The 144,179-nt window shown below is 39.2% G+C and overlaps 2 protein-coding genes across 5 annotated transcripts; one reads left to right on the plus strand and one right to left on the minus strand.

Moving 5' to 3' along the window:
- Window positions 1-12,607: 12,607 nt before the first annotated feature.
- On the minus strand, window positions 12,608-100,064 carry JPH1 (junctophilin 1). 4 transcript variants are annotated; one of them, XM_061342914.1, is made up of 6 exons: window positions 99,556-100,064; window positions 92,203-92,959; window positions 46,835-46,953; window positions 25,349-26,010; window positions 15,217-15,312; window positions 12,608-13,290 (listed from the first exon to the last, which is right to left on the minus strand). In XM_061342914.1, the coding sequence occupies exons 1-5, from the start codon at window positions 99,932-99,934 to the stop codon at window positions 15,232-15,234; spliced, it is 1,998 nt and encodes a 665-aa protein (XP_061198898.1). In that variant the 5' UTR covers window positions 99,935-100,064; the 3' UTR covers window positions 12,608-13,290; window positions 15,217-15,231. The 4 variants fall into 4 exon arrangements, with proteins under 4 accessions (XP_061198898.1, XP_061198897.1, XP_061198899.1 ...); XM_061342913.1 differs by lacking the exon at window positions 12,608-13,290 and adding an exon at window positions 14,075-15,051; XM_061342915.1 differs by lacking the exon at window positions 12,608-13,290 and adding an exon at window positions 14,075-15,110.
- Window positions 100,065-117,403: 17,339 nt separating this feature from the next.
- GDAP1 (ganglioside induced differentiation associated protein 1) lies at window positions 117,404-124,218 on the plus strand. The gene is made up of 6 exons (XM_061342774.1): window positions 117,404-117,518; window positions 117,700-117,892; window positions 119,113-119,286; window positions 121,432-121,526; window positions 121,893-122,007; window positions 123,752-124,218. The coding sequence occupies exons 1-6, from the start codon at window positions 117,468-117,470 to the stop codon at window positions 124,132-124,134; spliced, it is 1,011 nt and encodes a 336-aa protein (XP_061198758.1). The 5' UTR covers window positions 117,404-117,467; the 3' UTR covers window positions 124,135-124,218.
- The last annotated feature ends 19,961 nt before the right edge of the window (window positions 124,219-144,179 follow it).

A 144,179-nucleotide genomic window follows, 5' to 3' on the forward strand; every position in this document is an offset into this window, starting at 1 on the left:
TTGCTGGACAAAGCTTCCCATTGTGCCCATTTCCCTCAGTGAAGGTTATGAACCCCTTTGGTTCCATAACACAACTGGTCTTGCTCTGTTAATGTGCTCTGGGCGCTGGAAGAAGCAGCCTCTTAGTTCAGCTACAGGGGAAGTGGCAGGACTTTGAAGGTAGTTTAAAGTGCCAAGTATCAAAGCTGGAAACAGAGAGTGGGGAAATGCCATGCAAACTCCAGTGCTTTGAGGTGATGTAGTAGTACTGTGCCTTAATCACAAATTACTGCAGCCCATGCTGATGTGCCTTGTGAACCTTGTGGCTTGCACTTCCAAAACACAGGCATGTGAGTCCCAACTTTCTGGATCCCTGTGGATGAGCACCATTTGCTGTGTCATGCAAGAAACCACCCTGGTTGCTCTTTCCCATAATTCTATTGCAAAACAACACTACCTGCTGCCTCACTCTTCAGCTGCCATCGTAAACCTATTCCTGCTTCTGACAGAAGATGAGGAGTAGGCAGGCCCAAGGCTTGACTTCCACGAACCAGTTACTGAGCAGCACATGGACCTGGCTGGAGGTCTTCAACCAAGGGATCTACCTTGGCCAAATCTCAACTTATCCTTTCCTCACAACAAAATGACTATTTTTGTGAGCCTTGTTGTGTGTTATTTTTTTACAGTTCGTAACTGTCCATATACGTTAGTGCTGCATATACACAGATGTAAAGACAAATGAGAGAAAGCATTATCTCACTTATTTTTTTCACAGACTTTTGATGAACATTCCCTGTGATCCCTATTCTTGGAAGACCAGCCAAAGACAGAGACTAGGACATGTAACTGAACTGTGGTCCCCAGAGGCTTAAAGATAGAGCCCTATATTCCTGTATCTCAGAAAGGTTTGATTGACCTGGGATCTTTAATTGACCCAGAATGCTGTCAATTCAGAGCTAAGAAAGGGAAAGACAATAGTCAGAGGATGCAGTTAACTCAGTGTGATGTAACTGGAGGATGTATAGGGGCACAAAGAGCTAAGCAAGATGTGTAATGAGCAGCACATGTGAAGGGCATATTTCTGCTGAGAAATGAAAGCTTGTGCAGAGGGTGACATTGTAGTAAGTCAGATCCCTGGGAGATGTAACAGGTCATAAAGGAGAACGCTGTATCACAAAGGCAAACACACAGAGAATACTCTTGAATGTACTGATGCTTAATGGTCAGCGATGATAATACCAAGTAAAAAAGGATACTATAGGAGCAAGGGAGTTGAAGATGGATGAAAAGACTTAGATGTATAGAACAACATACGAATATCAAATTAAAATATAAGACAATTCAGCACAACAAGCCAAAGAGTAAGAGAGAAATATACACAGTGAATTATTCCTCTGATTTTCACTTAATATAAAAGCAAGCAGACACATCTGGTGCCTAAGATACTGACAGTTTTATACAAAATAAGCAGTCAAAGAGCATCTGAATTTGTACAATAGCAGATCCATCAATGCATTTAAACTTGAAGCATACCTGTTGGCATATTCTGGTTTGATACTTGTGTTTGTTATCCTAGTCCTTTTGATTATTTGCTGTGCTTGAGCATTTTGTCCATTGGTAGTGGTTGTGCAGGTGAAGGGCCTGGGGCCATTGCAAGACAGTGATTTGAGGACTGAGATCTATTGACTTTATATTCTGCTTGTGAATCTATGAGATCTGACATATAAAATAATGAGAATATTCACAGAGTTACTCAGGAGAAAGGAGGGATGAGCACCTTCCTGCCACTGAATAAACATAATTTATTACAAGAATTAAGAAGAAATTTTTGTTTTCTTGCCTCAGGGTTTTGTTTGGTACCTCTGGTGCAGATCCCTGTGACAACATTTCCCACTTGCTTTTGTAGCTATTTTATTTCAGGTTTATATGATGAACATACCCATTTTGTTGTATTGCTTTTCCCTTAAACAAGTGTGGTGCAGGGGGCTAAGCTCTGGATGGAGACGGTACATGGAGTCCTGCTGGGTAGGACCGTTTCCATAGGTACTTTGTTAAAATGTAGGATGATGAAGCATCCCAGGCAGAAGCAGCAGCTGGAGTAGTGCTAGATAAGGATACTGCTTTGAAGTTTCATGTTTGACTACATTGACGTTAGCACAGATCTTGTTACTATGCCAAGGTGTAAAAATCTGCAAAAGTGCCTACTCAAGAACCAAAATTTCATTACTATCACATACTTTCAAATGATACAAGAATGCCAAAGCTCACATTTCTCTCTTTTCAGTGAAATATATGTCCCTTTGCAAATACTATCCCAAATTTGTTAGCAGAAAGGCTTCATTTTCTACTTCAAGGATGAACATCCCAACATTTATCATGGAGTTTGCCCAGAGTTGTGAATTCTGCAAAACCCTCATTGAATTTTATTAAACAGATTTATTAAGGCTTTATTTTCCAAAGGTAGTGAAATACCAAACTTGAGAGACTTCAATTAATTTCCTTGTTTAATCTTCATTGAGACCTGATCTTCAAGCAAACAAGCTGAAAATGACCTGTATATGTCCCTTCCTCCCCAAGAGAGCATTCCTGCATTTAGATGTTTATTCATTGGATGCAGTAACACTAGGATTAAGTAGATGCTAACTGAATCCTTAATGCAATTGAATTAATGTCATAAATGATCATTCATCTTTTTATTAGATTCCAAGTAATTATTTACGCCCTCATCATACTCTGATTTTGTTTACATGGTATAAAAGCCTAAATTTACTATTATTTCTGGTGAAAACGGTAAATTTGTCAGTGGGAGAAGGTAAGTCACCTAATGTTTGGGTCTATTTGAACTTTTCAAGTGGATGGGCATTCATTTCGAAGTCATATGATCCTGACAAGAACAGTGTCTGCAAAGTCAAGGAGAAACAACATCTAGCATCTTGGTGTCCTTATACAAGCTGTACATTTCAGTAAATATCAGAGATTTATTGGTGAGCCAGAGGGAGATGAAGGAAAGGCTAAGGTTAAGACTACCATTTGTAACTTTCAAATTACTAATGAGCAGGATGAGCATTCAGCCCTTTGAAGTCTCCCAAGCTGAACGATGTGTGTTTACTATTGACCCCTTCTGCTGCTTCTCCTCGGAGCTGTGCCAGCACAGCACATTTTGCACCCATGTCCTGAGTGAAATTTGTCTCTTGGTGGATAAAACCAAAATCAGTGTAGTGAAAATCAAAGTGGAAAAAAGTGAAAATCAGTGCAGTAAACATCTTGCATATTCACTAATAAGATATCACATGTTGCATCCCTGATTCACCTTTATTGTAAAGACTGAAAGGCCAAATTGTGTGAATCTCTGAAGAATATGGAAAAACTCAGGAAACTCAGATGAAACAGGAAGACTTTAACACGTCAGGAGGAAATAGGTAGCTTGTGTTTCTGGTCTTTTTCTACTTGCATCATTCATGCAAAGTCACTAGTAAGCTCTTTCAAAATCATTTTGCCTTGTAGAAAACAAAACAGCTTGTAAGAGCTCCTGTCCAGCTACACAGTAGTTTACTGTTTACTGCAATTGCATTTTCTACAGTTTATAAGAGGTATTGGCTAATCACCATTACCACTGATTTAGAATATTAACTTTCTATCTTTGAGTAATGCAACAGAGGTAGGTAAAAGTGAGTTCTCTGGTGTGGATGTGCCACGAGCAGCACCTCTGGCTTCCAGGAACAAAGCCAGGAAAGGCCCAGTGTCTTCTTTAAGAGGCACAAATTGCTAAGGATTGAAAGGTTGTTGTTCTGCAGCAATGTGTGCCAGACTGCTTTATTAGATCTGATCTTATACTTGACTTCAATTACTTCTGCCATGGTATTAAGGACAGGAATATTGAAGTAGCATTAAAAAAAACCCCAAACCATCAAAACAAACCAAAACCATAAAGGAAGTGTTAAGGGTGAGGAGAGCAGGGCTTATCCCATTCCCAGTTAGAGCAGGTCTTTAAATAACAGTGGTAGCTCACATCTGCAAAATTCATTCGTTTTGGAAATAACAGAGTTATATCAGGCAGGTTCAAGGATTCCTGTTACGAAAAGTGACTAATGCATTTTATTTGTTTGGCACTGGGCAACTGTAAAAAAGAAACTTGGGAGGATGCAATCATAGAGCCACTATGGATAACAGAACCTCCCTTTCCTCATTTCCTTACCTTAGCTTGTCACAGCTTTTCCCAGTGTGTCCATAGCACATACTCCAGATGCATTTCAGGTCTCCACTGCTGTTATATGTAATTTTACTCTAGTTCAATGTGTCATTAAAAATTAATATACTGTAAATATGTCTGTAACTATCCCCCTTGGAATATCTGATGTACTCTGAAACAAGCTTGTGTTTAGACCTTTGATACAATGAGAAGGTCTAGCAGAATAGGAAACGCTAACACAGCCTGCAAGCTCATGTCATACCAGCTATTTTGTGCCAAATGTTGTTCTCAAGCACCTGGCAAGCACAATCCATTCATTTTCCAAATGTCAGTGGCCAGACAGCTCCTCAGGACATTCCCTCCCAACACAGGGACACTTGATAGGCACATTTGGGCAGCTTTTGGCCACCAGCCTTGTTTCCCAAGTCATGTGCGCAAACTGTAAGGACGGAAGCACCTCTTGTTTCTGGTTTTGTTTTACAAGTGCTGACTTTTCCCATTATCCTCCCTATTTACTTCACTTCACCATCAGTATTTCACAGTATTTCAGTGGGGATTTGGTAGATTCATATTTGGAATACTGAAAATACCCCATAGGTGCCTAGATGCAACAACTGGTTTCTGCTGTAGGATGTAAAATGGTGATGGTATGCTGTAAGCACCTAGCTCTTGGGGGCCAGCACAGCTGTTGGAGTTGGGCACATTACAGATCTGCTGTAATGAGAAGTGTGTTGGCCTCTTCTCCCAAGTAACAAGCGACAGGACAAGAGGAAACGGCCTCAAGTTGCACCAAGGAAGGTTTAGATTGGATATTAGGAAAAATTTCTTCACCTAAAGTGTTGTCAAGCACTGCAAGAGTAAAGTGGTTAAGTCCCCATCCCTGGAGGTATATGAAAGATGTGTAGATGTGGCACTTAGGGATATGATTTACTGCTGCACTTAACAGTGCTAGGCTAACAGTTGGACTGAATGATCTTAAAGGTCTTTTCCAACCTAAATGATCCTAGGATTCTATGATTATTCATCACTGCCCTCCCCAGGGTATCATGCTCCAGACCCAGCGCTGGCAAGGTGCCTGTAGATGCCAGGAGCCCACCAGTGGCTGAGCCTAGGATGCTGCTCCACCACCTCCGGCTTTGCAGGTCACATAGCAAGTCCTCTCCCCTAAAGTTCATACCTACAGTCAGCTGGCAGCTTAATGTTGTCCGAAGAGTGAACTGAAAGAAGCCTTGTCACCACACAAAGGGTGTCCATAGCAGGGTATGTGTACAGCCTGTCTATGAAACCTTTGAGGTACAGGCTTGGCTTCAGTAGACATAATGCAACTGTACACAAGTGATCTTTGAGGTTGTCTGACTCACATACATAACCTAAAGGCACCTGTTATTTCCATACAAAATAAATTCAAATAATGCCTGAAAATAAATTTTCTTTGGTTTTCAGTATCTCTCATTTTTGTGTGAGGAATGTGAGATGGGTGAACACAGGGTTTTGAAATGTCAGCCAGTTAGCTAGTAGTCATAAAGTGAATTGGAAATGTCCTTCCTTCTTTGTTTTGGCTTTGCAAGATGGCATCTCACAGATCTGAACACTTAGCAGTCCATATCTCTGGCACATGAAGCCATCCTTTTATTTTTTTGAGTCAATCACTACAGACTTGCAATTTAAAAGACTTAAAATTACTCTGATTCTTACAATAATAAAATGTTTGTAAAAGTGGCCAGAGGCATCGATGACAGATTTTACAGCTGTTTACATGCTCTGAATCCAGCATTTTACCTCTCTAGCAGTGACGGGCTATAGAAATGCTCAGTCTCCAGGGTAAAGGATGAAACTCACATGTTCACGCTGAGCCTCCGAAATGTCTTTGCTGCCTTCAGGCTGCTGCATGGAGGGAAATGCCCACAGTTCCTGGCAGGAAATAGTAGAAGTACAGTTTCTTGCTGTCTGAGAAGGATGGACCCTGGACAACAGCACATGTGTTTGTGCATGTGTGTGTTTAAAACAAACTCCAACACCCCTTCTCCCCCTTCCATGCAAGAAGTGGGGCTTGGATGGCTTAAACTTAAATCCCCTAAAGTGTGCAGATGCCCACAGAGCCTTTTGGGGACCTGGCATAAACTAATTACCAAGTAAATCAGAGGTGAATGAGTTAAGTCTGGCTTATTGTAAGGAGCCCTTCACTAAAAGCTGTGCTTGATCCTGCATTTGTTCGCCTTTAGGGAAAAGCACATTTTACCTCTCAGCGTCCACAGGCATGAGAGAGGCTGCAAGGTGCGTGGTCAGAGGGAATGCTGATGCTTTGGAGAACTGGTATTTGTCTGGAATGAGGGCTGTGTCTTTTCCTGGTCATGTTTTGTACCCATTTAGTCTGTTCATGTTAACATTTGTATGCAGTATGGAGTAGTACTCTGGATGCAATTAAACACCCATGCAATAGATTCCTTTCTCGAGGATGAAGGGATGGCAGTACCTGATTACCAGCACATACATTGCTGGTGTCAATGGAGCATTATAGTTTACTCTCTGGCCGAGTCATCTTCCCCTGAAGAAGTTGCATGAAAATAACACATAACAAGGGTGATCAAGGCTGCAGAGATGTAAGGGAGTGAAGAATCTGTTAGCAATATTTCTATAGCAAGCAGATGACTGAATGCATTTCCAAATGTTATGTAATTTCTTGCATGACTCACAACAACAGTCTAGAGAGCATATGCAACATTTGCTACAGCAGCAAGCCAGTGTAAATACCAACAACATTTCTGTAGTCTTAGGAGATACTCACAGAGAAGTAAACTTGCAATTTTGCATAAACATTCTTTCCAATGGGGAGCTTGTGTGATTATATAGGAGGTTTGTTTCTTGTTTTATCACACCTGTAGTAATAGGAGGAAAATCCCACTGTGTGAAGTATTCTTCTTAGAGCAATTCTACAGAGTCAACAAAACGTATTGCTATGGTGTGCATTATTGACTTATTTCGGTGGAACGCAAGCCAGCCTGCTGTAACAGCAAGCTGTTGTTTTCTGCCGGTTTTGGATGCAGATGTTTTCCTGAACATTTAATAAAAAGAAGCTTCCTGCTAACTTCAATTATTCCACAACTTAAAAACTGTATGAAAGCCCAGTGATTATCTTCAACCGAGAAAATGAAGGAGATGGACAACTGTGCTGTAGTTGGCTGGATGCTTCCTTGGTATTGCTTCTTGGGTCTTCTTTGGGCTCCTATGCCATCTTTGCTGTGCTTCTGTGTTGTGCTCTTGTCTGAGGCTTCCCAGCCCACTTCTGTAGTCCTTCCTGCAGTACACACCCTCTTCAAATTAACATTTGTGGGTTTTGGCTAATTATCCCCTCCGCTCATGTGTGCCTTCAGCCCAAATCCTCACATTCTTCTTGACTTTGCACTGATCACGTTTTCTTCTTCCTACCATCTGTCTTGCCCTAACATCCTCCTACCTTATTTTTGCAGTACATCCTCCTTTAAGTTTCTCTTCCCCCTGTGTAATTTATGTGGTTTTTGTAAAGAAGGGCTCATTCCCCAGTCCTCCAGCTCTTTCCCATCACACCTCTTCCTAATGCCCAGATTCCATACTAATTAGCATGAAATCACAGAAAGCAGGCCTTAAGGACACTCAACAATCTTTCAATCCGTAATCTTGTCCAGAGTGAAAATATAAAATCCTATTGTTTATGTAATAAAATTCAAAGATACTGTTCCTGAAATTAGAGAATATTCCTTTATGCCTAACTTGGATCTCATTTTTCATGCAATTTAAGTCCATCTGTTTTTGTCTTAATCCCGTGGGCTGGGAAAGCAGCTTTCTAGAGCAGGTGTGTGTGTACTCAGGATGGTTACTTCTCAGTCTTCTACCCTCTCCATATTCCCATCTAACAAATTTTTCTTCTGTGTCCAACATATTCCATTTTCTTTGTACTTTTATCTCCAGTCTTTTTTCCCTTTCTTCAGCACATATAGGTCCCCCACAAATTCTCCTTTCCCCTCACCCTCTTGCCTTTCCCCGTACTTTTTACTGTCATCTGTTTCTGATTTCAACATGCCTATACTTCCTCATTCCTAATTTCCAGTCCTTCCAACAATGCCTGTTCTGCTGTACATCATGGGCACATGTGCAAGCTTGTTGCAATCTATGCCAGGAATGCGTTGCCCTGGTATGACAGGAATGTATGGAAGCCATCCGCTGTGATGTAAATGTCTTTCAATTACCTTCTCTTTGCAGAATGTCATTTTTAGTCCCAGCTCCTGTGAAATGCTGCTGGTGTTCTTCTGCCTTCACTGTTTCCATGGTAGCCGATCCCATCGTTTCGTGACTATCAGTGGCCTAAGCAAAATCTAGAACTGCCAGAGTTAAAATGGAAGGCAGTTTACAGTATTTTTGAAGACTGGGTGGTATTACATGATAAAAGTACTTTGCAGCTAAAAATGGGTAAGTAATTAAGCACCATTACCTTAAATTATGATACTTTTTGAGGTATTCTGTGGAACATGTCCTGAGTACAGTAAAATTACAATGTTCAATACAGTTAATGACACTGTTCCAGAAGCACAGAACGTGATGGTTTAATTAACCCAGAGTTACGGCAGCCTGATTTTAACTAACTCTCCACTGCCCCTTCCTTAAAAGCATTCCTAGTTCAAGCATTTCAGCTGTGTGCCCTTGGAATCAGACCTGGATTTCGATTCTGACTGAAATCCCAGAATTAGAACCTGTAGGTCTAAAGGCTGATCCAAACCCCAGATGTAAATGCTTTCAATGCTTGGCATATTTTTAAGCCAGAATCAACATTTTCATAGGCTTCAGTTTTCAGCGTAAGATCTGATTTTTCTTATGCTTGCCCCCTTCCTCTCCCTGCCAAAGTCTTTTAACAGTATCTGTGAGGTGTTGAGGAGCTGGGAAATTTTCGAACTTACGTTTTTAAGTGTAGACTAAGAACCTTGTAAGACTAAGAACTTTATAAATGTAGGTGGTCATCTTCACAAACCTGGTCAAGATCTCTTCTGTGGTCTCCTACAGTGTCTCTGCCAAGCTGCTATCGAGAACCACAATTTGTAAATTTGAGAAAGACCCCTCTCTCTAATTCATGTAGTGATCTAAAAGGAATTCAGGTACTGTAATGGATTAACATGCACATTATTATTGTGAAAGGTAACACCTGGAATTCTACTCAACTACATTCTGTATTTTCTTCCAATTTGGATAAATTGGCATAAAAAAAGCAGAGTTCAAAACATATGGCTCAAAGCCTATAATTCACATGTCATTTATTGCTCTTTACTTAATTAACATTGAAGTCACTTATGAAAGTAAAACCTAGTACTTGTCTAAATGTATATGCCTCAATTTCCATTGAGCTGCCTGATTAATCAGTGTAAGACACAGAGGAGGACATATTTTTTTTTTTTGCTCAGGTAAGTGAGCAAAACCCATTTTCCAACAGAGGATGCATTTTATTCCAGCTAACAATCCGTATGTCTGTATATCAAGTCCAGAAATCATCATACCACACTTTCCGTGTAAATCACAACCCTCAGCAGGACTCCTTGGTTTTGTGAGTTGAAAATCAGCTTTAGCCATGTGGCCAGTGTTATTCACAATCTTACTGTGGACATCTGTGGTGGAGTTCATAACCCAGTATCTTTTTCTCCATGATGACAACACTACGTTGGTTTCTATGAATCCTGAGGACCCATTAGAAATCTCTGTGTATTAGTGTTTTCAGCCATTTTCTTCTCCCTTTCATTCCCACCTACCATGTTTAAATTACCGTCCTGACACTGGAGACAGTGAGCATAGGATTGAAGTCACAAAACAGTTGCATAAACCAGCACGAATAGGATGCAGAAAACTGGACCAAATGAAAATTGTGACATGACACATGCAGTTCACTGTAGGATAAACTGCAAGAGAGATGGGTTCTGTAGCCACAGAGAGCTAAACTCGCTGCTCGAAGAAGTGTGCCCAACAGAAAAAGTATGAGTTACTGGAGTAAGAGGCTGAAGCATGGGGACAAATAGCTACATGTGGGGAAAAGGAGAGTAAGTTGAACAGCTTTTGGAGTTGGGGGTGAGTGGGCAGTTAAGGATAAAAGAATAAAAAACATTAAAAACACATTAAAAACACAACTAAACCCATTTCAAGGGTGATACAGAAAATCCTGCTATTTTCCATCACTGAAAAAAAATTCAAACCCTCCCTCTTGGAGAAATGGCACTCCAGATACTGCCAGTTTGCACCTGAAATCTCCTAGATAACCAATCCCAAGCTGCTGTGAAAAAGATTAGGTGAAACAGACACATATACTGACATGATGAAATTTAGATTATCAGGTTAAAACCCTCCATCTGCTCCCTGCCTTTTTTTTTTTCCCTTTTTAGCAAACAAAAGGAAGAAACATGAGAGATTTTAACAAATTCTGTTACCAGCTTAATTTTTCCTATTGTGTTTTTCTTTTTGCTGAGGGATTGTTCAGCTATTACAGTGATGGCCACAACATTAACTGTTTAGACAGATGAAATCCTTACTTTTTCCTCCTAGGCTAAAACTCATTGACGTTACAGACAGTTTTGCCTAAAGATGTTGTGTATGTTAATTATATTTACCTCCTACAATGGTAGGAGGTGTAATGTCTCTTATTTTGCACTTTCTGCGTCTAGTGGGAAAAAAATGAGATGGTTACTGTAGATGGCTCAGCTACTGCATGTTGGCATACACAGCTTCTTGCTCAGACTTAACATAATTTCTATTTTTTCCTGTTTGTGTGAATATTAAATGAGAGAACGAAAAGACTACTTCATTTGAAAGGCTTAATTTCCCTTCTCTTCATTTGCTTTGTTTACTGAATTACATTTCCATAGAAGAATGGTATGTACAACTGTCTCCCCTGACTAAGTGGTTCAAACAAGCTATGAATAAAATAATTTAGATACCATTCACAACCATGTTTTATTAATAACAACTAAGAATATTACTGTAGTGCAATAGGTAGTGAATTTCTGCCCACATTTTTGTCAGACTCTTAGTATTGTGTAACTGTATTACAGAGCTTTCGAAAGATGTGTCATTAAAAGTTATGTAAATAACTATTTTGAGACTTTCAATCAAATGCTCATAGGGTTGCTTACTCCTTTTAAAGTCAGTACTCAGTTGTATTAATGATTTTTTAAATATGTCCGTATTTGAAAGGCAAGTTGTAGTCATATGTTATGAAATTTCTGCTTTCAACCCAAACCTCTCCTTTTGGAAAACAAATGCAAATGATTCCACACTCTTTGCATTCCTATTGTTTATCCGATGGGAAGGCAAAGTAAGGACTATACATACTAAGTAAAGAAAAGACCAGATCTACTAAAAAGCAATGATGACAGATGATTTATTTCTTCAGCCTTTGGCACCTCAACATCATTCACTTGCTGTTCTTCTGAAAGCTGTCGTATTCTTCAGCTGATTATGAAAACTTTATTTTCTTCTATTTCTGGGCAAATCCTTTGTTTGTTGCTGTTAAGATTTATATATGCCTGTTATCACATTCATAGAACTGAAGAAGTATTTCATGTCAACTTTACTTTCATTATTGAACATATGCAATGTGGATCACAAAATGTCAGAGGAGAGCCATCTCGGTGAACTTGGCTAAAATTTTCTGGTATTATAGTTATTTCTGTTTTCTTGAGAATGTATTTTTCTGTACCTGGAAAGCCAACAATTTTCCTTAGAGAATGGGTTATTATGCAGAAAATATGCACTCTTGAAGTTAAGCTTCATGCTGGTAGAATGATTTTAAAGAATAAGACAGCAATGATTACTTCCTAAAAATATATTAACATTCAATAGGAACTACTAAAGAAAACTTGCTCTCCTTTTCAACTGAACATTAGGGTCTCAATACAGTTGGCTGTAATATGAACTTAAATTAAATTCTCAGCTGATTTAACCAGCTCAAGAAATGCAGCGGCTTTAAGTTGTAATGGCAAATTTTCTCTGTGTAGAATACTGGCTCACAAACTTCATGTTTATTTTGAACCTATTAAGACCTTGAAAAGGAGGGAAATCTAAAAGATATTTATTCACTTACAGCTGTTAATGGACCACTCACTCACTGATTACAACAAGATTGCTTAAACCATCCCTGCAGTAGGAATATAATTTCAGATACTAAATTTATAAAGATATGAAAGTCCTGTACGAGAAGACAAAAGAAGACACATAAGGAAACTTGATTTTCTTTTTTTCTTTTTTTTTTTTTACTTTTAATTGTTTTCCACAATCATTTTGTTGAAAGCGGTAACGCACAACGATTTCAAAGGGGCCAAGACTTCACCCATTTTCCTGCTTCATTCCTTGTTTATTGAATTTGTTAGAAAAACTGTTTCCAGAGAGTGAACAAAGTAATTAATAAACAGGAAAAACTAGTCTGAAACTCAATTAATAACCAACTTATTTTTATTAGAGCAAATACAGTTGTGAAAACTGTACATTGTACATTTTGGGTCAAGAATTATAAATAGAGAAACTCATAGATAAAGAGTTCATTCTTTGACAGCAAGAAACTTTAAATAGACAAAATGACATTATTAAGTACATTGGCAGGCTTCATTGTGCTGTCCAAAATGTAGTGTACAGTATAACAACCAATTATAAATAGCCTTTCATGTAAAATACAGCTGTGCACATTCTAGAAAAATACCAACAATTTGTTTGAGCTTTGTTTTAAAAAAGCTTATAAATCATACATATTTATAAATGGTACTAACATGCTTACTTAAATTTATAAACATTTTCATAAGCTTTGTTACCCATTATTTCCAGAGCATAAAGTATTTTAAATAAACATTTAATAGGATTTAAATATGTCAGTTACAAAATTACCTCTCCATGTAAGGAGACAGGGGGTGATTTCACTGTTGGATGGAACATTTTGTCCATTATGTCAAGGCTTATACAGTAACTTTTAAAATTTTGTTCTTAATTAAAAATGACTTTCCTAAATTTAAAACACAATTAAAACTTTGTTTTTTTAATAAATATACAAGTTTTATTTTCATTTGCTCTCTTTCTGCTTTCTTCTTTATCCACACTGGTCAAAACACAGGATTCTCAACATACTTCTGTAAAAAACACCACTGTGTTACTGCCCTGTTTGGAGCTGCTTCGCTGCACAGTATTCAGTCCATACCTACGTTACTTTAATATGCTGCATCCAAAGATAGCTAATGTACTTTGTAAGAATGTTGCCCATTAAACCATGCAAACATGTAGGAAGTTTACAAACAGGTTCAAAAGCTATACTGTATGAAAGATTTTCTAATAGAGATAAAATAAACCATAATACAAGCCCTTTGCTTTTTGCAGCTTTAAATTAAAACACTTACTTGCCAAATGATCACACCACGTATTTTCAGTAAATAAGCATGCTTTTGATTAATATAGGGTACAATAATTACAGGATAATGGCACATAAAAAGAAATGATCACATCATTTGAACAAAGGGCTGTGAAACTACTTAAGACAAACTTTCCAAATGAAAAATTTTGAGGCTTTTTTTAATGCTGAGGTAAAATTATACACGGACTTTAAAGACTTCAAAGGCATCAAATTGATAAACAGTCACTTAACATTCCTAAGTGCTCTACCTGAATGTATTCAACACAAATGTAGTATTTTAAAATGATGGCAATTTATTATGAGCATTAGCTAGCTTAACTGTCATTGGCATGAATGTGTACTCAGACAAGACTTCAGTTTAACTGCTGGCAAAATACCTCAGTGTTGAAACATAATAATTCAAATCACCAGTTACCACAGCACCAGAATTAAAAAAAAGAAAAGAAAAAGAAAAAAAAAAAAAAGAAGAAGAAGAAAAGGAGAGAAAAAAAAAAAAAAAGAGAAAAAAATAGAGAAAAAATAGTCAACATGCAAACTCCGTATCTCGTCCTTGGCTTATTCCGATATTCCACCTCCTGTTTAGAGTGTGCTGATATCAATTTAAGATTCTTGTTTTATTATGAAAAATTTAGCTTGCTATTCGCATAAGCAATTGATCACCTTTAGGAAGGTATCAACATCTTTATATTTTGCAGTCATGGCGTATTAGTTACTAAATCATAAAGGAAAACTGCTCTTCAGGTTTGGGAAAATGAATTCAAGAGTTTTATCTTCAGATTAAAAAAAAATCTTCGTTTTCTGCTTCTGCTGCTGGGCAGAACTGGTAGCTTTCTCCAGGTTGTACTAGACACTATGTTATGGCTATACATCAAATTTCATAAACAACAAATGAACAGAATCATGCACAGGCAAAAGAAACTCGATCCCCCAGAACACTGCAGGAGATGTTAGAAGCAGCAGGTAATGGAATAAGACTGGTGACTGATGATGCTAACTATTTCTTCTAATGAGATAGGAGTGAACACTGGAATCACTTCCACAGCAACAGAATCCTCTGACCACATTCCTCTGGCAGTCGTTTTCCCATCTCCCCACTAAAAACATCAGACGGTAAAATAGTAAGGCAGCTGTTAGCTTCCATCAACAAAAAGTGCAGCTCCGTACATTTCCAGTTTAGTCACACTCTGCTGGAACAGATGGAGAAGCCAACGCACTTCACTGGCGGGGCTGCTTCAGCAGATTATTTTGTTTGTTTTCCAACATGGCTGCTTGCTTCAGCTTTCAGAAGACCCCAAAGCCACGAGCCATCAGCAGAGAAACTGAGCTGGGCCCCTGGCTGAATATTCCAAGTTTCATCTCTCTTGCGTCCCATCCCAATTCCAAGCCTCCTTCCCTGTGTCTGAGTATGACAGGTGCCATTTAAAAGGCTGATGACACAACTGCAGAGAACTGTGGGCTAACACCACTAGTTGTCATGACTTCACTGAAGGGTCAAAACAGTTATATTATTAAATAACTATGTTGAATCACATTCAGGCACAGCTAAAATTAAAGTAGGGAACATTAAAAGTATGCAAAAAAAATTAATCTTTATCATTTTAGGTGGGGTGTATATGGTGATTTTATATGAAAACAAGACCTTTCTTACCTTTCCTAATTCCAATCAAGTTAGAAAATGGACAAAAAGAATGGCTAAACCAATATTCAACAGCATTACCAGGGCAATCATGACAGAGTTGGGGCCCTGAAAATGAAATAAAGATATCAGAATTAATGAAAAGTTTCACACGGTGCACAGCAATGAATATGACCTGAGTTCATAATTTCCACTGGCTTTGTGCCTGCACTGAAGGATTATCTAAATAGTAAAGATACAGACTCTGCCCTAAATCACAGCCATTACCCTTGGTATTGAGATGAGCTGAGTACCATATCTGTGAAAATTACCTGGATAAATACAGGTGTGAATATAATATTACATTGTTCTTAATTACAGTGAGACTAAACCATCTGACAAATATGACTATGTAAACAAATGAAAACAAACCCATCCACACAGGAACAGTATCAGCTTAAAATAAAGAAAAACAAAGAACTTGAACTATTTTAGGAAAGCTGGAGTGCTGCTCTTCATCCTTAATGTAGGTTCCTTCCCAAATTCCAACCGATTTCAAAACAGACATGACGATTGAAAAGAATACCCCTTTTTTGATAACCAAAGGGAAACAAAAGTTACTTACCGCATTGCGCTAACATAACTAACGATGTCCCCATTACAGTTAAAAACCAATTTTACACTGCAAAATTAAACTTATTTTGATTTACTCTGACACCTTACAGACCTATGTACTGAAGAAATGGGAAGTCAAAATACTTCCTAGCTAGAGCTAAAACTGGTTAGAAAACTGTGAAGCCAGAGAACAAACTTTTTAACTCTTTTCAGCAATTTTGGGTAGATTTTTTTTAAGCATGGATGCAACTTGAAATAATGTCCTGAACAGATGGAGATTCTTAATTTTTCTGTTTTCCTCTTAACATATTTGGTTTATTACAAAATATTTTCACGCAGATTTGTAGACACTTGTATTTTAAGGTTGCACATTTACTGTAACAGAAGAACTCAGACATTACTTTCCTAAATCACAAAAAAAGCTGTCAAAAAAATCTCTGCAAAAACCAATCTTCTGAGCTACATAAGTCTCACTGGCTGTGTAAGAAAGGTACATATTTCATTAGAAATGACATTTTTTTTTTATATTTTCCACATGAGAAGCACCTCGTAGAAGTTCACTATCCTTCACAATAACAGTAACATTAGCTATAGAATTTCTGGAATGCTAAAGTTTAAAGGCTTACTATTACTTATTTGCTGCAGCAGTGTAACTGGGAAGCTACTGAATAGTGCTTCTGTCATTATTATATCACATCCTCTGATCCTGAACAGAGTCATTAAACATTTTCTATCAGAAAACACCTCTACACAGTAGTTAAAATGGTAGGCCAGATGTAGACTGCTAAGTTCTTCAGTAAGTCACAAAATATGTGTGAAGGACATGAAGCTGTTTGAACAAGTCCAGGGGAGGGGCATGAGGATAATAAAGGGGCTGGAGCACCTCCTGTATGAAGACAGGCTGAGAAAATTTGGGCTGCTCAGGCTGGATAAGAAAAGGCTGTGTGGAGACCTCATAGCAGCCTTCCAGTACCTGAAGGGGGCATATAGGGATGCTGGGGAGGGACTCTTCATCAGGGATGGTAGCAAAAGGACAAAGGGTAATGGGTTTAAACTAAAACAGGGGAAGTTTAGGTTAGATATAAAGAAGAGGTTCTTTGCTGTGAGGGTGCTGAGGCACTGGAACAGGTTGCCCAAAGAAGTGGCAAATGCTCCTGGCAGTGTTCTAGACCAGGATGGACAGAGCCTTGGGCAACACGGTCTAGTGTGAGTATCTTCACCCATGGCAGGGGGGGTTGGAACTAGATCATCTTAAGGTCCTTTCCAACCTTAACCATTCTATAATTCTAAGATTCTACATTATGTCAAGTACTCCTTAAATCCCTGGGGATTCTAAATCCAACCAGCACTTCTATTCATGATGGCACTAAAGTGCCCTTTGCACCCAATTTGAAGTATCTGTTCACATGTTGAGGAATTAGGTGTTCGAGTTCCAGTAATGATTGAGATTATCAGGATGCTAGTTAAATGTTGCCATAGGGGGATGGTATTGGCAGCAAGATTTGCATTTTGCTTAATGGTGGAATGTCTAGAAATATTCACTAGGAAAATGAAGACTAGGTTTAAAGTCACCTTAGTCAAAGGGATTTTGAATAACAAGTTAGTTATTCAAATCAGTGGTAAGTTTTACTCACTGGGTCACAGAACAGAAGTGGAACCATGCTTCTTCCTTACTGGAAGTGAGCCACTATGTGCCAAAGAATATGAGTGACAGAGAACAGGCATAAAAGGAAAGTGTGACTCCAGATATGGTTACATTTCTGACTACAGCAGTGTAAGCAGCCTTGCAGTAATAGTGTGTAATTCAAGGTTAATTTCTTCTTTCTCTTTCTAGCATGGTCACAGTTGTGCTAGCTTGGGTACTTCTATGCTTTTCTACTGTACAGGAAATCCAAGTTCCCATCAGGATTCCCACCAAATGCATTTGGCAATTGTGAGATTTATGTATGAAAGCCATATTGGAAGATTTTGGACAATAAAACATGTTTTACTTGAAACAGATACTTTGATAATCTTGCAGTTTTGCTGTCTTGGAATGTCAGTGTCAACACTCTTAGAGTGAACCTTCCATTGAATTATGACTTCTTTTGCAAAAAATTCCTAGAATCTTATGACAAGCCACAGTACACATACGCTAATGTTACATCTCTCTCTACAGGAAGTGTGATTACACTATTAATTTCCACTATCACTTGGATTCAGCATATTTCTCTCTGGTGCTGAGACACTGGCACAGGTTGCTCAGGGACGTTTTGAATTCCCCGTTCCTGGCAGCATTCAAGGCCAGGCTGGACACGGCTTTGAGCAACCTGCTCTAGTGGAAGGTGTCCCTGCCCATGGCAGGGACACTGGAACTAGATGATCCTTAAATGTCCCTTCCAACCCAAACTGTTCTATGATTCTACAACTCTGACAGGGGCACCAGTGTTACCAAATCAGGTCAATAGTTCCTTTATAGCTCAGGATCCCACCTAAAGATTTTACAGTTGTATTTTACAGTTGTACTGCACCAAGAATTGCAAGGAACTGTGAAGGACATCATCACCTAACACCATTAAAATTCATAGGGATTTCGCTGTCTAATTCTTTGCATATTTGAAAATAATATCCATGGAAATCGAGTTGATTTACTGCTATTGAAGGTAAATTTGGACCTCTGGAGACTTCACAGGAACCTGAAATATACCCTGAAACAGCATCCTGATAGCTTCAAGAGAGCTTTTGGCTGCATGGCAAGTCAGGACTGCAGCTCATAAAGCAACTTGGTATCACTGGTGCCCCATCTTAGAGAATCAAGCTTCATGAAAGGGGAAAGGACCTCTTTATGATGCATGCATCAGTCAGGTTATGTATAACAATCTCATCACAATAGCATTATATAAATCAGGCTAAAAACCCTGGGGACTATGATCTGAATCAAGAAATCTCATCTACAAAGAAGAAATTGACACCTTAAGAACTGAGCTGCTGATGATCAAAGGAAAACGTTTTATCTGTTTATGATAATGAGTCTATGCTGTATACAAAGAAGCAAATCTGATCTCTTTTGGCCTGCTATCAGCATTTTGCTTCCTTTTCTGATAGCCACAACTTTCAGCCCAAAGCAGAATTTCTATTACACTAAAAAATGTTCAAACAGTATTTGTGTAGCATGCAGTTATGCAGTGAAGTACTACCTGCTTGTAGACACCTATGAAATGAGTATTTAATGCTCTAAGACAAATACCACAAATAAGACTTTAGTGTCCTGCAAGAGCTTAAAATAGCAAAAGCCAAAATTAGTCTGAACAGTCCAAGAGTGACTAGAACAGGTGCACTAAAGTAGCTGTAGTAGAAAAACTCCAGTCCTGCATAAAACCTGCCCTTTCAGCTTCTAGTAAGTCACACACAACTGTAGTTAAAAATATAACTATATTATTAGTTTTCATTTGGGAAGGGAAGAAAGTTATTTTCCTAAAATGTACTGCCAGGAAGTATTAAGACTAGTCTTGTAATCCCATTGCATTAGGAATGTCCATTAAATATAGCATAAAGTTCTTGCTCAGAGGTGTTGTTTTTTTTTAGGATGAGACAAATACTGATTTATTTTTCTAACATCATAGTAGTTATATCCCTTACTTACTGGATGTTAACTGAACAAAGAGATGAGGGTAAATCACACTGGGTAATACTCAGCAAAAAGTAATGATTTTAAATAGAGGCAAAACCCATGATGTGGGGCTTAAAAATTGCTACAAACAAAATGATAAAAATTACAGTATAGTAGAACACTTGTGCCTGGGCTTGGACCTGACCTAGGGCAACACATGGACACATGAGGCAAATAAAATGTGTATTCACAAATGTATACTACAATGCTATTTTCTGCAATTCAATCCCACCTTTTACCCAAATCCAAGACAATCTAAAATTAGCATATATTCAAGGTGGGATTGCAGCACACAAGCTGATACTGAGGCTAGAGGCTGCTAATGAGCAATTTTAAACAATACCGGTTCATACTCAAGTGTGTCTGTGTAACTTCACACTGTGGTAGGTAAAAGGAAATTTGAAGGAACTTAATTATCAGTAGAAAAAGGATTATTTACCTCTCATTTATTAAAGTAAATTGCCTGCAAACAGACAGCTGCTTTGCAGCGGCTGATGAATGGTGACTTTGGCATCATGCTTTAAGCATGTTTTTACCTTGATAAAATTATGACTTTTATAAGCTCTGAAATTATTTTAAACTTTGATATTTGAACATTAGAAAAATGTTCAAAAAGAGAAACACATTTGTAGGCGTAGCATAAAAAGAACATGCTGATTAGAGTACAATGCCGGAAATGGGGTATCTAGAGAATCAGTACTGTTCCTATAACTGACTTACAGCACAGATAATATTCAACGACACTCTTCAGGATGTAACGGATTCACAGAAAATATGAAACATGAACTGATTACAAAAAACAGCTTCTGCAGACTTTTCTCTAATTAAAGTTGTTTAAAGTTCTTAATCCAGATCAAAGTTTGTTTCATTCAGATGTGAGCAATGGCTCTGACTTCGACACATAGAAGGAAGAACTAAAATCTTACATTTTGTAACTATGTTCCTAATGCATTATCACTGGAAAACTTCAAAATTCACTTTTGTTAATGAAGACTTTAGGCGCACTGTAGGAGAGGATCTGGTTCGAGACCAACTTAAGAACCTGAATGTGCACAAGTCCATGGGACCTGATGAAATCCATTCGCAGGTCCTGAAGGAGCTGGTGAATGAAGTTGCTAAGCCACTGGCCATCATATTTGAAAATTCATGGCAGTCAGGTGAAGTTCCCGATGACTAGAAAAAGGGAAATATAACCCCCATTTTCAGAAAGGGGAAAATGGATGACCCAGGGAACTACAGACCAGCAGATTCTCCTTGAAGGCGTACTAAAGCACATGAAAAACAACAAGGTGTTTGGTGACAGCCAGCATGGCTTCACTAAGGGGAAATCCTGCCTGACCAAATTGGTGGCCTTCTATGACAGGGCTACGGAACTGATGGACAGGGGTAGAGCAGCTGATGTCATCTACCTGGACTTGTGCAAAGCGTTCAACACTGTTTCACACGATATCCTTGTCTCTAAATTGGAGAGACATCAATTTGATAGGTGGACTACTCGGTGGATAAAGAACTGGCTGGATGGCCACACACAAAGAGTTGTGGTCAATGGCTCAATGTCCAGTTGAAGACCAGTAACGAGTGGTGTCCATCAGGGATCGGTGTTGGGACCGGTTTTGTTCAACATCTTTGTCACTGACTTGGACAATGGGATTGAGTGCACCCTCAGCAAGTTTGCCAATGACACCAAGCTGTGTGGTTCGGTTGATACACTGGAGGGAAGGAATGCCATGCAGAGGGACCCTGACATGCTTGTGAGGGGGGCTGATGCCAACCTCATGAAGTTTAACCATGCCAAGTGCAAGGTCCTACACCTCATCACAACTACTGATTGGGTGGAGAAGAGATTCAGAGCAGCCCTGTGGAGAAGGACATGGGGGCGTTGCTTGATGAGAAAATGAACATGAGCTGGCGGCAGTGTGCGCTCACAGCCCAGAAAGCCAACCATATCCTGGGCTGCCTCAAAATGACCGTGACCAGCAGGTTGAAGGAGGTGATCCTGCCCCTTTATTCTGCTCTCCTGAGACCTCACTTGGAGTACTGCGTGCAGTTCTGGTGTCCTCAAATAAAAAGGACATGGAACTGTTGGAACAAGTCCAGAGGAGGGCGACGAGGATGATCAGGGAACTGAAGCACCTCCTGTATGCAGACAGAGATAGTTGGGGCTGTTCAGCCTGGAGAAGAGAAAGCTGCGTGGAAACCTCATAGTATCTGAAGGGGGCCTATAAGGATGCTGGGGAGGGTCTCTTCAAAGAGACTGTAGTGACAGGATATGGGGTAATGGGTTAAAACTTAAACAGGGGAAGTTTAGATTGAATGTAAGGAGGAAGTTCTTTGCTGTGATGGTGGTGAAGCACTGGAATGGACTGCCCAAGGAAGTTGTGAATGCTCCATCCCTGGCGGTGTTCAAGGCCAGGCTGGACAGAGCCTTGGGTGTCATGGTTTAGTGTGAGGTGTCCCTGCCCATGGCAGTGGGGTTGGAACTTAATGATCTTAAGGTCCTTTCCAGCCCTAACTATTCTATGATTCTAAAAAGTGCAGGACAATTTTACACAGCACTTTCAGATAATCTAATGAAAGTGTTCAATAAATGTTACAGATTCATTTTGCATTCCAAACCCATGTTTTCTCATTCTCTTTTAATGAGAGTGAGAGTTCTTTTCCCTTTATATTCCGTAACAAATATAATTTTAGACTTTTATGGGGGATCTAAGACAGATATAGTTTCAAACCCAGCAAAATCATTTGTCAGGATGACTATAAAGCTATTGCAGATACTGACTAAAACAAAATAATTCCCAAGTGCAGCCCTAGAATTCCGAAGTCTCTCAACATTCAGAAATATTTGGAATAAAGAGAAGAATGCTAATCTGTGTTCTCCTCAGTAACTGTGCACCCTTACGTTAGCTACTGTGCAACTCCATCACACTACTGAGCTCAGTCAAGAGCACTGCAGAACAGGTACTGCTTTTCTGATGCTGAAAGGTGATACTAAATATTAAAAAGAAAAGTCTCCAGACAGTGCTAACAGCCATTCTGTACTAAGTCTCTCCCTCAGTCTACGAGGCCAGTAGGCTGCTCCCTTCTGCTTCAATTTTACGTTTTACATTTTTCAGCATTTTAAAGAAATAAGCATGTAGGAAATTTATTCTATAAAGGCAAATGTATCAATATGGAAGACATATGGATGGCATCTTTGAAAAAAACACATATGTCTACATGTATCTTAAAATGCCATTATATCAAAAATGAGTTCTTAAACTCTTAATTTCCTTCCTTCCTGAAAAGCTGATAGTAAGAATAATGCAATTAGGGTGCTCCAAATGAAGGAGAGGTACAGTTCCCAGATGACCTGTAATGCCAGTAAACAGTAACTAATATATACTATCTCATCACTTTTCCACTTTTCCTGATAACAGGCTATAAGCTCAGGGTCCTTAACCTGATTATTCAGGTCAGTAAATTGCTGTTTAGATGCCCCATTTTGTTTGTTAAGGTGAAGACTCCCTCAGTTCCAAACCATTATTTAGTTTGGATGGAATGTAGTAAAAATAGGGACTATTTCTAGCCACTTATTTTCATCTCAGCTGAATAAAAATTCCAATTCAGGCTACAATTCTTTGCATGCTCACGCAACATTTAAAAGCCTGACAGCTTTATGTCACCTTACACAGGAGTCATATCTGTGAGATTTAAAAGGTTAAAGGGCTGATACCAGCTGTAATACAGATTTTCAGATTACAAAACCACTGTGAACATCTTTGATCTGCACAAACTAGAATATAAGCTTCCTGATGAATGAGAGGGTATCATCTTGGCAAAATGCTCGTTACTGAGCTACTCAGTGACTGTTCTAAAACCTCAGCATTGGAAAAATGATGTTACATTTAATTAATATCATTAAAAGCAACTTTAAACAAGACTTTTATCCAAATCTGTCAAGGTGTTGGATCTTTTTATACAATTGTTTGATAGCTTGGGAAACTATTTTATAAGGTGTACTACAGAAAAGGATTTAATGTGTCAGATTTTTCTGCCTTGAATCTTTCATTTCAAGATATGTTTTAATCATTCTTGCAGCTCCTTGTGGTTTAGGTTGCGGTTTTTTTTTTCATTTAAAATCCCTGATTTACAGAAACTGTATTTTATTCCAAAAGTGGCTGCACCAGTGCCAAAACCAGATAAAACAGACTCCCATGTACTCTTGCATAATCTTTCCTGTTGATAAATCTAAGGATTATATTAACATCTCTGAGCAACAGCAGCAGACTGGAAGCTCATGCTCAGTTGCCTCTCTTGCAACCTTTCCCATTTCTGATCCTGCAAGGCCAGGCTCTAACTGTCTTTCAATATACAATCTTATATTTTGCTGTGCTGTACATGGATAATTATACTTGCATCTTTCTTAGCAGGTGATTTGGATCATTATTTATCAGTTTCCTGATCTCTGTGTCTTCTGTAAACTTCCTGGGTAATACTTCTATGTCCTCTTCCATGTCATTAATAAGAATATTAATAAAATAGAGTAGCAGAATTAATCCAAGAATGATCGCATCAGAATAATAGCACATTTCTGATGCTTTTCTAATTACTTCTTGAGAATCATCAGCCAGTTTCTGAGAATTATTTTAATGTGACATTTAGCCTTTGCATTTCTCTGGCTTCCTTGTCAGAGTAAGTTACTGTGTAAAAACAAATCAAGTGACCTTCTTGATTGACGATATGATTCCTCTGTCACACCTGAAGATGTCAAGCTTGTTTGACATGATCTTCTACAATGCATGTTGGTTGCAAATTCTTATACATCTTTATTTCTAAATTCTTTATTAATGAAGTCTGGTGTCAATTATTCAGCTGTTTCGCCTGAGACCAGTGCTTAGCTATCTGGAGCTCATTAAATGGGTCATTCTGTTTATCCCATCAATAATGACACACCGTTTTTTTCTACTTAAGTACCAAAAAAGGATTCAAAGAAACAATGCTTATAAAAAAGAAACATTATTACAATTATCTAGACCTCCTCATTCTCTAAAGGTAAACTTTAGGGTCTACAACTACCATTTCTCTGAGTTTCTCTTGTCCCAGATGTAATTTTATCATCATCAGAGATTCTGAATTTGATAACCTGGCTTTTCCTTCTAACATGGAATAGAAATGCTATTAGTCATCTCTCCTTTTCTGTATAACTATTGATAGTTCTGTTATTTCTAAATAATAATGAGATTGATATTCACACTAACTTGAATAAATAGTTTAAAATCTCCTCCATTTCCTGATGAAAAAGAAAGGAATAGTTTTCACTTCACTGTAAAACACAAGCATTGTTACAAGTATGCATTTTAAAAGTTTATATTTTGATGGAAATTGCCTGTTTTTAGAGACTACAATCAACACAGGAAAGAAAATGAAAATGGGAGATTGTATGCTGGATCAGCATCCTGTCTCTAATAGTAGTCAAAAGTAGACCTCTGGAGAAGAGCATGAGTGCAGCTCTCAGTACTACCCAATTATCCACTGAAGTACAACATTGTTCTGAGAGATGGGGCCTACACATAAATACATGTGTGTACATATGTATTTACAAATACATATCTTCATGCACAAAACCTGCACATACATATACATACATACACACAGTAATACATTTTTGTATTTATGGATGCAATAGGGATTTATGTTTCAAAAGTCTACTAGCATCTGGCTGTAAACTATCCCTTCCCAGTTTTTGAAGAAGGTAATATAAAGGATTAGAGCAGTTCCTCGCTCTGCCCTGGTGCAGTGTGTTCTGCCTAGCAAACTGTATCCAGATCAAGATTTGACAGAAGTGAGCTTTGCCTGTCTTCAGTTTGCAAAGTTCAGCACTAGAAAGTGCAGTGAAAGTGAAAGGTTTTTTGCAGTACTTACCGAGCTGTTTTCTACTTCTTTTTTCACTGCTGAATGTGACTCATTATTAGCTGGGTTCTTTGGCGTGGCAAATTCTGGTTTCTTAATTTTTGTGTCAGGTTTGTTTTCTTTGGCTTCTGGCTTACCCCCAGACCTAGCAGGACTTGGCTTCTGTGAGGGTGGTATCCGTGCAAGTGATGACGGTGATGGGTTGACATATTCATCTTCTTCCCTGAGCTCTTGTGGAAGCGCTGTTGGATTCATTTTTACATAATAGCCATGGTAGTAGTCATGCAGCTCCCCATTCTCTGTGCTGATGGGATTGTGATGGGCTGAAAACTTTGGCTGGTGTTTCACAGCTAGTTCTTCCTTCACTGGTGCTTTTGAATATAAAGGCTTGTTAATTGTGGGTGTTATACTCTCAGTGGCTAAAAGCTTTTTTTCTTGATTTAGTCTTGCCCCAGAAGAAGAGCTTTGCTTTTTCAGTTGTTTCGAAGGTGAAGGCTCAGAAGGAAGAGGAGGACTATGCCTTGGACTTGCTTCTGGGGTTCGAGGGGGTGTAGTACCTTTTCGATAGAAGTGAGGTGACTCTTTTGGGGAAGGTGGATTTTCTTGAACCTTTTCTTCAGATTTTTCTTTCACCTCCATTCCTTCTTGAAATTTTTGTTTGATATAATCCGGGCCTGAAAAATAATGTAATAGGAACATTATGATTAAAACAAAAATAAGACTTCAGAGTAAAACTACTGCAGTGGGATGTTAGGCTGGACTGCCTTACAGAAATGCTGGTGGGGCAGGTGGTACCAAAAATTCCTGGAGTCCATTAGAGATTTTGTCTAAATAGCTCAGTAACTGAGGTTACTGTACTTTTTGGCAATTGTTGGGACTACTTAATAATGTGGTTCAGTGCCTTTATGTCTTCAGCTTTGCAAAGAGTCATAAATTATCCCTGAGTGAAGTCTGAGGGACTGAAGATTGACTTACCTTACATATCTTTCTTTTTCTGAAAGACATGTTTTGAGGTACATTTTGTTTAATTGTCCTAACCTAGCTTCTACCCTTATGATCATAGTATCTGTTTGACATGGGAGTAATTATCCATCAGAATGAAATTCTTCTTCCCGTATGACCTACAGGAAGTAGGACCTGAATCACTTTTTTTCCCCTTTGCGTGCATGTTAGCTTGTATATAGATATACATGTGCCTTGAACTCTCACACAGTCTTTGTTTTGTTAATCCGATCATTTACCATATGAAGACTCAGATTAACTACTCTACTCTGTAACACAATTCCTGTTTAGAAGCTATGAAGGCAAATTCTCTCACATTTCCTAGGGAAATACTACAGAGCAGCCAGTAGGAAGAATATCCTCCCCCCAAGCCTCAGCTAAGCACCCATAAGCACATTTACCATTAGGACCCACTTACTGAAGTGCATTTCTGTGCAGCTGTTTACATAAAGACAAGCTGGCTTAGATGCTTTGCTCCAGGTTTTTGTTGCCTGATTTAACAGTTCTATGCTTTAGACTTGAGCAAACACTGCTGAATCAAAATTGCTGCAAATCTGCCTGCATTGTGGCAGTCTTGCCTATTTTTCTCCCTAGAGGCCACATCCCAGGTTCAAGGATCAGGTCCCATGAGACGCTGGGATGCTCTGTGAACAAAGAACTGCAATGATCTTTCTGTAGGTTCAGTAATGGCTTTTGCCAAATACATTGCAACTGTTTCTCTACTTCTATCTTTGCTACCACCACTACCATCCTCTGATTTTTTGGATCTTCTGTAAGTGAGGCTTATCTGTGGTTTATGCCACAGAGATATTCTGTGCCCAGGGAAGAACGTCTGCACACTTTTTCCTGCTTTTGAGTTTAAAGGAGGCTCTAGCTGTGCTAGGCAGATACAGTGTTTTTACAGATGCCAGAAGCATATGCATCACTACACAGTGCTAAGATGAGAGGAAGGAATAGCAGCATGAAGTTTTTGGAAGTTACTGAGTCATCTGGTAAGTAAGCACTGATGAGAAGAAGAATTATTTGGCATGCAATGTCTTTTGAGCAGGAAAATCACAACATTTTTGGCATGTGAAAACCAGCGGTTGAAACAGGGAGCTGTTGAGAAAGAAGGCTAGACAGACAAGCCAGGGTTTGCTCTTAAATAACGTTTGAGAAGGAAGCTTTGAAGAATTAAGCCTGCACGGAGAGGGGACTAGAGGCTTGGTTCTTATGCTTTTTTATAATGTTCCTGGTAAAAAGGAAAGGCAGCACAGCACAAATTGAAAGTTGCCATATATAAAGTTACAATTACAATCACCATTCAGAAAATTATCCATCATGTAGGGGTTTCCTTCTGTCTTGCTGGGATGCATAAGGTAATGCTGAGGGTTTTAACATGCATGAACTTTGGTTTTCTTCTCTTTTCACAGGGGATATGATTAGCGGGTATAAAGAGAAAAAGGACAGCTAAAAAAGCTCTGCCTAACCTTTAAGCCCAAGCTGTGGAGCTTCAAATTGCAATGCTTATTTATTGTGGATACATCCACATTCATATTAGCTTGCTCCTTATGACTCCTGTGCTGAAAGTATCCCAGCTGGAATACCATCTCTTCAGCCTTACAATACCTCTCAAATCACAACTGTTCCGTTCCTCACCTATCTAGAAAATTCACACCCTGTGGCAGCTCTCCACTGCCCAATGTATGTGAATATATAACTTTTACTAATATCTGATGGCATTTGATTAATTGAAGGCACTTTCATAAGGAATATATCTGGGACTCAGAAGTGTCACCCCTCTCCACTGTTTCCTATGAAGGACGAAATGCCTCCCAAGGCTGGCGTGAGGGAATCTTTCTCCTCCCAAGACCTCCAAACTGTGCTGGAATTTCTAAAACGAGAAGGGAGCTACGTCTTGGCTGCCCGTGACGCCACAAGAGACTGGTAGAGTGAAGAACAAAACACCAAACCAAAAATACAATTTTTAACTGGAGCTTCCCGAAGAAGTTAAGTGTCTACAGGCTACCAATGCAATACTTTTACTGGGTATTTGGTAATATTTGATGCTAAGTGACACTGAGCCTCACCAGAGAAAACTGCAGCCATCTGCATCCAAGTAAAGTCTGAGGGTGTCTGAACAGACATTGAGCAATTGTCTTAACATAACACACCAGCCTTCCCTTCCATCCCCCAGTACATCACATATGGCTATTACAGATACATCTCTTGTCTGCAATTTTGCCAGGCAGGTCTTTCCAATACTCATATTCTTGGCTCTGCTGAAGTTAGCTTTGGAGATTGTCCAAGGACTCTTTTTACATCTGTTTGCTGCATTCAGTACAATCAGATTATGCACCTGTCTGAACTACTGACTCCAAGCAGCAGGAACACAGGTTTGGCTCCCTTCTGAGGACTAAGAATCCTTGTCAGAGCTTACCTTGTCACCTTTATTATTATCTGCTAACACTACAGATACAGGCAAGGGAGTCCTCTTTTTTCAGCATGAGAATGTTCTATAGCATGAGTTTAAGGGAACCAGGGCCAAGAGAAGTTGGAAAGGGAGTCACTAACATCTGATCCTACAAGATTTCACAGCTGTCTGATCTTAATGAGGAAGAGAGTAGGATTTGTGGGTGGGAAGAGGTAGGGTGGGATTATCTGGTCTAGGAAATAAACACGGAGTTCTGTTCTTCAAGCAACTAGCAGATATATTTCTGGGCATGATATATCTTGAATGCTTAAGAAAAATTGGTCTGGAAGGCAGGGCAAAGAAATGTTTTCTAACTAGAGTAAAGATAAGCTTTCTGTGTGCTTTCTTATGGTGACATGACTGGTTCAAAACTGATACACCTTGGCTGGCTGAAGGTCAGTTTTGGCTCACACAGCTGTTGTGATGCCAACAGCTGGATGATACCACTGAAGTGTGAGTTAGTCAGTATTGAGGGGAATAACCTCTGAAAGCCAAACGACTGTGTAGACACGTGCACGTAGAGTCTCATACTGTCAGCTGGCCTGCTGGAAGAGTATTTCATTGATGGCTCTGGGGTGAGGGAAGCTTTGGTTTGGCTGCAGACACATGTATACTTGTTCTAAATCTCGAATTTCTCATGCAGACTTTGTGTAACACGTACCTCCTCCTGGAAGGGCTCCAGTGAATGATGAGAGAGTATGGCCAGCCCTGTAAATGAGAAGAGAAGGGTGCCCTCGTTCTGCCACAGCATTTATAGAGGTGACAGCCACATGCTCCCATGGCCCAGTGAGGTGTATGTGTTGGCAGCATAAGGCTGTTTCAGGACTGCATCTCAAGCAGCGACTGAAAATGTCACCCTTCAGGAACCTATAAATGCAGCCATTGTGTCCCAAGAAGGCTAAGAAAAGACTTTATGCCTTATCAGTTCAGGATGAAATATGAAACTTGAGAGGGTTTCTGGAACACACCTAGGATAGTGAGGAAAAAGATATAGGTGTATGTTTATATATTTGTGAGCTTCAGGTCATACCCCTGCCTATTCAATCCAGCCAGTGTCAGATGCATTGCCCAGGGGCAGGGGGGTTGGAACTAGATGATCTTAAGTTCCTTTCCAACCCAAACCATTCTATGAATCCTTCTTAGAGGGAATGTTGTGAGAAACTCCACGAGGAGTCCACTAGAAACACCACTATCTGCGAGCAGCAAAGGCTTTGGGAGAGTAGGTTTCTCTGAGCTAAGCCTGAGATACTATGCAACTCATGTGAGAGCTTCTCATCATACTATGACAAAAGATGCTAACTCCATGTAAACTGGTTGGCTGCTGCACAAGAGATAAGGATCCTCCAATTTGTGAAAGCCCGGCCACAATCTTTAAATCAGTTGAAAGTGATTTGGATAGAAGGTACTGTAAGTAAATACTCTGTGCAAAAAATGCTAATTTGGGAATTACCTGGCTTTACCAATGAGACAATGACTAATTAGGTCATCATAACTTGAAAAACTGTATTTAAAACCTAGAGGTTGATGTGTTCTTTACCGTAAAGACTAATTTTTTTCTTCAGACATGTTCTCTCTATTTGTTTTTAAGAGAAAAATGAAAAACTTCTCAAAACCATCTTCTTAATATATGGAAATAGCATTTAGGCTGTCACACTTTGCAATATCAAAATAAAAAGACATCTTCTCCTGAGGAAAAACATCCCTACTTCATCAATAACTTTATGAACATCCTATAATTTCTTCATGATACTTCTTCCATTCATTTGTCCCCACAGCCCCACCATTCTTCCAATTCAAGAAAAGCAAGCATTTCCTATTACAATTTTACTGCATTGTCATTAATGCAGGCCCTGGAATATAACATTTACAGAATATAATGTTTAAAGTACTGTTGATGCTGAAATGATGTAATTAAATTTCACGGTATGTTAGAAATATATTAGGTAAGCATGCACTTACTTCTGCTCTTTAAACCAGAGTGCATGTTATACAATGTAACCTAACTAGTGCTACATTAAGAGTTAACAGAGAGTAAACATACAGTGCTATAAACAGCAACCCAGGTAACAAATCACAATATATTTTCATGATTACAAGAAAATTTATGTTGCACTAACAGACAAATTCCATCCCTGAAGCAGATACTTCACTCCCTAATTTTGTTTATGCGTATGAGCTGTTAGCAGAAAGACTCACTTTTCACCGCAAGGTTTACCATCTGTGAGGTGCTGACGACACTATTACTTAATCAGGACACTATAGTCTGTACACAAACCTTCCAAGATTAGAGGACACTTTTTACTAAACTATTAAACACCTCTATTAAAAAGAGGGAATTCCTGCTCTGAGAAGTTCCCAATCTCTAAGTACAATATAAAAGAGAGCAAAAAGGTTATACCAATAGCCTGTTTTATAGATGGGGGAGCTAAACCAAAGAGAAATAATGATCCAAAGCAAATACTTCATCTGACTAACCTCTCTGAATTCAGTGGTCAGTTATCAGTAAAGCACTGTCATGCTCAAAGCTTTGCTAAATTTTGGTAGAGTGATAGTCTAAAGTTGCACAGGAAGCCTCTATTAAGAGTAGGAATGGAGTGCAAGTCTTCTGAGTAATCAAAAGCCAACACAGCACTTTGGCCTTAAGTTCATCACATCTTCATAAATCCATCATCTTCCTGAAGGAACTGAGAAATGTCTACTGAATTGGAATTCAAAGAATGTCAGAAGAAAATGGTAAATTATGAGTAAGTTTCATACTGCACATTAAATCCCAGTAGAAATCTAGGGCACAATACTGTTAAAGCAATATCTGAAGTCTTATGCACTGTACTAAGAAAGGAAAATAGCTAGTTTGGTGCTGACACTACAGGTTGCTAAATACTGTTCGAGAAATAAGCCAGTGAAAACCATCTGGTTTGTTATCCAAAATGCATTTATGTCAGGATTTTTCAGGATAGGACATTTCTTTTATAATTCTCATCATTCAGGATGGTAAGCATAGGTAAAGGAAATAAAAATAATTGCTTATCAGTCTGCTAAAAGAAGTGATTTGATGAGTCATTATAAAAGTGCAAATAACTATATTCAGTAAACTTTAAAAAGATAAGGTTTATTATTATTGCTTCATTGTGGAGATGGAAGGGAACTATAATTAATGTAATTAGTACTTCCTCTGTTTTAATCTTATTTTTCTGAAGGTTGTACCGGTAACACAGGAAGGGAAAAAGCTTTTAACTGCTCGGCTGCTGGCTTGAATTCAGACCAAATGAAGGAGGGCTGTGCACTGTCATATGCAAAATATGTTGATGAACTCATTGGAGCAGAGATATGGTTATGGTTTTAGTAATGTTTGACAGCTCTGCCTGCCATCTTTTAACTCAACAGGGCTGGAAATGAAGGGGTGAGGATTATAGCCACAGAGAAATTAATGGATAGAAGGCAAGGTGCTTAAACAGGCATAGGGTACTAAGAGATCACTTCTGCCTGACTTAAATATCAATAGACAAGACTACATTATTGCAGTTGGAAAGGACCTACAACAGTCACCTAGTCCAACTGCCTGACCACTTCAGGGCTGACCAAAATGTAAAGCCTGTTATGAAGGGCATTGTCCAAATGCCTCTTAAAACACTGGCAGGCTTGGGGCATTGACCACCTTTTAAGGAAGCCTGTTCCAGGATTTGAACACCTTCCTGGTAAAGAAATGCTTCCTAGTGGTAGTCTAAGAGGTTATCACCCTAGCTGTTTGCTGTACCCTTCTGATGGATATAGTGCCCCAGCAACAGGGCATGGAATGGTGTAGGTGCTTCATGGTTGGGTCAATGTACAGCAACATATGCAAAATTTCTGTCCCCTAGACAATAAGAGGACACCTGACTTGACTGCCAAGTCAGAGGTCAGATTTCCCTAGAAAGAAATGTCCTACTCCTACTGATGCATATATATGTTATTTAATAATTCCTTAATTCAAAATGACAGATGTAGGCCCTGTTGCCCTGTTTTGGCTGCATCTAAAGTTGGTTATGCCAGCTGGAATAATGACTCTCACTAACTGTACTCAAGAATGCTTTAGAGAATAAATCACACATTTGCTGAAGTTTAAAAATAAAGCATGCCACAAAAGAGAAAGAAGAATTGAAGTGGAACTGATTGTTGATGCTATTTGGTGAAATGCAAAAAAATTCCAAATCTGGATGCCTGCTCTAACTTTTAGCCTCTGATAGCAACTGCATTTTGGTGACGTTTGATCAACATTTTAATCCTAGTAAGCAGCTTCCCTAGCAAGGGGCAAATAAAGAATCTTGCCTGGATTAATTTTTAAATTCCATTTGGCTGCCTTACAGTACTTTTTTTTTTTCCTGGTCTTAATAAGACTAAAATGGAAGTACCACGGCTGCCTAGGAAAACAAACTGCAATGTAAAGAACAGGGAAAAGTGTGCACATTTTGCATAATCAAAAAATACTACAGAATATAATGTTTACTATTGGGAATGCCTCTTAATCTTTCTTAATTCACTCTTATTCCCAGATCCTCATTTCCTCCTGCTCCTCCCTTTTCCTCATAAAATTGCTGAAATTTTCTCTAGCTTACGCTTCTAGGGCTTCTTAATCTGCTTCCTTAATGAGTATTCCTGGTAGCTCTTCTTTCCCTGCTGCACTGGCGACAACACTGAAACTAGCATGTGCCAACAGTTGCTCACTTACTAGATCCATGAACGTCATGGAGAATGATGTCAACACGTATTTATTTTATGGAACTGTTGGGATTTGATCTGGCAGCCTGCTGTTCTTCAAATCATGTACTACTGACAAGCCTAAAAATACAACATAAAGATAGCACATAATGTGATATTACACTATTGCCACAACCTGACAAAGGCACATCATCATTTAGCAATGTAAAAGTTATAATACACTAATCTTCCACCTAGGACTAACTTTAAAATGTAGCATCGCTAAATACAAGCAGGTTTTAATGCAGCCTTAAACACAACCTTACCTTCTTCCTAAGCACTCACAGTAGGTAATTACTGGGGGAAATTGCTTATTGTCTCATGCAGAAGAACCCCAAACATACAAATTCTTGTGTATCAAGGCTGCCCTCACAACAATTTTTTTAATCTCTCCTCAGGAAGCAGCTTTGCGCAGGATCATGAATAACTTCCAAGTAGCTTTGTTAGATTAGCTATCTACCATCTTCTTTAAAATACCTGCCAGTATTTTTATTTTGCTGGTTTTGACATCAATGAAAATGATGGGGCCTTCTCAAAACCCACATCAAATGCTTCCTGTCATGGACTAGACAGAGATCAAGAGAGCTGAGTTACTTATTTACTAGCTGCACATACAGAGATACACACAAACTTCAGCCAAACCCAAGGCTAATTCTTATGTCTCTGTGTTTACTTTGGTCTAATCTTTACACAGCACAAGAGAGTTAATTGGTGTGGCTTGTGAACTGACTACTTTACTGCTAGTGTCTCTGCATTTCACACAGGTATTTGTTGAAACGTATACGGCACTACGTTATCTTGCAGTGCTTCCTGAAAATATCAAAACGTCTATTCAAGCACATGGACTTGAGCTGCCACCAACAGCACTGGCAACAGAAAAGGAAAGGGACTTCCACTAAACCATCTGAATCATATACAACATCAGAAACTTTTGAGTCTAGCAGCAGGATGACAAAACAGAGACGTTAATGCAATTCCTGTACAAAATTGTATCTGTACAAAATGCAGACTGCCTCTCTTATCAGATCCTCCAAATCTAAACTTAGTCTTCCTACCATTAACATACCAAAACATAGTACAGAACCAGTATTTTTATATTTTCCATTTTTGCATTCTCCAATGAATAATTAAAAATAGTTAAGGATAAAAGACTCCCTAAAAGTAAGATTTTCTTCTTCAAAAGGTTTCTAAATGCATCATTATAGAGTAGACATATACACACTGAAACACCTGAAGGCAGAAAATAGATTAACGAATCTCAAAAACTGCTGGCAGCCTGCACCAAGCAAGAACAAGTATTTATCCTGATTGTAAATCTATTACCTGCTCCATTTCTTTGACTGCTTTAGTAGGCGACTGAAGCAGCTGAGACATTTGCAAAACAGGGCACAAAATTCATTGTTGTAGCTGCATAAATATTACAGTGCATAGGTCCTTATACTTTTGGGTTCAGTACCATCAGAGAAACAGATTTATCCTACCTGATACACGGCACAATGAGTGCTGCACAGCTCTCTCTGACACCTCACTGGGACATCATCTTATGGACACAGAAATTGTTCATGACTAAATCTTAATTATGGCTTTGTTTACTTACCCTAATTCTCTGTTCATTAATACTGATAGTACTTCAAAAAATATTTGAAAGATTATACAGTGTTGCATATGACTTCTGTATATAGGACAAGCTTCATTTTTCCAGGTTAGATAATATATACACATTGTAGTTAAGACGAATGTTTCCAGCTAAGTAATACACATGCTATAACCTACTTGAATGCTTCTGAGCCTGCAGGCTGCTTAATATGAGATAACTGAGAAGGTAAGTTTTTAGCTTTTCCACAGAAAATCTAGAGCCTACTTTACTTCAGCCAAGCTGGACTGGGGCATGAGGGAGACTAAAGCCTGTTTGGTTTACTGTTATTAAGAATGCTACACTGAAAATATTAGCAAATGTTAACTGCAGCAGTAGTGTTCTTTAAGCTTCTTTATATCTATCATAAATGATGGGCAGAAATGAAAGCCTGTTCTCATCAAAACTATACATCTCTGAAAAGATGAATTTTATATATATAAAGGAACTGTTAATATGGCATAATAGCTGCCTTTACCCAACAAAATCCAGACTTCTTTATATTTCTCCCAGCATGCCCACAACTTTCTGATGCCCAAAGTCATACACAATATTTCAGATTCAGTGTCAGTGGGATCATGCAGAGAAGGGACTATTACCTTCCTCCATGATGTACTTCCCCTGTATATACAGCCTGGAAGAGTATTAAGCTGCTTCTCCTGATGTATCACATTTCAAGTGCATGGCTATCATCCTGCTCCATGGAAGTCTGGCAGATAACCTCAACAAGAGCAGGTTCACATCTCATCTCCAACTGCCTGAGTCTGTCAGTCCTTAAGGGCTCCCCACAGCACTTTTGCAGAGCAAGTCACTGTCTGCAGTTTAAATACTAGGTCTGACAATTCTGCAAACTAGTATGCATTTGGTGAGTGACCACTGCTGTTACGCAGCAGCACCTACTTTCAGCTATATGTGGAATGTTACTGAAAACTTTGTTTTTCATAGAATCATTTAGGTTGGAAAAGAACTTTAAGATCATCAAGTTCAACTGTAAACCTAACACTGCCAAGTCCACCACTAACATGCCACTTCACTCTTACCTGTTGATTTAAACAGTATGTTGTTCACCATATTATACAACTACACAGCGTATCACCCATGGTATTTAGCTAGTCATTAGTGAAGACTCAAGATGTGATGATTTCAAATTTCCTTGTAACTTTATCAGGCTTCTGTCTCCCTGACATTTTTCACTAACATTTATTATTATTTTTTCTCATCAACTACCTCCAGTATTACTATTGCAATCAGACAGGAAAAACACAGCACATCTGAGTCTCCTTTCGAAAATGTTATACATTAGTAACTGTCAAGTCTTGTCTTTTAGCTAGACAGGATACACTATATTTGATGAGTACCAGGATCAAAACTGAAACTAATCTGGCAGCCATGCTTTACATTAAAACCAAAATACATATGGCTCTTAATACATATTGCTCTCAGTATAATCTCTCCTCTTGCAAAGCAGTTTTAGATTTGCTTTTCTGTTCTACTGTAAAGTTTTATCAGATATATTGCCTCTTGGGCCACATTCACACATGATGAAAGCAGTAGGTTTTTATTCCGTGCATTTGATTGGCTTTGCAGAATCTGATATCATATATTGAGAACAATTTAAACTAAAATTTCTTACACAAACAGACCCTCAATCTCCTGGTCTATCTGTCCAGGTACATAGATTTATACAGATATAAGAAATTACTGAAATCATAGTAGTTGCCAAAAGCCTTTTAACTTTTGGCTCTTTAAAAATCCTTATTCGATAAATAAACTGTGCCTGCACTATTTTTCTCTGAACACCCTTCCACTCTTCACTAAAGAAAAGAGCAGATCCAAGGATATGCACCCAGGGCTTGGTTTCCAGAATGTCAGCACTTCTAATGCCTGTGGAATATGGGCCAACAAAGCCCAATACAGGGAAGACATGAAATATATGCATGTAACGAAACAACTGAAATTACATTTGAATCATTCAGATGGGCAAAGGAACATGGAAATAACTAGACAGTTTTATACTTCACTGGTTCTAGTCACAGATTTAGATAAGCATTACTGCCTTTACTTAAGCTCTAGGTATTTCAAACAGATTCATCATTATATGATAACATTAGACTTCATTTTTTTTAGAAGTTTCCTTTATCCCCTTGTTTATAGAAAATCCACTTGAAATTATGAACATGAAAGATGCAAAACCAGGAGTAAAATAAAGAGACCTCAAAACTACTGTTTTTAAAAATACATGGTTTTATGAATTTTCTCGGAGAGTAGAGGGTTAATCAAGTATTTTTCAATGTTCAGAAACAGCATTCATAAAACTGCACTGTACTTCTAGCAAAATTAATTTCTTATATCTAGCAATGGAATCAATTAAGAAGCTTTAGAGTCTGAAGTGGGCAAACAGAACTGATTGCTGCACTGCAGATGCCAGAACTATAGAATACAACAATCAATTTGATTCTGGTAAAACTAGGGCATATGATCTTCTTAGCTTTCCATCCTATTCAGGTTTCTTTCCCAACATATTATTTATCTTTTGCATTTTAAGAGAAACCCCAATCATCACGCCACTTACCATTCTGACCTCACACAGTGGCACTTTTCTCCCTTCACCTCTGGGCTCTAAGTTTTCATTTCTAAATTCTAAGTTTGCAATATCCATTTACTGCTCCTACAAATTTCTTCCATACTCTTCACAGCTTGGCAATTGCCCCTGACAAAGCATATTTTGCTCTTCATCATACTTTTCGAGAAGACTCTTCTCAGGTTTGTGTTCCCTATTGTGACCAGAAAACATTCAAGAACACTTCCTCTGCAGGCCATAAGAACAGGTTTCAGAGAATGGTTTTTAATCAAACTTTTTTTTTTTTTACCTATCACTTTTTGGATACTTTACAGTTTTCAGTAACTGCTTTGAATCAAGTCTGTAAGTATGTACAACATGCCAAAACCAGATTAATCTCAGGCTTCTATTACAATTACCACTTTGGATTTTTGTATCACTTACTACGTAAGTGGTTTACAAGCAATTATAGACTAAGACTCTTCCAGAGTCTCTTGGAAGGAGCATTTCCTACTCCACTTTACAGACAGAAATGGAGCATCGGAGAGTATCAGATACAGTGTGCCGAACACCCACCTCCGTACTGTAGAAAAGAGGTTGCTCTGATGGTAATCTGGCCTTGCAGCTAAGTTAGTGAGGTTTGTATAGCTGAAGAAGCAAAAAGAGGCAGAGGAGCCTGTAGAAGTACATGGAGTGGGGAAGGGAGTGTGTGCAATAAAGTAGATAGCACGTGGTTAATCCTTATTATGGGTGGAAAGCCAAAATAGGCTCTGCAATGCGTACATGTGGCTGTTATACAAACACTGGACATTTTTTTAACAAAACTGATTTAACTAATTGAACAAAATTAATTTAAACACTGTTGAACATGACGGGAGATGAGGGGTGGCCATGAGGGGTGAAGGGCAGTCATGAGGGGGAGATCATGAGGGGAGAGGAGGGATGGCCATAAGGGGAGATTGTGAGGGGAGGAGAGGGGTGGCTGTGAGGGGTTAGGTATGGCCATGAGGCGTGAGGGGCAGTCATGAGGTGAGATCATGAGGGAAGATCATGAGGGGAGAACAGGGACAGCTATGGGGTGTGCACGGTGGCAGCTATACAGTGTAGGCTGCTATGGGGGGCAGATGAGGGGTGGCTGCGAGTGGAGATCATGAGGGGCAGCCATAAGGGGAGATCAGTTTGCTCTTAGTGACATGGTTTAGTGGTGGGCTTGGCAGACCAGGGTAACAGTTGGACTTGATGACCTTAAACATCTTTTTCAACCTAGTTGATTCTGTGGTTCTATTCTATGATTCTATGTTTTCTCAGTCATATCTCAGCATCAGTACTCTATTCTCATCCTCTTTTGACACAGCAGGCCATTCCCCACTTCCGGAACAATTCTCCTCTGTTAATGGCTGTGATTCATCCTTTTATTTCCCCCTCATTTTTCTTTCACCTTTTGCCTATACTTTCAAGGAAGGTAATATCAGACTGCTCTGTTCTTAGTCCCTCTATCTTCTCTTTTTACAATCTTTATCCTGTTTAATCTCACTGTACAAAAAGTCAGCTACCAATTCCTTGCTGGCTGTGTTTCAGTTCCAGGTTTGAATCCTGTTCAGATTATGATCTGAGTGAGCAACTGTTACAAGACTAATAGGCAGAAATCTTCACCTCCTTCAAATTCTTAGCATGACCTTTTACATCAGACTAAATAATAATACATTGCTGTATGCTACTCAAGTGTGTAATCTGAATAACATCTTTCAAGTTCTCTCTCTACTTCTAAGCAAAGACTACAGTTTTGCAGACTTTCTGGCCTTGACAAATGCATCTGTGAAGACTTTATTCTCTAATTGTCTACCCTCTCCTCTGGAATACCTATCTTGCTCTCCATTTCCTATAAAAGCAATTGCAAAAGAGCCCACAGCAAGCATTAACTGCTTATGGTCAAGTAGTAGTACAAGGCACTGTAACCACTGCTAATGTAACCCATACCACATGTTAAAAAATACTATGAGAAACCTAACCTTTTTCAACATAATTTAAGCCTTCATTAGCATAATAAAATACTTTCAAAATAAAACACCACACTCTCGTGAAAATTAGCACAATAAGGAAAGATCTCACAGTACAGACTTTGTTAGCTGAATTTCAACATTGAACAAATATTTATGACACAGTTATAAATAGAATTTATAATGGAAATGTTGACACTGTGATAATACTCCCATGTGATAGACCCTACTTCATCTTGTCCTTGGCTGGACACTGTGACAGACCAATATGGGAATTTACTGGAGCAGGCCAATAGTGGGAAAGTTCTGTGTCCTGAAAGAACTGTTCTTTTCGGGAGCAAATGAATAATTTTGAACAGGAGAAAGAAGGCAATTAAAGCTCTAAGGTAGCACTGACATCTTTAGAATAGAATAGTTAGGGTTGGAAAGGACCTTAAGATCATCAAGTTCTAACCCCCCTGCCATGGGCAGGGACACCTCACACTAAACCATGTCACCCAAGGCTCTTTCCAGCCTGGCCTTGAACACTGCCAGGGATGGAGCATTCACAACTTCCCTGGGCAACCCATTCCAGTGCCTCACCACCCTGACAGTAAATAATTTCTCCCTTATATCCAATTTAAACTTCCCCTGTTTAAGTTTTAACCCATTACCCCTTGTCCTATCACTACAGTCCACGATGAAGAGTCCCTCCCCAGCACCCCTATAGGCCCTCTTCAGATACTGGAAGGCTGCTACGAGTTCTCCACGCAGCCTTCTCTTCTCCAGGCTGAACAGCCCCAACTTTCTCAGCCTGTCTTCATATGGGAGGTGCTCCAGTCCCCTGATCATTCTCGTGGCCCTCCTCTGGACTTGTTCCAACAGTTTCATTTTATGTTGAGGACACCAGAACTGTACACAATACTCCACTTTCTCTGAGGTTATACCTGTAATTAACAATCCCATGATGGCAGCTCAGAGAGGTATACCTAGCTGAGAATACAAGAAGCTACTTCAAGATAGTAACACAGCTGAGGCCGCACTGAAAGCTAGTCCAGACTAGCTGCCTTACTATCTAGACAGTTCTGTAGTCAGATCCTATAGCCTTTACTAAGCAACCACAAGTTGTATCTAGATGCAAATTAACTAGATCAGTACTTAATGCAAGCCTGTGAAAATTACAGTGATTATAACAGCTTTATTCCTCTACAGGAAGCTGGTTCTCTGTTATTAGTTTTAAAAGTCAATTTGCTCAAATCCCGTTATGCACAATTTTTTCTAAGTAAATCATGTGATTATGTGACTCAGAAGTATCTTGAAGAGACTAAGAAAGCATCCTGAAGAATTAAGGCTCCTTTGTCTTTCATTCCTTTGTCTTCTCCCAAGAAAACTCTCTTGTCCCAGATGCATGCAGGAACACTTGAGGAGTGGGCTGAGCCAGCATGTGTGCATGGCTGTGGGGCAGGAAAGATGCAGAATGCCAGCAAGCTGGATAGGCCTCCCACTGGGCAAGAGGAAAGATGTGGAAGGGTAGGGGCATCTGTACTTAGGGTTTGATGAGACCAGCAATAAATTTGGCAGTCAAGTTGTGAAGACTGGTATGACAGGAGTTATAAAAGGAAATGGGAGAACAAGAATAAAGCTTGAGATTGATACATTTTCTTCTAATACACCTTCTCTCTTTGATTACTAGATACAACAGAAGTGCCTTAGGATACGTCCATAGGCTCTGGCTTCTCCAGAGTTGTGTAGAAAGAGGAAGGCAGCAATAAACTGTACAGAAAAGATGCCATAGCAAGAATCCTGACAACAGTTGTGTGAGGATGATTAAGCCGTATGTTGAATAATTTCAGAAAATGAACAGGCTCTTGTATGACTAAGAATAACTAGTGAGCTTCCGTATGCTTTAAGGCACAAACTGATGGCACGGCTGGTAACTCTAATCAGGCAAAATGCTCATTGCAATTTTAAACTAAAAATATCTGGCTTGGTCCATATGCATTTAGCCAGTACATTCCAGTTAATTAGCATCAGGCAGAAATTTCTCTTTCCTGTCCATATGGAGGGTGCATTTTGTGAACTGGAGGAGGTGGAGATGGCAGAGATGAGGAAGATGGGAAGAACGTGTTTTCTTCTGAGGCTATGGACATCCACAACTGGTCAACAGAATGTAAACCACAGTTGCTCTTCAAGGCATTAGACGACATTAGAAATTGCCTTATGAGAAGCTTAAAATGCTTATTTCTGAAGTATTTACAGCATGTTAATACTGATGCTGTAACGGTAACCAACCATTGCAAAAAATACTGGTAAAACCTGACAAATTCTTAATTCTTCTAACTAGAAAATCTTTGTTCTCTCCTCATATATTTCACCTAAAGAAAGCCTTCTCATCTCTTCAGAGAGTGTTAACTGATAAACTGCTTTTTGATTTATCTCATGCCTTGTTTAGGAGGTCAAAAACTGGATGAATTGTTCTGGTGAGCCATGTATGTTCATCTGGCAGCTGGCTGGCCTGACAAATAATCTGCCATGAGACAATTCAGATCTGAATTTCCAGACCTTAATTGCTCCATGGTAAACTGCCCAGACTGCTCCTACCCTGCAGCAAAGTAGTTTTACCCCACTTTCATTTAATCACATGTTATTCATTCAAACTGAATGAAAGAGCAGTATCCATTTGCTGCACGATATATATGCACACAGACAGTTACGGCTTAGCTGTCCAGTCTGTGCAAATTCATACTTCAGCTTATCTCCCAATAGTGTGTTTACAACACTATATCCTAGAGATGGCCCATGGAATTTACAATGAATGGGCAAGCCAAAGGATCCATTAACCTTGTGCAAGACTAGAACAATATTCCCCCTTTCTACTGGGCGCCAAAAGCTTTTCTGTTATGCCTTTGATACAGCACTCCCATTACTCATTTACCCTTCTCTAGTTTTTAACCAGAGACACAAAACAGAATTTATTGTTTTTCTCTAAGCAAAGCAATCTCAAACTGTCCCTGGATGACTCCCTTGAATAAGGATATGACTCACGTTTCATTTGTTTCCTGTCCTGGTGTGCTCTTTTTTTGACATATCTACAAATTTAGTGATGCCTTAAGGAAACAAACAGGTCAAAGCTGGAATTTCTCAAAATTCATTTTATTTGGTGATAAATAAAAAGTCCAGTGAAGTATGGCCTCTGTAAGACTGCAAGATCTGTTAAATCTACAAAATGTATAGCCTTGTGAGTAAGGCTCTGCCAAGTTCTTCATATCTGCTAATCACTAGTCAAATCTTTGCTACAGCAAAAGCAGCAGCCTGAGACTAGCATGAACAAGCTTAGGGAAACACAGCTCCCTGTAGCCTTACAGGTCCTTACATCATGGCACTGACCTTTTCAATCATTCTTTCTTTCCTTATATGCATATATAATGCAATCAATTACTGGGAAAGCTAGATTTCAAGATTTCCATGGTACCCCAGCATTCATGATTCAGGCTGACATTATTATTCTTACTCGATGGATGCTACTTTGCTTCCTATCACTTTGTTCTCCTTTCAATCTCTTTTAAAAGTACATTACGAAGCTAGAACCTCTTGGCAGCTTCTGATGAATGTCTTAATGAACATAAAATTGAAATGTGAGAGAAAGTAATTGGGAAGTAAAAACTGTCATGGTACAATGAGTAATGAATATTCACTGTATTTATAAACTGTGTGTAATACTAGGCTATATAGCCCATAAAGTTGCTTTTTAAGAATCTGAAATTTAAGATCTTTATCAAAAGATTGTCAAACACTTAAACGGAGTTAGGCCACAGGTAATGCAGAGATCACCAAGACAGAAAAAAAATAAAATAAAAAAATGCTTAACTGTTGTTTACAGAGAAGTGTTTGTATTTCACCTTTTTTTGGCCTCTCTTTCAAGAGACTTGTTGATACACTACACACTTTTACATGCTTTTGTTGATATACTACATAATTTTATACTGCACACATACACATATTCCCTGCTGAGAGCGTGCTTGCTTACTGTACTAAGCAATTCAAGCAATGAGAAAAAAATTACATTTTCCCTAATAACTTCTTTTCAAGATGATTTAGCACAATGGAAAGCTTTCTCTTAACTATAGTTATGGGACTGAAAGACAATATTTATTATTACCTTATTAATACTTAATTTATTATTAATATTAATGAATAGTAATACTTATTAATACTTATTATTATTAGCTTAGTAGCACTAAGAGAAAATTATAAAGGTACTGTAAAAATAAAAAGCTCAAGCAACAGAAGAAACCTGAGAAGTCGCTATTTGGAAGCAATAGTAGTTACCTTGTTTTCATTTAAACATATGAAAAATGCTATCTGAGAAACAGATATTTACTACTGCTTGTGGGAGTGAAGGTACATGCCTAAAAAGAATTTACATATTTTATTACCATAAATGACAAAAACAAATTATAACATTGTCCAGTAACTCGTAGATGAGAAAACTTAAGGAAGGAAGTATGTGTACAGGTATGTCTCAGGGTTTAACTGGTACCACTCAGAATGTATCTGAAAAGGGCATTGTGAACACTGAGAACGGAAAGTATCTTTGACATGATGGTATTTGAAAGGATCATGATGATGTATGAATCTGGTGTTTGCTGAAGCTTATTTGGGATAACTGAAATTCAGTTAATATCTTGGTATCTTAAAGTTATTTAAGCAATAGAAATAATTTTTCTTTCAAATGTGTATAAATATGCTGTATTTTGACATAATGAAAATACTGAGGTAATTTAAAATTTAGACTCCAAAAGAGGTATGTTTCTTTTGATAGACTCAGCAGACATTTCCAGACAAAGAACAGAGTAAGTGAACTTTGAGAAATGTTCTGTTATACGTACGCACATATAGCTGCATTTGGGGAAGGGATACAAATACTTCCCTTCTGTAACTGGAATAGAAGTTTTAAGTGAGAGCAAAATAAGAATGCCATGCCTTCTCCTTCCAAATCTCAGCAAATTTGTCCGCAAGGCTGCTTCAAATCCTATGGCAGGAAGTACAAAAAGCCACCTAACAAATTCTTGATCTGGGAGATTTCTTGGTATCAAATTTCATGCCATCAGGTATTTGTGTTTTCTCTCCAGTACTCTAGCCATTTCTTTATTTCAGAGGTTTGGCAGCTTTGAAATGCTTTCACTCCAAATGCCTTAATTCCCTCTTACTTCTATTATCTATCAAGCTTTTCTTTGACAGGGTCCCTGTTTTTCACATAGCTAAGCTTATGACTTCTTAACCCATGACTCATAAGATGAACTACTGCTATAAATTTCTCTTTAAAACTACCTGAAAAGAGGATGGAAAGACAAGGTGGCTAGTCTCTTTTCCCAAGTAACAAGTGTTAGTACAGGAGAGAGGACAAGTAACAAGTGATAATGAACTTAAGCTGTGTCAAAGAAGGTTTAGACTGGGTATTAGAAAAATTTCTTCACTGAGAGAGTGATCAGGCATTGGAATAGGCTTCCCAGGGAAGTGGTGGAACAACCGTCCCTGAAAGTGTTAAAAACCCGTGTAATTGAGGCCGTCAGTGACATGGTTTAGTGGTGGACTTGGCAGTCACGGTGTAAAGGTTGGACTTAATGACCTTAAAAGTAATTTCCAACCTAGTTGATCCTATGAAAATTGGAATTCATCAGCTGATGGAAGAATGAAATAAAAAAAGGTGACAGGTATCAGTAGTGAGGATAGACCACTAATGTAAATCCACGGGAGAGGCTGTATTGAGTTAGTTTCCAACAGTGAAAAGGTACATATTGATACTATTTTAAAGCTAGTAAACTTTTACTACTGGAAATAATTCTGATGAGCTTTGCCTACAGTCTCAATAGCCATGTTCAAGACAGATGAATTTATAAAAGGATGTGTACAGAGTGCAAGGCTGATACGGGGAATAGAGATTCTAATCTGCGTGAGACGACCAGCCCTCACCTTACGTGCTAAACAGAGTGCTTGAGCCCTCCCAACCCCTAAACACATATTGCTCTCTACAACCAAATACTTGGAAATAAAATAAAAACAAGTATTCTTTACGCTGACAATAACGATTTATTAAGAGCTTACATACAGTGGTCATTTATGCTAAAAATTGAAGGAAATTGTGAATTGCTAGAAAATGTTGAGGAATGTTGTTCGATTTTGCAGGTCATGACATTAGCCTGCATCCACCATATAGGTACATTTAAGAATAAACAGATCTGTGTTTCAAACAAGGATGTGTAGAAGGTGACAGTGAGTGAAAATGAATGTCAAAGCTATAATCTATATTAGCATACAACTGCAGGCAAGTCCTTAAAAAGTAGTGGTGAGATATGACTCAACGGATTTGACAGGTTAAAGGACAGACTTACAAACACGTTAAATTGGCAAACCGAACTCCATTTTATCTATCCAATCTTAAGCTAAGGAACACTGCAGTACACAAAAATATTAACCTCATGAAAAGACACCAGAAAACCAAAGCAAAACCCATTTTGGTTCTTTCTATAGCAACTTTCTGAAGCATGTGGCAGGTGAAAATGGGTTGCAGTGATGGCACAGGTGACATAGGCTTAATTCTATGATTTCTTGAGTATGAGACTAATGTTCCATAGAGCACCACAGGCAGAACACGGAAAGATTCCCTCATATATTAAGTATGTGTAATGATACAGCATTCTCTAGAATTCAGGCCTTACCCAACCAAGACTATCAAGAATTCGCTGGGACAGTAAAAAAGCTAAGGATCTTTCCCCTAATAAACACATTATAGAAATAACTCAGGTTTCTGCTGGTTTACGTTCTCTGAAGTTTGCCTTTGGCACTGACCTGACAAAGTCATTAATTTGAGTCAAAGTTGCACGCTTGATACTGTCTTTTTGAAACTCAACTGTTTTTACACAAAGCAACAGTCATCAAATGATTAAAAAGTGAAAACAAATTCTCCTTTAGCAATGTACACTTTTCATGACTTATACCAGACTATTGTTTCTGTACAAATGAAACATTCAAACTGAAGTCAACTTTTTAACTTAACACAGAACCTTTTCACAGCAATAAAATTAAACAAAACAAAACAAAAAACAAACCAGACACAGAAAAAACCCCAATCTACAATTACCTGGTTGGTAGAAATTTGGTGAAAGTTCTCTGGCAACTGCTCTTGCAATATCACATTCCTGGCGAGCAGCCTGAGCAGCCTGATCTGCAGCGTCAGCTTTAGCTCTTGCATGTGCAGTTCTGTACAGAGCAAAAAACAGTTTAGATGCAGAGAAGCCTTTTATGAGTTCCATCAATAACATGCAAGCAAAGGACTATTGTCCTCAGCTACCACACAATATATGGGATAGTGCACTCTTATGCTCACTTGCTGTAAGTAACTGCAAATCAGTTAAAGTATTTTGGAATTAACACATTATTCCTCTCAGTCCTTCAGTTCTGCTCATCCTTGTATCAAATTTAATTGCAGGTACAAAATTTATAGCCCAAGCTTAAAATTAAGATTTCTAAATAGAAGTAAACAGTATGTGACCAAAACTCGGGATTATGACTTTAATACACGTTACCAGAATGTGCATAGAAGTGTACAGAAGGTTGGACTGGGCCACTACACTGACTTCTGAAGAGGGATCTGGGAAACCAGGATACACAGTGGTCAAGAGGACTGTGGGATGCATTTCCACAGCATTTTCAGCATGTCTAAGTTAACGCTCATTGCTGGGTGCCATCTAAAATTTTTTGAAGGGCAAACCTGAGGTATGTTGGCCTAAAAAATAAGAGAAAACTTCCCACAATCGGACCATGTTGGAAAGGAATGGGATGGAAAATGTATTTGATGCTTCAATAAGCACTTGTATAAATAGAGAATTAACAGTTTTAAATGCTTGTTAACTCACTGAATTTCAAATCCAAAACCATCTGAAAAAGACAACAGTTCGAATACTTTTGTAAAGTAATCTGCCCTTTGCTTCCACTTTCATCCTTCTACTAGTTCTTAAAAAGTCTTAAGAACAGCTTGTGCAAGTGCCTCTGATTCCAGACTGTGCAAATTGATAGTTGTGTGACTGCACGACTGCATCACAGTTTGTCCCATCTTCCCTCCCCACTTCCTTTTTTAACAGTCATCTGTTTAAAAATTCCTGATGGCAGGGATCTCTCTGTGCTTCCACAGCATTAACACATAGCCTAGAGCTATAAACTGGTTCATTAGAATGGAGGGGAAGCTAGGCATGGCAAACTGGCAGAGTTTTTGCCAGCTTCCAGAGATATTAACTTTTCTAAACCAGAAATATTGAATTTCATGATATCAGGAGTTTTGTCATAACATTCTAGTAGAAAACTGACATTTAAGTAAGATGAAAAATGGGTAAGAGGACAACAGCAGCAGCAACTTCGAGCCCATGTGCCTGATGATACTAACCAACAGCAATCAAATGAATGAAAACTTTCAACAACTTCACTGTAAAAATTCAGTGTTATTTTCAAGGAATACAGAAGAGTTCTATGTGGTTCAGATGAAGCAAGAATTAAATGTTAGCATTAACCAGAATGAGCACCAGAAGATTAACAGTACAGCAGACTTTGCATTTCTAAAAGGATGTTTAATCCCGAAGGGTACTAGTATAAACACAGACATAAAAAACCCCCACATAGGCAGTTTCATCTGTGGTGCCTGGAGAAGATTTATTTAAGTTACATCCTCCCTAAAATGTGTGTGGGGATAAATGTTGAATGTTATTTCAAAGCTTAGCTTGTCATAATTTACTGGATAAGTATCTGCTCATGCTGCCTTCTCACAGGTCCCTGAAAAAAACACCCAAATCAGCAAATAAGCAGTAACACCTTAAACTTGTACTTGGGGTGGAGAAAAGAAGCTGTTAATGAAAACAAACACACCGTATTACCCCATATGTGATCTGTGCAGTTCATGAATGGTTGTACGGTATGTGCTTGCTTAGTAACAGCAATCAAACCCGCTCTTTCTCTATAATCATTATTTTCAATTAGATGAGCTATTCTTAGCTCCTGAATAATTATGTCTATGTAGCATAAACTTAATGAAGCAATCCTAGCACTGGGACAGTGTTTTGTGAGATAATAATGTAGTCTGCACACAGACTAGACACTGATCATCCTTTTGTGATGACAGAACAATCAGACTATGCCCATATAAAAATACTCAAATACTATTGCCCCCACTACAATAGACATTTTAAAAGCTAATATATTAAATGACCAGCATCAGGAAAACATTCTGCCAGGATAGTACAGTTCTTTATTGATGCCTGTGAACTTCTGCATTATTATATCCAAGAAGCAAATCACGCATCCTGTTCAAACATACAGTATCAATTAGTTAAGGAATTAAATGATGACATAAGTAAATAAGCTAGTGAAACTGTGCAAAGTACGTCACAGTAGGAAGAAGCCAATGAAACAGAAGGTAAATGAGCACTGCTTTCCTTCACCACCTTAAATCACACCTATTTTTTCAGCTCAAACTTCCTGCTATTCTGCCCCTTTTGTAAGCAGAGTCAGGAGTTCCAGCACACCAGAAAGGGAGGAACTGTTCAGACACAAACGTTGCCAAGGAATGTCTCACTGACACACTTGAGCAGAGCCTCGGTGCTGCACTGTCCCAAGAGATGACACAGCACAACGAATTAAATAGGCCCAGGAGGGTAAAGCACATCTGAGCAGGCCTTTGACCAGTGAAAGAGAAGTGTGTACGTGGCTGTGCTGAGACACTTCCCTGATGGCTTCCTCAGCAAGAATGACTGACAACATATGGCAAATGTGAAAAGAACATGAGCACTGTGCTTCACCTGTGAACACACGCATTAGCTGCATTATTTTCTATTATGGTTTTTGGATGTTTTACTGATAACTTCATCAATATGTACTTTCTTATCTCAATTTGAAACTGCATGTTCAGAAATCTCTTTCACTTCCTGAACACCTACTTACTAAGTGTCAGAGTCAAATAATTTTTTGTTGCTATTTAATTTCCTGCATTTTGTTTTGTTTTTAATTCTGACTTCCACACTTGATTTGTCTGCATGTTTTCCAAATTACCTGCTGACAGTGCTGCTTGGCACTGCATTTTGTTTGTAATTGTTTCATTTTGCCTTGCACAGATCCCCACACTATTAGAATGCTATTATCAAAGACTGGAGAAAAATACGTTAGTTTTGAATAGTTTATAAAGAAAGCTAATGAATTTGAAAGGGAGAGCTGTGAACAGGCAGGCCTTTGTAAAGATTCAATCTCAGCAACTGTAATACACAATACACATCACTGACTTTTGAACTGCCATGTATCTTTACCTGTGTATTTACTAAAAAATATCATCCTACCATTAATATTCCATGTGATGTCTCAAACAGATGCTTGAAAGCTTTCAAACCAATATAAAATGAAAGTATTTAAACCAAAACAAATTTGTATTTAGAGGAACAATCTACTACCTAGGTAATGAGTCCATAAGGGTGGTAAATGCAATCAAGACAGGGACAAAATTAAGCTGCATCTTGAGATATGGCAAAAATCAAAGTGTACTTGCATTAAAGATGAACCTACAGCTATAAGCTCATACAGAGTTTTGGTACCTGGTGACACCATGTCATGTTCCTATATCTACCAATCTCTGTTGCCAATGAACAAGGGCTGGAGGACCAATGGCTGAGTAACTTTGCTGTTAGAAATTTCATTCAGACTCATAAGGGGAGGTCTGGTTTTGAAAGAAGCCTGAACTTTCTAGCCTGGGGGACAACCAATTCCAATATTGATAACCTTTCTTGTCTGTGTTTGATTGGGTAGGTAAACATATACATATCACAGAATCACTGAAGATCACTCAGTTCTAACCCTCCTGCCATGGGCAGGGACATATTCCACTAGACCAGGCTGCTTAAAGCCCCATCCAGCCTGGCCTTCAACACTACCAGGGATGGAGCATTCACAGCTCCTCTGGGCAACCTGTGCCAGTGCCTCACCACTCTCACAGTAAAGAAATTCTTCCTAATGTCTAATCTAAATCCCCCCTCTGTCAGTTTTAAAGCCATTCTCGCTTTTCCTTTCACTACATCATCTTAGCTATACTCATGAGATTCTGATCAGTGAGGGGTTTCTTATAAGCAGTCTCCCCTTCCAGCAATACTACAATCAGATTTCTATCTACTTCTGTCTGAAAAGTGACTTGAAGGAGGAGTACTGAGGACTGAAGAGCTTAAACATCTATCTAGCATTCTGCAGCAACAGTGCTTATATATAATGCCATGTGTCTGGTATGCATTATGCAATGTTTACCTAAAATTAAACTCCATTTAGAACTGCCCATCACCCTCCAGATTAGTTTGTATTTCCATGGCATCCTTCAAAGGCACTTGTAATACTACCTGGTTCAGAGTCGAGTAAAAATGTAAGCAATATACGCTTACTTTGTTTCATTTTACAGCTTTTATTAAACACAGTGTTTCCAGCATAAAGCTTTCCAGGAGCTTGCTTTCTGTTTCTTCAAATGATAGAAATAATTCTGTTTTCTCTTTGTCAAATACATGAAACATGATTATGCTTCTACTAAATTATCCTTAATAATCTTAACACATACTTATTAACAGATTTCCATATAGTAAAAAAAGCAGTAAAGGCTAAACCTACATGAAGTTCTCAGAGATACATTTCATTAATGAAAGTTATCAGGTTTGTCTGAGTAACATTACATACTGTGGTCACTACCCATATCATCCTTTTTGAAACTGTAATTATCTAAAAAAAAAAAGATTTCCTATTTTCCTAATTCTAAACTACAGTGATTTTTCTAGAAAGCAAAGAATACTCTGTTGCTTTGTTTCAGGTATGAAACTACCCAACATTTTTACATTTCCTTCTGTCTACTGGAGGCTCAATGCTGCAAAACTGAGCTCTGATAAATTGCTACAGAAAACAATAGCATTTCCAGGAAAAGATGAGCTGGAGATGAAAACTTTAAGGGATGATTCTTTTGGCAATTCAATTTTCTCCTTGTCCCCATTTTATTTCCATATTCTTCTGATACATATCAGTAATGAATGCTAGAGAATTATCTAGCATCTATGAATTTTTTAACAGTGCAAGAGACTGCCATTTAACAAGTATGCCAGTCATCCTTCTCAGCTTCTTTCAGTGATAATAGTGGCTGAAAAACAATATTCTCTATGCTAGGGTTAAAAATACGTATGTTCACAGCTATGTAGAGCTAGCTAAGAATTGCTGGCTGTATCACTCTCAGCAACTCATTTCTGTAATATAGAAGTGAGGATTGGTCACTGAATACCAGCAAGAAATGGGAATCCTGGAAACAGAGAAAAAAGACTGATTTAGAGATACTGCAGTACAAGAGCTTCATGCCAGTGAAAAAGTGCTTGTAAGCTGCGTATTGAATTGGCTAAATGAGATATATGTCCTCAGTCAAGAACTCTGAACTTAAAACTCTTCAAAATACTTTACTCGATATCTCCTTTGCGCTTTGACAGATTTTAGTTTCAACCACACCTCCTTCACACAGGAACTGGACTGTCTTGGTGCTGTCAGTAAAGTCTCATGCAGCGAAGCATAAGCAGATCTGGTATGTACACACTGCTCGCACATTTAATTTGTATCATCTTACCTAGTGGAGTTTGCTTCTGAAAACTCCTCCTTCCCACCATAAATCCATTTCTGGCTTTTTTTTTTTCCAGTACAAATTCATATTAGAAGAACTGAAAAAAATACTAATCTATAGGTAACAACATCCTAAAAATGGAGGAAATGTCTTACAACTGGCAAATGGCCCACCTGATTTTAGCACTTGGATTAAAAAAAACCTGGCGGTAATGACTGGTTAGCCAAATGCCATTTTGCAAACACTTTATACACATGTAAAGATTATGGGTCCTGTATCTTACCTAGATTGCTTTGATTTAACATCCTTGGATTGTTTTCAGGGTTTCTGATTTTGTAACCTATGGCAACTTAATTAAATAGCAGCATAAATTACATGGAATTAAAAAGACACATCAAAATGGATTAAAAATTAACTTCTTGACATATCTCAAAGCTTAATGTAGAAGACCTACAAAGAAAAAAAAAAGGGCTGATGTATGTGTTTTACCTTACGAATTAGTTTTTGCTCCAGAGTTGTTTACTATTTTACTTTCATGATGTCTCAATGCAAATTAAAACATACTATGGTCAGTTGGCAGATTACACAACTTCTGGATTCCAAAAACCCCAAGTGGACAAATTACTGTAACCTACAGTTACTGTAACCTAAAGCTTACTGTAACCTAAACTTCAGTGACAACAACTCCAAAACCCATTGCATGAAACAGAATACTGGGAAACCAAACATCTAGCAAGTATGGGAGACTGTCACGGAAAGTAGCATAGAAGGAGTATGAGAAAAATCTGACTAGCCCCACACACTGCAGCAAAAAGAAAGGTTAATGGGGTCTTTATATATGAGAGAGGAAAATAAAGTATAAATAGGAATTTGTTCTTGCTGTACTACATAATTCAGACTCCATAAAACCACTGACGGAATAATGCCTAGCTCATCTATGTCTCAAGAAAGAAAAAGAAATGTCAGGGCCACAGAATAACAGGTTTGAAAAAGAAAAACTTTTTTACTTAAACTTCTTGAAGATCTTTAGTGAAGAAACAATGGGGAAGACAAAATGGGGAAGACAAATATTTCAGATAAAAACTTACCTGGTCCAATGATAAAAACTGAATTTGGGCATAGTCAACCCTGTTTTGGGTATATTTCACAGAGAAAAAGATCTTTCTGAGTCTTTAAGATTATATGAGGCAGAGTACTAAAAGTCCCCTTTAATCCATTTTCTGGGAAAAGAATGGCACAGTCTTTTGTTTACAGAAAGTGGGATTAGATGGTTTAGGGACTGTTTACACTAGGTATTTCAGACATCCGACATGGGTGCTCTGATCATCTCACTGGAAGCACTCCCTCCTACTCCATTAAAAATAAAGAACTTGAAATATTTACAAATTGCTCCTCTAAACTGTGTGGATGTTGGACTCCTGCAGTGGTCAGCATGAACATGCTCTGCTGTGCCTACCAGTATACAAAAAGTCCTATGGCAAACACCAGTTTGTGTGTTTGTAGAAGAACTGGGTTTGAACTAGATGATCTTTAAGTTCTCTTACAAGTCAAACCTTTCTATGATCAGCTCCCTTTATGCCAAGATACACAACCTCTTTGCATTCTCCTTTAGAACTCTGTGGCCCACATCAGTAAAACCAGAACTGCTCAGCAACTCAGAGGTACTGAGGTAAACATTTCTGTAATTTACACTAGTCCCATGTGTACCCAGCAGTTCAGAAAGATTTAAGGTGAATGAAGGACAGCATCCATGAAAAATAAAGTATTTCTGAAAATTCACCTTTAACAATCAAGACAAATTAGTTCAATTTCTTTAGTCTCTCTTTCAGGGCCTCACTCCTGCTCACCTGTTTGGAAAAAGACTCATATGCAGGTGTCTGAATTTAAAAAGTGGTTTTAAATTGCTATTAAACATCACTAGGGAAGCTGCATTTACATGGCACTCCCTCTAACCTTAGGTGTCCCACTAGCCTGGCATTATTTATGTGCACACTAGATAATCTGCCCCTGGGTAATGGAGCTGACTCTTGATGTGAAGTATTCAATTTTATCTATTATTCTAGCAGGAGCTTGAATGAATGAAGTTTTGCTTTCATATTGATTGTACTTGACCCTACCACTGTCACCAAAATCTTGAATATGGTCTTCAATTTCAGCAAGATGAACAGCAAAATTTCAAGCAGAAAGCAAGTTTTCCTGTGGCGAAAATCTTCCTTTGGAGAAAATAACACTTCTGTACTTACAGGATTTTTTCCCCATTTTTGCTAATGGTGATTCTTTTCATGTGACTAAGTGCCAAGTACATCTACAGAAAAGTAGAAATCTTGATGCTCATTACAGGACAGAGTATATCCTATTTTATTATTAAGTCTCCTTAGTGAGCAGTATTTTCTTCCAGTTCTCTGGCCCCATAATGTTAATTCCTGCAGACAGGTTTTTTGGAAAGGGGTAAAGGAATATCTGCAACAAATTTGACATTTCCGATCACCAAAGCCAATTATATTGGTTGACTGAAGACAGCTTCAGAATCTAGCTGGAAGCATAAAACAAAACAGATGCACACTTGAGCTTCAGCTGCTCTTGATGACACAGTTAAGTGAAGAAAAAAAAAAAAAAAGAGATAAATATGTTTCTCTTCCCTTAATCATACAACATGAGCTTCAAGGAAAAAGAACCCCACGTAATAAGCATTCTGCACTGAGAAGGTATAATTCCTGCTCAAGGAAATGGGAATACATGGACTGTGGTAATTATTTGATCAAACAATTTCTACAGTATGTTTTAGTGCATTGCACTTCCCCCATGCCTTAACCCTGTTCTTTACCTGGGACAAATGAAATAAAATAGTACGTATGATGACTGCTATCATCAACACCAGTACCTGGCAGTTACTCTAAACTATGTGCAAGAAAGCAACAGCGAATCATCATTCCATGGATACAGCCAGATAAAAGCCAGGAACAGCTTACAGGAAGAGATCAGAAAGTATGAAATCAATTGTTGATGTTTAGAAAATATATATGCTAAATCATTTTTGTTAGAATAATTCTAGTTATAAAACTTTTGAAAGCCCTATTAATCAGCAAAACTATGTCAGATGTCATCCTTGACAATGTCTGTATTTCTTAATTTCTCTTTTGTACAGAGTTGATGCAGTTTAAGGGTTTTTTTGGTTTTTTTTTTTTTGGTTTGGTTTTTTTTTTAATTTTAGGGCAGGAAATGTCCAGATATTTTGAGCTGCAATAATGCAATTTAAGCATTTATAACTAAAAGAAGAATGTGATGTGATTAAGTTCTTTAAATAACAAACATATTGACATGAATGCAAACAATCTGTGGCAATGTGGGCTTTTTTTTTAAATAGTCCTTTTAATACCTCTGAGCATTAAAATCTAGTGGAGAAACTGAACTTTAGTATTTTCATACTTTTAAAGGCATGTGTTCAATCTTTGTGTTCTTAGCAGTCTGACAGCCAAAACTGAATTGGACTTATCTTTCTTTGCTTGGTTCATTTCTGTTCCCCCATCAGGTGCCAGATGTCTACAAAAACAGTACTGATAGAAAACTGTCTAGCAAACCATTCCGGGGTTAGTTTCTCTATTTTCAGTTGTTACAAATTCTCTGACATGTTTAAAGATAACTGTTAAAAAAAAATTCACAGAAGTACTTGAATAACAGAAAACACTGATGTGTTATATCTGCACAGCCTAATCAGCAAAAGACCTAAGCTCTCCATTAAAGACAAGTGCACAAGTGTAGGGATGGTTGTATATGATTTGACTTTTCTCCAGGCTGGCAGATATGAATGAAGCAGCTTGTATTATATATTAATACAATATTAATATTAATATACATCAAGAGACTGAACAGTAAAAACAAGCTAAGGAGAGACTTTGATTATCCTTCCATCTGTAAACATGTAATTCCTCTTAACTGAAGGGCACTTCAGACTGAAAGTAACATCAGATCCTTTCAGGCATAGAGCAGGTGACAGCTATTGCACAGGTTTTGTGATCTCCAGTGTGAAGGAAATGCAAAAACTGGGTTTATGACAAGCACATTTAATAGCTTCAAAATAGTCTTCTCTCATACACATACCCCCCCTCCCAAATAAAATATTTGTATATATGTACCCTTTGGAGCTACTGCAATGCTGACAATAACACACAATTTAAATAAATAACCAGCATGTCCTATCAGCTACCAGAAAAATTGAAAACCCAGGATCACTGCTCTCCGCTGGTTCCCATAGGGCTGATTATCTTTCCTAGATGCCCAAAAGGCTTTTGCAGCATCCAGAGACTGCTGAGAGTTCACAGAAGTCTATTTAGTCCTTCTTAAAGCAGTCCTTGACTACTTTGTTCATCTGAAGATACGCATATCTGCATGGTAAGGCTAAGGATTCATTGTTGTACTCTTACACATTTAGCAGTAATCATTTGTGACAGTAACAACTTACTGCAGACTTACGAAGCCTACTGTTTTTAGACCCTCTCAATATAGCCACTTTTGGTCTATTTGTTCCTTTTTTTTCCTTACTATGGTCTTTGTCTGGATTCTTGGCATTCTCCCCCACTCTCTTCTAGAAAGCAAATACTCTCTTTTCTGCATCACTAATAGCTGAATTTTAGTGCAAATACTACCACGTGCTATGAAGAAGGAAGTCCCAAAATAATCAATCCTAATGTCTTATTTTCCTCTCTTCACACAAACACAGATCTACCAGACTTGCCAGATTATCTAAAGGTTGATGGGTTTTACTGACTCTCATGACTCTGACACCAGAGCAGCTGGTAAGACAAGAATCTCCTATAAGGCAATACTATGCACTCCCCCTCCCATTAAAAAGCTGTTCCTGCTAAGGCCCAGACTTGAGATCTGGTGCCCTGAGAGGAAGACAATTCTTGAGCCTCAAACCCAGCTCTCCTTGCAAAGTATCTTAAATAAGTTATCTTCCTAAATTGCAGATCCCAATTTAAAACCATTACCCTCATCCTATCACAACACTCCCCGATGAAGGGTCACTCACCGTCTTTCCTGTAGGCCCCCTTTAACTACTGGAAGGCTGCTATAAGGTCTCCCTGAAACCTTCCCTTTTTCTGGGCCAAATAACCCCAACAACTTACTTTGTCAGGTTGTGTACCAATATAAGATGGTCCTTCCTAGAGTCCATATAAATCTGCTTTCACCTGAATCTGTACCTTACTGTATGAATCCCATAGGGAAAAATGAAGGTCAGCAGCAGGAAAGGCTTCAGTCTTGCCTCAGTTCTTCTGCTGAAGCCTACATTACTGGGGGCTTAAAGGAGGAATGGAGGACATTCTTGAAGGGCCACTGGAAGAGCAGGGAAAGCAAACACATGCCTCCTTGAAGAATTTGTAATTCAAGATGATCAGTGAAAGGTAATTAAAAGACTACTTTACATAATTAGCAAAATAATAACAATAATAATCTCTCCACCAGTGAATTACAGTCAGAATTTCAGCTATATCTACCAATGAAGTGTGTGTCTACTGAACATGGAATTTGACCTCCTATTATGCTTAGCTGCCAATATTTAATAAAACATGAGGGCCCATTCCATAAGTAGCCTTGCTGCTCTGGCACGAGCACAGTCTGGCAGCAAGTGGATGTACATGGAATGTGATTTCTCATTGGAAAGGAGAAGTCACTTGGTAACAAATAAAGACTTACTCTGCAATCCATTAAATAAATAACATTCTCACACTCTCTGAGACAGATGTGTAGTGAAAGGTCTGCTGAGATAAAGAAAACTTGTGCTATAAAATACAGCCCTGAAAAGAATTGCTAAACTAATGGGTTGGTTTGCAATGAATTCTGTGGAGCTCCTTTAATGTAAGTTGAAATGTGCTGGCAGCAGGGTTTTTTTCTAACTCTCATGAAGGTGAGTCCAGCTATAAAGTCTTGCAATTTACTCTTTTTCTTGAATGGCTAACCTGTCTAGTTGCAAAGTAATGCACTGAATATTCAAATTGTTGAGAAAATAGGGTACAAATTGACTTCTTTTTGACGGGTCAACATGGAAACTAGATTGCTATCTGATCATCAAGGTGGAATTCCACAGAATGGCAGAAATACAAAGAAAGCTTTTAGGAGCTCTTAGGTCCAGGATTTTTATGCACTTTAATCAGAATTCTTACACGCGGAAATTCAACCTATCTGTAAGTTTGCTAAATGAGCCATTACTGGAGAGGAGAATGATAACCTCTTCTCATGTTTAATGGGTATAAATAGCAATTGAGAACACAGGACTGTACAATTCCACAGTATCTGGACAGAGAGCATACAAGTCACAACATGAATCACTGCACTACACTGCACTCACCTTTTGTCTAGGTAAAAACAAAAGTGAGTTCCTTATTTTAAATACATCATATATTTTACAAAGAGTGACAGCACCACAGAGAAGTTCAAGATGCAACATCCTGTACTAGTAATTTCAGGTACATCATACATTATCTTCATAGAAATGCCGCAAACAATGACTCAGTCTTAGACTTTGAACATGATAGGATAAAATCAAGTATTAACAGCCTACAAGTGAGATAGCACTGGCACAACTTTTTTTTTTTTTTGGACAGGAAAGAAATGGCCTTTCTTATCTACCTTGAGAAAAGACACAGTTTCCAGTGCCAAGAAAACAGGAACCTCAATTACAGATCTTCTACGAAGCAAGGTCTATTTTCTTTGAAAAAGGCTTCAGAGAGAAAGAAATCTTTGGAGAAGGAAAGGAAATAAAAACCATCTCTGACATGGAAGGCTAAAACTGAATGGCCTGGAAAGGAAAAACTTATATTTAAGGACCCAACCATTTGAGGCCCTAACAATTAGTCTTGAGGGAAGAGGGCAAGACAGAGTCTGAAGGGTCATATTTTATAGTGTGTATTAAAAAGAGATCTCTACTTTCTTGTTAAATTTGTCCGGTTGTCTCAGAAGCAAGAACGCTGTCAAAATAAAACGAAGGCTGACTACCATGGCAGCATCTCAGGAATATTTGGCATGAGACTTCGCCTGTGGCGCTGGGACAATTCTTTTGGCAATTGTTAGCAGATGTGTCAGTCCCCCACTGCCCAGGGTAAGAGGTCCCAGTTCTTTTGGTGAGTATATGCCACCAAATTTACACGCTGAAGAATCATGAGCTCTAAAATTGTCCTGTTTCCTCCAGAGCTCCTGAAGCTACACAGCTACACATTCCAAGCCATAAATGGTTGGGATATTCACTGTGTACATTTCTTCCTGCAAAGCTACTTGGCTAACAGTAGACCCTTTTGTTTCACCAAAATTGAGCTCTTTGTTGTCATGAGAATAAGGTGTCACTCCTCCCTATATGAAAAGATGATTCCCTGCCAGCAAGATGTGGAAGTCAGCCAAACAGCTTTAGCGAAGCTGAGGTATAGTTTCCTCAGAGAAAGGTCAAGTCGTCTGGGGTCTTTGTCCTTAGGTGCGCTTTTGCTTGACAGAATCCTTCTGTACAACTAATACCACTTAGGAGGGTCGGCTGGAGTCACTGTAAAAATATTCAAGCTCTTTTTCTTGCACCTCTCTATAAATTAGTCACGCCTGTCTTTGGCTGGTGACTATAAAACTACACTACAGTGTTTTCATTGAATTTAGCATCACTCATTAATGTCAAAAATGACCCTGCATGAATAAGAAGCTGACACGACATGACTTCTAGTTAACCATCTACGTGAGCCTCAGTCTTTTGAATCTCCAGATGCATTAACAACATACTATGAGTCCAAATTCTTCCACATACACACTCCTCAGTGGTAAAGCCCCAGATTATAACAGGAAGGCAACTCTCGACCCACATCTAAAAGACAGTGCCTGAAAAAAGTGAAAAACCAATTGATTGGAAGATGAATTTTCTGCTTTCAGTCAATCCCAAGTATCACTCACAAGATGCTCCCATAAGATGCCAAATAGGCTGGTGTCAGGTAGAATGTTGAGCAAGGGGGAATGGGCCCTTGTCCAGTGAGAAGGGCAGAGACCAGAAAGCCAAACCTTCTCCAGGAACATTGTATAAAGTGTACTTGGTACTACAGTTTATATTTGGGCTAACTGCTATCTCATAACCAGTGACAGAGCAGGTTTAGTGGCTGAACCTCATTATCTGTAACTGCGATCAATATGGAGACTCATATTGGAGTAACTATGGCTACTGATGTCCATGTTGGGAGCACCAGTGGTGTTGTCATTCCAAAAATTTTATCTCAGCAGGGTGTAAGAGTATCAGTATGTTGCTAACTCTTTATTATTCTGTGACATTTTGCTATGGCAGTTGGGCATTAGTCTACTCTGTGGTGTACTTAATGGACACTAGTTGCTTACAATTGAAATGCTGGAGCTTATTTTAAGGTTTCATGAGGCCATGAGCTGCGGCAGAAGATAGAATTTCAGTCATGAATCTCACATATTGTGCATTCAAGTAGATAAGGGCAGGCATATGAAATATCTGAACACAGAGCTTCCCTAGCAAAAGAATAACTGATTTTTTTATGCTGTACAGGGAAGAGTATGTTAGTTGCATGGTGAACTAAATTTAAAGTATGCAGATTCTTATCTGCTCAGTTCAGGAATCTGGGCAGGAGCATATGAACCAGTGAATACCAGATCAGGACAGACAGAATTCTGTAAGGTTTTGGAAATGTCTGAGCTGAGAACAAACGTTTTCAATACCCATCTCATTCCCCCACTGACAGTGAGAGGGAAATAAGTAAGCCCCATCTATGCTAACCTTCTACATGGAGGCCTTAGATGTCTTATACTATGGTACCCTACATGGAAGCATGAAAAGGCTAAGCTAGGTGTAGGTTCAGAAAGTGTGCTGCTATTAAAAACAAACAGAACAGCTGCCTAGTCTAACCTCCCTGAAGAGTGTACATACCTAGTGACACACACCTGAAGAAGAAATGCCATCTGGTGAGACTGGAGCATCATGTACTGCACTGCTGCAACTGAGCATTGCTTCTGTGTGAATAAGCTTTTTGCTGGTGTTATGTCAGAGCTGAATTTAGCCCTGCTGGAGATGGGTTAATTAAGCGGAGTCGTCCACCTCCAGCTAATTACTTTTCCTCCTACAATATCTCTGCATTAAAGCGTATGAATTACATCTAACACAAGCTTTAAAAACTCTGAAAATGTGAAGTTTGGAATTCAGAAACTTAAATATGCTATCATTTTTATGGTTTTGGGTTTTTTTTTTTTTTCAGAGGTGCATGGTATCCATCTGTCCTTGAAAAAAATAAAGAAAATAGGTCTGTTATTTTGTCAATTAATATGGCATTATGTTTATATGTTTAATATATGTTTAATAAGTTTAATATGTTTAATAATCAATGGAAACTTTTTACTTTTCTCTTAGTAGTGGCAATGTCACAACTAAAACTACTCAGATTTCTTTGCAGGTTATACCTTCTTTCTCTTAATGTCCTTTCAAGTAAATGAAGGTATTATCTCTAAATCCTTCTACAGTACAATGCTCTTTGTGGTAACTGCAATTCTAGTATTATCCATCTACTTTATTCAGTGGTCTCTTACCCTACACATGAAAACATTTCCAGAATAAGATTTGGTTTACATGCAAAATATAACAGTTAGTTTGGAGTAAATCCATAAACCCAACTGCCTTCTGCACCAAGAACTTTCAAAATACACAAGGAAAAGGCACTGTTATCCTTAAACATAACAGAGAGAATTCCGAACAGTTAATCCAGAATATTTTATATCTAGAAAATTTTACACAGCTAAAAAGTATTTTAGCTATGGAGAACAATCTCTACATTGGTGCTGTCTGTTAATTTACTTATTACAAATCAGGCATATGTTTTGGGGTTTTTTTTAAGTGAAAACTCTTACTTTTCTTTCCCTTACAATGATTTTTGGATGGAGCAAATAATGTTTCCCTCTCATAATTTGCTGGAATGAAAGACTATGGGACACAGAAGCAGTGCCACTAATCTCAGATGAAAATATTTGTGAAAGGTCTGATGGTTTTTCTCTCTGTTATACTTCAGACAACATTTTTTTAGAGTGTTCAGGAACAAAGCACACAGTGTCTAAACAAGTTCCCTGAAAATTATATTGCCTCTTAACGGTGTCAAGCTTGTGTCAGAACAGAAATGTTAAAAGGGAAGAAGCCAAACAGGTAAGTAAGGAAATAAAATATGCTCAACAGCAATTAAGCTGTGAAAGCAGCATAAGAAAGAAATTAAAGTATTTGAGAGTGTATCTCTGGAGAAACAAGAGTCAAGGTGAAGAAAATAAGATTTACAAACAGGAAAAAATGTATCTTCAGACAAATTTTACCAATAAATTTAAACCCTAAAAAGTACAGCTTAGAAAATTCCTTGGTATGTGTAGCTTTGGTATGGACAATTTTTGTCTTTTTCCCTGTGAATTATGAAGGCAAGAAAATAATTAAAGACAGTTTCTGAATTTAGGGTTGGAACTACATTCACCCAGACAAAACACTGCACCCTTGACACTTATGGTAGAAGACAGAGCTGCAATTCTTCAGCAGGGCCAGAGGAATTCAGAGGAAAGAAGGTGTGCTTTGTTGTTGTTTTATTTTTGTTATTGTTTTTTTAAAGCACTATTTATCATTTCTAGTTTAAACTGGTTTTGACATTATACATTTCAATCTATAGCAACAGATACTCTCTGGCAGACACCAAGAGCCTCTTTGTCTATCTTTCCTTATATGAGTGGCAATGAGAGAACACCATCTCTTGCCAGCACATGCATATGTAAAATGATCAAAACTGTAACAGTTTTTTTAACTTAAACGTTTTTGCACAATAATAAACAAAAATATATAACTTACCAGTGTAGCTGTATTTTCTAATCTATTTCAACACCACTAAGAAATAAGTTAGATTTATTTTCAGATGTCATAGCCACAAAGTCTATTTACCACTACATGCGGCAGAATTTAGAACTAGGTATTTGAATTAACAGATGGCAAAATAAACAGAATACTGGCTATAGAAAACAAGTAGAATTTAGCAAGATTAAAGAGGGCAACCTGTGCACACTTTCACACATTCAAGTGGAATGAAAAACAGTTATCTTATGCTCTTTTATGTGGCAAATGTGGTTTTGTTTTGATTTTATGTTTGCCACTACTGAACCATCTTTATACTGTATAAATGTGTACATGGTTTCAGAAACAACAGCAACTGAAGCATTAAAAGAAACCCCAATTATTATAAAGGGAAATAATACAGAAAGAAATACTAGATTCCATGTGCACGGTCCTACTGTGCAGAGGATTCTCTTCTCTGGCTGGCATTTTGCCTGAATACGTTTTTTCCAGGTCATCAGATTCCCGATTACATTCATACAACAAAGGAACACATTAGATCCCTTTAAGGGACTGTGTAGGACAAAAAAATCCAGATAAAGCTAAGCTACGGTTTCACGTATGCTTAAAACTGCAGAAGAGCACAGCTGAAAGGAACCATCTTTTCTTCCCGCAGTCTCAGCCAGCTATTCCTGCACTCAGGAATGTCTCATGTTTGCAGCCAGTTCCTGGTACCAGTTCATTGGTACTGCAGGCTAAAAAAGTACTTGAACCTACGAACTTCAGGAAAGAAGTAAGGAAATAAGAAGGTCGGGCAATGAAACAGCTTGGTATAAAGACTACTCAATTTTTCTTTTGGCACTGGGGGCCATTAAGTCTTGGGTCATTCTGCTCCTGCTCAGGGAAGAATTATTTTCTGGTTTTGTTACTCAGGAAAATGCAACAACAAACCATGAAGCAGCTGCTTCTCTTTCGCAATCATTTTTTGCTCCAAATGCTGGAATTGTTTGTCTCCCTTCCCCAACAAAAAAGGATCAGTATATTACAACAAAGTCTTTCTGTGGTCTATTTGTGTGATTGTGAAATATGTGCAAGGACTTCATGCCTCATGGTTGGATATATTCTTTTGCAGGTGCTCACACAGATTTGGTGAAGAGGAAATTAAGCAATGAGATAGCTCATGAAACTAAGATGAGCAGATTCACAAGCTAAAACACCATACCTGATAAAGTTAGCAAAGCAAACAGATACTACAAGAACACTGTAACGGTTGTTTTGGCTCAAGCAACTTAACAGTATGTTTTCTCAGTCCTCAGTACTTCTCGTCCTCTGCAGCTGGAAGGAGATACGGTATTCCTCACTTTCATGGAGTATTTTCTGACAGGCTATTTAGTAAACTCTGTTTTGACCAAAACGATTAATCCTTCGGTAGTCATGCAGTAAATACTTCCAAATGATCTAAGTAATTCAGTAAGACTTAAACTGTGAAATGACATCTTTCTTACTTGAAATATGAATCCAATTCCTAGTTTGCCTCCATAGGTAACATACATTTGTACTAGAATTCTCACCATATCTTTTAAGAAACTGCTCTATTGAGAGATGATTTTTGACATTATTCAGCAAAATATCCCTCACTGCAAATATAGGTCAGGAATATCTAATGGGAAGTCTGCCTATGGCACAACATTTAGAGACGTGAAAAATACAGTTTCATATACAGAGTCAAAAAGACTCCTAATTAAGAAATTAAGATTCTTATTTACATTTTCATATATGATAATTAGGATGCTTTTACATGAAATGATAGGCTCAAGTAGTCTTTAAGAACACTTCTGTATCGTGCAAGCCCTCTTGTGAACCACAAAACAAATAATAAATAGAAAACTTCTTTTGAGACAGACACTTCTCCTTTATTGATCATGACACACAATCTAAAACAGGACATGTCATGCAGATGAAATGTAGAGGGAAAAGTCTACAAACAAAAAAAACCCACCACAACCAACCAACCAACCATCAAAACCCAAATAAAATGTAAAGGAACATAAGCAAAGTCAGAAAAACAGACTTGCTCATATGCTGTCTAGCATTGCAGGACACAACTTAATATGGTTACATTTTTCAGCGCTTCAAATCTTACATGAAAGACTGACTGTAATGAACAATGCATAAGTGAATTTAGACTAATATTGACTTTTAAAGGCATCAGCTTAAGTTCACAGAGGTTATTTAAAAGTTCATGCTTATCATGTGATACCATGGTGTCCCACCTATGGCTCCAAGTTCATCAGGACATGTGGCCCATTTCCTGAAAAATCTCTGGCTTCAGGGCAAAATTTTGATGGCACATAAGCTCATTATGTCCTTTTCCTTGGCACAAATCAGTTCTGTATGTACATATAAATATACATGCATATAAATATGGGTGATATGGTTTAGAGCGAGGTGTCCCTGCCCATGGCAGGGGGTTGGAACTTGATGATCTTAAGGTCCTTTCCAACCCTAACTATTCTATGATTCTATGATACATATCTATATCTGTCCTTTGGTGACTTTCCAACAGGCCACCCAGCATACTGTTGTCACAGCACAGGCATCTCTCTGCATTTGAACCATGTGTACTGATATACACTGCAAGAAAATAGAGCTGTCCTGTGAAATTTTACTACAACTATCCTATTTTTATCACCTTGGCTAACAAACAACAAATTGCTTAACTGAGACCTTATTCTGGGATTTTACAAAGTTTTTCACATATTTACAAAAGCTTATAATCTTTCAAATAATGATAAAAAATACAAATTAACTGTATACACCAAAAATAAGCTTCTTTTAAGATATCCATTTAAAGTGCTTGGCAGCTACATGAAGATTGTTTTAATGCGTGCATATATTTGTGTACTACAAAATTAGAACTATCTTGCTTACATTCACTGTATCTTGATGCTGACATTAAGTCCCAAGACAGTAACTATGTAGCAAAACAATATCAACTGATATAAAAAAATTAATAAAGATCATGCTTTGCTCGCAGCTGTTCAGTTGATGTGGAAAACCAGGTTATAGCTGATGAGATGGAAAGAACAATCACCATAGCAACAATTTACCACTTAACAATGAAGGGGGAAGGGTGTATCATCTTTTCCTACTTGCACATGTAAACAATTGGTTCAAAATTCTCAAGTTCAGCTTTATATTTTATTTCAGACAAATATACAATGAAAAAAAATGTATTAGTACTACAGCATTACATTCAGCATCGCATGCTAGTCCTATTCACAATGACAAGAAATTCAGCACCAGTAAAAGAAAATAATAATGATTTTAATTAAAAATCCTCCTTAGTAGCATAAGCTATCACGGAAAAGCTTGTTTTGCTATAGAATAAAATACTGCAGTGAAGTGGTAAGGAATAAAAAATATGAATTTATTGTTTTCAGCAGTGTAATTCATGTATTAAAAGAAAATCTAAATAATAGTATCAACCTATTTTTAAAGAAACATTTTGGCTAAAAGAAATAAAGATTACATATTTACCAACACAACATGATCTATTACTGCTCTGCCTAATTTAAAAATATGACTAAAATGTACTTTCCTTATCTTTTTTAGTTGTCATCTGTCATAGAAAGGGTTTGTATAATTAAAATACACTTTAACTAGTTCTCCTGTGTTTGCTCTCCTCCTCCTATCCATGCACAGAACAACACTTCAACATCTGTTACTTGCATCACCTTGAAGTTTACTTCAATCACCTTCAGTATTGTCCATACTGTTCAGATACCTTAGGATGAAAAGAGGACAGCGAGGAACTAACTGCTCAGCAATCACTGATGTAAACTGAATGACACTGGAATCTTCATTAGCTGTTTTGGGTTCTCAGCCTTTGAGGCAGGCACTAAGCTTATCCACTCGTTATTTCACCTGGGTACTTTTACCCCATCTCTGCAGCACATATACTTTATCTTCAAAGTGCCTTGGTAAAATAGCGAAATTTAAGGTGCTCACATTTCACACCATGTGGGGATCAGGAGCAAAGCATTATGAAGCTCAGCAATGCTGTGTTCAGATATGAGGAGTAAAAATCCTAATGCTCAGAAGTAACGCTTAGATCCTCTCACAGTGAATGGGAGAGAGTCTGATGTACAGATTAGGTACTGGGCAGCATGTTAAACACCAGGAAGCTTAAACTTGCCTAAAGAAGATACTCAGAGACATATTCAAAATACATTATTTCATTTGGACTTAAATGACTCTGTGATAATGAGTTTCAGGCTGTAAAAATTTTGAAGAATTTAAGCTCTAATTTAAGCTTTTGAAGAATCTAAGCTCATGCATTTAAATACAGATGAGCGGCTTATGGTCAGCATTCAGAAAACATTGCCAAAGGCAGACTTTGCAGTACTGCACATCCTTTGTGTCACTATTGGTAATTAGGACATTGAATCAGGAAGTATGAAACCTGAATTGTGGGTGCCTGCTCCCAGTCTGAATCTCTTCTACCTATATACCAGGAGAACAACTTAAGCTGCCAAACTGAAGAGTTCTTTTGTGGAGATAAGATACTACCTTGAAGGTGGGCCACTCTGCTGCCAGGATTACAAAAAATAGTTGGTCCAAAAAGGAAGGAATAAAGTGGGGAATGTAACTTAAGTTTTTATTAACATACATAATTTGGGGAAAAATAAAACAAGTAAAAAAACCCCAAACCCAACACTGTAACAAAAATTTGCAGGATCCATACAAAGCAACACTGTGGGGCACTAACAACTACATGAGATTATTTAGTTTTTTTTTTTCCCCAGCAAATTTTTACTGTACCACATAATAGATCTAGGACATGTGACCAAACTAAGAGCAGTGACAGAAACATTCCTAACACTGTGCTTAAAATATGGTGCCATAATAGAATGAATGGCTTTAGGTAAATCGCCAGCATAAGAGAGATTTCCAACCAAGTGTGCAGAACAGCAGAGCTTTTGACAGAAGGTTATCATCGTAGTTACACCTAAATATGATCCAAGACCAGCAGAAAAGTCTTTTAACATTACCTATGATACACAGGGAGTAAAACTTGAAATTCCCTTTGAAAAACTCTTGATACAAGAGAATGTAAATCTGTGCAGAGCTGGTTAATTACTCTGGAGACAGATCAGAAGAGTCATCACTGATGCACCCTAGTACAGCAAAGATGGTAAAGGGGTTCTTGAAGCAATTTCCCTATGAGAAGGTGCCAGACTAGTCCTGCTGATCAAAGTGCCTTAAGAAGAAAGGAAAAAAAAATCTAGCTAGCAGTACTATGACAGAAATATAAAGAGGATTTTCATGTACAAAGGGTTTAATCACTTTCAAAAGCTAAACAAAACACTACAAAAAAAAACACTATAGAAAAGAGACAGCAGGAAGCACTCATGACTGTCAGTAGCATGGCTGCATGAAAGCGCCGCAGGGGGAAAGGGATCAACGGTACTCGCACTGTCACACAAAAACTGAATGCAAATAAGTCATTATCTGTCACGGCACTCAGATACCCAGAACACTATAGATATAGATATGGCTGCAGCGTAGCAGTGGAGATCTTCCATAATAAACATGGCCACATTAGCTATGCTTGAAGCCTGTTTTTCTCTTCAGGCAGATCAGCAGAGGCGCAGAAGCACGGCACTGCACCTGGCTGGAGAACATGCTGGGGGCTCATCTGCATATTCAGACAAGGTTCCTTCCTACTTAGCAACAACCTGCTGCCCACCACTTGGTACTTGGAAGCCAGAGAGTGGAAAGATGGAGAAAAATGTTTTCCCTGCTCTCTTGCTGCTGCTAGGTGACCGTCTCTTCCATAGAGCAATGGTGTCTAAATGCCCTGCCATGGCAGGGCAGAGACCCTGTCACCAAGGCACCTAGCAGTAGTGGCCCCTCATTCCACTATGCTGCTGGATATACATAAATAGTCAGTGAGCGATGCACATGTTCATCCCATCTGATGTTCCCCATCTACATTGTTTCCATCCAGTAAATCCCTACCCACTCTCAGCTGTGTTTGACAACCCTTGGGAGTCAGGAGTGGGCTGCTATCATCAAGACAATCCATTCTGTGTACTCCCAAGCCCTCTTGTTCAAGGACACTGAGGAGCCAGCTGCAGACAGGCTGAATGGTCACCCCTACTTCCAAGTATATTCTTAACAACTTCTAGCTTTTGCATCACCAAGACTTTGGCACATGATCTTACAGTGACAAAGGTAAAATCTTGAAAGTGAAATACAACCCTGAAAGAAATTCCTGTGGCAGATCTTCTTTCCCTTACCCCTTCTCACCCTGCATTTTCATGAAAGACAAGATGCAAAAGAGGAGAAAGATTTAGAGGAACAGGTGCACATTGCAGCACCAACCTTACCAGGGTCTACAAATAAGCTAACAGAAATAGTCACAGAAACACAGAATGACAATGCAGCAGATCTTTCAAAATGAACAAGTCTAGAACAGCATAAGCAAGCATCTCCAGTTCCTTTGGTTATTTAGAACCTCTACAATGGAGAGAACTTGCAAAACATCTAGCCACCATGCACTAAGGTTGGGACTGTAACAGAAGGTGAAGAAGTGGGGCTACACAAAGGAAATGTCACCCTCAGATGTTATCTTACAGAAAAAGCACTAGATTAAAGATGGAGAAGAAATAATCAGAAATGGTTGCCTTTGTGTGAAATGCCAGGATAGAGCAGCAAAAACCCTACAATAACTTGCCATACACTTAAGCAGAGCCCAGCAGCAACTAAAGGAGTCACAAGCACAATTACTATTTGCTCAGAGACACAAGGAAAAAATCAGAGTCGAGGAGCAGACTATTAATTTAATGCTTTTACTCCACAGAAACATCAGTATCTTTAACTATGGCTTATTCACTGGGGGTGGAAACAGAGGTAATGTACTGTATTCATACACAATGAGGCAACTAAGGTGGTATTTGCAAGAAGGGCAGGAAGCAGCTAAGCTTCCCAGTTACCCAGGTTGTGCTGAGTGCAGTTGCGATGTTGCACTGCTCCTGAAAGGTCTGTTAATAAATATTTGCTTAGTATATTGTAACTTGAGTGCAGGAGAAGAAAAGTATCCCTCCGTATTAGCAGGCTACAGACAACCCTTACAAACCTCACATGCTTTCCATAGCAAAGGAGAGAATAGTGTTCTTTGTCTTAGGAGAAAAGGGTTCTTCATAGAGAATACCTCTCCCATATACTTTAAAAGAACTACCCAACTTTCTTAGCAATGTTCCCCCGCAGCCCTTACAAGAAAATGCCAGGAGGTTCAACCCACAACACAAACTACGCCAAGGAGGACAATTATTTATAAAACTTTGAGCTTTTCATCACAAAAGCAATGGGATTTCTTCTTGCAATTTCAGCATTAGCAGAAACAGACAAAATATTTCAATAAGACAGTTTATATAAGAAAACGAAGACAAGTCACCATACATGTAATTTAATATTCAAAAAAGTACAGATTTACAGTAAAAAAAGTAAACAGCCCTTGGTGTCATTACTACACAGGCTATACACTCAGGACCTGTCCCTCAGGAAATCTGGAAAGGGACTTTTTCACAAGGGCATATAGCAATAGGACAAGGGGTAATGACTTTAAACTGAAAGAGGGTGGATTAGATACTAGGAAAAAAAAATCCTTATTATGAAGGTGGTGAGGCCGTGGCACAGGTTGCCTGGAGAAGCTGTGGCTGCCCCATCCCTGGAAGTGTTCAAGGTCAGGTTGGATGGGGCTTTAAAAAATGCGGTCTAGTGGAACGTTTCCTTGCCTGTGGCAGGGGGTTGGAACTAGATGATGTTTAACACCCCTTCCAACTCAAACCATTCTATGTTTCTATGAATATATGCAGCAGGATATCCCACTTCCAGGCCTCAAGCCTAGTTACAGAAAGCAGCAGTTGGGTACCTAGAAGAAATGCTTTGGTGGCACAAACGAAAATTTGTGTTTACAACCTGAAAACTGGATCCACCAAAAGCTTAAAAGTTCTATCAGAGACAACAGTGTGCCTGAGCAGATGACAAAATGTACAGAAAGAGATTTCATAGAATCATAGAATAGTCAGGGTTGGAAAGGACCTTAAGATCATCTAGTTCCAAACCCTCTGCCATGGGCAGTGACACTCACACTAAACCATGCCAACCAAGGCTCTGTTCAACCTGGCCTTGAACACTGCCAGGGATGGAGCATTCACAACTTCCTTGTGCAACCCAAGCTGAGGCACATTCCAGTGCCTCACCACCCTCACAGTAAAGAGCTTCTTCCTTATACCTAACCTAAACTTTCCTGTTTAAGTCTGAACCCATTACCCCTTGTCCTTCTTCTACCACTACAGTCCCTAATTTGTTTTCCCCCCATCAGATAAAGGAATGTGAACTACAGTTTCAAAAGTGTAAATCATTTTTTTAATAGATTTCAATACAAAAGCTTTCAAACTGTTCAGTTTCAAGAAGGTGAAGTCACATCTGTACAATCACAAACGTGCAACAGAGTTGCAGGGTGAGCAGTAGACATTACAACCTGTTGAAGCAAAGTCAGAATGGATAAACTTCTACACATGTGGGACTTCATTAACTTACAATATGATACCAAAGATAAATCATAGTTAATGGACAGTCATGTTAAAATCACCTAAGAAAAGTCTGAATTTAGAAGACATTATAAGCATGAACTGCATAAAAGTACAGAATAAACTTTAATGAGATGCTGAAAATATAACCTCATCATAGCAAAGTTAGTTTTTTCAGCCCAAAAATATCTTCCACAACTAACAACTGTCATTTTTTATTATTATGGGCATCATATTCTGCCACTATCTTTCAAATTCTAATCTTCCAAGCAGAAGAACTGAAAGTCCTCTAAAACACAACTCTTTCTCCATCAGTCTTCAATGTATGCCAAACACACCTGCCATGAAATGCATTGAAAGTTGACAAAGGGTAAAAAATTGTACCAAGTACAGCCTCTACCCCAAGACAATGGTTTTCTTAAGTTTTAGCGCTATTGACTGAAGTTTAGTTTCTACGGTAATATACAATTAATAATATATAATGATATGGCTCGCCCAACTCTAGTTGTCATATATGAGCAGATATCCAGGTGGTACAATGTGTTTTCTGAAGCACTGAACTGCTTCAAACTTATTTTGTTTATGTTGGGTTTTTTATGTCATACAGCCTTCATTACAGAGTCAGTAAATTTGTGCAGTGTGACAAGATAAAATCTTTCTAAAGAGTATATCTTTAAAAAAAAAAACCCAGAAAATGTGAAACTTTATGTCTGCATAATTAATATGGTTACAACAATTAAAATATTTTCAACATGTATTTTCAGAAATTAAAAAGACAAAATTCATTAATGAAATTCCTCCAAATAAAGAATGACTGAAGAATTTTAATGGCTTTGCCATGCTTTCCTGCATAGGTACTGCACTTAAATTCAGGACTATACAGCTTCTGCATCTCTCTGGACACATCATATTGATTTCCATGCAGATCATGCAGGTGTATGAGAACTGCATCCAGCTCAATACTGGGAGGTTGTAGACACATTCTAGAAAACTGAGTATTTTGGGCACAGCAGAAAAGTGTCAAAAAGGCAGCCTGAAATTGTCCCTAACTGCACTGCAAAAGTGCTCTATTTTGGAGGGGCATTAGCTATAAAGCCATGTGCAAGAGACATTACACACATGGCAAACAGTCCATTGCACTGTGCATCTACTGCAAACCCTTCACATATGCTGTAATGACAAGCATCCCAATCAGCTGCTTATTCTTTCAGTATCATTATCAGAGTTTGATTCAGAGGAGAGAAAGACATCTCTGTTACGCATATTGCATACAACAATGCCACTGAATTGTGAATTCACATTAGGACATTGAAGCCAGGCTACCAAATTGAAGAAGATGGATCTCTTAACTAAAATGGCAGTTTTTATTTTTTCTTTAAGCACTGTATTGGGTATGATGAAAAGGCAATTTGAAAATAGCCAGCTTTGGAAAAAGCAAATAGTGCTTGTAGGGCCCATGTATCACTCCCAACCAGGAACTCTGTATTTTATTCTTTTGTGACACTAAGTGGTGCACCAGAAATTAACACTTCCAGCAAATACCCATCTCGAGTGTACCCTGGGAAGCATTCTTTCCACACAGAGATGCGAGTCTCTTCTTTGTCCTGACAGGAAAGTAACTGTTGAAGGAAAGAAACCTGACTCTTCATTGTAAGCTTAGGGAAGAGAGAACAGGAAGAAAAAGCTAAAAACACCCCCCCCCCCCCCCAAAAAAAAGCCTTACTGTGTTTCTTTTCAGATGTATCTGTTCTACCTTTCTACAACTGTGATTGATACAAAGTTATCAGAAGACTCTTCCCTAAACTGCTACTGGAGTTTTAGTCTCTCTGCATCATTTTGCACAGAGCACGATGAACAACTTTTACAAAATGTGAGGTTCCCATATGACAACCTTTGAACTTTTTGAACGCTCTCTGAAGGATGCTAAGCACCCTCCATTCCCCAGCCAGCCTCCTGTACAGAAAACGACAAGCCACAGGTGAACACTGATGACTGCTGAGAATGGGAAGACAGTAGTAGTAGGATATGGAAGAATAAATAAGCAAGATACTGACTTGCCAGAGTACTGGGTGGCAGAAAGCACACAAACAATGTAAGGTAAAAAGGCAAAAGTACACTGGATCTGATTTTATACACAGAAGGTCATAATGTCTGCTTTGCATTTACAGTAAAATCAGAATGGTTTTATATTTATCAAGATTACTTTTAGTAGCATGTGTCAAAAACAACTGGGGGTACAAATCTGAGCTCAAGACAGATGTAAAAGGATTACTGAGAAGACTAAAGTCAGTGCAACAAATTAAAAAGGGTCCATCCATCCCTTCCTTCCTCCCTCCCTGACTTGAGAAGGTAGCAGAGAATAACTCAGGAAGAACGAGAAATTAAAAGTGTGCTACAGAGAAGTAAAAGGTATTTATCACTGTTACCTTAAATTCCCACTTGGTGTAAAAAGGTATTTATTACTTTGTGTAACAGAAACTTTAGTCAATAATTCAATATGTTTGAGCTTGCACCTTAATGATTTGAATTTGAAAGAAAAGGAATGATTCTCAAATAATTGATTTGATTTCATAGAAGAAATGCTAAGAAATTAAAGTCTGGTATTTTTCACAAATCCTTTAAAAGAGGCCACGCATTCACAGACATTTAAATTCATTCCCAGTATAAAAAAAAATATATTTGACTGTTTGAGGACATTCTGTAGCAGTCCAGATGTTAAAGATTACTTACTGGCCTAGTAACTTTATTCAAACTCTTGCACAACACAGGGACAAAGTCAGAGAACCAAACTGATTTTAACAGGCAAAAACTGATACTGAAACAATGTTAATGACATTTTACACTGGAGATTTTTTTAAAAGCACCTACCAACATGCAAGGTGTAACACTTTTCACAGGAAGGTCACTGGGAGCGTAGCCACTCACTTGAGCAGTATCAGTCCTTCAGAACGAGGAAGGTGACATCGTCAAGACTTGCTTTCATGAAGTTATGGATACTTCTTGCAAGCATTTACTGCACAGTAGGACCATGAGGGCACCCATATGCATGAAGTTTCCTATTTTTTATTTATACTATCAGACAATACAGACTATTTGGAGGGAGAAGAAACAGAAGGGATGGTATGCCTCTTCCCTAAACTTTGAAAGCTGACAGTTCCACATACAGTTTTTTATAAACACAAATACAAAATTTGAATAAGTGTTTCAGCTCACTGGCATGACTTCTGGCATAAAGTAACTGAAAAGAAAAGGCAGAGGGCTAAGTTCTGAACACAATCAGTAGCCAAACAGATGACAAGCATACATCTGTGTGCAGCGTAGAGAGACGATGATAGCACAGAAAAGATGGGCTACTGTATCAGCTGTTAGTGGACTATATTCCTGTCAAACGCTGATAAGCTCTACTCATGCATTGCCTTATTTAGTCAGACTTCTCTGCTGACACACCAATGCACAGTAACAAGTGCGTGCAATGTTTCCAGTACAAGCAGGCTTCAGCTCCTTCTTTTACTAACAGCATAACAAATATTAAATGGCTCAGTGTCACTTCCTAAGGCATACTGAAAAAGTCTCATTTGCTGATTTAAGAGCACACTGCCAATCATGAAACTGCATTCTTAATAGTACTTAAGCTGGAAACACACTGTAGACCAAAACAAACTGGTCATAAAAAAATTGCAGACTTTCATAATGGAGATATTTACCCTGTACTTTGGAGACTAAGGAATTTACTAGAACATACGAGACAAAGTTCAATGAGCCTGTGGTTTGGGAATTACTGTTTTAAGGATGAACATAAGATAGCAGTTAAGTTCTGTAGAAGTAATTCAACCTGAAGATAAAACTTTTCAGGCAGTTTTAACCTACATATATGCCTGCATTCTACTAATACTATGCTAGTCAGAATAACCCTAATCCCAAGTACCTTTAGCTACACTTATTTTATGATAGGACACATAAGAGGAGAAAATTTTTACCAATGCTAAAAAAAACAACATCTGTTACTTTCACAGCCACTTCTGTGGTCTCACACTCACACAGAACTAGAAGGTTTGTCCTGTTTCTTTGAAGATATTTAACAATAGGCTGTCATACTGAAGCGTCATTTCAGGAAACCATCAATAATACTACTGTCCATTAACTCATACACTACAAATATATTTACATCTAAACTGCTAACATCAAGATAAATTAGCAGAGAACATAGTGTTAAAGTGTGCACCTCTAAAAGTTTTGTCATCATGTTTCACTTGCTAAGTTGTAAAATCAAGTAATCCGTGATGAGTCTCTTAGGTCATTAGCATGAATTAACAAGATTCTGCTGTATATTATTTCACAGTGCCTGCCAAAACATCAGCTCTTGAATACAGGAGATCCACTGAATGTCACATATTTAGCTTCCTTTGGAACTACGATAATATAGTCATAGAATAGTTAGGGTAGGAAAGGACCTTAATATCATCTAGTTCCACTCCCACCTTCCACTACACCAGACTGCTTAAAGTCCCATAAAACCCATTCTTGAACACTGCCAGGGATGGAGCATTCACAACGTCCTTGGACAAACTGTTCCAGTGCCTCGCCATCCTCATAGTAACGAATGTCTTTCTCATACCTAATCTGAACTTCTGTTTAAGTTTGAACCCATTACCCCTTGTCCTATCACTACAGTCCCTGATGAAGAGCCCCTCTACAGCATCCTTGTAGGCCCCCTTCAGATACAGGCAGACTGCTATGAGGTCTCCATGCAGCCTTCTCTTCTCCAGGCTGAATAGCCGCAATTTTCTCAGCCTGTCTTCTATTAAAACTAACTCTGCATTGCAAAATACCATTAATCATGTTAGCTAAAGCACTCAGCTCATATTCTGCTTTTTCTAGTAGAGGCAATATGGCCTTCAATGCTCCAGATGTACAGCAGTATTCACTGGATTTTATCCTTAGAGCAGGCCAGCCAGACAAGGCATTATTTTCCATTGCACATGGGACAGTCTGTGCACAAGCTTGACTGAAGAATATCTACAACATACAATGAAACACTGAACAGGTCTGCTCCAGAGCTAGAAGCAATATAGTTGTATTAGAACAGTCCTGACAGTGCCAGGCCTGAGCTAGTTAGCTTGGCCATTAAGAGCCAGAATAAGTAAAGCTGTTTTTCCACAGTCCAGAGAAAGCGCAATAGGGTCACGGCTTCAGACAGAACCTAAGCTTGTACTTTCATCATATACTCTCTCCCTCTTTCATACAAACCTTCTGAAGTACTCACAGCGAGGTCACATATCTCTAACATGGTGCCTCACCATAACTAATTTGCTGGAAGGCCACACAGAAGTTTGTGGCATGCTTGGAAATAACCATGCACGGAACCAGGTTCTGCTGTGCACCAGATCCACTGACCTGACAGTGTACGCAGCTCACGAGGCCAGTTCACCAAACCCAGGGCTGGCTTTTGGCTGGTCGAATACTCGGGGAAGAGAAGCACACAGCAGACTGCTGACTTTTTACTATCAACTTCGAGAATTACTTTGGAAGTTAACAGCAGCCCACTCTTGACCATCATCTTTCCCAAAGCTGCTGCATCTACCACAAGGCTCTCTGGCTGTTGCTACCAGAATTTCACACCACATTCCATGCCTGCTCCTATAGATCCTGTGAGAAAATGCACAGCCAGGAGCCAGCTGTCTGAATAGCTTCAGCACCCTCTTTTCCTTGGAAGCCTCTGTCATACTGCTTGTGCAGTAAGCCACATATCGTTCCTATCAAGCAGACAAATGAGGTTGCTAAGCCACTGGCCATCATATTTGAAAAATCATGGCAGTCAGGTGAAGTTCCCGATGACTGGAAAAAGGGAAATATAACCCCCATTTTCAGAAAGGGGAAAATGGATGACCCAGGGAACTACAGAGCAGTCAGTCTCACCTCTGTTCCTGGCAAAATCTTCGAGCAGATTCTCCTGGAAAGCATGCTAAGGCACATGAAAAACAACAAGGTGCTTGGTGACAGCCAGCATGGCTTCACTAAGGGGAAATCCTGCCTGACCAATTTGGAGTCCTTCTATGACAGGGCTACAGAACTGACGGACAGGGGCAGAGCAGTTGATGTAATCTACCTGGATTTGTGTAAAGCGTTCAACACTGTCCCACATGACATCCTTGTCTCTAAATTGGAGAGACATCAATTTGATAGATGGACCACTCATTGGATAAAGAACTGTCTGGACGGCCGCACGCAAAGAGTTGTGGTCAATGGCTCCATGTCCAGCTGAATACCAGTAACGAGTGGTGAACCTCAGGGATCGGTGCTGGGACCAGTCTTGCTCAACATCTTTGTCACTGACATGGACAGTGGGATTGAGTGAGCTCTCAGCAAGTTTGCCGATGACACCAAGCTGTGTGGTTCGGCTGATAACGCTGGAGGGAAGGAATGCCATCCAGAGGGACCTTGACATGCTTGTGAGGTGGGCTGATGCCAACCTCATGAAGTTTAACCATGACAAGTGCAAGGCCCTACACGTGGGTTGTGGCAATCCCAGGCACAGCTACAGGTTGGGCAGAGAAGAGATTCAGAGCAGCCCTGTGGAGATGGACTTGGGGGTGTTGGTTGATGAGAAAACGAACATGAGCCGGCAGTGTGCACTCGCAGCCCAGAAAGCCAACCATATCCTGGGCTGCATCAAAAGGAGCATGACCAGCAGGTAGAAGGAGGTGATCCTGCCCCTCTACTTTGCTCTCTTGAGACCTCACTTAGAGTACTGTGTGCAGTTCTGGTGTCCTCAACATAAAATGGAACTGTTGGAACAAGTCCAGAGGAGGGCCACGAGGATGATCAAGGGACTGGAGCACCTTCCATATGAAGACTGGCTGAGAACGTTGGGGCTGTTCAGCCTGGAGAAGGCTGTGTGGATACCTCATAGCACCCTCCCAGTATCTGAAGGTGTCTTATAAGAATGCTGGGGAGGGACTCTTCATCATGGACTGTAGTGATAGGACAAGGGGTAATGGGTTCAAACTTAAAGAGGGGAAGTTGAGATTGGATGTAAGAAGGAAGTTTTTTACTGTAAGGGTGGTGAGGCACTGGAATGGTTTGCCCAGGGAAGTGATGGGTTAGGGTTAGGGTCTGCCATCCCTGGCAGTGTTCTAAGCCAGGTTGAACAGAGCCTCGGGTGACATGGTTCAGTGTGAGGTTTCCCTGCCCATGGCAGGGGGATTGGAACTAGATGACCTTAAGGTCCTTTCCAACCCTAACTATTCTATGATTCTATGATTCTAAGTTGTTCAATCAAAACAAAATCGCAACTCCAGCTCTTGTACTCTACAAAACATGTAACTACAGAGATGAACTCTGGGAACAGTCTGAAAAAGGCGTGGGCTTCTCCCACTGACTTGTAAAGAACATCATGGGTGAAAGCACAGAAAAGCTTGCTGAGGAAAGTTTGAACCCTTTGTGTACATATTTATCCAGAAACTATATATAAACAGTACTGGTTTTAAGATGATGCTATCTACTATGATAACCACATTTTTTTGGCACTGAACAAAGGCAAAAAAAGCCTAGCATTGTACCTCTGTCTGTAGGCATTGTTTCTGAGCAACACTAAACAAGTTAATGGGATATATCAAGAGTATTTCAACAAAAGGTGCCCAAGTACCTTTCAGGATGTTCTCATGCCCTTTAGCCATCTGATTATGTATTTTCCCTTACATGCAAAATGATTACTCTGATGGCATCATTTCCTTTTTTCATGCATTCCTTTTTTTCTTTTTCATTACAGCTTCACAATAGAAAAACAAACAGCAGGAAAGGATGTCACTGCAGACTAAGGTGACACTTGGTTGACCTTAGGATATAAGCGAACTTGTCTCATCCACGAAGAACAAAATCTCACAGACCTATCACAGGGAACCTGAATAGAGGCAACAGTTCCATTACAGTACAACATGAGATTTTTGCCATAAAGAAATAAAAAGAAAGCCAGCAGACTACAAAGTTACCCCACCACAAACATTTTTGATGACCATTTCAGTCCATTATCTACACACTGAAGTTAAGCCTTGTTTTTGATTCATTACATACACTTACTGCTACTCCTATTTATACGGTCAAATACTGCAGTACTGTACTGAGAGAAATTGCTTTAAATCTTTAAGATAAATTTAGAGAGAAATCTTGAAATTACAAAGCTTTAAGTAATCTAAGGGAAGATTAACAATTTTCCTCTTGTTCTCTCTTATAGAGACCTCTGTATAGGTTAACTCTAGAAAATCCTTTAATTCAAATGATACAGAAAATGCAGAAAAAAAAAGATGACACACAGCTCTACAGCCGGCCATTGTCACCAGATCTTCTCTTGCATACGTAAAGAGCTTTCTAGAAGAATTACTCATCATATTTCAGATTACCAAGGCTCTCAGCAGTGGATCTGGTCTAAGTTACTATTCACTAACCTCCCCCCCCTTCCAAAACAAACAACAAACCCAAAGAAAGCATGAGACATACCACCCCAGAGTGACCAAACAAAAGAAGGACTGTATTGTCTAAAAGCAGCAGCATTTTCAAATTCTGAAGTAACAACAGTTATCAGAAACTTTCAGTAAATCCTACTTCCAACCTCTGGAATGCAAAATGACATTTAAAAAAAACCAACTAAATTCTGAAAGAGGATCTGATGTAAACCAAAAACTTTTTTTCACTTGATGTGCTGTGAAATGCAGACTTCTAAAAAGCACCACAGTATGAGACCAGCAGCCAACAGAAATCGGATGGTTATATAATTTGGTGGTTAAGTAAAGATATTTTTAGTGCTTAGCTAATCCATCTAATGCATTTCTTTCCAAGAGAAGAACATGCATTATGCTGATAGCAATAACAGGGTCAAAACCATGGGGATATTGACAAGGAATTTACATTTTCTAGAAAATAGAAAAGTATCTTAGTTTATTCTTTATGGCATCCATTCTTATGCAAGGCTTATCAGTGATTTGGAACACTTTATAAATAATTGGAGGAGCTAAAAGAAGGAAAACTTTCACAAAAATGCTTCAAACAGCAATCTCATAACGCAAAATGTTGATGACACCTCAAGATAATCAAGTAAATAGAAAACCAAGCATGTAGGCAATTTCTGAATGGCACATGAAGTTTATGCTGCATGGGAATCTTGAAGCAACTGATATCTTTTTCTAAAAAACGAAAACAACTCCTCCCCCCCAAAAAAAAACAACCCCCAAAAGAAAAAAAAAACACCCCACACCCCAACCCCTAAACCACAAAACACCACCAAAACCAAACAACAAAAAACAAACAAACAAAAAAAGCCAAACCTCACAGTATTTTTTTTTTGAGAATGGACAGTAAAGCAGCCATAAAGAGACACCAACATAATTTTCTGATAGCTCTAAAATTCAAGATTTCCATTTTTTTCTCTTAGTTCCTTCTTATAGTGCTGTTGCTGCATTAAAGTTAAATGCTTAATACAGTAAGTAATAAATACTTGATATCATCTCTAAAATATTTTACAGAAAGCTACAACTATGAAAACTAAGAAAATGTAGATTTACAGTGTTTATTATTGGGGATATTACCAGAATCTTGCCAATCATTTCCCCTTATATTCTACTTCATATTAATCTTAGAAGAAACAAAATGTATTTAAACCAAGAAGAATGGGAATAGGAGCAAAGCACATCAAAAATACTTTTCTAAACAGTAAATATTCTTGAAAAAAAAACCAACTTGAGCTAAAATACTCCTCACTATAATCTGAAACAAACTACAGCAGTCATATTGTTAACAGGTCTTACTTAATCTACTTTAAAGTTTAATTTATAAATAGATACAAATGTGAAAGTTGCATACAAAATGTTTCCTCCGCTGACATGCACCTAAGCAAGTTCAATTTCCATCTCCCTTGGAACTTTTACTTGCAAAATGAGACAATTCAGTGCCAAAGAAAAAAGATCAGAACATTTCAAAGATATGAATTAGTTTTGCTAAGGAAAAGACAATAAATGGTTTCAGTCAGAGAGATAATATCAAATGGTTTTAAGTTTAACAATGAGTGCATAAAAGCAGATAATCCAAGAGGAAACTGTCACCATAATTCTGCAAAGTGAATTTCTATGCAAAACCAGAACTATTTTCTTGCATGGATTCTGCAGTGCTAGGTTATACATCCACTCAAATATTCATTTTCACATACTGGCAAATTCATTTTCTTTTTCAGAGAAAAGTATCTTTTCAAGTATCAGATTACATACACTGAAAGTAGAGAAGAATTCTTCAGATTGTTAGGGACATTCAACAAGCAAGCAAGGTTTCTGAAGACAGTTTAAGCTGACTTTTCAGACTGGCCTGTGAAGACTCAGATCTTTGAACTGTCAACCAAAAATGCCCATTTTAGTAATAATAGCTGAATAAATACATTGTGAAATAGCAAATAAATGGAAGGGCTTTTGTCGTGTGAAATGTTTTGCCAGACCAATGCTTCTACGACCCCTATTCAAACACCAGTGCACAATTCAACATTTCTGAGGACTTTTTTTATACTGTGCCATAATTTAATAGTGTTCTGTATCAAGAGGATTCCCGTCTGGCTTTATCCTTGCTGGAAACAGCAAAAATCTAGGTGTGCAACAAAGCATCAGAGTTTTCTGTTATCTTACCTACCTATACTTGCACTGCATTCTGAGCTTCCCGAAAGAGACGTCAGCTTTCATGCTGTCTCCTCACCACTACGGTCCATGGCCAAAGTTCATCATGTAATGGAATGACTATATCTGTCAGCGGTTAACTCACAACTTAACCATAATACAAACCTCAAAACCACTTTTACAGCTTTTTTATCACTGTAAGTGCAAGGAGTAGATGAATTCAAATCAAATATCCATCACATTTCAAAGTCAGAACTTGTAAGTGAACTGTTAAAAGCCACTGAGAGCATATTCTGATCAACTAAAACTTGAAGAAAACATCAAATCAAATTTAGCACAAACACCTTGATAAACTTACTCAGAATCACAAAACAGTTTGCGTTGGAAAGGAAGAACCTTAAAATAATCTAGGTCCAACCCCACTGCCATGGGCAGGGACACCTCACACTAAACCATGCCACCCAAGACTCCACGCAGCCTGGCCTTGAACGCTGCCAGGGATGGAGCATTCACAACTTCCTTGGGCAACCCATTCCAGTGCCTCACCACCCTTACAGTAAAGAACTTCTTCCTTATATTGAATCTAAACTTCCCTTCTTTAAGCTTGAACCCATTACCCCTTGTCCTATCACTGCAGTCCATGATGAAGAATCCCTCCCCAGCATCCTTGTAAGTCACCTTCATATACTGGAAAGCTGCTATGAGGTCTCCACACAGCCTTCTCCAGGCTGAACAGCCCCAACTTTCTCAGCCTGTCTTCATATGGGAGGTGCTCAAGCCCCCTGATCATCTTTGTGGCCCTTGTCTGGGCTTGCTCTAACAGCTCCTTCTTATGCTGAGGACACCAGCAACTGTTGACTCACATTCTTAACTTCTGGCTATAGAATCACAGAATTGTTTATATTGGAAAAGAAACAGAACATAAGGGGATAAATTATTATTTTTCCCAACCAAGAAGGTTCACCACTGGATATCCACAGAACTCAGGGCTGAAAACCCATGATGTTCACAAGTGTTGGTTGGTTGGGGAAAGGTGTGAAGAGCTAAGAAGCAGAACTTGTGATTATCCGTGTTACAGAAAAAAAGCCTGAGGGCAACTGCAAAGAAGGGCTGCACAAAACTCAACTGTTCACTCTTAAATACCAAATGAAGTTCAATTTAAGTGAGTGATGTGTAAGGCAGAACAACTCTAACTTCATAAATAGAATCACAGAATGATGTAATAATTAGGGTTGGAAAGAACCTTAAGATCATCTAGTTCCAACCTCCCTGCCATGTTTTATTATTAAATAAAATGCCCTTGAAGTAAAACCAGGACACCTCAGGAATGAGCTCTTGGGAGAACACATCTACGTAGCAGAACTGGGAAAACATCTAAAAAGGACAGGAATAATCAAAAGGTTGTTTCAGATGTTAAACATTTACATGAGCTTGAGGGGTGTCAAGCTCATAAGAGATATTTACTCCTGGACACTAGCTGTGAAAAGACTGTGCCTCTGCCTTCCCAGACAATGAGAGCAGATGACTATAGAACAAAGTACAAATAGAGCAGTAGTAAAAGAGGAAAATCACAGTGAGGTAGGCAAATAAAATCTAGTCAGTGTTTGAAAATACGCACCAATGTCTATTAGATGTATACAATAGACAAATGTATTAATTGCCAGAAAAATAAACAGAATTCATAACATGTATCACTGATCAATTAGTATTCAAACAAACAGCAGTACTCATTGAACTACATGAGTTTTCAGAAAATCAATCTATTATTATTTGGGAAATATACATGTAGATCTATGTAGGGGGCAGTAACTAAACCATTTAAATTACTATTTTTCCTGCTGCAGTTGTTCACTGAAAAACATCCTACCTTGTAGAATACCCATCGACAATGCTACAGTTAAATGACAGCAAGTTTTCTTACCTCTTTGAAGAAAGAAGCTGGGAAGGTTCTGTATTAATTGGTTTAGTGTTTAAGCAAAGCATCAAATTATCCAAGCTCTGACTAGCACCACTAACCCTATGTACATAGCTGTACTAAGTACAGCAGAAATATATCTTCTTGGTTTTGAGAATATTTTTATAGCAACTAATAACCTAATGGCTTTGCACTATGGTTCGTATGAAACCAACCTGTGTAAGCAACCCAGATTTTGTTTTTTTAAGGGAGATTTATTTCCATCACAGAAAACCTCCTGAAAGTCAGTAGAGACAGATGCTGTTTGCGGCTTAGCTTTTGAACAATTGTAATGCAGATCAAAACTGAGATGCTGTGTAAAAACTAAGGCAAGAATCTGCATAACAGCTAATCTTCTTTGTCTGCAAAACAAAATATTAGTCTTTTGCTAGTGCATCTCACTATCATTAAAAAAAGGATAAATAAAAAATAGTGTTTTCACATATATTTGCTGGGCTGCTGCTGTAAAGACTTTCAGTTCCTAAATTAAGTACTATGGAAACCAGGCAAAAAATTCTTATCCATCTCATTAAAGAAACACTTCAAAAAGGTCTGTATATAAAAAAAAGGCTTTCTTAGATGGTTGTTTTAAAAAATAGTGGTGCAGTGTTGGTTGATTTACATTTTGAAAACAGAATGTTTTAATCTTGTACTAGCAATCTCCTGAATTTAAACATGTTAGAAAAGCAACTCTAGGGTAACAATTGTGTGTCTAGTACAAACACAAAGTAAGACTGGCATTTCCTTATTATATCCCTATTCAGACTTCTGGCTGTAGGTAGGTGAATTAAGATATGGGGAATTTGATCAGAAAGTGAAATACTTGAGACTTTCTAAAATTTCCATCTGAGGGGTAGTACAGGAGTAACTGCATATTTTCAGCCATGTAATCTTACTGCATTAAATAGTAAGAAAAGAAATAAAATCTGTGTAGTGATGTTTGTGCGATTTGTATATTCCAAGCAGATGTATTTCTCATTCCCCAGAAAATAACAGAGAAGCAGTCCAAGATTATATTGTTACCAACAAGTTGTTTGTCAAATCTGAGTGAAAATGTGCCCCACTGAAGTTAGTGCAGTAACTCCCACTGGATTCAAGGAACATACGCTTTCCTCTAAAGAATTTAGAATTAACATTAAAATTACTATCTGTAGTAGCTCAAGACTTAAGTTCCCCAAAGCATTATATTTGTTATTTTCAAACAGACTATGTACTAAAGTGATTAAAACTGATTTTGTTTTGAACCTAAGGCAGCTCTTTGTACTAAAGCAAACAGTCTTATGAATACCTTTGGTATTTGTTGGATCCTATTCCTAAACACAATGTTCATATTTCAGCTATAATAAGCACAGCATCTCAAAGATGTGTGAGGCACTAGTCTTGCAAGTGTCCAGTTCAGTTTCTTGAGTAAATTGAGATTGGTAGTGTCAGCTAAATTCATAATGGAAAGCTGTGTGTGGTGCACATTCAGTGCCATTTGGAATGACTGGCAGCTGCCATCTAGCGTGGACACAAACTATACTACCACATCCACATAATTCCATCTCTTCCTAGAAATCACAGTTTGTTCAGGTTAAGCTGAGAGCACTGGTCACACAAGGCAATGAAAACAAGGAAGGAACTGGCTACTAAACCATTTAGTACTCTTTCCTGACAGTTAAGACATGCTTCACATAAATCCACCACGTGCAGCACAGCATAAGGAAGCTTACCGTGACTGAAGGTTATGAGAATATATGAGCACTGTTTTCTTATTTAACCATTGTACAGTGAACACTGGTGCCCAGGGGCAGACAACCGAGCTGCACTGTTCAGAAGGAGGTGCAGCCCAGTGTTGTGAAGCCAACGCCAACTTCCCAGGCCCAGACTGGGGCAGTGCCAGGCCAGGGCTCAGGACTAGGAAGAAGTTCTTTACTGTGAGGGAGGTGAGGCACTGGAACAGGCTGCCGGAGGAAATTGTGACTGCCCCATCCCTCGCAGTATTCAAGGTCAGGTTGAATGGGCCTTTGAGCAACCTGGTCTAGTGGGAGGTGTCCCTGCCAATGGCAGGGGGTTGGAACTAGATAATCTAAAGGTCCTTTCCCACCCAAACCGTTCTATGATTCTATGATCTCCAGCGTCAAATATTACACAAGCCAGATACTGGCTCCAGGAGGCTGCTACGACAGCAAGGGAGAACAGGGACACAAGGAATCCCACGCTATGGCAGCGGATTCACTCTCAAGCAAAATCAAAATTGTGATATGGGGTCTCTGCCATCAAGTCAATCCTCCTCCACCTGCCTTCTCAGGCCATGCCACCAACTCAAGGCTCAGAACAAAGCAGGCTGCTCATGACATGGGATCACAACCAGAGTTGTAGCAGTTTCTATTAAAAAGTAAAGGCCATAGCATCTGTAGACTTGGACACAAACATGTTAAAAATAAAATTGAGCTGTCTAAAAAAGCTATTCTGAAAAAGAAATAGCTGCAGAAAAGGCACTGGCCTTTTAATCCCCCTTCAGTGCTCCCCTTACAAGGCCTTCCCAACTAGAGTCTTGCTATGTACTGCTGTCTGAGCACAGACAGCTACTAACAAGGAGGAACTGCTCTGTGTTATTAGTTGCAAGATATTAATTTTACTGTGATCTTGATCTCTGGTCCTTCCACAATCTTCTGCCAGTTTCTGTTTGTTGGGCACTGCCACTTTCCCAGGCTTCAAGGTCTCTGAACAGGGTCATTTGTCTGTGCAGTGCCAAACACAAAGGCAACCTTATCTTCCACCAAACCTCAGGCACTCATGTAATGAAAACCCATTACAATACTGCTTTTAAGGTGGTCAGTAGTTCTCACGGCATATTATGACAGCACACTTTACTTAAAACTCACTCAGAACTTTAATTAAAAGTATTTAGCTTCTGTAGAAAAGAGAATAAATAAGACAATACAGTTCTGTAACCTGTTTGTTTTATGACCTGAAAGACCAATGGAATATAATGAAAATACCTACAAGGAAACATTTTTCTTTTGATTTCTTTCTCCCTTTCCCTTCATACACTATATTCTGATTCATATTTCTTACTGTACTTTTATCTTGTCCCTCTCTGTCTCTGCAAAGTTTTTTTCCTCAGAGAGTCAACACTTAAAGGAGAGTTTCATGTTGAGTATTAGAGATAAAACCTGAAGGGAGGGAAAAAAGGCAAAAGAAAAGGCCTGGCTCTGAGAGCTCAATTCTGAAACCCTAATACTGACTTTTTTTTTTTAAAGAATCTGGTACCTGAAGGATTGTATGTAAACAAATACCTTTCCTTCTGCTTCCAGTGCTACATGTTTACTCTACAAGACTGATACACTTAAGAACATTCACTGACAGGGAGTATTAGAAGGTAAGTTTATGGTCAGACTCAGAATTAATTCCAAAAACCATTAAAGTTTATACCCTTATAAGTACTGATGAGGGCAAAGTTAATATAATACACTAAATAGCTCCTCTGATGAGAACTTAAGTGATTTTCACACCAGGAAGAAGTGCTCTAATATAATTCCAGTTCATATTGAACAGCAGAGGGATATCTCCTTCGAATAAAATACATGACAGCAATGAAAAGGAAGTTCAGAATCCCTGTGCTGAGAATCATCTGATATACTCAAACCAAGTTTCTATTTGAGTGTGCTGAGTGGACATTTGGGGCTTTTTAACATCTTTCAAAGGGCTCTTCCAAATGTACATCTTCTAGAACTTGAACCACTTTACAGGTGCTTGAAAACACACAGGAAAGAAGTTATTAAAAATTCCTGGAAGTCAGCTTTTCCTTTTAGACACCAAGACCCCAAATTGGTCTACAGAGTAAATCTGACTGCTTTTGGCAAAAATGGGTTAAAGATGAATTTGAACTGATTACTGCCTATGATTTAAAAAAAAAAAAGAAAAAAAAAGTGAAAAAAAAGCGTTTTAATATTTTAAAAGGGTAAAACGTTAAGCATACATCTGAAATTCATCATTCTGGAATTTTTAAATTTGTGCCTTAATATTTTGTATTACATGTAACTAGTAGAACTATAATAAACAATCAAGACTGTTAAGCTGCATTATCATTTTTATTCATTAAAAAATTACAGCCTGTTTTGGATACAGATCTGTGTCACACAGGCTGTTTCCCTGATACAGCAGCTTTCTACACATCACCAGTTTTGTGATCTGGTATCTTTTGAAAAGGGCTGCTATTATATCTAAAACACCTCACTGAAAATGCCTCAAAACCCTAAAGACTCAGGAGAGCAATGTAAATTCAGGTTCAGAGAAGCACCAGAAGCACTGAGAAGTACCTCAGATTTTTCTTTGTATACCTAACTGCCATTTTAGATAAAGGATGACTACAGACCTTATTAACAAGGACTTTAAGACATAAAGACACCGGGAATACAAGGTAAAACAGTGGTTGGTCTTGTTGACGACTGTGTGGACATCTGTCACAGGTCAAACTATCAGCCAAACCTGTCATGACTAGCAGGGAGCTATGAAGAGGAGCATGGTCTGGTTTCATTTGGCTGAGCAAAGATTTTGGAAATAAACAATACAGAAAGAACAGCATATAACCCAAATCTGCATTGAAAAGGAAGGTATCTGGCTGAGAGACAGGGTTTCTAGCTCTTCAGAATGGAAACCTGGACATTTGATGGTTTTTGGGGTGAGAAAAGGTCTATGTAGAGTTCTTCCACTAACAGAATGGAAAACTAGAGTGAGCACGCATTGCTGGTGACATTTGCCAGGTCTGAAAACATGGAAGGTTTTACAGGCCAGTGTGCCCAGGTGAGGTTATGCCAGATGGGCAGAACCACCTTCGTATTACACATTAGAGAGATTACAAAAGGCACTCCTCCTGGGCTTTTCTGTGGCTGTTAGGAAACAGACAAGACCACTGCCCTCACGTTCATCTAAGACACTGCAGGAGTTTTACCGTTGGAAGAATTAATATATTATTATGTCATGGTTTAACCCCAGCCGGAACAAAGCACCACGCAGCAGCTCACTTGCTCCCCTCCCCCCACAGTGGGGTGGGAAGAAGAATTGGAAAAAGGTAAAACCTGTGGGTTAAGAACAGTTTAAAAATTGAAATAAAGTAAAACTTCACACTAATACTACTAGGTGTAATGAAAAGGGAGATAAAAAAAAAGAAATAAAACTCAAGAAAAAAAACCCCAAGCGATGGACAATACAATTGCTCACCATCCACTGACTAAGATGCCCACCTCAGCCCCAAGCAGCCATCAGCTCTCCCTGGCCAACTCCCCCCAGTTCCCCAGTTCATACTGAGCGTGACATCATATGGTATGGAATATCCCTTTGGCCAGTTTGGGTTAGCTGTCCCAGCTGTGTCCCCTCCCAACCTCTTGGGCTCCTCCAGCCTTCTCACCATCAGGGAATGAGAAGTTGAAAAGACCTTGATCAGTGTCAGCACTATTTAGCAACCACTAAAAACATCGCTGTGTTATCAACATTATTCTCTACTACATCCAAAACACAACACTGTACTAGCTACTAGGAAGGAAATTAACTCTATCCAAGCCAAACCCAGGACATATTAATATATTATATTAATATTATTTTATTATAAAAAAGCATTCACAAACCAGTACTGATCCTCAAGTTTCACTGGGACAGAAGCAAGTTCTTTCATCCTGAAACTGTTATCAATCCTGTCAAATTAGAATTTAGCAACCTTTGGATGCAGACGTTTCTTCCTCAATGCCCTTTTAGAACCTATTCCAGATGATTTGGCTCTCAGTCTGTGCTACTGACTGCCAGTATGACAGTCCCTTAGTTCACATAATGCCATGAACTTGCTCCCACTGCTGATACTAAAGGCAATTCTGAACACTCAAAGTGTGGAAAGTGTTGCATCATCCTTACTGGCCAACACTCAGAAATGAAGTTAACACAATCTTTATGCCTGATGTTGCCTGACTAGGTGTCAGGTCTCTGCCTCTGACTCACTATCAGTACTGTAGTGCAAAGGTGTCTAACGAGTGCAAACCTGAATCTGCAATCTTGCTATTCATACAGTCCACAGGACTGTTTCAGAGAAATTCTCAGCTGAAAAACCTATGGTTACAGGTACGCTACAACTGATGCCTTCTGTTGCTGCACTTTCAAAAACATCTTTTCAAGAAACAGACCTTACTTTTATGGACTACTCCAAAAGAAGCAATTTGAGCTCTGTCCTTTACCTAAAATCGAAGGGAAGGCACAGCAAACATTTCAGACACATCGCTTCTTAAAGGGGAAATGCAGACATTGCGCATTGTAACCTCACAAGGTCTCAGACTATGGCTTTTTAATAGCTTTATATGGACTCATGGCGGCAACTCTTCCCCTCCACACATCCCACAACTTCAGTTTTTTCACATCTAGGGCTTACTATGCACTGACAGGACATGAATGGACTCCAGTAATTCCCAAAAGTTAGCTGTTACTGATGTGCTTCACTAATATGGTATGCTGTCATGTAATGCCTTACATATATTTATAGAAGTAATTGCGTATACGTTACTCTCCAGTTACTTAGGTGACCAGTGCTTAGAAGGCTTTCCTAACAGTATGCTACATTCTTCATGTTTGTGTCTGGACTACTTTTCACTAAGAGCCATCCACGTATGCAAGTTGTTCCACTTACACAGTTTTCAGTCTATTCTGTATTCTTTATGACTGTCAGAAAAAGGACAGTCACACTAGTGACCACACTAGATCAGGAATCAGTTGTCTAGCTCCAAGTGTAATGAGATATCCCCCTTCTAAAATAGCATGAAGATTTTCTTTCATGTACATTTCCTGGCTCTTTTGTGGTCCACAGCATATTTCACGAAAAGCCTGCCTGAGGAAACAAACTAAAAACAGCAACAGAGAAACTGCTACAGAAAATTATTGGAAGGCATTAAAAATTAAACAGCTTCTTAAAGAGCTCTCAGACTTAATAGCAAAACCTATTAAATTTGTCTATACTGTTTTCATTTGTAACAATTCAATTTCAGACAACTTTGCTTGGTTGTTGGTTAGGAGTTCAAAGTGAAAATGACATTTTTTTTTACCCACTATTAATACCCATTAACACTTTTCCCATCTCAAACACTTAACAGGATTGAGGAGGGGGGAAGGAAGGGCAGAGATAACCGCTATGGTTTAAAGCGGTGGTCATAAGATACAGATGAGTTCAGACTGCAGGAGGCATGCCTCAAAAAGAGAGCTCTCATACAGAACTCTTTGAACAGATACTGTCGTGGCAACCAAATCAACACCCTCTAAGCACAACAGCCTCAACCATTATTCTTACACTGTTCCTAACGCAGTCTCTCAGATAAACAGATGCCATCCTAAGATGCTCGATGTCAAATGTGAAACTTCAACGACTCTCAGATATCACCCAAAAAAATCAACACAGTAACAAGCATGTTTATGGGAAAATATTAATCTTCGCCTCACATCCACCAAATCATTAATTTGCCCACTAGTTTTATTTTACAAACAGGTTTAAAGGTATAATGCAGCAGCTCTAGAGTGAAAGAAGGAATGTATCAGAATGGAAATTTACTTTCACAGTATATTATGGAACACATACGAACATCTTTGCTCAAATGAATGGAAGCTCTACATTTCATACGTGTAATGCCACAAAAGTCAACAGAGCTACACATGTGAAACTGAAAAGTGAGCAAGTATTCATTCACTAAAGACATTTACAGCCTTGTACTTTTGAATCTTTTGTTAACAACAAGGGCTCACATACTGTAACACAATCTTGTTTCTGAAAATTCACTGATGAACAAATATACTTTGTGACAACATACCTTGAAGTTGCAATTTCCACTTTGGTTCTTGCCATGGCAGCTGCGCGCTGTGCACCCTCTATTGCTCTATCCACCTTTTCTCTAGTTTTTGTGTTTCGTATTGGTATAAGTTGCTTTCTTATTCCACGGACTAAAACGTTATTTTTGTATTTTCCCTCTTCTTTGGTGCCATCTGGAAACATGGTACATCCATATCCATGCCTCCTGTTATTTAGCCATTCTCCTTCATATTTCATACCATTTGAACGCTCACTAATACCAAAACCACTGCGCTTGTCATTCTTCCATTCACCCATATAGGTTTCTGTAGTGGTGGCATCAACATGGTCTTCCATGGGGGAATAATCACAGTCACCATCTCCAAAACTAATTGTAGAGTTGGCATCACTAGAACTAATTCTGCTCATAGCAGCATCACTCCTAACAGAGCTCCGTTTGCTAGATATCGATGACCTAGATTCAGATTTTCTCAGTTTTATACTACCAAGAAGTGATCCTCTTCTGAATAAGCCTCCTTTTTTCTTAATGCCCATTGCCTCTGCATCACTGTGAAAATTGAGCACAAAACCTCCTCTTGTTCCAGCTGGACTGTCTGAAGTAGCATCATGCAGAACAGTGCCGTTGCTCTGCTCACTTCGAAGTGAAGCAAGAGATGTTCTGAGGGGTGAACGGATCACAGTTGCCATGCCATAGGGTACACTCTGACGTACACCATAGCCATGTCGCATCCCTCCTGTCCATTGCCCCTGGTATGTACCTTTTAAAGTAATAAGAATAAATTAGATTTAGGAAGCAGGCTTAGACTTACTAGACTTGTAGAAGACCTAGCATGCTACAAGGCAATGCTATGTTGTCAGCTCCGGTTTTGGTAAGAAGAAACGCAGAAAAATCACAGCACATGACATAGTAGATAAACTACTTCTGTTACTTGTTTTTTATACAAGTTATTTTTCTGCCTAGCAAATCCTTGTTTTCCCAGCTGATGTAATTTGTCAACTAAGAGATAGTAGCTATCATCGCAAGCATTTTTTTAATAGATCTGTCCAGAGGAAAAAAAAAACCAAATCAAGATAACCTTCTAAAGCAAGACGCCCTATTTTTTAAGGTTGCCAAATGAGGAGGTGGTCAGCAGAAGCAGAACCATATTACATATGGTCAGCTTGAGAGGAAGACAAGGATGGAGGGGAGGGAGGGAGCAGGACACTCATGGCTCTTTCCTCCAGCTGCTCACAAAGAGCAAGGAGCAGTAGTAAAAGTCCTGTTATTCTGGGTTTAAGGTGACTACAGACCTCTCCATGTCATGACATATTTGACAATACACTAAATTGCCTTGTCTTGAGATGGGGCTCTGGATCCACTGCTATAAATCTCTATTGTAAAATTAAAGTTTAAAGGTTTGCATGCACTTAACAGAAGAGCAAAACCTTGGTACATCTTACTCTTTTTGAACTCTTGATATCAACACTTTTTGGCATTCCTGGTATCATAAAAATGGCACTGTATTCTGCACCATGCTGTGACAGAAAGATCAGAAACACAAATCCTTTAGCACTTTTTTTCTCCCTTTTATTTGTTTTGCAGTATGTAAGAAACAGAGAATTGCAAAGCATTCTGTCATAAACACATTTCATTGCTGCAATCATAACTATTTTTTAAATGACCAATACAAGGAACAACATGGTATTTGATATGAGAAGTCACGATATTTATGCAAAGCTGCATTTGAGCCAACATCCAGCATTATCAGATTACTACTGCAGACTTGTATTCACAGAATCAGACTAGTTTGGGTTGGAAGAGATCTTAAAGATTATCTCATTCCAAACCCCCTGCCATGGGCAGGGATACCTTCCACTAGGATCAGGTTCTTCACAGCCTCATCCAACTTGGCCTTGAACACTCTTGAAGGCATTTTCATTTTGACAGGATACATACTGTAGTGTCCTGTCTTCGAAAGTCATTTGTACCAAAAATTCCAAAGAGGTTCCAAAGAACAGTGCCCGGAGCCCCACAAATACAAGGTAATGGGCTTTCTAAGGTAATTTCACTCTAATTCCCATTAAACTGCTTTAAGCTTCTCAAAATGAAGTCTCTCACACACCTAGCGCTGCTTTTTTTTTTTTTTAATAAAAAAAAAAAGCTATTTTGAGTCTGGATATTCCTGGAGAGGGATGAATAAGCATCTTTAAAATACTTTTCTTTGATTTTGATCTGCTTTAATTAGAGCACCTATTAAAAACTATTCTTCAGAGAACTAAATATCAAATGTCAAATTCAATGCTTGACTTCATTTTTTGTGAAAATATTTGTGAAATGCCCGCAGTTTCAGATGTAGGTCAAAGCTTCATTTGCTTTGAGATTTGATCTCCTTTGTATAAGCATACTATTTTGGTCGTGTACATGCCAATTATCTATCAATTACTGCTTTACTATATTACCTCTTCTGCTAAGTTACATTTCAATGCTAATATGCAATTAAATTTGCCAAGTCCGCTTTCTTTATTACATCAAACTAGAGGTTCCACAACATAACTATTTTGTGTTGGTAGAAAATTCTACAAAGTGGAAGCAGGTTTTTTTTATAACAGATGGCTGCTGACACAAACAACCAACTTAGTTTCTTTCTCATTCTCGGTCTCCTGGATACCTACTGCTGTGCTGGTTGTAAGGGTGCTGAATCTAGAAACATGATTATTTAAAAAACTCCTCAGCATATGGAAAAGAACAAATAGAAACATGAGCACAAAGCACTGGTATGACGTATTCTGTAAATACTGCAAAAGTACAGCCACATTGCATTATTTTTCTTTATTAAACAGATATTTCCCAGAATTGTATTAATATTGTATGAGTATAAATGACTACATTTTGTCCATAATTATATCCGAGATCCCCCTGGTATTGCAATGATATGCTGGAGCTAAGAATCTGACTACATATACCTACAGCTACACACAGCAACGTGTCTAACATTCTGCACCAGTTGATTTAATTTAGAAATAATGAATTCAATACTAATTTTGATTATATCCCAATATCATATTAGAGTAACAACTTGTAATTATGGCTCTTTATGTTGCCATTTGAGTGTCAGACTAAAAGCAGAATCCACTTATTTCAGTATGGAATTTTATGAGAGCAGTCTTTTTTCTCACTAATATTTGGGTTTAATTAATAAAAATAGAAAACTTAAAACCAAGTAATTAATTTAAGACTTATATTTTTCACTACTTTGTAGAAAGAAGTGGAAGTGGTCACTGTTGCCTATAAAGGCATTAAACCAAGGATAACTGATGTGCTGCTATTTACTCGTCTGATTTTCCTTTCTACTAGGGAAATAAAATCAATGCGAGCTTCTTTTAAAGAGAAAATAGTCAATGAGGAAATGGAAGGTTCATACTGAAATGATCCTTAGAAAGTAGCCAAGATATTTAGTTAGAATTTTGTGCAGTCTTGCAGGTAACAACAATCTCTTCTATCATTACAAATCCATTAAGGGAAAGGCATCTGATACTAGTGTGCTAGAAAGCGGAGTAATTTTCCTTGATTTTTCAACCTATATTTTAAATGAAAAGTCTGGAGAGCAGTGTCCAGAACGCAGATATAAGAGACACAGTAATCTGACTGATGATATCAGACTCAACTGTAATACCTTCTTCAACAATAGAAATTTTAGGAAACTTTACATGAGCAAGTTAAGGTTTGTTAATATCACAATATAATTGAATACTAAGCAACTGACATAATACGTGATAAAAAAAGCTTTTCCCTTATGTGAAGAGACAATATATGTATTATTTACCTATCTATATAGATATTATATCTATATAAGTATGAATATCAACATGTACACTGTATCCTGCTTTCTCTTATAACGCTTCACTTACATATCACCTTATATGATGACTGTTCAGAGTTCTTGTAAGGGTCACCTGTGAAATTTTAATTAACACTCTAACCACTAAGCTAATCTAAAACTGCATTTGACCATAAAACAATAGCATTGTTCAGCATTAATTTTCCAAAAGCTAAATTTGGTATCCTTTTTAACTAAAGAAATGTTCAGGCACAACTCCTACTGACCATCCATCTGGTGTTCAATTGGTTCCCTTGAAAAGGTATTAATATTTTGAGTGGGAGCTATTAGAAAGTATGTTTTCTCTCTTGTTTCTATTGGCAAATTGTTGTAAGGTATAATTTCATAACCTCTCCCTTTGGAGTTGTGCCATCCTTCCCAAAAATCCCTCAGTATAAATTACAGCTGTAAATGTCATTGCCTACTTGTGGCTAAAATTTAAAACTATACTGTGTGAAAAAACTGAGAGGCTGAGGACCTATTGAACTACTCCACTTGCTCCTATAGTTTACTTAAGTCTCGTGGTTTAACAGATTTGTTGTTAGACCAGTATTTTTATGTGCTTTTCAGACTCAAATATTAGATAAGCATCCACATAGAAAGAAGACTACTTAGATACCACAAATATACTGTCAATGACTGTTGCTTAAGGTGCATTTGCCACTGACCTCCCTCTGTGGCATGGAAGCACACAACCTTACAGCAAGATGCCCATTATTGCTATTGTTGGCAGGATCACGAATTGCAAACTAATTTACACATACTGAAATTTCAAATTAGGCATTATTCCTTCCATAAAATATCCTCCAGTAGGCTTGCAGATTCACACAGGTTCAACAAAATCCAGTTTAGAGGCAGCACAAAAGTCCAGACTGCCACAGGGAACAACCTGACAGGCCACCTGAAGGCCCATGCAATCAGTGGAGGATCATGATTTATAATTCAGTGTTTTCCTCAGAGATTTGACCGAGTGACAATTTTAAGCATTTAAACACAGTGTGACATATATTACTCATTTCGTGCAAAGTGCTGTGTGCATAAACACTGAGGAACACTGTCAGTGATTGTACTCCTTTTCCCCCTCTCAACTACACCTCCTAATGCCACCAATACATTTTAAAACAACACAGAAGGGAGAAAAAACAAAAACAAAGAAAAGCAGCAAAGAGGCCTGGATTTTAGCGAATTTGAAAACAAACTGGCAATTGGCATTGTCTAAACAGTTATCTCCCTATGCTGGTATTCTCAGGTCATAATAAGGAGAGATCTTTCCTGCAAATATTTCACAGTATGTTAAAAAAATGTATGTCAATCTTATTTCCTTGTAAAAACACTTCATACATTCTACTGGTGTACAAAGACAGCTATTGTTAACCCGAGCATGAAAACAAAAACACATCTGCAAAGATCTATGACATGCTGCTTTGCTTCATTCATAAGTACTTTCATTAAAATCAATGGGACTTCACACCCTCTGTTCACATGAACTGCAACACGTGAAAGACTGGGGCCATGGTAACAGGGTACAGTTCACAGGACTAAACATCTCAGTGTAAACTGCATGCTTCATGTGCTGATTCAGACAAAGGATTTCTTGTGCGTTCTAAGTCTAAAATTCAAAAAATTTACTTCCAAATATCAGGATTATACTGAGATTTTAAACATTCCACAAGAATCCTAAAGAAAAAGGTAAAAGGAACTTCAGATTGAGAAAATCGCTCCTGGAAATTTACTGGAATGGCAATTTACTTTTCTGTAAAGAAAAAAAATAAATTCAGCTATTCTTCAGCTTGTAATTTACTAGACAAAACAAATATAATAAACCTTGAAAAGTCTGTGTGGTAAAATTGAAATTCAGATCTCTTTCATGCTTTGTTGTTTGTTTTTCAGTCCTCAAACACACATCTCTGCTGTCTCTCAGCATCAGAACTTTACACACCAAGGACAATTTTCAGACAGCTCCAAAAGATGCAAACCAGGAGATTAAAAGGTACAAAACCAACAGTACATTTAATTTTCTGAAGGAGATGAATCTTACCCAACTATCTACGTTTTGCATTTTCAGAAGGAAAAGGGGACCCCAACTGTAAACGTGTCTTCTTCCTCTGCTTAATACAGAGATACCTGTTCTCTGACGTGATCCTGAAAGTTCGGCCGCAAATCTCTTGACAAAATTCCTTGAAGGAACCATCAACGTCATCAACCAAGAGGCCCGATACATGGGTTAGTCCTCGAGTTACATCATGTGAACATTATCTCCAATTTTGGTAAATTCTATTTACTGAACATTACTGAAGTATGCTGCTCAAAGCTGCAGTGAGCAGCATTTTTGAAAAAACAAACAAACAAACAAACAAAAAAAAAACCCAAGGAAACCCACAACTCTCTAAACCTAAAACTGGAAGCAGTGTTTCCTGTTACAAAGGCATAAACCAAGTTGAAGAACAACTCTGCAGAAGCTGCAGGTGGCACTTCCACTGATGCCAATGACATTACAGCAGCGAAGGATGAATTACAGAAATACCAGGCTTATTTGTCCTGTAGAATGTGATATAGGGGAGTTACAACTGTAACTGCCCGCTCAAATAAGCTCCAACACTAACTGTCCTTACTGAACCCTGACTCCTTGGCTGCTCCCAATTGGAGCGGAAGGGCAGGCTGCCCAGTCCAGTCTGCACTGGGAGCTCATCCCTCGCAACACTTGCTGTGAAGGGTGTGCGAGGCAGGCCTGTGTGATTAATTTCATAATGCTTCTTGTACATGGAGCACTGCGCTTAAAACTGTCCTGTAATTTGATAAAACATGAGTTACTGCATGAGGGTGGACCCAGATTCACAGCTGTGTACCCACTTACCTTCACCGTCCTGTTTACAGGTATTGAGTGTATAAAGCTACTCCTGCCAGGAACGTAACAAGGCACAAGGGCTCTCTTACTAAGTCCTTGCTGTTTCAACATGAAAACCGTGCAAAACGAGGGAGGGAAAGGGGGAAGTGGCCAGCTTGCTCCCCGGAGACATGCACTGCAGCCCCGGGTCTAGCTATCGCGGGCGGGAAGCCCGGCGACCGCCTCAGCAGGGCGAAAGGAAAGCAGTCCTCAGGCGGTCCTAACGTGGATTGCCACCAGATGGCCGGGAGAAAGCGCCCAGCCGGGCAGCGCAACCCGCCCGAACCGGGGCGGCCGCTCCCGGGCAGCCCCTCACAGACAGGGGCGGGGAGGGCGCCGGGCACCTGTGGCGCTCCCCGGCTGCCGGCATGGCCTCACGGGCGGCGAGCTGAGGCGGGGCTGCTGAGGAACGTGCTACCCCCCGGGAGCGCTGCCCGGGGGGCGGAATGAAGAGAGACCCCACCGCTGCTGACGGGGACCAGCCTGAGGGCGGCGGCCCGGTGGGGGGAAGGGCCCTGCCCACGGCGCGCGCGCCCACGCAGGCGCGCCCCCTTCCCTCCCACCGCCCCCCGGCGCCGCCACTGCGCGCGGGGCGCCCCCCGCCGGCGCCCACCTCCGTCCCCGTAGGTCTCGACGCCGTATCCGTCCTGCAGCCCGTTGCTCCAGGTGCCCTCGTAGCGGGCCGGCGTGCTGAGGCTCTGCCGCACCCCGTAGCGCCCCTTGAAGCCGTGGGACCACTCACCGCGGTACATCCACCTGCCCTTCGTTTCCACGCCCAGCCCGTGGCGCTTGCCCTGCGCCCAGTAGCCCAGGTAGGTATTGCCGCTGGGCCAGGTGTAGCCGCCCGCCACCTCGAAGCCGTGGGACCAGGAGCCGGCGTACTCGCCCTGCCCCTTGGGCCCGGTGCAGATGCCATGCCCGTGGGCTTTCCCGTCTTCCCAGCCGCCGCAGTAGGTGCCGCCATCGTCGAAGTCGAACCGGCCGCCCGTCATCCAGGGCAGCGGGGCGAGCGCGGCGCCGCCACCGCCTCCCGCCCGCCTTTCCTTTCCCTGCCTGCCCTGTCCTGCCTTCCTTCCTTCCCACCCGCCGACCGACCGCCCCGCCGCTCCCCGCGACTGCGAGCGCTCCGTCGGCCTCCCGCCCGCGCCCGGCCCAGCCGCAGCCCCGCGGCGGCAAGCGGTGCCCGCCCCCCGCTCCTCCCCTCCCGCCCCTCCGCTCTGCTCCCCGCCCGGCACCGCCCCCGGCCGGCCGGGCCGCCTCGGCGGGCAGGTGCGCGCTCCGGGGGCTGGCCGCGCCGCCGCGGGTGGCGTGCACTCGTCCCCTGGAAGCGACGGGCTGCGGGCGGCTGCCCCGGGGGGCTCTGCCTCTGCCCGCCCCACCCGGGGAAAAGTCCCGTCCCCTCGGGGGCTCTCTGGGCGGGGCAAGACCCGGGCTCCGACTGCCCGGCCTGGCCTTAAACGCCCCTCGCCCGTCCCTCTGGTTCCCGAGCAGGTTCCTGCCGCACCTGCTGGGTCGTGCAACAAGTAGGCGAAAAGAGAGTGCCTTCAAGTGGTGCCGCTGTTTGCTTTTATTCCTTATTTTCACTTTCTCTTAGCTTTAAGACTATTTTTACGCTGCGCAGCACGGGCCAGCTATGCTTTGTCCTTATTCCAAACCACATACGGAGCCCAACGTCCTGAAGGGGCAAAGCAGCAGCAGTTCCATAGGGCACAAGGCACGTGAGTGGCATCGACAGGGCCTTCCAAGGACATTGCCGCTGGGAACTTGGTGAGGGTTCTCCCGTTATACCTTCAGCCCCGTGGCCCTTGGGTGACTGAATGTCTCTAAATCCTGCCAAGCTCTTTGTTGCCAGATACTTGATAATCAGAGAAAAGTATAAAGGCAAATGACGAGAGAAACATGGAAGTGTAGAGACAACAGAGAGAATAGTGGAGAAGGGATAGGAAGCTGTTGATCCATGGCTTTTTGTTCTGTCACAGCTACAGACCAGGGCTGGAAGGAAACCTGAGAGAAAATGTTCCTCTTCAATGGGGATTTTGTTAAAAGCATGAATCGTACTTACTAATCAGGGGGAGTGGTACTGTCTGAACAGAAATGATTTGGAAAAGTGGGGAAGTAGCAATGGCTATGTTAGTAGCAGCGAGTAAAACCAGAAACTTAATTGCAAATTAAAGTTTTGAACACAAACCATTAGAAGCTGAAATTGTTAAGCTTCAGATATTTGTGCCAAATTCAGCCCAGCCCAGTTAGAAGCAGTTTTGACTTAAAATACTGTATATACGGAATGTACCCATTTAACTGAGATAAATTTTCAAGCTTTGTGCTTCACAAGATACTGGTCTGTGTGCATTTTTATGCCATACTCACATAGTTCAGTGGCAAAATACCTTCAGGAGGGAGTTGAGCACCACAAATGATACATGCCCCTTTGGCTTCTCTCTCATCAGAGGAAGTGTGTGCTACAAAACCTTGCTTCTGTTCCCAGAAGGGGCTTTGGGATCTCTAGATCTGCTTGAATATGCATAGGTAGAATGTGCACCTATTTGGAGACATGCACATACAAAGAGAAAAAGACAAGATCAAATACTTGTGCCTTGTTCCTGAGAAGATGGGGAAGCTTTTGATGCCCCTTATGTGCCCTGGGAGTTTTGTTGTATATTTTTGTGTGTACAAAAGCACACAATGTAGTGCAGACATTATGCATTTTTTGTGTGTCCCTGAGCAAGGCTATATAGCCTGCTGAAGTTAAGGACTGAGACCTTCATTGCAGTGTGATCCTTTGTGGAAAGCCATTATTGAGCACAGCGGTGAAATCTGAACAGGTTGCTGGAGATGGGGTTGCTGAAGAAGACATTGTCCAGCGTCCTCTTAGTGTTTCTTGATCTGATCAGGTTTTATCCCTCACACATCTTGCATTTCTTAGTCAAGAAAAAGATTTGGAACAGTAGTGGTGATGGCACATGTGCTTTGAGAAGCATGCTATTTTCACTCTATCAGGCTCTTCTTTCTGTTTTCTTAGCACAAGGTAAAGCTCTGTCATATTTAATTTCAGAGCAGTGAAATGGTTTATATGGGTGTAACCTGTTAGAAGTCAGCATACCTATAGCTGATATTGTTATGCAGTTAAAAAAGTAATTGAGGGGATAAATTTTGATAGATATGAGAAGTACTTTGCAGAGAACTCTTAGCATCAGTCAGCCAGGTCTTGATGTTGTAAGAGCCCCAAAGTGTCTCATTACTGATGAGGTTGTAGATCTTTTAATTTTTATTGTATGTACTGACAGATGTTGCATTGACAAGCCTCACCTTCATTTCATGTCACTTTGTGTTTGCTTCTGGCCGGGGTGTAGGTGTGACGATCATATAAATGCACTGTGTATCATGTATTTCTTAAATACCTTAGATCTACAGATTTTTGTTTCCTTGGACACTTCTGCCCAGTACTAAAAATTGTTCTAAACCTCCACAGATGCAGGAAATAAGCAGTTACAGATAGATGAATGAATTTACCTATTTTGTCCAAAGTAAATGTAATTGCTTCCACTATTTTTTTAATCTAACTTACAGGAGTTCTTTTCTGAAGTTTTCGGTATATGTAACATTCAGAAAGTACAAGGTCCAGGAGCAGTTCATTTATCACTTACCATACAGTGTGATTTTTATTGTATATTGGCCAAATATACAAATACACAATATACAAATATACAAAAGAAAGTTTACCTTGCTCTGTTTCTGTGTAAGTCATCACAGCACTAGTGTCTGATGACACTATGTGTGCAAAAACTGTGCTACAAGGTTACATTAAAAAGGGTCCTTGGTGCAAGAATGGTAGATGCATCAGGTGAAGATACTAAACTCCAGAGATTTAATATTAACTAGATACAAAATTGCTGAGTTTAAACTATTAGTCTATAGATATCTGATGCATGAATAAAAATTAGACACATTTATTCTTACCCTTAAAAGCCTGATTCAGCAGGGAATTACTTTAAGTACTTTAGTAATCCCATTTACTTCAGTGGAACTACACATGAGCTTTAAATTAAACATCTGCAAGATATCTGTACTCAAATAAAGCAAAGCCCCGAAGAATGTTCTCAAGTACTTTACAGAATGGAGGCAGGATGCTTAACTGATGAGCTCTGTGAGCTGTACACACTGTATTGGATGAGTTCATACGCAGAAGTGCTGTATGGGAGGCAGAGAAGTAAAGGTACTACGAAAGCCACACTGTAGAAATTTCAAAGCAAGTTAAACTTTCCTGGCTCCATACAGCCACAACTTTTATGCCAATTTTTATATCTAGAGTCAAAATTAACATTTATAAACATAGTTCTGTGTAACTTTAACATAAATTATGTTATGAAACTACTCTCCTAGCTGCACTGGTCATTTCTACCTTGCACTCGAACCAGGGATGTAGCCAGTAAGATAGTATTTTTAATTCCAGAGATATTATGCTTATTTTGTGAATACAGTTATTTTCCTTGCAGAAGTGCTGATAAAGCTTCTAAAAAACAAAAAATACAGATCCTCTTCTAACTTGAAAACAAGATGAGTATGTTCTGTATTTGGACTTCTATTTTCAGTGTTGCTGTAAGCAACTGAATTAGATTTTCAATAAAAATGGTGTTTAATTATTTTTTTTAAGAAGAACAGTGTTTATGATGATCATCTTTATTTCTGAAATGATTTAAACAGCAACAGAATTCTTCATGCAAGTAAGATGTGGTGTATCGGAATGATTTTTTTGAAACAATTTTTAAAAATGTGTAAAGATATTAGGTTATCTTACAATGAATGTGCGCAACATTTTTTATGATTGTAGGTATCTTTGAAATTGTGGAAAAAAAATGAAATATTGTTTCTGGGTCTTGTCAGCATTTAGTGTTTTTGTTGTGGGTTTTTTTTTTTTTTTATATGTCTGCAGAACAAAAATGAGTGCATCACTTCACCTTACTCCACTAAGAAAACCCCAACCTCCAAATGTGTTAGATTTTATAATGCTTATTTTGGAGAAAAGTACAATGATTTCCCTAAATACCACCCAAATTATGTAGGTGGAAAAGATATACAAAATCAGATTTATCCCTAGCAAATTTTTCCTAAATGGTGATGAGTCCTGCGACTGGTGCAGTTCAAGTCTTCCTTAGGAAGATGGATACGGTTTGTTGCTTTCCTCATTGGAGCAAAATCATAATCGTTTGAAGATGGCTCCTCATGTTTTACAGGCAATATCTTCTGTTATTATTTCCTCCTAGACCTCGTGACTATCACTGTTGCTGTTGTCAGGACTTTCTCCAGTTATGTTACGCATTTGTTAAAGTCTGATTTCAAAACCAAAACACATTATTTGGCCAATACTGTGCCATTTTAAAGTAGTATAATTCTGTGTGACTCCCAGATTACACTGTTCTTTTGCACCAGTGCCAGGAATCAGCAGTGTGATGATTCCTTCCCCTTCCTGACAACAAGAATATGATGTGTAACAACTCACCTTTATTGTGTGATTTGCTGGAATCCTAATCCTTTCTCAGACAATATTTATTTAACTAGTTGCTTCCCACTTTCTACTAGTGAAGTTGAGTTTCACTTGCAGGTTTTCAACAGCACACTTTTTTTTCCTCCCCCCTTAAGATTACTTCCTCAGTGTTAAGTTAATTTTGAATTTTAATCCCATATTGCAGTTCCTCTCTGGTTTCTAACAGTTTGCACATTTGAAATGCAATAACTGAACTTTTCCAAGATGAAAGTTGTTAATGAAAGTTATTGATGAATGTTAAGGGATTTGGTACAGATTTATCATTTGATACATCTTTCAGGCTTAAGACTTAATAACCATTGCTTAGTAACTGTAAAGAATGTGTACTCTTTCGCCACAGCTTTAACTAGATCACCTTTAACAAACAGCAGCAGCAACTTTCCTGAGGTTAAAATGCATATCTCTTTCAGTGAAGGCTGAAAGGAAAAAGCATTAAACATTTTGTTTTATCTTAGTGGTGTGTCTGAAAGCTGTCCCTCCCCACTGAGCACTGGCACAGCCCTTCCCTTCACCACCACCCTCCTCTTCTGCAACTGAGTTGTTTCCTTTTCTGTTCTTTCCTAACTAGGTCTCATTCTGTCATTTGGCCTTTCTGGTTTTGCCCCATGTGCTTGCACTCTTCCCTAATAGTCTTCCTTTAGTAATCTGACCTACTTTCTACTTACGTATATTTTCTTCTAGTGTTTCAGGATCATTGAAGAGCTCTGAATTTAGTCACGTTTCTCTCGTGATACTCATCTGTATTTTTTTTTCTTTTTTCCATCACATGGGGTAATTTGTATTTATGCCCTTCACGTAATTTCTTTAAGAAAACAGATTGCTCATTTTGGAGTTTATAACAAAGTAAAACCTAGCAGAGAGTAAATCTAAGTCTGGGTGTTTAACAAGGCAGTCTTGGCTGACACTGGCTTGAGATATTCTCATGCCCCTAACCCTCTGTCCTGCCAGCACAACTGTTTCTTCAGTGAGCTGTGATTTGGATCAGGGAACCAATCCAGCTTAAAAATAATCCAGCAAAAAGATTTATTTTTATTTTGCTCTTAAAGCGGAATCGTTTGCTCTGTTTGCAGAGCATCTATGCAAACAATTGCCCTAATTCATTTGAAAGCATCTAGAAAAGCTGGCAGCTTTATAGTTCACTCTTGTTTTTAATTTCTTTCTCATTTTCCTAGGAAATACACATAATATTTTCCCGTAATCTTTCACCCAAGTTGCCTGCAGTCTTGCATTTCAGTCAGCTTATCCTGTATTGGTAAAAAATAAAAAATATTCCTGATTTGACATAGTCACATACTGGGTAAAAAACCCTTTTCCGTGTAACGCCATACTGTAATTTGCCCTGTGCTATCTTCCCAGCAGGTCCCTTAGTTGTTGAAGTCCCCCATCTTCACCCTGCTCTGTGCTCTGAAAAGACTGCAGCAACACCCAAAGCCCTTGAGCCCTGCCCCTTCCTGTCCTACAGATTTTCGAGGTGCCTGGAGAGGTCCAACATCTTATTGAAGTTTTTTATATTGTTTGGAGGGTTTGTAGTAGCTGTCACGTCAGGTAATAATTGGAATTTTTTCATGTTTTTTAGTGATCTGCAAAACATCTCTCTCTCTGTCTTACCTGAGTGTGTATTTTGTGGCTTTGTTTTAGATTGTAGAAATGTCATACCTTTGAGATCTTAGTTTCTCCAGCAATTTTCATGTAAATTAGCTAATGAGTAAAATAATTTTCATACATGTTGCATTAATACTGCAGGGAAAAAAAGTTCAGCACCCTTACTACTCACCATGCTGAATACTTCTATTGAGAGCCACATCTTCTCAGAGATCTAGGCCTTTTGCCATGCTTTAGGCCACCTATTCATTAAAAATCTTCCTTCATTAGCTAGCAATTTCATCACCAGTGATTACAGACATTCACTGAGGTTTTGGTGAAGAGAATATTTTCATCACAGTCCTAGCTATGCGATTTCCATCTCCCACAGCAGGACTCTGGTGGAGAAGACCAGAACTTTGCGGGTCATGCTGGGCCACCTCTGCAGTGGAATGCACTTCTGGAAGGGATGCATCCCAGCTTCCTTAGGGATTGCACCTCCCCAGTTGCTCCCTGGACCTTGCAGCTCCTTATGACTTGCCTTGGTTTTATCTGGCAGATTTGATCAGACACAGGGACGAAGCCTTATGTCTATCTGCATTCGTACCTAATTCTGTCTGAAGAGGGGGTCTGTCTTGTGAACTCTTGTTTCTTTTTCTTAAAAAAATTAAAATGGCTTTTTTTATTCTTTAAAGGGGGTAAGTTAATGTTAAAGTATCAATTAGAGATGATATTTCTATATTTAAATGGCATGTTGATGGCCCTGGCTATTAGCAAGCACTTTGGTTATTCTGTGCTAGAGCAGAGCAAAACATCTGTTGGTGCTTCTGATGTCTTGGATAATTTATTAGATTTATGTAAAAATCTGTTCTCGGAGAGAATCCATTTGTGAAATGGTTTGAAAATCATTGTCATTCTAAATATAATTTATAGGTACAACCTTGGTGGTTCTTTTGCTTGTATTCATTTGGATTTTTTTCCAGATAATGATGGAGAAGAGAAGGCAAATGCTACCAGAGATACAAAAGCAGAGGCTTTTGCTCTTTGATGATTAATCTGATATGGATAATTTTATGCAGAGTGTAGTCTCTTTTAAAATTCATTTCTGTTAGCAAAGTCCTCAGTAAAGGAACTGAACTTCAGAGGATGCTGTTATAGGGCTAAGCAGGCTGCACTGTAAAGGCCTTTAATAGAAAGCCACTCCCTCAATCTGCTTAAACTTTGGTGAGGATAATACGGCTTACTCCTGCTGATTTTTGATAAAACAGTAAAAGACAAACAGATGCTTGTTATGCCTGAGTTGATAAATGCACCCTATTGGTAAGTTTCTAATGCTTGTTCAGGAATATTTGGCCTTGGGAGCCAGAGAGAATTGATCTCATCACAGCTGGCAAGCAAGTTAAACACCTAAATGTATTTTGATGTTTAATTTTACTTGAAAAAAAATATAGAAAGGGTTAGTGCATCATAATCAGCCTAAGTGATGAATTAAAACTCCCAGCTGGTATGAGATTTTGTTTATTCTTAGTTTGCTTCTGTTCCATTTGCTTTTTTAAATAATGGTAACATAATGTCATCATATATTTGTATGATGAAGAAACCTGCTCACTGTATGTATTATGCTATTAGCCCCTTTGCTAAGAAAGCAATTTCTCAAGATGCAAAATACACTTAATATTGCATTGCTGCAAGATAGATTCTTATTGGTCCACTAAAATTACAGCTTAAAGATTAGATTCTACTCTTTGAAAGATAAAACCACTAAAGCAGAATTTGGGATGGCGCTGTGTTCCGCAGGCACAGTACAGTTTTATGCTCTTCTTTTGGTGAATTAAAAACATGAATTCGTGTTTGCAACTCTGCATGTGAGTACATTATGTATTCCTGTACTGGCAGGTACAAGATGGACATTAAACATGTTAGTATTTGCAATCCATTTTTTTTTCTAAAGACAGCCTGTATGGAAGGGGTTTGTGCCTTAGTTTTCTTTAAAAGTAGCACTGGGGATGGGGTTCAGGTGGATTGTTTCTTTTGGTTGCTTCCTTGGTTGGTTGGTTGCTTTTTTTAAGTAGAAAACACCTCATGCTAGGTGTAGAGTCTAAATCCATTTTCCTAATGTTCTTTGTCAAAGCATCATCCTTTAGTAACTACATTTGTTCATGGTAAACAAAATCCTTTTATTTATAAGTTTATGATTTTGTTGCAATAGGTGCTTTATGAAAAAGTAGCCGTTGAGTTTTTGTAACCCCAATTATAATCCATATTCAGCATGTAACAGTGAAATTTAATCTAAGATTCATACAGGATATAAAAATATGCCTTCTCTAGGGATGTCTGCTCCAATCACAGAATGTGTATCTTCTTAATAATATAGTGTGCTTGAAAAACAATTATATGATGTTCTATTATTTCTCAGTGCATAAGAAATGTAGTTGACTTGTAGAATAATCAATTGTATTCAGTTAGTCATGTATTTATAATTAAATCTTTCACTTGTAGGTATGCCTAAGCCCAGCTGTGCTGTGAAGTCCATGGTAGAGATCACATTAGTTCATGGTATAGGTTCTAAATTTTAAAATTTGGCAATATCATTAGCCTGCACGACATTTGGGTATGTTAGTTACAAAGGTCATTTCATCTGATTTGAGAACCAAATTTTAAAATTCACTTGTTTCATATGACACATTGCAAAATTTTTGTTAATTCACCTATGGTAACTTTGTGGTATTTTTGCTTATATGAGGTTCTGCCATGAATGCCAAAAAGTGTAATAGAGCTGGAGGACTGTAGCTCTTTGCCACAACATGGTGCATTAGAGGGTTGCAGGGTTTTTTTCTCATGTATAAAGGCGTATGGGTTTCATATAAGTTTGTGACTACAGTGTTTGTGTAACAATTGAAACTTCTAATGAGATGCTTGCTCAGCATATCTAGAAAATGGAGCCCAATGAAATATATTAAAAAAGTCATCCATTTTTGAAAATTTGTAATATCTGGATTTGCCTACCCAAAATTTCAGAGAATGAATTAATTAGACAATATGCAACTTTTATTCTTCAGTTTTATTGTTGAAAATGTATTTGCATAAGCTTAAAAGAAGAAAAAAATTGTGATGTGTTGTGATTTGTGATGTTTTCTATGCCTTTCTGTGTCAGTGGCATGTTTCTACTTTTCTTTTTTGTTTAAGCATACTCATGTTGGCAAAATGGTATTACTGGAAGTGTGAAAAGTATGCATGTCATCTTAATCTGAATTTTTGTTGGTGGCCTTTTTTCCTCCTTTCTATTACACAGTGTAGTACAGATCTTGTGCTAGCTTGAGCTTAATCAATCACAGGAAGTACCTGTGTCATTCTGCTGGCTTCTGAGTGAGTTTTGGTTTGTATACCTAAGCTACTTGCCTGATTTTGGAAGAGGCAATTCTATGTACATGCTTGCTTCAAGAAATGCATTATTTCCTCCTCCCCATTTTCATAGTGATTGGGAGTCACAGCTGCTCTCCACATTTAAAGGTATTGTGCAGAGCTGGAGATACTGCATTGCCACCTATCTGGCTTAAGATCTAGTTCATTTATGGAAACCAATAGGCTTGTGCCTCCATGCAAATTTGAATTATTTTATATAGAATAGTTTTCTTTAGGGTTTTGATTTGTTTTGAAATGTAACCTGTCTAATCTATGTAGACTACAAAATATTTATTATTGAAATAAGCATATGTGTTTATACATGATGAAGTTGTTAAAATGGAAGTCTTCAATATGCAAGTAAGCTTGCAATCAGTAAATTTAGTTTTATTTCATCCTGTCATGCTTGGAGTGAGTGTTGAAAGACAAACGGGCAAGCATTGCTCAGCCAGAGGGGAGAAGCACGTCATACAGCCCCCAGAATAGCATCGGCAGTAAATATGGTCATGCTGTTCTTCCCCAAGATAGACCCAGATCACATTTGTAGCACCCACCAGGTCTGCTGGTTACCGGACATTCAGGGCCTTTGATGAAACATTTACAAATGCAGCGGCAGTTTAGAGGGACCCTCTGCCCACAGTGAAGAAGCTGACATCAAGAAAATGGGAGGAAATGGGATCACAAGCCAGGAAGTTCAAACAAAACACAATTTAGGGGGAATACAAGTTTAGTCACAAAATTAAAAAACTGCTCCAAGATATGAACCGTCTTCTTGTTAAACTCCCTTTTCATGTTAACTTGATTATGTTTTCCACAGACTTAGAATCACTAAAGGGTGAAGCTATTACAGAGAAGAAAAGGTGGACTGAAAAATAGCTCTTTGTTCAACTGCCTCAGGTCACACACAGTTTCAGAGCTGGAATTAGAATGTTACTAAGAAGTGAAGAAAGAGACTGAAATTAAAAAGTTTTTTTTCCAGTTCCAGTTGTTTCTCACTTTGTGCAATATATTGCAATACAGTAAGATAGCCCTGAAGGTCTGTGGTAATGGCCTATCTAGCATGTTAGAGGGAAAGAATTAATTATTCAAGGTCAAGAAAAATCCCTGCTAATTTCTTCGTCTTGAAATGACAGATTATCCCCTCTGGGCCAAAAGGGTGTTCTCACTTCCTTGCCTCCTTGTACCTAAGCTCTGCTCATATGGACTCCTCTATAAATATAGTTTCTATGTTTTTTTTAACGTTTGTATGTTGCTCTGAGGAGTGTAACACACAAGTCAAAGTCTGCCTTTGTGTTTTGGCCACTGGACTTGATAGGACAGTAAGGGAATTCAGCCGAGGCACTGCGTCTTCTTCCAGCCCCTTCCCCCCACCGGTTTATGTGTCTCTCTAAAATCTGAAAAGCTCGCTTCAGCTTCTGGAGCTTCTCTCCTCTGGCTTTGCCTCTGCACCCGATGCATTAGCTAGGGTGTTAGTGGAAAGGGTTTGTTATTTCAGACACATACCATTGCCTGCTGCCCTCGCTTCTCCCCTGCACTTGCACAGGGCATGGAGACAGCTTCATACTTTCATTTGTATCAGTTACACACACAAGATTTAAATTCATCCCTTTCTCTGTACAGCCTTTTTTTTTTTTTTCTTTTTTTTTTTTTTGTCAGATAACTCAGTAAATGCTGCATAGCAAGTATTACTGCCTTCAGCTGGTGCTAATGTATTGTATTTTTCTTAAGAAAATCTCACTGAGCTAAATGTGACAAGGGAAGTATGTTTTCAGAGCAGTAGCTCTGGTATTTGTTCTGTATTAGTGAGTGACGTTACACAGTTGAGAAAAAATCATGCCAGCATGTTTCAGTTAGTGCCAAAAGAACATAGACAGCAATTCAGTGCCCAGATCTATTGCTGTCCAAAACTGTATCTAGTCCTATTTATACTTTCACAAATGAGGGTCTTGCTTACAAGAGGAGGTAGGTGAATGTTGTGTTAATTTGCTCTTTGATAATGAATTTATCCAGCTGTTTTACATTCTGCTGTTCTTTTATTTCAAGCATTGAAAAGTTGAGGTATTAAGTGGTATAGATAGTTTGTAACAATCAAGACAAAGAAATCTGGTTTCTTAAATCACCCATACTTGCAGTAAATTCACTGGAAATACCTAGGTGCCACAAAGTATTTTTCTCTGCAAAACAAGAGAGTTTACAGTTTCTTGCTGTTTAGTACACCTAAACCATAAATATTGATGACTAAACTCTTAAACAGTTAAACTATGTTTAAGAAAGAAGACTCATTTACAGACTTAAAGAATAACTTAAAGTGGCATCTCTTTGGATCAAGATGTGAATTAGGGGTTTACTAATTGGTATTGATTAACAGGCTAATTCTTTTGGGGCTTTTTCATCAACACATGCCAAGAGGCTGAAAATCTCAAAGAACAATTATCAATCAAATACACAATAGCAGTTTTGTTAGTTTGAAGAAAAACAGAAGTAGTTTAAATCTTTCTGAAGACCTAACAAAACATTATCCTGATGTCTGGCTGGAGAGGATGGAAGTTGTGTAACAGGACCCCTGAGTCTCCCTTTGTCAAAGCACAGAAATGAGAGCTGGTACCGCAAGTCATGCACACTGAGGGCCCTCCACTGGGAAACATTAGGAACAAAAATTCTGGTTGTCTGATAGAGATGTACTGAGAAGTGGAACTTAATGGAAAATTCTCCAGCTTTCAAAGTTCAGTAAATACAGTAAATAGATGTATTGTAATTGACCATTACAGTTTTCTCTTTGTTTCTACCGTACTATAATTTGATGACACTGCAATACTGGTGTGTAATTTATGGAATTAGATTGGGGGAAAAAATGCTAATAAGAGAAGATATTCTATTCACACTTATGGCCTTGTCCCCTCCATAAGCAATAACAAGCTGGTTACCAAGACAGCCTGATGATTTTCATGTGGTGGCATGGAGCCTGCAGATGGCACAGAGCAGAAGAGCCTTCATTCCTGTTGCTGTGCTGGTGCAGGGTGCTCTGGAACAGAGGATGACCTAAGCTTTTGAAAGCACTTTTTTGTACTTCCATCTAACATGGCTGCCTGACTGTGTCATGAAGTGGGATTTCAAAGAGGCTAATTGAAATACTTTGCATGTTACTGTTTGTTATTTAGTCCAGCTTGCACAAAGGTAATGAGCAAGAATTAAGACTGCAGTAATAAGAATTTCCAAGAAGAAATATATTTCAATGTTACTTCAATGATTAATATTGTTAAAAGTAATGGCTGTTCCTCTGTGGCAGCTATTTTTTTACTTTTCAATGAAAATGTTTGGAAGTACACAATAATGCTTTAAAGTATTATAACACTGTTTTTATGAGCAATTGTCTGAAAAAGATCAAATGTTGAGTTTAAATTAATTTACAAATTAACTTATTAAAGTTTTCAGAACATTTTCAATATAAAGTGTAACTAGGACTTTTAAAAATTTTTTAAAATTTTTAAACTTTGGGTTTATTTTGGGGATGGAAAGAATCTGATTTCAGGCTTTTTTTTAGGAAATATCTTCTAAAATTATTTTTCACTCAAATAAAATACTGCATGAGACTTCAAAAGACATTTGACAAAACTGTGTTTAACCCCTTAGATTTCCTTAAGACTTTCTGTGCCTGGTTGTTATCCCAGTAACTAGATCTTTTATGTTTTGCAGTGTGATTGTAGTAGAATTTGAACAGGCCTGAGACCTAATATATCGCCCATTGAAGTCATACGAACCACCCCACTAACTCTGGTGGACTTCATTTCAACATCTAAATAATCTGTTGTACCAGGTTAAAGTTGCATGATCTGGTTTTGTCCATAGGTAATAGGTGGAAGGTACTATTTTTTACATTCATTGTTTGTGCTGTGGTAATTTTAATCGTGAATTTTAATAGGCAGCCAAATCCCAATATGCAAGACAGTGCTGTGCAAGCATGTGACATGATAAAAATATAACTTTTAAACAGAATTTTTACTCACATGAGTTACACAACTGAGTTAATGTGAGGGAAGGGTAAGCATGTGAATATTCCTAAAAGCTCAGTAATGATCAGGTTCCTGAGCCAGCATATTACATACATGCACAGAGACAACAAACATGGGCAAGGAATTAAAAACATGGTTTACATCTTTTGAATTTGGCTGATACATTAGATTTTATAATTTGAAGACGCTGCTTGCATAAAAACTTGAGGAATGATAGACTGGATAAAGCTGTAATGATAATACCCAGATTTTAAGATTTATAGCTAAGAAATTGCCCTTTTTGCACCTTATGTAAATATAATGCATTTATTTCTGTACTTGATTAAAAGGACTGATATTTCAGGAAAATTTATTCCAGTCATCAAAACTCTTGAATTTTTTATATGATTGGAACATTTAATATTTTTGTTATAGCTCAAGAACTGGAAATGTAGGAAATTTTGAATTAGACTTTCTATAAAACTGCTAAGAATAGTTTTATATAAAAAATTAACTATTAAGCAGTGTTTCTGAAGTACTGACATTAAACTCCTTTTGCATGAAATAGGTTGGACTGTGGCATTTAGGGAGAACTTTGCAAGAGTTTTGTGGTGAAAACTCTGAAGAAAGCTTAGTATGATATGCTCAAGTAACTTTGAAAGTGACTAAATAAGTTCTATTAATACATAGACTTTGTTGGATGTAAAATGGTAACTCAGTAATTATATTGCTTGAGAATATGCATCACCTATCTAGAATTACTTAAATTGGCATCCCAGTTAAATTAGGGCACAGATAGTCTCAACTGTGACTGTCGAGATGTAACTTTGCTCTCGCCATTTCTAAAGAGCTGCTTATGTAATTCATCTGTCATATTAAAGGCAGTTCTTGTGTCAATATTAAATCTCACCTGCATGTCTGAATTCAGTGCTGTGTCCTTTTGACTCATGTCATCACCAGTAATGCAGCATCTGCAACAGGAATTTAGCCAATAACAGCTGATGACAGAAGTTTCAGAATAAAACCCGTCTTACTTTCCCAACAAGTATTAACTCCTGCACTGTCAATTAGGCCAGTTCTGCACTTGGAACTGAACCAGTGCATCTGTTCATGATGCATACACAGAATCCAGCTAATTTTCAGCTATAATGGCTATGGCTGCATAGAAAATAAGAAAAAAGTGAGGGTTTTTTTTTTTTTTTTGTTTTGGTCCTCCTCTCTCCCTCTTTCCTCCTTTCCCATAATATAATCAAACTTGGGATTTTGTTTTCTTGTCTGTTTTTCACAAATAATTGATCTGTTAAGAAAGATACTGTTTTGCTTTTTTTTTTTTACTTGCATCCATCACTTTAACGATACATCTGGCCTAGATGTTTCCTGACAATATCATGGAGTGAATGGTGAAATAAGCAAGAAAACTGATTACCAGACTACTGATTTCCAGATCTTTGAACTAATTTCTGCCTCTCCTTATTAAGTTGATTTTAGTACTGCTTATCTATTAGTATTACCTGTAAAGGTTATTTTCTTTCCCTGATGTAAAAAGACCCCAGACTTGTAGAGGAGTGTACATATATTATTCATAAGCATGTACAGGATGCTAAAAAATGCCGAAGAGAGGCCATATAGAGAAACACAGCAGGAATATTGACATGGTCAGAAAAGTGATCTAGCACACAGTGCTAGTGGTCTGCTTGTGATGGCAAGATGCTGGCCAGATTTACAGCTGGTGGCTCTGTGCCTTGTGCTGCTTTTGTAGTCATGACATTTATACATTAAAAAGTAAGTTTACGGAGGATAACTTTCATTTCAGTCATGTAAAGCTTTGTGTAAATGCAAGTGGAACAAGCTTTTCCAGGATGCTGTGAGCTTTTTCATAACCTGGCCCTTTTGCTTGCTTTTATTGGTGTATGAGAAGGCAGAGGGGCTTGGAAGCAGACACCTGTGGGTGGATAGGAACTCATCCTGGAGAAAAAGGCATCAGCTCCTTTCCTCCCTCAGCGTCTCCGGAAGAAGGTACTTTGCATCGTATTTTTGGAAAAGGGAGGCCTCGTGTGGTCAGTGGTGAGAACAGCTGTTAGGCAAACCAGGACTGTAAACACGGGCATCGTGGTAGTATTTCATAGCAATACTGATGGCTGGATTGAAGCACCCGAGTATGGTTTCAACTGTTCTGTTACTGAACAGCTATCAGCTGGCATTAGTGAGCAGTCTCTCATCATGCCTCTCAGATTATTTTGGTTTGTGACTCTGTCTGGAATTAGACTCTGGAGAAGGCACAGGGCTGCTTGTGTGCCCACTCATTTGAATAGTGCAAGGCTGGAAGTTGTCTCTTTGTTTCTTCTCATTTGATTTACATGATTTGTCCATTACCTTGTTTCTTTCTTAGTGACTTAAATCCACTCCCTTGCTTAATTAGTCAAAATTCCCCCTAAAATCAAATGTACTTGTTATTGGATGTAGCTCTTGATATACGAGGTTCAGGTCTTAAGGCTATTAATGGTGGGATCTATCTGGTATTATAGAAATTGCCTGTGGGAGTGGGTTGCCAGATTCACGTGAAGTAGCTGCCTTTATTGTGAACTAAGCAGTCAGGATGAAGGGAACAGTATTCCGGACTCTGTAATCTAACTATGGTTTTAGTTTCCTCATCTCCCCAGTACAGCAATAGTGTGTGACAGAGCTACTATCAGTGATTGCATCCTCTAAACTACTGACCCCACCTGGAGTACTGTGTTCAGCTCTGGGGCCTCAGCATAATGAAGACATGGACCTGCTCAAGTGGGTCCAGAGTATGGCCAAGAAGATAGAGGGCTGGAGCACCTGTCCTATGGGGACAGACTGAGAGAGATGGGTTTGTTCAGTCTGGAGAAAAGAAGGTTCTGGGAATACCTTGTAGTGGCATTCCAGTACTTAAAGGGGAGCTACAGAAAAGATGGGGGAAGGCTCCTTGTCAGAGAGTGTGGTAATAGGATAAGGGGTTATGGATTTAAACTGAAAGAGCGTAGATACAGATATTAGGAAAAAATTCTTCCCTGTGAGGGTGGTAAGGCACTGGCACAGGTTGCCCAGAGAAGCTGTGGCTGCCCCATCCCTGGCAGTGTTCAAGGCCAGGTTCAATGGGGCTTTGAGTAACCTGATGTAGTGGAAGGTGTCCCTGCCTGTGGCAGGGGGTTGGAACTATATATGATCATTAAGGTTCCTTCCAACCCAAACCATTGTGTGATTCTCTAATCTCCTGGGTGAGATACAGAGGAAGCTTTTTCTGACAACGGAAGCTAGTGTGTGTTACCAGATCCTTCTAGAACTTTTTTACACAGAAAAAAAATAAATCCCCCAAACAATAGCAAACAAACGACACTCCTCTGCCCTGAAAAAACAGAAAAAACAAACAAAAAACCCAAACCCAAATCCTGCTTGCAAAACTGTTCAAATTTCTATTTTTGTCTAGAAAAAAAATAATTGAGAAGCCTTGTTTCTTGAGATTGAAAGAACACGGGGGCGGGGAGGGGGGCTAAAGAAGTGTGTATTATTCTAGAGCTTTATTTCTTATTGCTATAACTTAAGGGTATTTTGCAGGAGACTGTTTGTTCAGGATGTCTTCTGGTAATTCTTATATTTTTTCCCCAAGTGCGTGATGCCAGTGTCCCTGAAATTCACAGTGGAAATACTTGTTCGAGAGAGAGGGAGGGGGGGGAGGGGGGAGGGGGGAAGATAAAACCAATACAGAGGAAATGCCGCAATGTGACCTTTTTACCGGCGCATCCACACTTCCGCGCTGCCCTAAGGGGATGCTGTGGATGGTTTTGCAGGCGGCTGGCCCTTAGAAAGGGCCGTCCTCCGAGCAGCGAGGAGAAAGAACGGGATTCCCCTACCCCCCGGCTATACCCGCTTGTTTTCATAGCCAAAAGCCAGCCGAGGCGGGGCAGACGCAGGCCTCCTGCTCCGCCCGGCACAGCGCAGTGAAGCGCATCTCGCCGTGTCGCGCCGCGCCGCACCGCCCCGCCGGCCATGGCGCCGCTGGTGCTGTACCACTGGACGCAGTCCTTCTCCTCGCAGAAGGTGAGGGGGGAGCGCGGGGTGGGCTTGGGGTGGGCTTGCGGCTCGGCTGCCTGCAGGGCCCAGGTTGTGTGGCCGCGGAAGAGGGGGTACCTGGGGTAGGGCCGCGCCCGTCGGCTCCATAGGCTAGGGACGGCTGCCCGGGCAGTGCCTCTGCTGTGGTAACCCCTTGGTACCGCTGCAGGTGCGGTTGGCAATAGCTGAAAAAGCCCTCAAGTGCGAAGAACACGATGTAAACCTGCCGCTGAGCGAGCACAACGAACCGTGGTTCATGCGCTTGAATTCCTCTGGAGAAGTACCTGTCCTGATCCATGGGGAAAACATCATTTGTGAAGCAACGCAGATCATTGATTACCTGGAAGCAACCTTTGTCGATGGTAATACCATGGGTATTCTTGGTGTGAATCACAAGAATACCAGGTCGGAAGGGACCTCAATACCTGGTCCAGCCTTTCCAGCCAAAGCATGACCTAGAGACTAGATCTCCCAGCATCCTGTCCAGCCAAATCTTAAAAGTGTCCAAAATGAAATCCTTCTCTGCATACCCATAGCATGCAGCTGTGTTGGTGTCAGCTCCATACTGTTACATGTTAGTTTGCTCAGGACCAGAAAACATTTATAGTCTCTCAGGGGACTTTCCTAGTGGGAGTATGGGATAGACCTGCATCCTTTTAATAGGAAGTGAAGGCCTTCCAGCATCTTTACAAGCAGCTGTAAGTAAAAACCTGCCACTGTCCTCCTTCCCCTTGGGGAAGGATGATGAAGTCTGTAAGGGTGATGCTGCTCTGTGCAGTGGTGAGACTGCAGTGAAAAATAATGGGTTGAACAGATCTGCACAGCTGGTGTGGTGGGGGAGGTCCTGCTTTTCTGTGAGAAGAAAAGAAAGACGCTCAGTTTCAGAATAATGGGTGGAAAAATAAGAATATTTTTTGAGCCAAAATGGAGTGAAGAGTGAAAAAAGCAGGAAGAAATACTTGGAAGTGATCACATGCAGGCCTTTGAAAGTCTGTAGTGACAGAAAACAGGCTACCTCAATTTTTGAAGAAAATGCAGAACTATAATTTTTTTAGGTGTGAAGAGGCAGTGCTTTGTGTTTCAGGGGTTTAGCACTGCAATTTCTAAGGCACGAAGAAAATTTCATTGTTGGGTGAAAATTATTTGTATTTAATGTTGGTGTCCTCATCAGATGAGGAGTCTGAGCCCAGGTAGATTGAGGGCACAGTAGAACTCAGTGGTGGGCAGAATATTCTAGTCTACTGTGAGAGGGATAAAGAGTTGTGTGCCACAGTCTCTCATTCCTGAAAGTACAAAATAGATGCTGAATCTGTTTTTTCTGTTTTGAAGGCCTCTTAAATACGTGTTTATGTGGATTGCTGCATAGGAATTGGAATTATTAAAACATTTCAAAATGATGTATGTGTATACACATTTCCCTGACCTCTGATAACTGCTGAATTATGGCAGGGAACACCTGAAGCTTCCTTAGCTATGACTGTGTCATCTCTGATGGTTGGACATAACTGAAGCAACTTCAGAAATACTGCTTTTAGTCATTTACATGGTTCTTCTGTACTTCACTCTTAACTTTGTATTGCAGAGGGAGTACCGAAATTAATGCCAGAAGAAGGGAGCATGTATTATCCAAGGGTGCAGCACTATAGAGAGCTTTTAGACTCCTTGCCTATGGATGCCTACACACATGGCTGCATCCTGCACCCCGAGTTAACAGTGGACTCCATGATTCCGGCCTATGCTACCAGCAGAATTCGTAGTATGTACTGGTATAGCTCTGAATGCCTATCACTTAGTAGGTTATTGCACTGTGTTATCTTGCATCTTCAGTGCACCTTAAGCAGAATATGTGGAGCACATATATTTCCAGTTCTGGTTGCAGTTCTTGGTAACTTGTGCAAATACTTTTTATTAATACTGTAGTCTGTTATGCCTTGAAAACTGGAAAGAAGTGTCATTTTTGAGGTGTCTGTGGAATTAATTTCCCTAATGATTGAAAATGTGTCTTGTGCATAACAGAAAATGGCAGCTGTGACTGCTGTATTTTATTTTCTGATCTTGCTGTTTATGCTTATAAAGTCATTTCTAGGGGACAGCTCTACTACTGCTTACATCCAACCACTACACTGAAGGAAACACTTCTGTGTTTGTAAACTTGTAGTAAGTTTACCTGTTAAATTAAAGCAATTGCTTTTCTCTCAAAGTGGTGCAAATGCAAATTTGCCTCAGTGAAACAGAGCCTGTTTATCTAATATATAATAGGCGAATCGTCAGGCCCTTTTTGTCTGAGGAATGTACTAGTGTCAACTTGGTGCTAGGAGTAGGGAGGAAAGTGTGAAAAATTAAGTAGCATGGACTCATCAGACCAATGGAAATTGTTAAAGCACAATTTCAACTAAAATCCTGGGTGAAAATAATGCAGCAATGTAAAATCAGGATGAAGGATGAACCAGTGGTCTGGTGGAATCAATGGTGAAATGTTCTTTGACTTCCTTGGGATGAGTATTTTACCTGAGGGACTTTTAAATACATACCAGTTTCCCATGAAAAAAATATGCAAAGGGAAGATAACTGTAATTATGTTGCCAGTCCTCCTTATAACAGAGAATCTCCTGAAATAGAGTTCCAGTATGAAATCCAGTAATTTGCAGAAATGCATAGTTCAGTGGTATTCAGAAAAATCCTTGGCAAATAATCTTTCAGTTATTATAGCTATTTTTTTCCTGTTGTTCCTTTGTTTTTGTCCTGGATTTGGACAGCAGATGCTGTTCACATAGCCTGCTTTCTTAATTTGAGGCATTTTTTTAATAGCTCTTGATGTTCATAAACAATTCCTTTGCTGGTTCAAACCCAGATGGTTTAGTTTCTAGCTTTGAAAAGCTGATCTTTTTGAGAGTGTTAGATATAATAAGCCACCAGCCAGTTATAGGTTGCGTTAATGTATACCAAATACCGTTAAGTAATTAATTGCATATATAAGATTTTAGTTGTATGATTACATCCTTCAATTTCTTCATATACTGTGTTGAAAGATGGCTTTCACAGTCATGTCAGGCCAAAATAAAGAATATATAAAACAGTGAGTTTATTATTCTCTAGCAAGAATTTTTTAATCAGTTTAATTTATAAGACTTAATTGGAACTAATCTTAATTATCAAGTACAAGTGAGAGTATTCTAGGTCTTTAAGTATGGCATTTTCAAACAAAGGCCCATTTTAAGAAGACCAAAGTCTATACACATGTAGTAGAAATAAGTAAAATGATTTTAAATTTTTCACATAATTATTTCTTTAAATCGTGTAATGAATGTTTTTCTAGAACAATCTTGTACTGCATAATGAACATTTCCAAAAGGGATCACAGATTTTGGTGTCACATTTTAAGCTAACTGAAAATACCTTGGTTCCATGTTCAGTGGTATTTAGGCTTTTGCTGTGAAATTATGCATGTGACCTACACTGATGTGAAGAAGATCTCAGTATGGGCCTGTCTGCACTTTCGCAGCATGAAAAGTGTGTTAGGAACCCAGGAAATGAGGTGCAAAACCAGCAGAGACCAAAGGTGCTTTAGTAGAATTTCATGGACAGATTTTGGTAGAGAAATGGTTTTATCTGAGTAAGAGAAAAATATTAACAAGAATTTCTCATTCTTGCCTGGCAGATAATCACTTCATATGACTCATTGCAAACTGATGAGCAGGTGTGGTGAGGTCAATTTATGCAGCAGTTAAGTTTTCCAAAATACGATGCTTTTGAATCCCAAGTTGGTGGTGGTGCTTCATTGAAGTACCACTTCCCATTTCTTTGGTGTAGTATTTGTACACAAGCTATTGGTCTGTTTCTGTGGATTGCATTATGGGCACATTTGGATATCTGATGTCATTCCTTTGTTTTTCTGTGTCAGGCCAAATCAGTAACACAGAATCAGAGTTGAAGAAACTTGCAGAAGAAAATCCAGACCTTCAAGATGCCTACATAGCAAAACAGAAGCGCCTTAAAGTAAGAAAACTCTTTATATTCCCCCCTTTATTATGAGCTTGTTATTGTCAGGCTCCTTCTGTCACAATGTAAATATTTGTTTTGCCTGGCATTACCAGTAATGCCATGCAGTGGTTTAACCCTAAAAGGCATGAAGCAGACTATCCCCTAAGATCAGCTACACACTTCAGTGTGTGCTGAAGTACTGGACTGATCCCACTGATTTCACAGGTAAGTATATATCTGGTGTGGGGCTGTTGAGTACTATCCAAATGATATCCAGCTGACTGTGTGGAGAAAATAATCATGTTTTGTAAATTAAAGTTTCTCTGATGAAAGTATAGACTCTGTACAATGATTGAAACACTAACCTGTATATATGTTCAGTCTAAGCTCCTGGATCATGATAATATAAAATACCTAAAGAAAATACTGGATGAACTGGAAAAAGTTTTGGATCAGGTTGAGACTGAATTGCAGCGGCGAAATGAGGAAACACCAGGTAAGGAATTATTCTTTCTAAATCCTGTTGGTGCTTATGTTTGGGGAGACAGAATAAACTTATTGACAGTGCCATTATAGAACTGGTTTCAGTACATCCGATTTGATACCTTTAGCGTATACTGATCTAACATCACAGGAGGGATTAATGCTGTTTTGAATACTATTTTAGTTTACTGCTGCAGTGAGTTCTCACTGTCTTATGAGAGTGCTTGATCACACTTTCAGCATAGTGAGTGTAATTAGCTGCACAGTTTTGCAGTATTTTAACAGCAAAATAAGAAAAACCTTAACTGTATAATGTTCTTGATGTAGTTGCAGGCCTCAGTTCACTAGAGTGATCGCTACCTTAGTGTTTAACACAGGTTTATTACAATCTTGTGTTAATACTGTGCTGATATTTGTGGTAGATGCAGAATTAGCAATTTGGGTAAGTGTTCTAATCATTAAGCAACTGCTCTCCCCCATCCTCTTGGAAAGCAGTAGTGTTTACCTGCCACCCACCCAAATGGAAATCAAATTTTGTTTAAATGGGATTAGTCTTCTGCTTCTTCAGAGTCTGATCCAACTTCCAGTAGTGCAGATAGAAATCCTTCCTCTTGACTTCACTGGGAGCTGCATGAAGCATTAGTCAATATCACCTACATCTGCTTGAATCACTAGCTCTTTGCATTTGGCTCTATAAATAGCTGTTGTAGTAATTATCAGTTATTATCAAGACAGCAGATTTGAACCAGCAATTGATAATCTAGGTTAAATTTTCTACTGGCACAACTGTGAGTCATAGAAAATGTTCTAACTCACAAAGAATGGTATGACTTTGTTCAGCAAACTAAGTCTGTCACCATTTCCAGCAGCCCATTTGCTTTTTATGCTAAATAGCCTTTCCAAGGAGTCAACTGATACAATATCAATGAGCTTATGGAAACCGCCAGGATCACAGGCTATTACTGGCCTCTTGGAATTTTGTCTGAGGTACTCACATTTTTGAGGTTTGTGACCAATGCTTCTTCAGGTCCTGGCCAACCTCTGAGCTTCTGCTTATCTCACTACCACTCCAATCACTCATTCACTTACTGCTGCTGCCACAGCAGGCATCTTTCTTTCGCACAGGTTAGGTTCTTTGATCTTCCTTTCCATCATCTTACTTACTTAATGCACTGGATGGGCAGCCACAACTTCTCATTGTAAAAAAAGCCCATGGAAGGACAGGTGGACAAACTCTGTCTTCTCTCTGAGCTAGTGTGTTTGGTGCTGGTCAGTCATCTGATCCGTTTATTTTTGACTTAAAAGTCTCCAACAAATGAATAGTGTTTGAGTGAGTGCCATAGAGCTGAGTGGGACCAGCAAGATGATGAATTCTTCAGGCAAGTGGTAGCTTTTTAATAAAAGCTAACCTGCCAGCTTCCTTTCCACTCCTGTTTAATTTAATCCAGATTTGAGAAATGTAGTTGAGGAAAATAAGTGTTTACTGTGGGTTTTAATTTTTGGACCTAAAATGCATCTCTTTTTCCCTCAACAAATGTAGGCCAGGCTGATGAGCCTAGGACTTTAGAATATTGTGTGAAGAATATACAGGGATTAGGGAAATGTTCATTGATTATAGCCTTATTTTAGCTGAAGTGTTGATGGTGTTTATTAGACAGCATTTTAAAATAGCACTAAACTAAGTGCTGGCACATGGGGGCTTCTTTGTGGCTTGTATTCCATTAGCTCCTAATTCTTTATGTTTTATCTCTGCTTAGAGGATGGAAATCAGCCTTGGCTCTGTGGTGATTTCTTCAGTCTGGCAGATGTATCACTTGCTGTCACATTACATCGCCTGAAGTTTCTGGGATTAGCAAGAAGAAACTGGGGAAATGGAAGGCGGCCGAACTTGGAAGCCTACTACGAGCGTGTCCTGAAGAGAAAAGCATTTTGCAAAGTTTTAGGACACGTCAACAATATATTAATCTCAGCTGTGCTGCCAACAGCGTTCCGTGTGGCCAAGAAAAGAGCTCCCAGGGTTCTCGGCACCACCCTGCTGGTCAGCATGCTGGCGGGAATGGGTTATCTTGCTTTCATGTGTCTCCGGAAGAGGTTTACCAATGTGATACTGCCATTTAGAACCAGGCAAAGTTACTTTTAGATCCATCTGCCCCTGGTGGTGAGTGGAGGGCATCTCTACCCGCCCCTGGAAAACTTCCCCAATGAAATATAAACATAGAAGAAAGATTATGTCTGTGAATTAGAACATTGTCACACAGTAATCATCTCCTGCTATTGTAGAATTGGACTGGCAATGCTGAGATATTTGGACAACAAAGGAAAGAAGAGACTTTCTCTTCAGACAAGGACCTGTAAGGGCTGTGACAGTGCTTTGTTAAAGTGGTATTGTCTCTTTTATGCAGTAGCTGACCTAATTATAATGCTTTTATTTAATAGATATGCAGCAATGTGACAGCTTTTCAGTGCAGGTGCAATGCATTACTGTGCAGAAACCAGCATTGTTGAAATACAGAAAATAGTACTTACTCTTAAGTAGCTGGAGTAGGATTTAAGTGGATCATAGGCTCTATGCCTGGTGTGTGCTGGAGTGAGTGTCTCTGTACTGATGAATGTCTACTGATTTGCAGCTGGACCTTCAGGAATGTTTAAGAAGTAGTGTTGTGGAGCCACTTTTGTCACTGTACATTCATGCACCAGTGCAGGAAGAGACCTGAAACGCATATTATAGAATTGTAGAATACCAAGTTGGAAGGTATCTCAAGGATCATCTGGCTTTCTTGGCAAAAGCAGAAGATGGCCCAGCACTCTGTCCAGCTGAATCTTAAAGTGTCCAGTGTTGGGGAATCCAACACTTCCTGGGGAGATTATTCCAATGACTGTTCTCATTGTGAAAAATTTTCCTCTTGTGTCCAGTCAGAATCTCCCTAGGGGTAACTTGTACCCATTACCCCTAATTTTTATTGTATGACTCCTTCTAAAAAGGGAGTCTCCATCTCTGTAGCCACCCTTTAAATACTCACATACAGTGATAAGGTCTCTCCTGAGCCGCCTTTTCTCCAGCCTGAACAAGCCCAGCTCTCTCAAACTTTCCTCATACAACGGCCTTCCCAGTCCTTTGATCATCATTGCAGCCATTCTCTCCGTCTTGTCCACATCTTTTTTGTATTGCAGGAACATGGTATTCCAGGTGTGACTTGAAGCACTGAGTGGGACAGCAACATCTTTATCTCTACTGGGGATACCCTTGTTGATGTAACCCAGCATCCTGTTGACTTTCTTTGCTGCAGCTGCACATGGTTCACTCATATTGAGCTTGCTGTCCATCAGGATCCTCAGGTCTCTTTCCACAGAGCTACTCCCCAGATGGATAGATTCCAGCCTGTGCTGCACTCTTAGAGACTGTGTTTACCAGGGGGCAAGACTTTACACTTGTCATTGTTGAAATTCAAAAGGTTCTTGTCAGCCCACTCTTCGTGCTTATCCAGTTCTTCTTGCAGGGTAGCTCTTCCTTCCACAGTGTCCACTTCCTCACTCAGTTTGGTACCATTGGCAAACTTAATAATGGTACATTTGATCCCATCATCTGGATAACTTATGAAGACACTGAACAGTGTTGGGCCCAGTATTGATCCCTGAGGGACCCCACTAGTGACAAGTGCCAGTCTGAAAAGGAGCTCTTTGCTACCACCCTCAGGGTGTGATCAGCTAGCTCCCCCCCCACTGCACAGACCACTTGTCAAGACAATAATATAACAGTTTCTCTAGGAGGCTTTGGGAAACCATATTGAAAGCCTTGGAGAAGTCCAGGTAGGCAGAGTCCACAGTTCAGTTTGCCCCTGTTGAATTCATGCTGGCTTTTCCCAGTTGTGTGCTTGGTTTGACTTGTGATAGCCTACAGGAGGATTTGTTCCATACTCTTCCCAGGGATTTATGTAAGATTGATGGACCTGTAATTTCCAATAGTTATTTGTCCACTTCTCCATCTCTAGTATGTCTTCTGGTTTTGAGCAGACATCAGTGATTTGTGGACCACGAGTGAGATTCTCCAGAGACATCAGCAGTCAACAGATGCTAGGCTTCTGCTGAAATACAAGTGGGAGTGAAAAACTTGAAACTTGTCTTTTGAAAGCTTTTTGGGTAGGCTTTGGCTCAGCCAGGTACCCAGCTCAGCTGCGAGCCCTTACTGAGTCAACCCAAACTATCTATTTCGGTGCACGTTTACTGCTTTCATTGAGGGTGGCTTGATAGAGTTGCCTGCCTATCAGTGTCCCATGTACCCTTTCTTTCCACTTCGAGCACTAGATACAATCTTGCACACTACTTGGCTATGTTAGCAATGCCACATGCCTCTATAAAATGTTTGCCCACAATGTGCCACAGCCAACTAGAAAATGTATGCACAACAGTGCATTTTGTAGTAGTTTAAAATAGTTCACTACCTTTCAGTCTGGTTAGGTAGCCTAGACAGAAGGTGGAACTGTAGTTTAGCAATCTGTTTACTTATGCAGAGGTGTCATATTGGTGGTAAGTGAAAATATATGTCAGTTTGGAGACAGATTATATGTACTGCAGATTTTTCACAAAGCTGCACTCTTGCAGCACATAGGAAAGGTGTAGAAAAACACTTTGATTACCTCCCATTATTCAGCAAATGCTGGGAGTTTTATTAGGTTTGAAATGATCTCCCAGTTCAATGAGAAGTGCATAGTTACCTGGCATAGACTTTGAAACATTTTGCAGCAAGAAATCAGTTGGGAAGGGCTGAAAATTCTCCTGACAGTTTAGTAAGATTTTTATATTCTTGATGAATGTCTGAAAGCCTCAGAATTTTGTTTACAAGCTGTAGATAACTGCAACAAGCAAAACTTAGCTTTAGATAGCCTAAGAACATTTTAGATCCAGTGCTGGTGTCATTGGTCTTTCTGCACACAGCAGAAAGAAGATCCTCTCTCAAGTTTGCTGGAGAGAACTGAGGCAGTTTCTGCCTGGGCAGTCTCACCATCTAGCATATATCAAAATGGATAAAATTGTTGAATACTTCTACTCATAATTTAATATTGTGCTAGTTGTCTAGCAAAAGAAGACCTAAATCTCATTGCTCCTTTTCAGTAACAAAAAACATCTTACCTAAGAAACAATGCTTTATTTCATTTGTTAAAAGGAGAGTTTTATATAACTCTATTTCATGACCCAGTTGTCCTCAAGAACTTGTTGAATTAAATATGCTCTATTTATAAAAGCTTTAGAGTAAGCTTAATCTATTAATGTGCCGGCAGCTTCAACTGAGTTTGTTGTTTGTGTATTGCAGTTCATCTGCATTTACTTGTAACAAGCAAATTCCACTAAGTTTGACACAGAGTAAGGCCTGTAACTTAATGCTTCCCTGGCATGTGTTCCTGTCAGGCCATCTGTAGAACATAATCTGATCAAGTCAGGGTAAAATTCAATATATATGATTTAGCTTTCTTTAGAATTGATTTATGTTTTACTTTTTCTTCCTCTTTATTTTAATACATTAATTATAAATAAGAATACTTATATTCCCAGAGGTGTGCCGGTTTAATTCACACTAACAGTCCAGTGGGCTGTGATACAAATTATCAACGTTTAACAGTTCTACTTCCCCCAGAGCTCCGTGATCTCTGCCAGGAGCTGCAGATACTTTTGGGAAGCAGTGAAATGACCACTAGATGTCAGTAGTCCTCCAGGGCTACGTTTTGGCATGCGTCTGAGATGTGCAGGAAAACGCTAGTTTTCACAAAGATAATGTGATCTCAGTGTAAGATGGATGTGAGCATCCTCTTCAGACTGGTAGTCTCTCGAGAGCTCTTGAAACCACTGCTTTGGTCTATCACAGGTTGGTTCTCTGATGCCTGTCAATTATACTAGTGTGTAGTTTCGACACTGGATAAATAAGAGGGCAAAGTTGAAATAATATTTCACATTAAAATGAATGTAACTGAACAGCAATTAAACTTGTCTGCAGGAATGAATGTGGATAAAACTTGTACTGTGGGGAAGTTTGGATCTCTGGTTTAATTCGTATTTGTTACTTCAACTATTTGAAGCCTCCTTATTTTCACTGCCCTGAAGTACTCTGTGCAACATCGATTTCTGTACAGGTGGCAGGAAAAGGCTTATCCATGATTAAATTCCTCAAAATAGGATGAGATTTAGAAGCACATGTGCTGTATTTCGCTCTTTGCACAGGATAGCTTTTGTGTGGTGCTTGTAAAGTTTCTTTTCAGCCTGCCTTATTTTCCTTGCTGTGGTACCTCTCTTTACTATTTATATTGGATACACAAGCCATCTTCTGGTTTTCATTACCTGTTTGTTCTCATATCATGCATCAGATGTATTTCATATCTTTTTATGTGGGACCTGCAAAATAAACACTGATTCAAGACCACTTTCTAGACTGGTTTATGTCTTCTGTATCAGTAAAACAAAGTACATTTGAAGATCACACAGTGTTGCTGAAAGGAATCTGATTCTGTTCAAGGAGAAAAAGCTCTGCTGTTTCGGTTGAAAAGGTGGTCAGCAGGTTACCTTGCATGTATTTTGGAACAACAGTTAAAATGATGGTTTTCTTTGGTTGTCTGTCTGAGCTGTATATGCATGAGGCTCAACAGAAGACATTTAATAATGCAAAAAACCCCAAACAACCACATTTAAAGAAGGAAGGCAAGCACTTCTTGTGTTTTCAATTAATTCTTACTAAAGAAACCCCCCCCTTCTCTTCTGAATGTGACCCCAGTTCTTGACTTACATTGTAGAGCTGCAGAAGCTGGGGCTCCTTACTGTCAGGTGCGTGACAAGCATGTAAGCTGTGCCCACACTGATGTTATCCTTAAAGGGATGAAGCGGTGTTTCCTGACCTGTGTTAGTGTCTCCATAAACGTTTAGTTTGGGGCTTTTTTTGGCCTTGCACTGTAGCAGTCTGCATTGGACCTGCTTTCTTGTAAGCAGAAGAACAGACAACAGTACTTGAGGCTTGCATGCAGCTCCTCTTGCTATTTGAAAGTTGTGGGAGCTGCTAGGATCAGGTAGACAGCTGGTCAGGTTTGAGTTCAGGGAGATTACAACCCCTGTGGTCTGTGACCAACCTAGAGGTATCCTTGATGTTAGCATTAATCGGAAGTATACACAGAGCCATTGCTGTGAAAGGCTTATGTCTAAACAGGGAAGAGGAGCAAGAGTGAATGGGAAGCTAAGTACAGCAAGTAGAAATACCTTGTCCAGGTTCACACAGCATACGTACCCTTCTGTAGATCACATTTTTAATGGAATTTTTTACTTAAATCTTAATTTTTGGAGAGCTGCTAACGTTTGGAGAGCAGATTGGCATGCCCTAATTCCTGGGGATTAGAGATAGAAATAGAAAGTAGGAGAGAAGTAGTGGAGCTAGCTAACTGAGGCCCAGTGGACTCTGCAGTAAGATATATGACAGATAATTCTTTCCTGAGGTCTCATTATTAAGTTTATCTCTCTGTTTAGCTGATGTTAGACAAAGAGGTGTACGGTTATGCTTAGGCGATTTATAAGATGTGCTAAGGAAGTCAAAAGCATAGAGAAAAATCTCAACAAAATATGGAGTTTTGTTTCTACTTTCTTTAAAAATGAATTTTTAGTTTTGGTGCAGTATCAGCTCACAAAGTCAGGCACTGATTTTCGGCAGGAAATTCCAGAAGCCAGAGTTCTGTTAACTCACTCATACAGTACTTGAGTAGCATTTTTATTTCTGTTTTTCTTTCTAAGTTACAATCATAGTGCTTTATTTAATGTGAAGTTAAAAATGTTCCACCGTAAAATAGTTAAGCTGTGGATAAATTTAGTGTTGTGGGAAGAATCTGCTGGAATTTGCAGAATTTAAATTCTAGCTGTTTCCATCTTAGCTTTAGATCAGCATTAATTTTTTTTTAACCAAAGTTTAAAATACTTATAATGGTATAAAAGTGTATTGTGTAAACTAATGTATAATAGCATAACTAAATACAAATATCTTTATCAATAGATATTAATTTCCTTTATATATTATATACAGCATCCCTATTTATCCCTTCCATTTCTTCTGCTAAAAATGGGTAATTGACAGTTATGTATATTGCTCTGTTGCTTATAAAAAACAGCTCTAAAGCCAAAATGAGTGAAAGTTGGTTGATTTATTTACAATTAACACAGTTAAATTAACACAAGACAGTTTTTGTTCAAACTCAGTTCTTTACTATGTGCAATTTCGGAGATCCTTTGTTTAGACATTGTCTAAATCCTGTCGTGAGGTCAGGTATACTCCCCACCAGCAGCCTGAAAGGGAGTGAAGGAGAGGTTCTGTACCGGACTGTGACTGAAGACCCAAAAAGAAACAGCTTTTCTACAGTACTGTGTTCAGCTTGGGGGGTCCCAACACACCAGGGATGTGGACCTGTTGGAACAAGTCCAGAGGAGGCCATGAAGATGCTCTCCCGTGAAGACAGCCTGAGAGAGTTGGGCTTGTTCAGCCTGGAGAAGAAAAGGCTCTGGAAAGACCTTATGGCAGCCTTCCAATATCTAAAGGGGGCTGACAAGAAAGCTGTAGAGGGGCTTTTTACAAGTGCATGTAGTAATCAGACCATACGTAATGGCTTTAAACTGAAAGAGGGTAGATTTAGATTAGATATTATGAAGAAATCCATCACTGCGAGGGTGTGAGACCCTGGCACAGGTTGCCCAGAGAAGCTGTGGCTGCCCCATCCCTGGAAGTGTTCAAGGCCAGGTTCAATGGGGCTTTAAGCAACCTGGTCTAGTGGAAGGTGTCCCAGCCCATGGCAGGGGGGTTGGAACCAGATGATCTTTAAGGTCCCTCCAACCCAAGCCATTCTATGATTCCAAAGGTGTTTACTTTTCAGGCAAAACTGGGGAGCACAGGGAGAGGGAGTGAGTCAGACTGCTTGTGTCACTGCATATTTTTGTGTGGGATGTGTTCCCCTTCACTGTTCCTACATGAAACAGGTTCAGCTGCTATTTGCCCTTATTTCAGTCTCATCATGGTAGTATTTGATAACATTGGTAACATCATGAATGTAGGTACTTGAGAATATAAATTAATGTATTTGGTGCTTCCTATTAGTTGTTTGTCCACTTCAGAAGCTGGATGCTACTGCATTTAGACTGGACAAAAAGCTAGCTCTTGAGAAACAATTGCCATCCTGAAAATGGGTCATTCAGGGCTTGTTTCAGAAAGGTTACCTAACTTCAAGTGTTCAAGCAGGTAATGTCATTGTTTCCCTACACAGCAGAATATAGAACATTCATGGGGCCAGACCTGGTCTGAGGAGACCACTGTTTCTGTCACCTACTGAGGCATTCACCTTACAGAAAGTGAGCTTTGTACTGAAGTTGGTAAAACCCAGTAGAGAGGAAAAACTCCCCCCTCGTGGTTTCTTGCCCTGTGCTATAGATTGCAGAGTAAGGCTTCTTCTTTACCAACACAAAACATGTCTGTCTGTTAAAATCAGAGACTGCCAATCACTGAGCAATTTTATGGAGAGAGGGCTTACACACAGCCTCCTCTGCCAGTTATGTCTAAAAGCCAGCAGTTAGCAAATGCTGACCTCTTGGAAAGAGTGTTTTTAGGTGCATAACACAGGTTTGGTGAAGCAGAGGGAATTCCAGCCCCAAATGAACCAGAGAAGAAACTGTCCAGAGAAGCTCCATCAGCATTTCTTCTGATCCAGTTCTGGGTGACTCTTCTGCAGATGGAGAGAGACGTTTGTATTGCCATTTCACAGGAGGTATTTGTCCTATCTCACTTCAACTATTTAATTGAAATCAATGGAGGTAAATGCTGTCAACAAGTATCTATCTTGGTTGAATGCATGGTGAAGTCAACTTCCTAATACAGATATTGAAGTTGGACCGCTGTTCAGAAAGGTACTGTGAAAGCATATGCTTTGAACTGCATAACTCTTCCCAGACACCTTGTCACAGCCTAGACACCAAACTAGACTTGTGGATTGTACCCCCGAGCCAGAGCAGTAAAAGTAGAAGGACCTATTGCTTAGATTGTCAGGTCTTTTAATAGAATAGCACCAGAAAAGATCTCACAGGAAGTGTGTACCAGATGCTCTTTGTCTAAATATAGTGCCTTTAAAAGTTGTGCACTCTTCCATTGTGCTGAGTTTTAGAAAGTTTTAATACATGGAGGCACAAGCCACTAAAAGTTACAGAGGAAACAAAATTGGCTGATGTTGCAGTAATGGAGGTATCAAGATTTCAGTTTCTAACAAAAACCCAGATTCAGATCTGGTATGAGTCATTATTACAAAAAAATTCGGTTGCATTTTCTTACATCGGATCTGAATTTGATTTTAAAGTCATTATGCCATGAGTCACATTTTAAGACTTTGCCTCAACAAGTTTTGTTTTAATCAACCTATCTGTTACAAAGACAATGAAAGCTGCACAGTACCTTTTCAAAACAAAGGTTATATGCAGAGCTGAAGCTTTTAAAAGCTGTTTAAGCTTGTAATATGGGCAGCATGTATTGAATCATAAATTTTGGAATATTTTTGGAGTTATTTCTGGAATAAAGAATTCTTTTAAAACAAGTCCAAGAATGTATGTTTAGGACTGATTTCAGAACTGCATCATAAAATTTTTATTCTTTGGATTTGAAAGAGAACCAAAAAGCTATAGCTGACTTCATTTTAGTGTTGTTAACAGCATATTGTGGTTGGGATACAAGGAATCTCTAGCAAATAAAAAGGTAACAGATTTCTATGTGTGTGTATATATATATTACACACATATATATAGTGAAAATAACTCTGCTTAGTTAATTTTCATAGGACTATCATGCTGGATAAGAGTTCTGCCAATTCATGAGTGTTACAAGAAATTCTCAGGATTCTTTTGTACAAAGGAAAAGATGCAAATACTCCCAAAATGGCTGGCATCCATAGCAGCACATGGAGGTGAAGTCCAGCAGCAGCTGAAAGAAGTTCATTGCAATCCACCAGCCTTGCATGACACCTGGGAGGAGAAGCAAACCTAGCTTCGAACCCAACACAAGAAGTGTCGATGCTTAGCTGGTTGCCCAGCTAGATGCCTAACGTGTCCCTAACACCTCTGTCTAATTTGGAATGAGTGTTTACACAGGCTGTATTGCCAATGGCTCTATCAGGTGTCAGTCTTTGTTTTGGAGAAGGCCTGTGTATGGAGATCTGGAATCAAGCAGAAGTTTTTACTTTATTTGTGTAGAAAATATCTTGAAGATGTATTTATGAAGAAAAACATATTCATACTTTATTATAAAAGACATAGGGAGAAAAAAGGATGCTCACAATTTACAGTGAGTATATTTAGAAATTCTCAAGGCAGCCCAAAACAGAGCAGAGGCAATACAGACAAGATGCCAGTCAGGTCAACCATGAAGCTTCCTTCATGCATCTTTAAGTAAAGAGGGAGATTCTATATTTAAAGACTGGAGATCTCTCCCCTCCTCAGAATGTCTTGAGGGAAGATTCAAAACCTTTCCCTGGTCTTCCAAACTGTAAAAGGTCTTTTAGTTCTTACAGAAGATCATGCTGCATAAAAGAGCACCGAAAGAGCTTTCGCTGGAGGAAGGGCTGTAAAAGATTAAAATTCTCACCTTAACAAGTTCTGAAATTCAGGCATAGTTTAACATTTCAAACTGACACACTTCAACACCATAATGCTATGGGAGAAGGGCTGGACTTAGATGACTTTTGAAGGTTCCTTTCAACCCAAACTGTTCTGCAGTTCTATGAAAAGAGATTGGGAAGACAGTAATGGAGACAGAAAGAGGACCTGAAATGATAAGTTTCATTACACATTAGCAGGCTGATATCCTTAAGGTTTATGCTTTACTTGGTTTTGTTGTTTTGTTGGGGTTTGTTTGTTTGATTGGGTTTTGTTTGTTTTTAATAAAGAATAAATCCACACCTGATAGACTGCTACACTGCGATGTGTGCAGTACTGTCGTGAGGGAGATGCAATCACAGCATATTATCTGTTGGTGAGCAGGTAGACACTTTGCTTACTGTGTGCGAGAGTTCCTCTGAACATCTCTGTTGGGGAGTTGACATGCAAGGAAACAAGCATTATTATTACATGGTTCATTGAGTATTCACTACTGATTCTGTTTAATTAGTTGCCCTGTATTTCAGCCACAGCTTAAAAACACAGATTCAAGATAGCAGTAATTTCCCTGCTTATTCCATTAATGATTTATTAGGTATTAACAAATTTTATGGTTTTGTATGTATTATAATTAATCTCACCACAGGACCTTGCCTCAAAAGTAGTTTGTTCTGCTACACTGCAGTCCTTCATCTCATGTTTGTTTGAACAGGACTGGTTCTAATCTGGGCTGTTTGCCCTATAACCTGCAGTTCCCTAGGCTCCTGCTAGCTGTGGATACTTTGTGTAATGTTGCATCTTAGAATCATAGAATTGTTTAGGTTGGAAAACACCTTTAAAGCATAAAGTTCCACCTTTACCCAGAACTGCCAAGTCCACCACTAAACCATGTCCCTAAATGCCACATCTATGTGTCTTTCAAATACCTCAAGGGATGGGCACTGCCACCCTTGGCAGTCCATTCTTGTGCCTGACAACCCTTTCAGGGAAGAAAATTTTCCAATCTAACCTTCCCTGGTGCAGCCTGAGGCCATTTCCTCCTGTCCTATCACTTGCTCCTTGGGAGCAGAGACTGACATCCACCTCGCTACAACATGCTTTCAGGTAGTTGTAGAGAGCAATAATGTCTCCCTGAGCCTCCTCTTCTCCAGGCTAAACAATCCCAGTTCCCTCAGCAGTTCCTCATAAGATTTGTTCTCTAGACCCTTTTTCTTCAGCTTCTTTGCCATTTTCTGAACATGCTCTAATGTCTTTCTTCTAGTGAGGGGCCCAGAACTGAATACAGTATTTGAAGTGCAGCCTCACCAGTGCTGAATACACTTCTGTTGTCCTGCTGGCCACACTTTCTGGTACCAGCCATGATGCCATACCTCTGAGACTATTTCATCTCTGTTCTACCGTATTTCCAGCAGGCACCTGGTAGGTTGAAGTCCCCCAAAAGAACAAGGGCGAGTGTTTGTGAGACCTCTCCCAGCTGCTTATAGAATATTTTAGCTCTCTCTACATCCTGGTTGTTTGGTTTGTAACAGACTCCCTTCATGATATCTTCCTGGTTGTCCTTCCCCCAGATTCTTACCCATAAACACTCAACCCTATCATCACCATCATTAAGTTCTAGACAACAAAAATACTCCTTAAGATATCGGGCTAGCCACCACTTCTTTCTTGCTTATGCCTTCTGAAGAGTTTAAGAGTTTATAGCCATCCATTGCAGCACTCCAGTTGTGTGTCATCCCACTTTTCTCTGACAGCAACTGTGCCACAGTTTTCTGGCTGTACCATGGCTTCCAGCTCCTCCTGTTTGTTGCCCATGCTGCGTGCATTGGTGTAGATGCACTTCAGTTAGGGTATTGATCCCACCACCTTTTTGGGAAGAGGAGCCCTAAGTCTTGTATGACATTCAACCACAGAACTAGATTTTGGAGCAGGAGGCTGACATTGTCTAATTACTCTGTCATGATTATCTGTTGTACTTCTATAGGCCTGGGTATTTAGCAGTCTGATGGTGCTTAACAAGAGTTAGATATTGACTAACAGCAATACTGGAACATTACAATAGCATTGTATTAATAACTAGTGATTTAGTAACCCCCGGTGTTTTCTTATGTAAAAGATTTCACTAGAGCTGGTGGAGTCCCAGCTTTGGCTATGGGAATAGGGAAACTGGGATGGGATTGGTGTCCCTTTAAGAAAAGAATAAAGGGCAAAAACTTAGGCAGATGTTACTTTAATGTTGCCTGTTACATTAGTGCTGCCGCAAATTGTATTTACGGTGCTTTGTGTGAGGAGTTGTACATACTGACTCTGCTTTCAAGAATGATTTAATTTAAAGGAATTGCTTGCTGAGGTTAAGAAAAGCAAGGAATTTATCAAGCTTTATATCCCCTGAGGCATGGTTCTAGGTAATAATAGCTTGGCATTAGCTGTAATTGATATGACAGTTACTTTTGGTATTGCTTAGCTTTCCATGAGGAAAATTCATGCATATTTCTAGCTTGACCTATCTTTAACACTTTATGCTCCAATCGTACCACTTAGAAATATAACTGCAAGTTTTGTGCAGTAATCTGTGAAAGATAATACCAGTTCTCCAAACCTTAAATGGCAGAAATACATTTAATATCCTGAATACTTCATCTTTAAGACAGTGGTCTTTTTGTGACTGCCTGTTAGAACATATAGCTCCCACCTAACTCAGTAAGACTGTGGGCAGTTAGAACCTCTGAATCAGTCTCACAGTTGATGTCCTTATTATTACACATAATGCAGTTCATTTGGGAGAAACATACATAAGTCAGGTTGAGAAATGGGACCTTTTCACATGTAAAATTCCTTAAGCCATTTGCATATAGCGAGCATATCTGGGAAAGCATGGTGTGACAGTGATCAGTATGGTAGATTGGCAATTGATCCAAAAGCAGAAGTTTCACTTTATAAAAATCTGTGGAAACGTTTCTTTCTTTCATAGTTGTGCTAACACTTTCTGTGTTTTATCTTTTGAGACTCATATTCAGACAATCTAAAAATCAGATTGAAACGCTACCAGGTAATTTACTGGGTACCAATTACAAATCTTTTGTTATAGAATCACAGAATGGCTTGGGTTGGAAAGGTCCTTACAATCCAGTTCCAAGCCCCCTGCCATGGCAGGGATGCCTCACATTAGACCATGTCACCAAAGGCTCTGTACAACCTAGCCTTGAACACCGCCAGGGATGGAGCATTCACAGCTTCCTGGGCAACCCATTCCAGTGCCTCACCACCCTGACAGTAAATAATTTCTTCCTTATATCCAATCTAAACTTCCCCTGTTTAAGTTTTAACCCATTACCCCTTGTCCTATCACAAAGTCCCTAATGAAGAATCTCTCCGGCATGCTTATTCACTGAGCTTACTTGTGGAAGTAGTCTGATTACATTTAATGAGACTTCTGAAGAAGTATTTAAAAATACTTAGTAAGAGCTTTTCAATCAGGCTTCCACTGTTCTAGAGCATCACCAGGTGGAAAGCTCAACAGAAATGCAAATGTTTATTTCTGTAGTTTGTATCTCATAGAATCATAGAATAGTTAGGGTTGGAAAGGACCTTAAGATCATCTAGTTCCAACCCCCCTGCCATGGGCAGGGACACCTCACACTAAACCATGTCACCCAAGGCTCTGTCCAGCCTGGCCTTGAACACCGCCAGGGATGGAACATTCAGAACTGCTTGGACAACCCATTCCATTGCCTCACCACCCTTACAGGAAAGAATTTCCCCTTATATTCAATCTAAACTTCCCCTGTTTAAGTTTGAACCCGTTACCCCTTGTCCTGTCACTACAGTTCCTAATGAAGAGTTCCTCCCCAGCATCCCTATAGGCCCCCTTCAGACACTGGAAGGCTGCTATGAGGTCTCCACACACCCTTCTCTTCAGACTTTTTACATCTGTACTTGCAAAAAAACAGTAGATAGATGAAAGAGCCCCCCAAAAAAACTAGTTATCTGTTTGGGAACATGAATTGGCTCATTCCTCAAGCTGGAGAAAAGGCCAGTAAGTACCTACATGTATTATTCTAGCAACTGCCTTGTTCTTTGTGCTACATGACAGACAGCTAAATTTCAGAAGAATGCAAATGGTGGAATTTTCCTTTCTAGCCCAGCCATGCCAAATGTTTATGGGGTTTTCATGCCTACACTTGAAGTTTTGCTTATGAAGTGTAGTCACTGTGCTTCGTCGAAAGGAGCTCAGTACAAGTACGTGGTTTATGGTCAGCAGTGTTTGGGTAAGACATTTGCATAATTTCCTCAAGAGGCAATGACTCCACGCTGTCTGCTCAAGTAGATGTAAGAAAACACTAGAGAGTTTTCCAAATTGTAGTACCTCTGTCTGAATATGAACCTTGATGCCCGTGCTTAAAACAGGGATTTATTATATGTGATAAATTATTTTCTCTTTAGCCTCTGTAGTCTGGCTGATACAGTGTATATAAGAAGTCTGAGGAGGCGTGATTTCTTAAAAACTCTTTTCCAAACCTAGAAGAGAAGCAATGCAACAGAGAATGATCAGTGAATTGTCTCTGCTCCATATTTCAGTAACACTACCTTCTGATAACCTTTGACATAACAAGAGCAAGAGACATTTTATTCTTTGAATTGAGCCTATATCCATAAGCTATTAATTGGTACTAATTTGGCCTTATTTGGATGCTTCCTTGTTATCTTGAGGATACTAAAGAGCCTTTAAGCTGCCTAAAGAGATCTTGATACATTTTCTTCTTCCTCATTGCAACAGTTGATACACTTAGTATAGTGTTTAAGAAACTCAACTCTTTTGAACTCTTTTTCCTACATTATTTTCCAGCAAAAATGTAACATACATATAAATAAATATATTCCTTAAATTACCGTCTTTGTTTTCCTTTCCTCTTTTCCTAAGAAACATGAACCTTTGTTGTTATTGTTTAGTCTTACTGAAATTACTAATTCATGCTCACCATTTAATGGTTGATTATAACAAAGTGTAGGAAAGCGTCCTATAATTTGCTTACTACACTTTCTGGAATAAAAGCTACATCCTGAAAACTAGCCTAATTTTTTCCTGCTTTGAGAGGTATCTGAGAAGCCTCCCCTCAGCTTTGTGCCACAGTCAATTTGCAAAAAGCATAGTCTTTGATGTTCTGGATTTGGCGATTTATAAAGTGACCTCCAGTTTCAGAGCACCGTTGCCCCTGCTTATCATTACTACAAAAATTTCAGCAAGTCTATTTCTCTTCCTTGCCCGATACGAAGTGCAAAGAGGACACAATTAACAGCAGGGTTTTTTTTTTTCACTAAAAAGGCACCATTTTATCAAGTACTTTTTGCAGCTTTTCCAGTTTTTTAACATATATTTCATGTCTGCCTCTATTTCCCCCTCCTTTTCACAAGTTTGTTAATCAGTGCTTTTAAAATGTCTATTTCAAGGTCATCCCCAAGTCCTCATTTGGGTGTGCAATAAAGGGCTTGAAGATAAAACGTAATTTAAACTCAAAGCAGTCCTGGCCCTTTTCACGACATGTTGTACTTTATATTGTAAACCACTACCCTGGAAAAACCCTGTTTCATTCATCACCTAAATTCATGCTTCCTCCTAAAAGATACCTCTTCTCTTTGTGAGACTTTGCAGTCAGTTTGTGTCTTAAAATAAGATTCTTGCCCACCCCCCACCATCTATTGCAAAGCTAGAGCAGAATCTCAGTTCTCAGATAGTTAAATTTTTACACTGAGCTTATTTCCAGCTTTCATAGCTCAGTCATACCCAATTGTCCTTCTACCAGTAATGTCTTTATAGTTTAGGCAGGCTTTCTTTCTTCCTGGTGTATGTCCCCATAATGTATTGATGTGCAATAATCAGTCTATAAAAATAGCATAACAGAATAGTAGAGTAAAACTATTAAACTGGTGTATTTTACAGAGGGAGAAAAGAAAATTTCCACAGGATGCCCTACCCCATAAATATATTCACAAAGGTAAGATTATAAGCAAATGTCAGCACTTGGAACCCTTACTTTCAAAGTGTATTTGCTAACCAAAAGTCCGTTAGAGAGGACACAACAAATGAGAGCAGTATTCAGTGCAAAGCCAGCATTTTCAGCAACACAGTAATAAAGTTAAAATGCTTGCAAAAAGTAAAAAAAAACAAACCAAAAAACAACCCAACAGAAAACAAACCCAACCCACAAACCCTTAAAAACCCTTTTAGAAAATCAGTTCAGTTCCAATTAATTCTGTTAGTGCAAATAAATAAATAGTGATTTCATGTCACTGTTTATTTACTGTCATTGAGATTTTATCTTAGAGGAAAATATGCAAACAAATAACAGTTTTGGAATTAAAAGAGAAGACTAGTATTAAAATTCTGATTTTCATTGATACAGACTACAGTCCAGCTAGAAACTTAAATTAAGGTTGAATCACAAGCCATCTGTACTGTTATAAACAGCCTTGGTGTATGCAGAAACCCAGTCACAAAAGAATACTCCTTGTTGAGTGCTGATTTTTGTAAGAAAAACACATTTATTCATCCCACTTATTTTATATTGTTTTAATTATCCCAACAATGTGAACATTCAGAAAAGATGTTCTTGACCATGAACAAAACTATGGTGAATTATTAAAGAAAAAATTTTCTTTTCAGAGTCTACTTTTGAGAGCTTCTTTCTTGCCAAGAAGTTGATATCATATGTGACATTGGCAGCTTCAGAGTTATCGTACACCAGCCATGACAAACAATTTCTGTTCTAGTTTAAGAACAAATACGAATAACATGTAATTAATTACTGCATTTCCAGATTATAAAAAAAACATTAACAAGTCCTTATAGGAATCCCTCCTGAGGCTGTGGGGACCCCTGAGTGATCCTGAGCTGCTCAGGGGACTTGGAGCACAGGCTATGGAGATTCCCTCCAGAAGCACAGCAATAGCTGTGGCTGATCTGGGAGTGCTGGCTCACAAGTCAGCCCTGGCTCTCATCTCTTTGCTTGATCCCTCTGTTGAGAAAAATGAGATTTTTGTTTTGCTCTTCAATTCAGCTATCTGATGGAACTTTGCTAGCCATGAGTGGCAGGGCATGGGCAGTGTGAGGCTGTGAAGGTGATGGGAACAAAAGGAGGCCATGGACCACACTGTGCCAGCCACAGCCAGTTCCAAACAGCTCTGGCACTGGTACAAGCACCCTAGTGTGCACCAGAAATTTAGGGAGTTGGAGTAGCCCATGGGACCCTTGGCAGATGGAAACAGCTTTGGATGCTGCTGAGTGGGACATACATACACCCCTACAGGACTGCAGCCTCAGGCCACCCATGCCAAGAGAGGGACACTCCTGAAGGACTGCTGTCAGCACAAGAGAGCTCTACTGGAGGTAGCCATAGCTGTGTTTCTCTCTGGCAAGGGACTTTCTGTTCCCTCAGCTCTACAGACACTGTCCCAGTATTTCCCTGTCCTGGTTTCAGCTGGAATAGAGTTAATTTTCTTCCTATTAGATGGTTCAGTGCTGTGTATTGGATTAAATCTGGGAATAATGCTGATAACACATTGATGTTTTAGTTGTTGCTAAGCAGTGTTTACCCTGATCAAGGACTTTTCAGTCTTTCATGCTCTTCCGGTGAGGAGGGGCACAAGAAGCCAGGAGGGAGAAGAGACAGGACATCGCACCAGAACTAGCCAAAGGGATACTCCATACCATAGAATGTCATGCTTAGTATGTAAACTGGGGGGAGTTGTCTGGGACCCATCGATTGCTGCTCGGGGGATGGCTAGGCATTGGTCAATAGGTGGTGAGTATTGTTTATCTCTTGTGTTTTTCTTCTTCCTTTTTCCTATTATTACTACTGTTATTATTGACTTTATTTCAATTAATAAACTGTTCTTATCTTAACCTGTAGTTTCTACCTTTTTCTTATTCTTTTCCCCATCCAACTGGAGATGGGAGGGAGGGAGCAAAGGAGGAAGGAAGGGAGTAGCTGCTGTGATGTACTTAGTTGCCTTTTGGGGTTAAACCATGACACCCCCGCAATCAGCAGCATGGCAGCTCTGGTAACACACTAGTTGAGGATCACCTCTTCCCAATTTCCACCGGCCTGGAACTGTGTGAGGTGACAGGGGAACTAGCCATGGCACAAAGGTTGAGTTACTCTCTTTGAAGGAGAGGACTGTTTAGGCCAATGGGTCAGAAACACTGCCTTTGGAGCAAACAAATCAAATCACAACATGTCAGTGCATATGCCCATGAGCTTCGCTGAGGATTTAATTTATTGCAGTGGGTTAAAAAATACAGGTCAGACTCACAGATTTGGTTTCTAAGATTTTGGTGGATATAAGATAGTTATTGGGATCTATTACTTCTTCCTGAGGGTGTTATAAATTCTGAGATGGGATATAAATTGCAACTTAAAGGTGAAAGTTACTTGAGATATTTGCAGTCTGCACATAATGCTTTACTATAAGTCAGAAAAGAGTGGTATGAAAGTTTAGTTTCTGCATAAATAATCCGGTTAAGAAAATCCAACCAAAAGTCATCTGTATTTGAAGGTGAATTCAGAGTTTATAGAAGGTTCTGCAAAGTAGTAGGACTGAAGTCTTTGACTTGACCTCAGTAGTTCACTGCAGGTAAAAAAATATTTTATTCTCTGTTCAGTGACAAGCTTCCTCCTATTCTAAATGGTACAACACAGTGCTCCTGTTTTACTGCAGCTGAACTATTAGTTTTGTAAACTGGTTTATAGGCAACCCCTTGAACTCATCCACCAGCCAAGAACAGCCAAGTTGTATGGTCTTCTATTCACCTTATGCCAGGTAGGCTGAATTTTAAACACATATAGGAAGGAAAAGGTAAGCAAAGAGGGTAAGAAAAGACACAGTACTTCCCTGTGGAATCTACAGATAAAAAGGTTTTTGCCCCCTGCGATTTTTAACACTCTACATTTTTCTACTTGTCAGGACATGACTTGCCTTCTCATGCAAAAAATTAAGAGAAAGTAGTAAAGAGCTGCAGCTGCAAAAGCACTCACAGTAAAAATAAGAAAATGTGGCTTTTCATCGTGTTTCAAAACTGCATTTGACAACAGCAATTACAGACAACTCCACAAAGCAAGGAAAATATAAACTGTTGGACATCTCCTGCCATTACTTGAGGAATTGTGCCCAGCATTGCAGTTGTTTTATTAAACTTGACAGGTAGTGAAGAGGGATTTTGTTGTAAAAAAAAATGCATTTATAATAAGAATTATTGTTTCTGAGATCAAGTATGGTTACAGCTGCTGCCTGAAAATGATAATGCTGAAGCGTTTGAATCAAGAACTGTAGGGCAAGTAAATGTCACATCACTAGAAAACATTTTAAAACATCATTATGGCAGTTGAAAAAGAAGAATCGTTGGAGTCATGTAGAAAAGGTAGAACAGACACTGCTTTGTAAATAATGAATCTATTGTCAGATCAGTTATTGAACAGGAACTGTGAAGAGGTAATTAAAAAGAACTGCAAATGAGGTAAGTAAAAGTAAAATGGATCTAGAGGAAGACAATCCTGGGTCTATTTCAGATTTGGTTTTACCAGTTTATATAATCTGATGGGATATTTGATAAGATTTATGAATGATCTGAGCCATTATGTTTAATGTGGAATCACTATAGGGATGAATGCTCCACTAGAATAAGGCTTTGAAATCACAGCATTTTTTATAGGCATTTTAATGTCCCCTGCAGTATAACATAAAGCTTCAGTTTTCTTACCTCCCTCATCCCTTTCCTCCTAGTCACCACTTGCATCTCACTGAATAACTAAACCATACCCATTTATCTTGGCATTAAGTTTCCAGGAAACAGACAGTCCCTTACTTCCTTTGTTAGCCTGTTTCAGTAGTTAATTGCACTCCTGGTTAAAAATGAAGACCTGGATCTATGTATTTGAAGTGTGGTTTGGATTATATTCTTCCACATTTAAATAAGCCCAGCTGTGCTTATCATCACTTTGAGCTATCTCCGTTGAATGAACATTAAGCCAAACAGAACACTTGTCCTTAAAGACAATGGCTTCCATGTCCAGGTCAGGCTCTAATATCCAGAGTGATGGATTAGGAGCTGCTAAAATAGTTAATGAATATATTATGTTGACATGATCATTGGGATGACTGTTGGGTTGTTTGTTTAGTTAAACACTGGGCTGCAAGAAAAGCAAACAAGAGGAGAAAACCAGTCAGAGATAAGCCATATCTCGGTAAACATTTAAAGGCAGTTACTCAACCAAGGTAGAACCAGGGCTTGACCTCCCACATTCTAAGGAAGGGAAGCCCAGAAACTGAAAGATTTGGGCTCAGAGGGTATCTCACTTGATCTGCTGAACTGATAAGTCTTGAGGAAGGGTAAGAACCAGTCCATGACACACGCATCTGTTCCAGTCTTTGTTGTTTTAAAGCCCGCTTTTTACTTTGCATAGGAAAACAAGCCAATGAGCATCACAGAAGAGAGGCTGTATTAGGTCACTCTTTTGTCCTGAACAATGGCCTAAAGCAAAAGCACAGGGGAGA

Source organism: Neopsephotus bourkii, unplaced genomic scaffold (genome assembly GCF_033783945.1).
Source record: "Neopsephotus bourkii isolate Nb327-2 ecotype Australia unplaced genomic scaffold, CSIRO-AGI_Nbou_v1 NB_1820, whole genome shotgun sequence".
NCBI lineage: Eukaryota > Metazoa > Chordata > Aves > Psittaciformes > Psittacidae > Neopsephotus > Neopsephotus bourkii.

Bases quoted from the DNA above. Each gene is read 5' to 3' on its own strand.
- GDAP1 (XM_061342774.1), top strand. From the start codon at position 117,468: ATGGCGCCGCTGGTGCTGTACCACTGGACGCAGTCCTTCTCCTCGCAG. The intron at 119,287-121,431 runs GTATGTACTGGT...TTTCTGTGTCAG, and splicing joins TGCTACCAGCAGAATTCGTA to GCCAAATCAGTAACACAGAA. The intron at 122,008-123,751 runs GTAAGGAATTAT...ATCTCTGCTTAG, and splicing joins GCGAAATGAGGAAACACCAG to AGGATGGAAATCAGCCTTGG.
- JPH1 (XM_061342914.1), bottom strand. From the start codon at position 99,934: ATGACGGGCGGCCGGTTCGACTTCGACGATGGCGGCACCTACTGCGGC. The intron at 46,954-92,202 runs GTATGTTGTCAC...TGCTCTGTACAG, and splicing joins GTGGAAATTGCAACTTCAAG to AACTGCACATGCAAGAGCTA. The intron at 15,313-25,348 runs GTAAGTACTGCA...TTTCATTTTCAG, and splicing joins AAGAAGTAGAAAACAGCTCG to GGCCCCAACTCTGTCATGAT.